The following is a 138,041-nucleotide window of genomic DNA, read 5'->3' as shown; positions in this document are numbered from 1 at the left end:
TGCGGACAATCTGCAGGATACACGACATGCCTTCTCCGGTGATAAATCGCAAGCAAAAAGAGAAAGCTGGAGGAGGAACCTGTGGATTAAAAGAGATTCAAGAGACATCAGCCAGTCACATCTGCGCGCATCTGATCCCAATCTTGATTGGATCAAACTGTTCGAAGTGTTTTTTGACCGGACACCATTGGAGATTTGAACACTGACTGAATACGTGACGATGTTAAAGAACTGTTGTTTCAAAAAAGATACTAGTGATTGACAAAGCGCAGAGACGCAGCCAGCAGCAGGGGCCTATTATGAAATAGGGCCGGGGAGTAGGGGAGAAGAGACTGCCAGGAGTCTTACCCCCAGCTCGGCCATTAGCTCACTCGAGTCCCTTCCTCTCCCCAGGCCTCGGTTTCCCCATCTAGGGAATGAAGCAGGTGGACCCAGTGTTTAACCTTGGCCTCCTTTTGCTTTGTCTTCACGTGGGCAGCCCTGGAGCCTTTACTCGGTGCCGTATCAACTCCACCCTGTGGCCACAGCAGCATAAAAGCAGCAGGAAGGCCGGAAGGCCAGAACCGCTGGCTCCTGCAGAACCTAGAAAAGGCCACCGCCCTGGGGCAACTCACTTGAAGGATCAAGCTGCAGGATCCCAGGCGGGCTGGTCCAGTCCCGAGGGAAAGGATGAACTTCACTTACTCACGAACCATGGGCACGAGTTATCTGCTCACTGGGATGCTTTGGCCTTGTTCTGATAACTGGGCGTTCTGGTGAGTTCTCTTGGCCTGCATCCTGATCTGGTCAAGCTGCTCAGGACTCCAGCTGAGGTGGGGTACCGCTGCCTCTAACACACTCCTATGGACACACATGAACAATGCCACCGCATTGCTACAGGTCACGTGCCCCTCGATTCCTCGTGCTGGCCTCTGTTAAAGGCCATACTTTCATCGCTATGAACGTATCAGTCTTAACACGGAACCTCACGCAGTGCAAATGCTTAGCAAATAAATAGGGAAGATTTTCCTTCCTGGACCATCAGAGATGCTTAAAATTCTCTGGAAGCATCAGGAACTTTATCTCCAGGAGGATAAGCTGAAATACTCATTGCCTGCTACCAACACCAACCAGTTTCACACATGAATTAAATAATACCCCAGCCCCAAAGAGAAAGAAAGACAATTCTGTTATAATGAGCAGTAAGAGCAGGCACCTGGGTGGCTCCGTTGGTTGAGCCTCCAACTTCGGCTCGGGTCACCATCTCGTGGTTCATAGGTTCAAGCCCCGCATCGAGCTCTGTGTTGACAGCTCAGAGCCTAGAGTCTGCTTCAGATTCTGTGCCTCCCTCTCTCTGCTCCTCCCCTACTCTCTCTCTCTCTCTCTCAAAAATAAATAAACATTAAATTTATTTGTTTAATGTTAATAAATCATGTTTGTTTATTTTTGAGAGAGAGAGAAAGAGAGAGAGCAGGGGAGGGGCAGAAAGACAGGGAGAGAGGGAGAATCCTAAGCAGGATCCGCGTCAGAGCCTGACACAGGACTCAGTCCTACAAACTGTGAGATCATGATGTGATCTGAAACCAAGAGTCAGATGCTTAAGTGAGTGAGCCACCCGGGTGCCCCTGACCATTTCTTTCTTTCTTTCTTTTTTTGAATGTATTTATTGTTTAATTTACATCCAAGTTAGTTAGCATGGTGCAACAATGATTTCAGGAGTAGATTCCTTAATGCCTTTTATCCATTTAGTCCATCCCCCCTCCCACAACCCCTCCTGTAACCCTCAGTTTGTTCTCCATAGTTATGAGTCTCTTCTGTTTTGTCTCCCTCCCTGTTTTTAGATTATTTTTGTTTCCCTTCCCTTATGTTCATCTGTTTTGTCTCTTGAAGTCCTCATATGAGTGAAGTCGTATGATTTTTGTCTTTCTTTGACTAATTTCACTTAGCATAATACCCTCCAGTTCCATCCACATAGTTGCAAATGGCAAGATTTCATTATTTTTGACTGACGAGCAATACTCCATTGTATACCCCGTCTTCGTTATCCATTCATCCATCGATGGACATTTGGTCTCTTTCCATACTTTGGCTATTGTTGATAGTGCTGCTGTAAAGATTGGGGTGCATGTGTCCCTGCGAAACAGCACACCTGTATCCCTTGGATAAATACCTAGTAGTTCAATGGCTGGGTCCTAGAGTAGTTCTATTTTTAATTTTTTGAGGAACCTCCATACTGTTTCCCAGAGTGGCTGCCCCAGCTTGCACTCCCACCAACAATGCGAAAGAGATCCTCTTTCTCCGCATCCTCGCCAACATCTATTGTTGCCTGAGTTGTAACATTAAAAAAAAAATTTTTTTTTAAACTGGTAAAAAATGAGCAGTAACAGCTACACCCGCCATGTTAGTATCAAACCCGGTTTCAAATCCTTGCTCTGCCTCCCACTAGCTCTGTGACTTCGGGCGAGTCACTTAACCTCTCTGCAGCTGATTTCACAAGAGTGCTGTGAAGGTGAAATTGTTCACTGCATACGGTGTTTGGCATCATGCCCCACACGCTGGGAAGGCTCAGCCTGTGTTAGCAACAGTTCTTACTGGGAATCCTCCGTGGTGGCCTCCCACGGGTGCTCCCCATCTCCTCCCCACCCCCAATTCCACCTTGTCTCCTTTCCCTCGCCCTTATAAAAAATCTTCTCGGCGCTTCATTCTTTAGCTTAGTTGGCTGATGGAATCTTGTCGTGTTTTATAGTTGGTGGAGTTTCAGGCAAGGCGGAGAGCCGATAGAGAGGCTACTCCAGGCCTAGGTCTTCCAGAGGCACCTTGAGAATCGCAACTTGCTGGGGCCATCTCCAACTACTCCGTATCAGCCCTGCAGATAACTCACGTGGAGCTATGGCTACCCGCCCGCCTCCCCAGGAGGGGAGCACGCTGGAGGGACTTCTTAATTGTGGGTGCCGGCGACTCACGCTTCCTGTATGTGGGCCGCTGCTTCCCCCTAGTGGCCACTGGATAGATTGCACAGCGAGTTGGCCTGAGGACAACGATGTGGGAGAAGTACCTCCCCCCCCCCCCCCCCCCCGCCTGCACCGGGGAGGGGGGCGGTTCTCAACCGTGACAGACCTGTAACTCCCTTCTCATAAAATGTATTGTGTGTAACTATAGTATACCTTATTCAGGTATTGGCCTACACTGAACGACATATTTCTAAAAATACGATTTGGTAATCTTTGACATACGTATATACCCATGAAACCGCCATCACAATCAAGATAGTTAATATCTCTTCGCTCCCCAAAGTTTTCTTGTGCCCTTCAGTAACCCCTCCCTCCGCCCCTTTCTGCTCCCCCATCCCCAAGCACCTACTGGTCTACTTCCTGTCATTATAGATTGGTTGACATGTTCTAGAGTTTCTTATAAATGGAACCGTGCAGTATCTGCTTTTCTTTCTCCTCCTCTTCCTCCTCGTCCTCCTCCTTCTCCTCCTTCTCTCCTCTCCCTCCCTCTCCTTCTCTTTCTTCTTCTTTTTTCGGTCTGACTTCTTTCCCTCAGCATAATCACTTTGAAATTTACCCATTGCATGGACCAGTAGTATATTCCTTTTTATTACTAGGTAGTATTTCCATTGTATGAATGTACTGCCATTTGTCTGTCCATTCAGAATATTGGTACTTTTAAAAATCAGTCTACTGCCCTAAATATAATAGGAACTGAAAGAAAGGAATAAAACAATAGGTAAATCCCATGTAAATGCTCAGACATGATCGCCCCGGAACATACAATGATGTAGTCAGATACTTCACCTATACATACAGTTACATGGACCCGCTTCTTTGCCGGAGGCTTTGGTTTGGCTCCAAAGGCCCGCGGTTGACCCCTCCACACAGGAGGGGACGATGCTGTGTGGCCTGACGCCTGGGGCCCGAGACTGAGCAGGAGAGATGGACACAGGCAGATGTCAGCTCCGTGGAAAGATTTCTCACAGGGCTGACCATCAGGGAGGCATGGCCAGTCTCATACGCTAAGGTCCCTATTTGATTTCTCAAAGGTGTGTTTGTATTTTACTTACCTTGCATTTCCCAGTGCAATACCGGGGCTTTCTGTTGGCACTTTTCTGAACCGAGACTTAAGACTTACTTCCTGCCCTCTGCTCTAAAGGCCAGTAGCTGGCATTGGCACATCTCTATCCTGCTGTGAGCCTGTTTCAGGACGGAATATACTTTTATGGAAGAAAGTGTTTAGTGGTGCTTTTGAGGCAACAAGACTTTAGAAACTTCTACTACAGAGGCGCCTGGGTGGCTCAGTCAATTAAGCATCCGGCTCACATCATGATCTCATGGTTTCGTGAGTTCAAGCCCCGAGTTGGGCTCTGTGCTGGCAGCATGGAGCCTGCTTGGGATTCTCTCTCTCTCTCTCTCTCTCTCTCTCTCTCTCTCCTCTGCTCACTCTGTCTCTCTCAAAATAAATAAACTTAAAAAAAAAGTTTAGAAGAAACTTCTAAAAATAAAGCCTTCAGTTATACTTACCTTCTTGGATAATCTATCCACCATGTTATTATTAAAGGAGTCTGTTGTTTGGTGGTAACCCTTGACTTCAGACTGGCTTGTTCTTGCAAGGAACCCATTCCAGAAACTGAAGAATTTCCTTTAACCAGCTCTAATGCTACAGAGAAGTATCAAAGTCCATAGCAAGTATGGTGGGACATGTAATATGCGAGGTCTCTAGTCTTTGTTTCTTTTCTTTTCTCCTTCTCCTTCTCCTTCTCCTTCTCCTTCTCCTTCTCCTTCTCCTTCTCCTTCTTCTTTTGAAAGAGAGAGACAGAGAGCGCGCATGTATGCACCCATGCATGTGAGTAGGGGAGGAGCAGAGAGAGAGAGGAGAGAGAATCTTAAGCAATCTCCATATCCAGCGTGGAGCCCAATGCGGGGCTCGATTTCGTGGTTCGTGAGATCATGACCTGAGCCGAAATCAAGGGTCGGACGCTTAACTGACTGAGCCACCCAGACCCCCTCTAGTCTTTGTTTCTTGATTCCATTTTTAATACGCCACCCACACGTTCCCCCCCACCCACACCCGAAGTCCCTTAAATATCTTAATGCTTCCATTCTTATTCTTTGCTTCTTGTTGTTTGCCTTGGAAATGTTTTCCTTCTATTTTTTTCTAACTTCTCATTGCATGATCAGTCCGTTTGTTTTGCTTTGTTTGAAGGAAAGCAGTTAAGACTACACATTTGCTTCTAAATACATTTTGATTAAGTTTCAGAAACTGCCTATGTTCCTTCATTCTCATCGTTTTAGAAACCTGTTATTCCAGATTTTAATTTGCCTTTGACCTAATAATTATGCTGGGGGGAAAAGTATGTGCGTGTTTCTTTGAAAGTCATAAGAAATTGGGTGGTTTCTTTTACACTGTAGCCTGAGTGTGGAGTCTATAGAATTCCTCCTTTGTGGAGAGTTTGACGTATTATTTGTAGCCTAGTTTAGAGTCAAATTGTGTAAATATTCGTGAAGTAGTTGAGAAGGTGTGTATTCTGTGGGATAAAGTACAAGCCCAATAATAAAGCCAAAAATTCAGACTTCTAAATATACGGTTTGAATATATTCCAAAGACAGTGGTGGAACATCTCTGGTGTCTCCGTCCCTGTTTAAGTCTAGAAGCTCTGTGGTCTGTACTCATTCTCTTTGGTCTCATTGTTTCCCACATGCCTTTCCGCTCTGCACTTGGAGAGCTTTTCAAGTGTGTGGCTCCAGCCTCGAGGAACTTTTCTGTGCTGTGGACTCTGCTCTTTGAGCCTTCAATGCAGATCTCATTCCCGGCACTGGGTTTGGGTTCCTTGCATTCTGCCTTTCGGCAAGCTGTATCCATCTTTCTCATATTTTATGGAGAACTCAAAGCAGACATTTCCTTAGGTAGAGCAATTTATTTCCAGAAGCATCCTCTTCCAGCATTGCCCTGAGAACTGGCAAGAGAAGTCCCCAAGTGGGCCCTGTGCTTCAGAGTTCCCCATAACGGGGGCGCCGGGGAGGCTCAGTTGGTGAAGCCTCCGACTTGGGCTCAGGTCGTGATCTCACGGGTCGTGGGTTCAAGCCCCGCCTCGGGCTCTGTGCTGACATTTCGGAGCCTGGAGCCTGCTTCGGATTCTGTGTCTCCCTCTCTCTCTCTGCCCCTCCCCCGCTCATGCTCTGTCTCTCTCTCAAAAATGAATAAACCTTAAAAAAAATTTAGAAAATAGAGTACCCCCCAACAAAATAATCAGATTTATTAAGGACCGCACAATGCCTCTGGCGCTCGGCACTCGCACAGCAGGACCTAACCCTAAACATCCGTGCTCTTCAACAATGTTCAGGCCCCAGGGAGATGCTTCACATCTGACCCTATATTGATGGGGAGAAAAATGCATCAGCTTCGAAAAGTTTAACGAAAGCTTGATGGGCCCCTGCTAGGTACTATCTCTCGGAGGGCAGAGAGATTTTCAGCAGAGAAGTACTTAGGTAAGAAAAAAGGGAAATTAACTTGCCAGATCTTTCCTCTCAGCTGGAATGCAACAGATTAAACACAATGAAAGGGCATTTTCTAGTCGTGCTGACTATAGTTTCTTGTTATCATCTTCTTATTCGTGGTTCTGGGGGTACTACACATGAATTAGGACGGCATTTGCATCCGTTGTAAATGGAAACTGAGGACATTTTTGTGACATTACATAAGCCATGTTACACATTATTCAAATTTGCATGTATATCTAGACTTTAGACATAACGATACTGATTCTTTACACAGGCAGCGAGATGGACACTGAATGCTAGAATTATGAATTTTAACATTTTTATTTAAAAACTCGGGGCACCTGGGTGGCTCAGTCGATTAAGCGTCCGACTTCAGCTCAGGTCATGATCTTGCAGTTTGTGGGTTCAGGCCCCACATCGGGCTCTGTGCTGACAGCTGAGAGCCTGGAGCCTGTTTCAGATTCTGTGTCTCTCTCTGTCTGGCCCTTCCCCTCTCAAGCTTTGTCTCTCTCACTCTCTCTCAAAAATAAATAAACATTAAAAAAATTAAAAAAATAAAAATAAAAATAAAAACTTACTTATTTGGGGGGGGTGCCTGACTGGCTCAATTGGTAAACATTAAACATTTGAAAAATAAACGTTTTTTAGTATATGCGCTGCCGAAGCGAGCACAATAAACGTTTTTTAAAAATTAGAAGAGAAAGAACATGTGACTCTTGATCGCAGGGTCACGAGTTCGAGCCCCATGTTGTGGTTAAATTTACTAAAAATAAATATATAAATAAATAAGTAATAAAAAGTTACTTATTTATAAACCAAATTTTAAATTAAATGTATAATTTAAATACAATTTAAGTTAAACTTTAAGTTATTTAATAAAATTTAATTAAGGTTTTAGAGAGTATAATGATATACAGTATTTGGACTTACGTATATTTGATATAAAAATTTGATATTCAGTAATTCTAATCTTTATTTTGCCTTCTGCATTATTAGATACTTTTCAATGTTTAAAAAAAAAACCCTAACTTTTTGGAAAAACACTGGAAAATTTTTTCATAAAAAATTGTCGCAAAAAAATTAATAAAAAATAAATATATTTACATTTTTGTTCTTTGAATATAATTGTTTTTAATCCTTAAGTAAATTTTAAAATCTTTTTTTTTAAAGAGGAAGTGTGTGAGTGGAGAGGGGCAGAGAGAGAGAGAGAGAGAGAGAGAGAGAGAGAATCTTAAGCAGCCTCCAGGCTCAGTGCTGAGCCCCAAGCAGGACTCCATCCCAGGACCCTGGGATCATGACCTGAGCCGAAATCAAGAATTGGGTGCTCAACCGACTGAACCACCCAGGCACCCCTAAGATCTTGATTATCATAACATAATTAGGGGCGCCTGGGTGGCTCAGTTGTTGAAACATCCGACTCTTGGTTTCCCCTCGTGTCATGACCTCACAGTTCTTGAGTTCAAGCCCCGCATCAGGCTCTGTGCTGACAGTGAAGAACCTGCTTGGGATTCTCTCTCTCTCCTTCTCTCTCTGACCCTCTCCCACTCACTCTCTCTGTCTCTGTCTCTCTCTCTCAAAATAAATAAATAAACTTAAAAAAAATAACATGATTAGCGATTTTGCTGAAAGGAAGAGAAGAAAAATTCCATGGGATCGTCATCATCATTTATGAATGAGGTATACGTTTCTTACTCATCCCAACATCGTCAGCCCAAGCTGCAATGTCCTCAGGAAGAAAAGTCTGGAGGCGGAAGGTACAGGGCAGCACTGCCCACTTAAAGGCTCTTCCTGCTACCTTCTTTCCGCCAGCCCCTACCATCCTGTTTCAGAGGGTAATGTAGCCACCGGTAATAAAACTTTCCTTTGCCTCCTTTCTGCTACAGCAGGTGGGGACTAATGACACTAGGATGTGTGAGCTTCACCGGGAGGTGACAGATTGTCAGGTCACCGCTTCACAGGTGGTTAACCCCACGCTCCCTACTAAGCAGGCCTCTCTTGGTTGCAGTTGACAGAAACTCACCTCGAACTTGTTGGCGCAGGAAGGGACATTTATTGAATTGCAGGATTGCAGTAAGGGCAAGACTGTGTTTGGGTCCCGGAAAGGGTAGACTCTAGGAATGGAATCCTGTCTGGACTCTGCTCCCTCTTCAAGGAAGCTTATGCTCTCAGATGGGCTGTGTCCACATGATTCCAAACTGTAGGCCTCTGGCCTCACTCCTGAAGGCTTCCCCTGTAAAGCTGAGCTGTTCCACTTAATTTCTATTCAAAAAATAGTGGTGGGGGCCATAGGCACACCCTGTCACCCGGAGCACAGTGTCCTGTGACTGGCACTCTCCACTACAACCCCATGGGGGAAGGAGTTCCCCCAAAGGTGGTACCACCCACCAAAGGGAAGGGAGGTGAGGAGGCAGAACAACCAGGACCCTCTGTGCTGCCCCACCCAGGGGCCTTCATGACAGCGATCACCAGTCAGTGCTTCGTACTTTCTGCGGGAAGCTTGCATGGGCCTCCGTTTGCATGGTTTGGACCCAAGTATGTCCAGAAGAATGATGACGTCACAGAACTGAGGTTCCAGAAGGCAGAGTGGCCCAGCGCTCCCACCTTCTTTAGAGCATGGGGAGCTGTGAACTAGGCGGGGCTAGAGTATAGTTCATGAGGAAGAGACTCTTCATTCTACTGATTCTTGAGGAAAGCCCTGGCTGTCTGGGACCTGGGGTCAGAGAGGGGTAGGGGAGAGGTAAGCTTCGGAAGGGGAGGTGAGAATGCATCTACCAGAGGCACCATATTCCCCATGGAGACCCCAAGGGGGGACTTCATGGGTAGAGAGAGAGCTCACCCGCTTCCCAAGGCTCAGTGACCCCTGGCAAGTCTCGGAAGGAACCTCCTGAGTCAGGGTGGAGCAGGGTTGCATGGGACACACTCATACTAAAAAATTATTTGTTGTTTGTCTGAAATTCTAATGTAGTTGGGCATCCTGTAAAATTTTCTTTACTAAATCTGGTAACACCAGGGGGAGGGAGAGAAGCAAAAGAATGTTCACAAGCTCAGGCTGGTACGGAGTGAGCTTAGAAGGCATCTGTGAGGAAACAAGGCCATTAGGGCAGCCATCTTGCCCAAGCAGAAGCTTCCTGACTCTGCAGCCTGTGGGTGGAGGAACCTAGGCCTTTGCTCTCGGGAACATACACCTGCTTTCAGGGGAAAGATACGAATGCACACACCCACCACACACACACACACACACACACACACACACACACACATGCACACAGTGACAGAAATAGCCCCATTCTGTGTTTTCATGGCATTGATAGTTTTTTTTTCCCAATGTTTATTTATTTTTGAGAGAGAGAGAGAGAGAGAGAGTGTGAGCGGCAGAGGGGGAGAGAGAGAGGGAGACACAGAACCCAAAGCAGGCTCCAGGCTCCAAGCTGTCAGCACAGAGCCCGATGCTGGGCCTGAACCCATGAACCACGAGATCATGACCTGAGCCGAAGTTGGATGCTTAACCGACTGAGCCAGCCCAGGTGCCCCATCCAGTTCTTCACCAAGCTTCCCACCACCTTAGATTTAATATCCATTGATGATTCTTGCCCAAACTAATCTATGATGGCTGCAGAGTGATGATTTTCCAACCTCATGACCACCTCCACGTTTATCACTCACCATCTTATTGTCAGGAAGAGCTCCAACCCCATCCCCGTTATGTATCTGTTTGTCTATTTATTACTATTAAGGACTCAGGGATTCCTATCTCTTTCACTAGATTATAATCTGTCACTATCATTATTTTTTTCAAAGACGCTCTAGGCCCAAGGTGGGGTGCTAACTCATGACCCTGAAACCAAGAGTGGCTCGCTCCACCAACTGAGCCGGCCAAGCTCCCCTGTCACTATCTTTATTTGTGTTGATGGCCAAACTGTCCCAGACTACCTTAGAAACCATTCTGTATTAATTCTGTAGCTATGATACCAAAAGCGTAAGCAACAAAAGAAAAGATAGAGAAAACAGTCTTCATCATCATTGAATTCTTTTGTTTCTAAGAATACCATCAAGAAAGTGAAAGGCAACCTACAGAATGCGAGAAAATATTTGTAAGCCATGTATCTGATAAAGAATTTTTTATTTTTTAAAATTTATTGTTTTTAATTTTATTTTTTATTTGTTAAGAGTTACATCCAAATTAGTTAGCATCTAGTGCAACAATGATTTCAGGAGTAGATTCCTTAGTGCCCCTTACCCATTTAGCCCATCCCCCCTCCCACACCTTCCAGTAACCCTCTGTTTGCTCTCTATATTTATGAGTCTCTTCTGTTTTGTCCCCCTCCCTGTTTTTATATTATTTTTGTTTCCCTTCCTTTATGTTCATCTGTTTTGTCTCTTAAAGTCCTCATATGAGTGAAGTCATATGATGTTTGTCTTTCTCTGACTAATTTCACTTAGCATAATACCCTCCAGTTCCATCCACATAGTTGCAAATGGCAAGATTTCATTCTTTTTGCTTGCCGAGTAATACTTCATTGTATATATATACCACACCTTCTTTATCCATTCATCCATCGATGGGCATTTGGGCTCTTTTCATACTTCAGCTATTGTTGATAGTGCTGCTATAAACATGGGGGTGCATGTGTGCCTTCAAAACAGCACACCTGTATCCCGTGGATAAATGCCTAGTAGTGCAATTGCTGGGTCGTAGGGTAGTTCTAGTTTTAGTTTTTTGAGGAACCTCCATCCTGTTTTCCAGAGTGGCTGCACCAGCTTGCATTCCCATCTGATAAAGAATTTTTACAACTCAATAAAGAAGGACAAATAACCCAACTAGAAAATGGGCAAAAGATCTGAATACTGAATTTCCCCAAAGATATGCAAATGGCCAAAGAGCACATGGAAAGATGCTCAGCATCATTAGCCACCAGGAAAATGCAGATCCAAACCATCATGTGTACGACTTGGCACCCATTAGGAGAGCTTTGATCAGAAAGACAGTTAATAACAAGTGTTAGCAGGGGAGGGGGGGCCCGGTGGGCTCCGTTGGTATACAGCATGGTGACTCTCAACATCAGGGTCATGGGCAGAACCTACTTTAAAAAAAAAAGAGTAAATTGAATTAAAAAAACAAACAAGCGTTGGGGCACCTGGGTGACTCAGTCAGTTGAGCCTCTTGATATCAGCTCAGGTCATGATCTCACAGTCTGTGGGCTCAAGCCCCGCATTGGGCTCTGCGTTGACAGTGAGGAGCCTGCTTGGGATTCTCCCTCTCTCCCTCTCTCTCTGCCCCTCCCTAGCTTTTGTGCTCTCTCTCTCTCTCTCTCTCTCTCTCTCTCTCTCTCTCTCTCAAAATAACTAAATAAACTTTATAATTTTTTTTTAAAAGTAACCAGTGTTGGTAAGGATGTGGAAAAGCCGATGGCAATGTAAAATGGTACAGCCACTTTGAAGTCAGGCAGTTGCTCCAAAGTTGAAACTTGAAGTTACTCTATGGCTCAGCAGTTCCATTCCTTGGCGTATATGCCCAAAGGAATGAAAACATTTGTCCACACGAACACTTGTGCGTGAATGTTCACAGCCCCGTCATTCATAATAGCCCCAAAGTAGCCCAAAAGTCTATAAAACGATCAATAGAGAGACAAAAGAAGGATTCATCACAAGGAATGAGATCCCAGTGGCTGCCACAACATGAATAAATCTTGAAAACATTGTTAAGCGAAAGAAGCCAGGCTCAAAGGCCACCTGTGGTGTGACTATTTGTGTGCAGTGTCCAGGTTAGGTAAATCTAGAGAAATGGAAAGTAGGCTTGAGGTGGGCAGGGGTTGGAGGAGGGGTGGGTTAGTGACAGCTAGTGGGTATGGGGTTTCCTGTTGGGCTGACGAAAATGTTTTAAAATTGACCGCGATCATAGTCGCACGGCTCTGCAAACACACTATTGAGCTGTACGCTTTAAATTAAGTGATTGTGCGGTATGTGAATTATGTACTGTGAATTTTATCTCAATAAAGCTGTTACCAAGAAAGTGTTCCAGATTTGGCCAGTGGGTGCCCCTCTGAGCTGGCTCTCATGTCCATTTGACGTGCCCCAATCCATATTTTGAGCACTTTCTTACTTTCTAGCACAAGATAATTCAGACTTATTTTATACCCTTTCCTAACTCCAGCCTAGGAATCAACCTTTGTCCCAGAAGTCTTGCTTCCTATTTGGGGGGGAATGCAAAACCAAGATTTAGGCATTTATCATTTCCTTTTATCATCATGACAACCCTAGTAAGTGGGTACTGGCATATCTTCATTTTACAAATGAGGCCCAGAGAGGTAAAGTATATTGCCCAAGGTCACACGGCAGCCCAACCTTTGAAAGCAGGCGACGTGAATCCAGAGTCCCCGCCCCTTGCACCTCCCCCTACACACACACACACACACACACACACACACACACACACACAGAGTGTGAAAGTGAAGTTTATTTCTTCAACAAGGTCACTTTTACTTGAGTGACACCAGTTTTTTTTTTTAAATTTTTTTTTAACGTTTATTTATTTTTGAGACAGAGAGAGACAGATCACGAATGGGGGAGGGTCAGAGAGAGAGGGAGACACAGAATCTGAAACAGGCTCCAGGCTCTGAGCAGTCAGCACAGAGCCCGACGCGGGGCTCGAACTCACATACCGAGAGATCGTGACCTGAGCCGAAGTCGGACGCTTAACGGACTGAGCCACCCAGGCGCCCCGAGTGACACCAGTTTTGAGTGGAAACAAAGGTGTAGAGCTTATAAGACAGCCTCTCAGGAATTGCACAAGGCAGGGTATACCCTTGGGAAAAGTCACATATCATGCGTCTGGGAGCGTGGGGTTGAGGGCAGATCAACACCCAGTGGCCTGGCCCTTCCTACGAGAGCACATGTTCAAATTCACACACGCAAGTACCAGTAAAGTCCAGTGCTCATCAATCTCCTTTGCCAGCCTCACTCCCCACCCCTGTACCCAAATGCTGCCCATAGCCAGGTGTCCTTTACAAGAGAATGGCTAAAAGAGGAGAAAACCTATAGATGAAAGGAGATCAGCCTCAGTTTTTCACTGTTGACACTGGGCAATGGCTACATGGAGATTCATGATCTTATTCTCTCTTATTTTGTAAGTGTTTGAAAGTTTCTGTAGTAAAAGAAAGTATAAAATGGTGAGAGGAAAGAGAAATAGCCAGGCGGGGAGCCGTGAGTGAGCCGGGACATTTGGCTGCTCTCTCCAGATTCCTCAGGTGCTCAGAGGAGACCAGCAGCACGTCTGGGAGATCCTCGGGACCACAGGCCCTCAGCTGCACCTTCTCCCCTCCGAAGACGATGAGGATGCTACTCATGTCCTTGGTCAGCTGCCTCGTTGCCATAAATGAGGCCAAGCTCATCAGTCGCTGTGACTTGGCCAGAGTGCTGCACAAGGAGGATCTGGATGGGTTTGAGGGCTACTCCCTGAGCGACTGTGAGTGCCGCTTTCTCACACTCCCGCCCCGCCATTCCTCTTCTGCTCCTGGTCACCTCCTGTGTGGCCATCTTTCCATCATTCATCTTTCGAAGCCAAGTTCAAAAAGCAGCCCTCCCCGAGAAGCCCCTCCCAACATTCTATATTCCTTCCACTGAATATTATTAACTGAGCACTTACTATGTACCGGGAACTATTTTAGGGGCTGGGGACAGAGACATCAACAAAGCCCCTTCCTTCACAGTGTTCGCATTCTAGGGGGAGAGGCGAGTCCCAAACAAACACACAAACATATGAAGCACTTCCCGGTGGTGATAAATGTTATGCAGCAGAATAAAGCCAGGGGAGTGAGAGGTAACCTTGTCCTTGAAGGGGAAGTCAAGGAATACCTCTCTGAGGAGGCGACATTGAGCAGCACTGAATGAGGCAAAGGACCGGGTCACCCAAATGTCTGGGGAAGAGCATTCCAGGCAGAGGGAGCAGGCAGTGCAAAGGCTTCGCCCTCCTCCATGGTGGGGCTAACTTCCTTTTGCCCAGATTTTGCACACACCTGTCTTGTGCCGTCCTTCTCGTTTTATCTTGTCTTGTGGTCCTTTAAGGGGTGCGTCTTCCTTCTTGCTGAAGGCACCAGCTGCCTTTGCCCCAGCTGAATGTCCCTCACTGGGCTTTGCACGGGTCATGGCACACAGTAGGCGAACATCAAGTGCAGGAGATGCGGATGGACAGCGGGATGATGAGCGGTTGTACTGAGGGGCAGGTGGATGGACCGAAGGGCGAGGAGAGAAGCTAATGGGTGTTTCCAGCCAGCTTGCCCCGTCTAGCCTCTTAGGCCTTGTTCCTTTCTTCTGCTTGCCCGTCTCCCTTTCTCCTCCGTGTCCTTTGTCCCTCAGTTCAGAGCCCTCTAAAAACCTTCTTCTCCCTGTTCTAAGGGCTGTGCCTGGCTTTTGTGGAGAGCAACTTCAACCTATCAAAGGTAAATGAAAATGCAGACGGCAGCTTCGACTATGGCATCTTCCAGATCAACAGCCACTATTGGTGCAATGATCACAAGAGTCACTCGGAAAACATTTGCCACGAGGACTGCAAAGGTCTGGCCGGGGTCTCAGGGTGGGAGAGGTGAGAGGATGAGTGGGGTCTACTCACAGGACTTCTCGTCCCACTCCAAGCCTGGGAATGCACCCAGGAATGCCTTTGCTGAGCAGAGGATTTCACTAGTGGCTACGACGCCCCTCCGGTTAGGAGATTCTCCGGGGTGCAGGCTCCAGAAAGGCTCTGCACACCCAGTAACAGAGGACAGCAGCGGCCAACATTTATCGAGAGTGTGTTGTATACTAAGCACTTCACATGCCAGCTTCTCATGCGGTGGAAACTATTACGATCCCCGCTTTACAGACGAGCAAACTGAGGCTCATAGAACCAGTGCTGAATGCCAGACTGGTGGCCCTGAAGGCTCAGCTCTAACCATCAAGTCCTGACTTTGGTCAATGGCCTGATTGATTCGAGGCCAAGGGCAAACTCCCCACCTCAGAGCCACTCGTGGAGGCTCCACAGGTCCATGACTTTGCCCCTTACTCCCTCTTTCGTACTCTGATCAACATCCCTGCACTCTTCACCTGAAGAGCCTCTCTCATTAGGCAAGGTTTACCTTGGCCTCTGTGCTGCCTGTTTTGACATTTCCTTTCCCTAGAAACCCTCAAACGTGGCGCGAACCAGCATGTACCCTAGCTAGGATGTGTGGTAGTAAACATACATTTACTCCTGCCCCTCCTGCCCCCACCCCTAGCCACCCTTGACCTCTAGCAGCCATTGTAGGGATATCTCAATGGGCCTCTGGGAGGGAGCCCTTGCCTAATCTGGAAGGACTCAGCCCCTGGGGGGCGGGGAGAGCCGGTGTCTGCCTCAGTCTCTGGGACTGTCCTCTGTGTTCTCACAGGTATTCTCTGTCTCCCCTTCAGAACTGCTGAGCCCCGATCTTCTCTCAACCATCAACTGTGTGAAAAAGATTGTGTCTGGAGCAGGGGGAATGAAGAACTGGTGAGGAGGTCACTGTGGGACTAAGTCAGCAGGCAGAGCCCCAAGAAGGATGTAGTGACAGGAGGGGACAGGAGGCAAGGACTCGACCCCTTCTAACCATCTAGAAAAATGTGGGAGAGCGGCGCGGCTTGGAACTGGGACTTACAAGACTTGGGATCTGGGTCTTTCTCTGATGTTGTATTAAAACTGTTTTGGACACAGTAGCAAAGGAACTTGAGTTAGCTGAGGGAGATGGCTTCGGAGGGGACAAGGTGTCTCACCGAGCTTACCCAAGGGGTCTCTTCTCTGGAAGAGAACGGAGGCGGAGCTGGGAACTGTCAGTGTGGCTTTCCTGACAAGTTTCTGCCTCCTCGTGCATTTCCTTCACTACTTTCTTTGTAGAGCAGTATATTCTGCTCCCCATTCCAGAGAACAGACTGTGGCTGCCCCCAAGTTAATGGGCTAATGTTCTGAGCAGTCACGGAGACTGGCTAGTCTCAGCCCCAGAGTCCAAGGGGCTGGGATAGAGAATCTGATTGGCTCAGCTTGGACCCATCATCCCCGAGCGGTTCAATGAGCTGTAGGTGTGGGACCAGTTAAGCAGCACCATCATGCTGGCCACGGGTGGGGGGTGGGGCTGGCCCTCTCCATAAGTCGCAGCAACATTTTCTATAAAAGGTGCGTAGCTCCTCAGCTGAGTAAATACCCCCAAAGCTGTCAGCTTCCCAGTGGTAGACAGTGCAATGGTTGCTTCACTTTTCTGAGCTTCAAATTGGAGATAGATAGATAGATACATAGATAGACAGACAGATAAGTTGCCTCTACAGGTGTCTGTGAGGATGGAGGGGGTTAAGTGCCTTGTCTACTCTAAGAACACCATGCGGAAGAGACGCTGACGGCTACTAGGGATGACCCTCTCTGGAGGGAGAGTCGATAGTTGCCCCTGAGATTGACGGATTGGTTATTTATTTATTTATGTATGTATTTATCTTTCTGTTTGTTTAGTGACTCTCAGCCTTGTAAAATGGTGCACTCCCCCTTCGGGGCCAGAGGAGGATTTGAAAACGTGGGAGCATACTGGACGGGGGGAGGAGCCAAACACCACAGATAAGAGAAAATTAAAGGAAGGCTCAGAGGGGCCACAGGGGGACAGACCAGAGAGCGAGCGGTGAAGGGGGTTCTGTGCATTGCCGTGCTGTGCCGTGTGTTCACTAAGTGCTGGGTCATGGATGTGGAGAAGGAGCTACTAAGTAGGAAGCAAGAACCCAGCCGCCTTCTCTCCACAGGGTGGTATGGAGGTTGCACTGTGCGGGCCGGCCACTCTCCTACTGGATGACGGGGTGTCACAAGGAATGAGACAGGCGTGGAGTCATTCCAGCGTTCCTCTTCTCGCCTGGGGATTCTTCATGTCTTCTTCCTCTTGCCTCCACTTCACGTTATTTGCTTTCCTTCCCATGTTCAAAAAGGACTGACCGGAGCCCCAGGAATAAATGGTTTTCTAGGGCTTTCTCCTTGCACCCATCCAGGCCCAGGCCCCTGGTTCCTGACTGTCATTCGCGAACCAAGAGAGGACCACAGTGAAGAAGTTGTTATATTTGGGGAATTATTAAAGCATTCCTTGTGCAAAGAATGTGTTGATTTATTCATTTTTCATTCCAGATATCTTCGAGTACCTAGTATGGCAGGAGGGTGGTGGGTACTAGAAGAAGGAAGGTAAATCATAACTATTGTTCTTTTTTTTTTTTTTTTAATTTTTTTTTTCAACGTTTTTTATTTATTTTTGGGACAGAGAGAGACAGAGCATGAACGGGGGAGGGGCAGAGAGAGAGGGAGACACAGAATCGGAAACAGGCTCCAGGCTCCGAGCCATCAGCCCAGAGCCCGACGCGGGGCTCGAACTCACAGACCGCAAGATCGTGACCTGGCTGAAGTCGGACGCTTAACCGACTGCGCCACCCAGGCGCCCCTAACTATTGTTCTTGAGGTGTTCACCATCTGCCTGGAGAAGCAGCGACATACACGAACACTGGCTACAGCGAATGAGTGGATACATACAACGAATACACGGTGCTGATGTGGAGTTGAACCTGCAAAATGACAACGCAAAGACAGAAAAGGGGCAGTTGGAGGAATGTTCCACCCATGGCTACAATCGGAACTGCCTGAATAAACTGTCCCACCTGGGCCACTGCTGTCCCTACTTCTGAGCCTTAACTGCTTCAGCTCTGAAGTGAGAGGTTTGACATTTGAGCGGTTCCCAGACTTTTGGATTTCACAGACCAGTAAAGCACGAAAAAAGTTAAGGCCATGTTAACACGTCCAACTTTTTATTTTAATGCCCAAGAAAGAGTATGAATCACAACAACTATCCTCTATCAGCATCTCCTCATAAAACAGTTTTTAGCATGAAAAATGAAGGTCAGGGTGCCCGGGTGGCTCAGTTGGTTGACCGTCGGTCTTCGGCTCAGGTCATGATCTTGCGGTTTGTGGGTGTGAGCGCCGGCGAGGGGCTCTGTGCCCACAGCTCAGAGCCTGGAGGCCGCTTCGGAGTCCGTGTCTCCCGCTCTCTCTCTGCCCCTCCCCCATTCGCACATGCATGCTCTCTCTCAAAAATAAATAATATTAAGATAATTTTTTAAATGAGGGTCAGATTTATAGGATAATGGAATAGATTTTGTTTTATGAAAATATTTTTTTTAACCCTGCTTATATTACCTTTTCTTGCTTTGGCAAGGACTGGTGAAACCTTCACCGCAGACCAGCAGCAGTCTGAAGGCCACTGCTTAGAAACCTCAGGAGACTTGTTTTGTAAGGCCCCTTCTGGCTCAGACATTCTAGGATTAAAATAAGGATCATTAGGACCTACTTTCCCTCTCAGTGTGTTAGTCCTCAAAATAGCTATTTGGATGCCGAGAGCGGCCCTTCTGCACAAGCACCATGAGCTCCAATACTGGTGCCCTACCTGGCCTCACTCTTTGATTTTTTCAAATTTATCTCTCCTTCTTACCCTGCTTGCCAAACTCCCACATCATCTCACCCCAACAAGCACACACGTACACCAATTCATCAAAATCACGTAGGGAAATCAGGGAATGCTTTTTAAGGATTTCATTAATGGCTTAAGGAGTTATAGTTTGATTTGTATATTTAACATTCATGAAAACATTCTTAAGCCAAAGGATTGCATCTTTAGTGGTCATTGCCCACACAACGTAGAGAAATCCAAATTTTTAAGTTCAGTAGGTAACTTACTAACTGCTAGTAGTCTAAATCTTCTCCCGGAGTGAAGAGGAAGAAGGCTGCCATAAAATTGTCCACACCCAGGGATCCTGTAAGCTCACACTTTAGACCCTACTGTAAAAATACACTTGACTAACGGTGCCTGGGTGGCTCAGTCGGTTAAGCGTCCGACTTCAGCCCAGGTCATGATCTCACGGTTTGTGAGTTTGAGCCCTGCTTGGGGCTCTGTGCTGACAGTCTGGAGCCTGCTTCGGATTCTGTGTGTGTGTGTGTGTGTGTGTGTGTGTGTGTGTGTGTGTGTGTCTGATTCCCCCCTGCTCGCACTCTGTCTCTCAAAAATAAATATTAAAAAAAAATTTTTTTTTCAACGTTTTTTAAATTTATTTTTGGGACAGAGAGAGACAGAGCATGAACGGGTGAGGGACAGAGAGAGAGGGAGACACAGAATTGGAAACAGGCTCCAGGCTCCAAGCCATCAGCCCAGAGCCTGACGCGGGGCTCGAACTCACGGACCGCGAGATCGTGACCTGGCTGAAGTCGGACGCTTAACCGACTGCGCCACCCAGGCGACCCCCCAAAAAATTTTTTTTATATACACTTGACTAGAAGCACTAAATTCTACGACATTGAGACAATGGAGCTGCGGGAGGGGAAGTAGAGGCAGAGACCCGCCCCAGAGCGGGAGGGGCGAAGGAGAGGTCCGGGGGACAGCCCCCGCCCCACCCCACGGCGAGCTGGCCCCGCCCCTCGCACGAGCCCCTTTTTAAAACGCGCGGGCACGCCTTGCGCAGGCGCGGTGCCACTCAAACGTTAGTCGCGCCTGCTCCTTGGTGGTAGGATGGCGGAATTGGTCTCTTTTAACGGTTCCCACGGAGAGTGACAAAACCTTGCTGGTGTGGGAGCTGAGTTCTGGACCCAGGGCCGAGGCCTTGCATGTGAGCCGGGCCAGGAGGGAGGGAGGGAGGGAGGGAGGGAGACACCCCCCCCTCCCCGTGACTGGGAGTCTGAGTCTGGCCTTGAGCACCTCTCGCGCCTTGTAGTCTCCGCCTAGAGGAATCTTAGTTCTAGAGGGGAGCTTTGCAGTCTCAGCCCCGACAGATTTTTGAGAGGTAACTCTCAACAGCCAGCACATGTTGCCTTCTAATGCTTCTCGAATCCTGGGATTTCAAAGGGAAATCTTTTCAACGAAACGAGAAGTGCTTTGGGCTGCGTGTGCAGGAGGGCTTAGGGACTAGAAGGCAGTTTTGTTTCCTGGGCGTGAGATTTCATGCACTTACTTGGCGTGGGACCACCCCACAGCATTCTCTGTTCGCAGTATTCTCCCAGTTTGGCCTTCTGTATTCGGTCTGAGTCTTCCCAAACGCTGCAGTGGCCCGTCCTGGTTTCTACGCCATCATCAAGTTTTACTCAGCAAGGGATGCTCACAGAGCCCAAAAGGCATGCGACCAGAAGCAGCTTTTTCAGAATTCTCCAGTGAAGGTGGGTCCAAGTAGGAAATTCCTAACACCACTGGGACGAAGTGTTGAATTCAGCAATAATAGACCAGGGTTGGTATACCACTGTGGTTTACAGAATGCTTTTAGATGCATTGCTACACTGATCCTCCGGTTTCCCTGGGTTTTTTTGGTTGTTTTGTTATGTTTGTTTTGTTTTCAGATGAAGAAACTCGAACTCAGGATAGTTAAGTGACTTACTTAAGGTTCATGACAGTAACTGGAAGGGAGAGGTCAAGCCCAAACTTACTGATGTTCAACCCTGTGTCATTTTTTGGTGCCCCTTAATTTAACAAAGCTTCACAAGAAGTCTTGTTTCTAGTTACTATTATGGGGATTAAAAAATTTTTTTAATAACGTTTTTATTCAGTTTTGAGAAACAGGGCATGAGCAGGGAAGGGGAAGAGAAAGAGGGAGACACAGAATCAGAAGCAGACTTCTAGGCTTTGAGCTGTCAGCTCAGAACCCGATGTGGGGCTCGAACTCATGAATCCTGAGATCATGACCTGAGCTGAAGTCGGACGCTTAACCGACTGAGCCACCCAGGCCCCCCTCTATTATCAGTTGTATTATAAAGGATGCTTCATCGTCATTATCGTCGTCATCACTCTCAAGCTGCCTGTCCAGCTTGAGACTCAAGACAGCTTGAGATTCAGCTTGAGACTATTCCCTTCAACTCCCGGGAAAATGGTTAAAACATTCTTTAATACACCACAGAAACTTTATTCCATACCAACATGCTGTCCATTTTGCTTTCCCAGAGCCCCAGAATTATATTTCATTATGTGCCTCAATTCAATCACCATTTCCTTATCAAGGGCCATGTCAATTCCTTTGAATAAGTTGAGTGAGGCTTAGATTGCCAAACCTTTCACTTTATAATTGTATGTTTTCATCAGCTTTGTCTAACTGGCTTCTTAGTCTAGCTACTTCCTACGGACTTGACTGCCTATTCTTACCCATATGCCCTTCCTTACTGATTTAATCTGGATCGAATCTAAGAATCCTTCTCAAATGTCTGAGTATACTGTCTCCACTTGTTGAACACTGTCTTCAATCCTGGCTCCACTCCCTATGATTGAAATGATCACCTGTCAGGCATTCCTGAGTTTGCAAGCTTCTAGCCTGTGAAGATGTCACCCAGCCACTCAGCTATTACAGATTATGAAATAATGACTTTGTATCAGTTGTGAATAATGAGGTGTTTTTCTCTCATTGGACATTAAGACCATTTCACAAATGGATTTTGAGATTTCACAGCATAAAGCCCAAAGTCAATATATAGCTGACAGGAGAGAGCATTCTATTAAATTTCTTTATTTATTTAACACAGAGCCTTGGGTTACCACCACCACCACCACCACCCCCCCCCCACCCCGCCGCCTACTGAAATTGTTGCCCAATTTACTTATGTGTTCCTTTATACTTTGGCAAGTACACATAGTTTCTGGTTGTTTTTTTTGTTTGTTTACCTTTTATAAATACATATTTAAAAAGAACATATTAAAAAAATTTTTTTAATGTTTATTTAAAAAAAAATTTTTTTAACGTTTCTTTATTTTTGAGACAGAGAGAGACAGAGCATGAACAGGGGAGGGGCAGAGAGAGAGGGAGACACAGAATCTGAAACAGGCTCCAGGCCCTGAGCTGTCAGCACAGAGCCCGACGCGGGGCTCGAACTCACAGGCCGTGAGATCATGATCTGAGCCGAAGTCGGACGCTTAACCGACCAAGCCACCCAGGCGCCCCTAATGTTTATTTTTGAGAGACAGAGTCAAAGCATGAGCGGGTGAGGGGCAGAGAGAGAGGGAGACACCTAATCGGAAGCAGACTCCAGGCTGTGAGTTGTCAGCACAGAGCCTGACACGGGGCTCGAACTCACAAACTGTGAGAATCATGACCTGAGCTGCAGTCGGATGCCCAACAGACTGAGCCACCCAGACGCCCCAAGAATAACATCTTACAGTAAAATCAAGGAAAGGCCTAAGGCGTCTGAGAGCTTTTTTTCAGTAGCATGAAGGAAAACGGTTGCCAGCAAGAACTGTGGCAAGGTTATCTAAGGTGACAACTGTCTCTACCACTCAGGGGCTCGAGGCCCTTCTGAAGCTTCCTGGTTGTCCAGAACAGCTCCACTCTGCCTCACCATTAGCCTGTGCTGTAGCACTCAACATTTAAAAGTTCGTCTTCATTTCTCCTTCCTAGCAGGCAGCTTCAGTTGGAGAAAGTAATTTCACTTTTTCATCTACTCATTCATTCACTTAATCCATAGACCTGTGCTTGATTGTAGGAATGAGAAAAGAATAAAATATGGTTCCTTCAAGCACTTAAGGAACTGATAAACTAGTGATAGAGGACGTTGCACAAACAAATCAATAAAGAGTTAATAATACTTTGACTTTATTTGAATTATTTGAATTTTTATGAATATACTAATATACTACACCCCACTTGAAATAGACATTTAAAAAAGAACTAGAGGATGTAAGAAATACACTGTAGCGTGTACGTTATTTAGAGAGTTAACACTGGAGGTATTTGCATTCTCAAAGAAGCTTATTAAGGCAAATGAACCTCTTATTGTTTTATTTGCTTATAAAATTTACAGAAGTATGTATATTCCTTCTTCTAACAGGGGTTAGTAACTTGCGGGGGGTGGGTGCTGCTGATTCAGGTCCTACTCAGGTCCATGTTATCTGCTCTTGAGGTCATATTCTCAAACAGGAGCTACGGGATGAGACAGCAAAAAGTTTACTTCCCTTGCTTACCCACAGCCCTATAATTTGCTTCCAGAGGGCTTCCTTAGTTGCTTTCATCATCACTTTCAATATCAGAGATCACGGAAAGCCGATTAATCAAGGGCCCTGGAAATGATGCATCAAAGTCTATAGCGTAAAAATAGTACATAGCGTTTATTTAGGGTTTATTAGGGGCTGATTTCTTAAAATGTTTCCAGTTTGAGCTTCACAACCTCTCTATGAAATAGGTATTGATAAATCTCAGGTGTATCCAAAGGAAGCCTCTGTGTCAGGTTATGATATTTTCAGGTCTATTTCTTATGTCTTTAGGTTCGTCTTGGCACCAAACATAAGGCGGTTCAACATCAGGCCCTTGCCCTAAACAGCTCCCAGTGCCAAGAACTGGCAAATTATTACTTTGGTTTCAATGGATGGTCAAAAAGGATCATCAAGGTAAACTTTATAGATTTTCCCTGACTAATTAGAATCATTTCAACACTGAAATTCTGGACTTCAGAGAGGAGAAAACTGGGTTGTGGGGAGATGTGAGAGGCCTCTAACTGGAAGTACCTGAGCCTGCCACCAAGAATTCATAATAATCTCAGTAACTTGGGCGGTGGTGTCCATAATCTTCTCCAGTATTTGTATGGTGTATAATAAAAACCAATTGTCTTCATCCATTTGTAAGTCTTACTTGATTTTGAAGCTATAGGATACCTCCATTGTGGGCTGGGATTGCTGGAGTTTAGTTGCATTTTTTTTTTTTTTTTTTTTTAGAGAGAGAGGCAGATTGCAAGCGGGGGAGGGGCAGAAAGAGAGGGAGAGACAGAATCGGAAGCAGGCTCCAAGCTCTGAGCTGTCAGCACAGAGCTCGACGCGGGTCCCGAACCCATGGACAGTGAGATCAGGACATGAGCCGAAGTCGGAAGTTTAACCAACTGAGCCACCCAGGCGCCGCTGGTTTTGTTTTTAATAACAAAACATCTTGAAGCTTACATTCAGATCCAAGGAAGGACCTTCCATTTAAAATCCTAACAGCTCGGGGCGCCTGGGTGGCTCAGTCAGTTGAGCGTCCGACTTCGGCTCAGGTCATGATCTCACGGTCTGTGAGTTTGAGCCCCGCGTGGGGCTCTGTGCTGGCAGCTCAGAGCCTGGAGCCTGTTTCGGATTCTGTGTCTCCCTCTCTCTCTGCCCCTCCCCTGCTCATGCGCTCTCTCTCTCTCTCTCTCTGTGTGTGTGTGTGTGTGTGTGTGTCAAAAATAAACATAAAAAAATAATAATAATAAAATCCTAACAGCTTCAGGATCTTTCTGACCTTGAAGAAAGGGCAAATGAAGATACTGTGCCACCACTTCAGAAGCAGAGCCTGAAATTCTTCTGTGCTTTAGAGGTGGTGTTGCCATCCTATGAGTGCCGGAGTCCCGGAGCTGGCATGGCCGAGGAGACTTTGGATGACCTGGAGGAAGGTCTGTTTACAGTGGAGGTGGGGGTGGGGGTGGAGGGGAGGCAGAATCCCTCTTTCTTTCTAAAAACTCATCTTTTCAGATACATCATCCAGCCCTCCCCTTTGCTAAGCTCCTAAAGCCCTAGGCAGAGTTTTTCTGGCCTACAGTACAGGCTTTTATCTCAGGCAATACCTGAAGGAACCTTTAACTTTAAAATTCTAAAGCTGACTTTCTGCCAAGAAGTTTAGGAGGAGGGAAGTAATGTTTTTCCCATTTTTGGTTAAGAATTCGCCTTGTGCTAAAATAGTCCTTCAAATACATATCTCTTGCAGCCTGCAGTTATCCCAGCAAAGTAATCATCTAAAGATTTAAACAAACTCTTGTGTAGATGTTGAGTCCTTTGCCTCCTATAAAAGGGCTGGAGTGTAAAGAGTCAAATACAGATGCCTAGAAAAGGTATTCCCATTGGTACTGTGTTTTTTCCCAGTGTCTACAGCACTTAGGCTTAGGGTTTTCAGGGAGGGGCAGGGCTGTTAGCAAGGCTAAGGGAGTAAGGCTCCCTTGGGTGATGCCCAGGAAGAGACCAGGCGGTCATGTGCACTACCACCGAACCCTTCTCCCCATGTGACTCCAGCCCTTGATGCACAGGAGAGTAGGGTCTGCAGTAGGGTCTGAAACTATAGTTTCAGCTTGTCCATTTGAAATCTACGAGCGATGTGAGATCTGTGCCACTTTCTTGGCTTGTGTCTCCCTTTTGGTACTTCCGAAACTTCTGGAGTAGATCAGGGCAGTAAAAATGTGCCCTGCCAGGATATACCTACAGCAGAGTCATTCAACCTTGTGTTGTGGCTGCCCTTACTTGCTCAGATAATGAACTACGAATCATGGATGTATTTTCACTTTTACACATATAACCCCCAAATCAGTTATCATTCAGATAGGCATGTTAAATCCATTTGTTTTGGTTGGATGCAGGGCCATTATCATTTCTTATGAAAAGGAGGACAACCCAGAAGCTTGCTATTCAGAAGGCTGTGTCAGATGCATTCCAGAAGCTGTTGATTGTGATTTTAGGTAAGACTTATTTGATTGTCCGTACAGTACATCAGTTTCAACGAGCAAATAAACTCATTTTGAAAAGTTAATTGGATGAAAACACTTCATATTCTTTTATTCACCAAATGCTTTCAAAGCGGTAGTGTCAAATTTGTTCTTTGTGGCATCTGTGAGAGAAATGACCACAAATATTTTTGTCCCCAGTATATAGATATACAGTGACTTACCTCTGTCCACACAGAAAGTGTTTGACCCAGTCTTCTTTCTTGATTGTTTGCTCATAACACAGAATACTATTGTGAGTATAAGCTTTGGGGGCACCTGTGTGGCTCAGTCAGTTAAGCGTCCAACTGTTGATTTCAGCTCAGGTCATGATCTCACGATGTGTGAGATTGAGCCCCATGTCGGGCTCTGTGCTGACAGCGTGGAGCTTGCTTGGGATTCTTTTCCTACCTCTCTCTCTGCCTCTCCCTGACTCTCACATGCCATGTGCTCTCTCTCTCTCAAAATAAATAATAAAAAAAATAAACTTTGAAGCTTTAGATGTCAGTGTTGAATCTTAGCTCTGTCTCCTAGATTTCTTATGCAATTTTAGGTTTTATAGTCAGATTTGAAGTATGTAATCAATCTCTCTAAGCTGCAATTTCTCTATCTGCCAAGTAAAGGTAATAATTCAACTCACCTCATGGGGGATGAATTGTAAGAGCAAATGAGATGATGGAAAAGTTTAAAACTATCCCTGAAACATGGTAAGCAGAGAAAATATGTTCACTTGTTATCATCGTTTTCCTGTTGGAGAATTTATAAGATTATGTTTTTGGAATCAATTCAGCTTCAGTTTTTGTTTTTGGCACTGACCTATTGGGTGAATATGATTGATTCTTTTTTTTCTTTTTTTAATATATGAAATTTATTGTCAAATTGGTTTCCATACAACACCCAGTGCTCATCCCAAAAGGTGCCCTCCTCAATACCCATCACCCACCCTCCCCTCCCTCCCACCCCCCATCAACCCTCAGTTTGTTCTCAGTTTTTAACAGTCTCTTATGCTTTGGCTCTCTCCCACTCTAACCTCTTTTTTTTTTTTTTCCTTCCCCTCCCCCATGGGTTTCTGTTAAGTTTCTCAGGATCCACATAAGAGTGAAACCATATGGTATCTGTCTTTCTCTGTATGGCTTATTTCACTTAGCATCACACTCTCCAGTTCCATCCACGTTGCTACAAAAGGCCATATTTCATTCTTTCTCATTGCCACGTAGTATTCCATTGTGTATATAAACCACAATTTCTTTATCCATTCATCAGTGGATGGACATTTAGGCTCTTTCCATAATTTGGCTATTGTTGAGAGTGCTGCTATAAACATTGGGGTACAAGTGCCCCTATGCATCAGTACTCCTGTATCCCTTGGATAAATTCCTAGCAGTGCTATTGCTGGGTCATAGGGTAGGTCTATTTTTAATTTTCTGAGGAACCTCCACACTGCTTTCCAGAGCGGCTGCACCAATTTGCATTCCCACCAACAGTGCAAGAGGGTTCCCGTTTCTCCACATCCTCGCCAGCATCTATAGTCTCCTGATTTGTTCATTTTGGCCACTCTGACTGGCGTGAGGTGGTATCTGAGTGTGGTTTTGATTTGTATTTCCCTGATGAGGAGCGACGTTGAACATCTTTTCATGTGCCTGTTGGCCATCCGGATGTCTTCTTTAGAGAAGTGTCTATTCATGTTTTCTGCCCATTTCTTCACTGGGTTATTTGTTTTTCGGGTGTGGAGTTTGGTGACCTCTTTATAGATTTTGGATACTAGCCCTTTGTCCGATATGTCATTTGCAAATATCTTTTCCCATTCCGTTGGTTGCCTTTTAGTTTTGTTGGTTGTTTCCTTTGCTGTGCAGAAGCTTTTTGTCTTCATAAGGTCCCAGTAGTTCACTTTTGCTTTTAATTCCCTTGCCTTTGGGGATGTGTCGAGTAAGAGATTGCTACGGCTGAGGTCAGAGAGGTCTTTTCCTGCTTTCTCCTCTAGGGTTTTGATGGTTTCCTGTCTCACATTCAGGTCCTTTATCCATTTTGAGTTTATTTTTGTGAATGGTGTGAGAAAGTGGTCTAGTTTCAACCTTCTGCATGTTGCTGTCCAGTTCTCCCAGCACCATTTGTTAAAGAGACTGTCTTTTTTCCATTGGATGTTCTTTCCTGCTTTGTCAAAGATGAGTTGGCCATACGTTTGTGGGTCTAGTTCTGGGGTTTCCATTCTATTCCATTGGTCTATGTGTCTGTTTTTGTGCCATGAATATGATTCTTATATTAGGGTCAGCTATATTTTTGTGAACCTTGAAAGTGGTCAGGCTATTGAATAGCATCGATTGTGTTCTCTTTTGAGTTCTACAATGGTGTGAATGTTACAGGCTGTGCTCCAAGGGAATTTTATAATTAGTAATGAGTCCCCAAACAATTGCCCCCCCACCCCGCCCTCGCCGCTTCACAGTCTTGCAGGCTTAGAGACTAAGAAATCCTAGCTAAGTTTCAGAGGCCTTATTTGCCCATAAGAGTTGACCCTGGATTGGTCTCAGGCTTCCAGCCTGGACAGCTCTTGCAGTGAAAGTTGACTTCCCTGGTCATCAGGTAGAATCTCCGTTAGCTGTCAATTCTGAGTAACAACCTTTAAGAACCAAACTAAACCTTTGGGTTGCTGACCTCTCCCTAACATGCTATGGTATCCCTTGTACACGATCAAAATGTTGTAGCTGTACTTTGCCTTAAGGGGAATTGTATTGTCTGTAAGGGACATGGGCCATTTCTGCCAATAAACTGTCCAAGCGCATTCTCTCCCTCCCCCTCCCCCTCCCCCTCCCTCCAAAGCATTGTTCATTGTATCTGGTGGGATTTTGTTTCCGGGAGTAGACACTTGCCTTGTTTCTAATATGAAGTATCAGCTATAGTCCATGGTCTCTATTCCAGAACTCACACTGACCTCTACCTAATGCCTTACTGTCTAGTCATCTGATTTTGAACATTGTTGTTTCCGTAGTTTTGAACTTCCTGTGTCATTATTCCTTAGTTCCTATTTCTTAAGATGATAGCGTTGTTGAACCACACAGTTGTTAACTTCATGTGTATTTTTTCACACATAGTTATGATTAACAACTGAAGTGTGAGATGAGAACACTTCTAGGAAAATGCTTTTATTTTCTGCTTTTATAAATAAAAAGAATGTCTAGTTATTGGGTGCTATCATTGTATACAGCCAGTTTTAGAACAAGGAAAATTCTGAATTGATCTTGTTAACTTTATTTATTTTTTAAATGTTTATTTTTGAGAGAGTAAGCAGGGGAGAGGCAGAGAGAGGGGGACAGAGGATCTGAAGTGGGCTCTAGTGCTTACAGCAGAGACCCCAGTATGGGGCTTGAACTCATGAACCATGAGATCACGACCTAAGCTGAAGTCAGACGCTTAACTGACTGAGCCATCCAGGCGCCCTCTTTTTTTTTTTTTTTTTTTTTTCCAATCCTTATTCACTTTATTTCAGAAAGTGGTAAAATAGCTGTGGAATACAGACCCTGTGAAGAGATCACAGATGCCAGTACTGAAGACGAGCTGCAGGATTTAATTCAAGTATGTGGAGATTAAAGTTCAAGGGTGACATAGCCACTGTAGCCATAATGTAAAGCAACCAGCAGAATTTGGAAGACTTTGGCATTAGCTCTATCATCCTTTGGGAAATGTGAAACTCAGAAACTGCTTTTGACTGCAGGGGATTTCTGGGGCTTTTCCTGAAGTCCTGACCCTTAGCTCTGACCCCTTAATTGAAATTTGGAGAGCAAATTTCATCAGAGCACTCCCACAGTTGTGGACATAGGAGAGGACACAAGCCTTTTAGAGCTCCCCTCAAACAGAATCTCAAGGATTTGGGAACAGAGTAACTATGGCCTTACATGTGATTATACTACAGCGTTTGAAACCATTATGCCATTCAAATAGGATGTATCACCCAGATGTCGGCATCTCATATATATCTTGCGTGAATATCTTGCTGAAGAACTTTTCTGTAAATCACTCACATGGATGTCCTGAATTAGGGATTAAGTTGCCAAAATAATTTCTAAAAGAAAATACTAACGTGCCACATACAGAATGTTAAAAAAAAAAAAAGGAGCAAAAATGTGTTTCATGTCATTGAGAGCTTAATTTGGGGCTAGATTTGTGAATTTTTTTTTTCAAAGTTTTTTTTTTTTTAATTTTTTATTTTTGGGACAGAGAGAGACAGAGCATGAACGGGGGAGGGCCAGAGAGAGAGGGAGACACAGAATCGGAAACAGCCTCCAGGCTCCGAGCCATCAGCCCAGAGCCCGACGCGGGCCTCGAACTCACAGACCGCGAGATCGTGACCTGGCTGCAGTCGGACGCTTAACCGACTGCGCCACCCAGGCGCCCTGAATTTTTTTTTTTTAGATTTTTTTTTAATGTTTATTTATTTTTGAGAGTGAGAAAGAGCGTGAGCTGGGGAGGGGCAGAGAGAGAGGGAGACGCAGAATCTGAAGCAGGCTCCAGGCTCGGAGCTGTCAGCACAGAGCCCGGCGCGGGGCTCGAACTCACAGACTGCGAGATCATGACCTGAGCCGAAATCAGGCACTCAGCCAGCTGAGCCACCCAGCCGCCCCTAGATTTCTGAATATTTAACTCACCCCACAGTTGCAAAGTTTGTTTTGAAGGGAAGAGAGTGGAGAAAGAGAAGATGGTTACTTTCTGAAAAAGCACTGGAAGATTTTTCGTGCAAAATAATAATGTTAATTGAATCTAAATCAAACCAGTCGAGGAAACTTCAGACGTTTCCAAGTTTAGGCTTTAAGCAGTCTCGCTTCCTGGGTTGCCTGGGTGGCTCCATAGGTTGAGCATCCGACTCTTGATTTTGGCTCAGGTCACGATCCCAGAGTTTGTGGGGTCAGCCCCACGTCGGGCTCTGTGCTGAGCGTGGAGCCTACTTGGGATTCTCTCTGTCTCTCCCTCTGTCCCTCTCCTCCGCTCACACTTTCTCTCTCTCAGGAAAAAAAGAATTAAAAAAAAAAGGTCTAGCTTCCTGAAAAAGGTGAAAAGATGAGAAAAAGATTCAGCATTGATGCTAAAGATTTCAGAAACCTGATTATAACAACAGATCCATTCCTGCATGAGGCCAGTCTTGGAATCAGTTCCATATAAACACTATTCCTGTGTGCTAGACATTGGGATTAAGATAAAAACCCCCTCTCTCTTGCATTTTACATGCTAGAGGTTGTGCCAGACCATAAGCAAGGACTAAAAATACATTAGAAAAGGGGCTGTGAAGGAAGTAAACTGAGTGCTAGTTACAGTATTTCAAGAAAATTGTTTAACACGCTGACTTTAACATCCTAAGTGCCTTCTCCATGTGGGCGCACAGAGTGGACCTCTGAAAAGTGGCCTTGTTACTTTTTCTAGATCAATGGCTATGTCCAGTCAAGATGAGATGGGGGAAGTTTTCCCACCCCGTGTAAATAAAGGGCTAGAATTGGTTTCCGGCCCTCTTTCCCAGAATGAATTGCTCAGCACTCCCCCAAACTCCTCCTACAGACATTTTGGGGCCATCTCAGATTCAGTGGTAGGCCCCCATCTAACAGAGTGGTGAATTAATAATCAGCCATGGGTATTGAGAATTTAGAGGAAATGGCAACATTTTAGAATATCTGACTGTGAAGTGTGTTCTCCTCCCCGTCGCCCTCACTGGTGCTTATTTTGCAGGTCAGCTACTTTTCTTGGAAGCAGTATGGCCAGGGGGAGGAAGAACGTCTCTCGGATTTAAGCTTTGAAGAGCAAGAGTTCAAATTGCTAGAGCTGGACTAGCATTTTTTAATTTCCCAGGATGCCAGGTCCTGTGGCTTCCTTGGAAGCTCTGCTCCACTCCCCCACCCTTCCACCCCTCAGAGCTGCGGGAGTCCGGGGCCACCCAGAAAATGAGTCCAAGTACTACCTTGCTGTGAGCAGCCCCGGGGTGGGGGGGGTGGGGGGGGAAGGGGGGAGTGCGGGGGGAGGGGGGAGTGGTGGCCTTTGCAGGGTGGAGGGAGGCCTGGGCCCCAAGTGATTCTGGGAAAAAGGCCCGCTCTGGTGGTGCGGAGCCCATCTCCAGGGAGCTAATAAAGGTGGCATAAATAAAGACGTTATAAATAAAGGGTGGGATGTAGGCGTGGGAGGGGCGCGCAGTTGCTAAAGGTGCGCGCGCGCATCACGAAGCTGCCATTATGGTTTGGCTCCCGCTCAGGGCCCAGCGCCAGTACCCTACTCGCCTGGGTCTCTGCGCCCCGGAGCCTCCGCGTGTCATGCCCCGGCTGTGCCTGTTGGCCCTATTGCTTCTCTTTATGTGGCAACCGTTGTGGCTGCTGGTCCAGGCAGCTCAGCCTCCGGAGTGGGCCCTGGACCCTGCCCAGCTGACCTCCGACCCCCTGGAGGCGGCTGAGCCCTGGTCTTCGCGCTCCTCTGATCCCCCGCCCGAATTGCCCCAGGCACTTACACCCCCAGCCGAGCGGGGGGGGGGGGGGGGGGGGGGGGCTTTAATTACCTGGGGTCCTCTGCTCCAGCCCAGATGCTGGCCCCGCCTAAGGAGTTGACCGAGACTTTGGTTCCATTCCTGGACACGGATTCGGTTGGAGAACTACCCCCAGGGCCAGGTGAGGATCTGAATGACCAGCTAACCCAGCATCAAAGGCTCCCAGAGGTGGTTCCAATGCCAGGTTGGGATCAGAATCAGACCATAGCTCCGCCTCCTCAACTCAAAAGTAAGACTAAAACTGTAGGTTTAGATCAGGCCGAAGATCACCAATCATTTGAAATGCTTGTTCCATCTCTGGATAGTCAGAGTTCAAAGCCAACAAAGTTGATTGTTTCACCCCTAAACCTGAAGGAAGATCTAGCTCAGCATCGAAGGCTTGCCAAAGTTGTTGGAACTCCAAACCAATTTGCAAATAAAGAGCACCTACAACAACAGCTGCAGGATGATTATTTAGATTCCAATATGGGTCTCCTATATCCTGAGGAGAACCTACCTATGGGTTTCCCAGGGGGACCAGATCAACTTCCAAACTTCTCTGAGGAGGCTGAAATTCCTCCACCCTTGCAGAAGACCCCAAATCATCTAGAGTCCCCTGAGGAAGCTGAATCTTTTTTGCCCCAAGGGGAGGCTCAGGCTCAGCATCCAGAGCCCCCTGAAGAGACAGAAACATCTCTACTTGAGCAGAAGGCTCCATCTCGGCGTCCAGAGTCCCTTAAGGATGGAAATTCAGCAAACCCACAAGAGGCCCCAGCTGAGCCTTCAAGTACCCCTGAAGAGGTCGAACCTTCTTCAGTCCAGCAGGAGGCCTCAGCTCACCCTACAGAGGCCCCCGAGGAAGTGGAACCTTCTCCGACCCCCCAGGAGGCCCCTGCTCAGCCTCCAGAGCCATCTAAGGACATCATATCTCAACTGTTAGCACATCATGAAGTAAATGTGCTATCTCCAAGTCAGAGTGAAGCTCAGAAGCCAAGCTTCCCCAATGTCACTGTTAAACCTCTGGATCTTACCATAACTCTAACTCAGCCTGCGGAGCACCCTGAGGAGGCTGGACCTACCCCAGTCCAGCAGGAGGCCCCCGCTCAGCCTGCAGAGCGCCTCGAGGAGGTTGAACCTACCCCAGTCCAGCAGGAGGCCCCAACTCTAGTTCCAGAGTTCCCTATCGAGTATTTAACTCAACTTGCAATAAGTGATGAGGTGACATCTCTACCTCTAGGTCACTATCCAGATTATTTAATGTTTCCCAGGGTTATAGGTAAGCCTTTAGATGTGGAATTTACCACAACTGCAGGGCCTGATAAAGGTGTTGAATCTTCTATAGCCCAGCAAGAGGCCCCACCTCAGCCTCTTGAACATACTGAGGAAGCAGAACTTTCTCTAACCCAGCAAGAGACCTCGGGTAAGCCTCCAGAGGAGGTTGAGCCTTCAAGTGAGCAGGAGACCCCAGGTCAGCCTTCCGAGCCTCCTGGGGTGGTTGATCCTTCTCTAAGGCAGCAGGAGACCCCAGCTCAGCCTTCAGTGCCTCCTGAGGAACGTAAGCCTTCTCTAAGCAAACAGGAACCCCCAGCTCAGCTTCCAGGCCCTTTTGGAGAAGCTGAACTTTCTCCAACCCAGGAGGAGGCCTCAGCTCAGCTTGCAGAGCTCCTTAATGAGGCAGAATCTTCAACCCAGCAGGAGACTCCAGCTCAGTCTCCAGGGGAGATAGAATCTTCTGCAACCCTGCAAGAGCAACCAGCTCAGCCTCCAGAGCTGCCTTCCAGGGAGGTGGAACCTTCTCCAACCCAGCAGGAGCACCCAGCTCAACCTCTATGGCATCATAAGATGACAGTTTCACCTCCAGGTCACTACCATGATCAACATTTAAACCTGCCCAATGTCAGTTTGAAACCTCCAGATGTGCAGCTTACCATGACTGCAGAACCCACTACAGAGGTGGGACCTTCTCCAGTTCAGCATGAGACTATAGCTCAGCCCTCAGTGCCTCTTAATGTGGAACCTTTTGAAACCCAGCATGAAGCCCCAACTCTGCCTCCACAGTCCCCTGAGGTTGAATCTTTGCCAGTTCAACAGGAGACTCCAACGCAATCTCCAGAATCTACCACACAGGAGAAACTTCCAACACAGCAGGAGACCCCAGTTCAGTATCCAGAATATCCTGGAGAAGTTGAACCTTCTACAACCCAGCAGGAGGCCCTAGCTCAGCAATCACAGGCCCCTGAGGAGGGTGAATCACCCTCAACCCAGGAGAAGGCCCCGACTCAGCTTCCAGAGGCCCAGGAAGAGGGTGAACCTTCCCCTCTCCAGGAGGAGGGCCAGGGTCAGCACCCACAGGCCTCCAAGGGGAGTGAACCACCTACAACCCAAGAGGAGTCCCCAGCTCAGCATCCACAGACCCCTGAGGAGGTTGAACCTTCTTCAACCCAGCAGGAGGCTCCAGCTCAGTATCCTCAGGCATCAGAGGAGGGTGAGCCTTTTCCAACCCAACCAGAGACCCCAACTCAGTATCCAGAGCCCCTTGAGGGGACTGAACCTTCTCCAGCCCAGTCAGAGGCCACAACTCAGCATCCAAATCCCCTTGGGGAAGTTAAACCTGCAACCTATCAGGAGGCCCCAAGTCAGCATCCACAGACCTCTGAGGAAATTAACCCTTCTGCCACTCAACAGGAAGCCACAGCTCAACATCCAGAGCCTTCTGGTGAGGTTGAACCTTCTCCAACCCAACAGGAGGCCCCAGCTCACTCTCCAGAGCATCAGGTGGTAACAGTTTTTCCTCAAGGTCAGAATCAAGCTCAGCTCCTGCTGTTGCCTAATGTCACTGTTAAACCTGTGGATTCCTCAGTTACCATGACCTCAGAATCCACTAATGAGGTTGAAGCTTCTCCACTCCGAGAAGAGGCCTCAGCTCAGTCTGGAGTGTCCCCTGAGCAGTTGGAACCTTCTCCAATCCAACAGGATTGGGTGAACCTTCTCCACATCAGCATCCAGCTGCCCCTGAAAATGTTGAGCCTTCTCCAATCCAGCAGGGAGTCTCCACTATGCCTGAAGATCTTCCTGAGGAAATTGGACTTTCTCCAACCCAGCAGGAGGTCCCACATCAGTATCCAGCGCCCCCTGAAAATGTTGAATCTTCTCCAGTCCAGCATGAAGTCTCAACTCCACCCGAAGATTTTCCTGAGGAAACTGAACTTTCTCCAAGCCAGCAGGAGAGCTCAGCTCTGCCTCAAGTGCCTGTTGCAAGTATAGAACCTTCTCCAGTCCAGCAAGAGGTCCCAGCTCAGCAACCAAAGCCCAATGAGGGGATCGAGTCTTTTCCAGTTCAGTATGAGCATCCAGCTCAGCCTCCAGGGTCCTCTACAGATGTTGTAGCTCAGTCTCCAGTACAGCATGAGGTGACATTCTCACCTCCAGGTCCAGGTGAATATCAGCATCCAGTGTTGCCTAATATCACAGGTAAACCTGTGGATCTGAGGATTTTCATAAGTCCCCAGGCAACTTAACGAGGTTAAACCTCTTCCAGTGCAGCAGGATGTCCCTGCTCAATCTCCTATTCCCCCTGAGAAAGTTGAATTTTCTCCAGCTCAGTCCAAGCAACTTTCCCAGTCTCCAGAGTCCCCTGAAGATGAGTCTTCTCCAGGCCAACAAGAGGTCCTAGCTCAGACTCCAGACCCCCCTAAGGCTGTGGAACCTGCTTCAGGCCAACAGGAGGCCCCAGCTCAGTCTGTAGTCCCCCAGCTGGCCCCAGCTCAGCCTTCAGAGCCTCCTGAGAAGGTAGAACCATCTCCAGTTCAGCAGGAAGTCCCAGCTCAGCCTTCAGAGCCCCCTAATGAGGCAGAATCTTCTCCAACCCCGCAGGAGGCCCTGGTTCAGTCTCCTGTCCCCCAGCAGGCCCCAGCTGTATCTCCTGAGCCCCCTAAGGAGGTAGAACCTTCTCCCACACTGCAGGAGGCCCCAGCTCAGCCTTCAGAGCCCCCTAATGAGGCAGAGTCTCCAACCCAGCAGGTGGCCCCAGCTCAGTTTCCAGTCCTCCAGGAGTCCCCAGCTATATCCCCTGAGCCCCCTAAGGAGGTGGAACCTTCTCCCACACCTCAGGAGGCCCCAGCTCAGCCTTCAGAGCCCGGTAATGAGGCAGAATCTTTTCCAACTCGGCAGGAAGCCCCAGTTGTATCCCCTGAGCCCCCTAAGGAGGTAGAACCTTCCACACAGCAGGAGGCCCCACTTCAGCCTTCAGAGGCCCCTGAGAAGGTAGAACCATCTCCAATTCTGCAGCAGTCTCCAACTCAACCTCCGGAGGCCTCTAAGGAGGCAGAAACTCCTCCAGCCCAGCAGGAGGCCCCAGTTCAGCCTCCAGAGCCACCTGAGGAGGTTGTAGCACAACCTCCAGTCCATAAAGAGGTGACAGTTCCACCTCTAGGACAAGAGCAAGCTCAGCATCCAAACTTGCCCAGTGTTACTGTTCAGCCTGCTGACCTGGAGCTTACTGTAACTCCAGAACCTACTGTGGAGGCTGAGCATTCTACAATCATGCAGCAGACTATAGCTCCTGCAGAGGACACTGAGGTGACACCTCCACATCCAGAGCAGATCCAGGCTCAGCATCCAAATTTGACTGAAGTCAGAGTTCAGCCTTTAGACCTTGAACTGACCATAACTCCAGAACCCACTACCGAGGTTGAAACTTCAACCACGCAAGAGATCCCAGGTCACCCTTCAGAGCCACCTAAGGAGGTTGTAGTTCAGCCTCCACTGTTTCAGGAGGTGACAGTTCCAACTCCAGGTCTGGATCAAGCTCGTCATCCATTGTCACCTAATGTAACAGTTCAGCCTTTGGACCTAGAGCTCACCATAACTCCAGAACCCACTATGGAGGTTAAAGCTTCTACAGCCCTGAAGAAAACTACAGCTCCTCCAAAGGACCTTGAGGTAACATTTGCACATCTAGAGCAGGTTCAGGTTCAGCATTCAACCTTGAATAAGGCCAAAACTCAACATTTGGACCTGGGGCTTACTATAACTCCAGAATTCAATAAGGAGATTGAACTTCCTCTACCTATGCAGGAGACTCCAATTCAGCCTCCAAAGCCACCTGAGGAGGTTATCGGAGCTCAACCTCCAGTATATCAGGAGCAGACTGTTCTGACACCAGGTCAGAATCAAGCTCAGCGTTCATCACTCCCCAATATAACAGTTCGACCTTTGGACCTGGAGCTTACCATAACTCCAGAGCCCACTGTGGAGGTTAAAACTTCTACAGTCCTGAAGAAAACTACAGCTCCTCCGAAGGACCTTGAGGTGACATTTCCACATTCAGAGCACATTCAGCATCCAACCTTAACTAAAGTCACAGTTAAACCTTTGGACCCAGGGCTTACCATAACTCCAGAATCCACTACAGAGACTGAACCTTCTCTAACCATGCAAGAGACCCCAGCCCAGCCTCCAGAGCCACCTAAGGAGGTTGTTCAGTATCCATCCCAACAGGAAGTGACAGTTCCTACTCCAAGTAAGGATCAAGGTCAGCAACCAACATTGCCCAGTGTCACAGCTCATCATGTGGACTTGGGGCTTACCATAACTCCAGAACCTACTACAGAGGCTGAACATTCTACACCCATGAAGGAGACTACAGCTCCTCCTCCAAAGGACCTTGAGGTGACACTTGCACATCCAGAGCAGGTTCAGAGTCAGCATCCAAACCTGACTGAAGTCACAGTTCCACCTATGGACCTGGAACTTACTGTAACTGCAGGATCCAGTGTGGAGACTGAACCTTCTCCAACCATGCGAGACACCCCAACTCAGCCTCCAGAGCCACCTAAGGAGGTTGTAGTTCAGTATCCATTCCAGCAGGAAGTGACAGTTCCAACTCCAAGTAAGGATCAAGGTCAGCATCCAGCATCACCCATCATCTCATTTCGTCATGTGGGGCTTACTATAACTCCAGAACCTATTACAGAGGCTGAACATTCGACAACCCTGAAGAAGACTACAACTCCTCCCCCAAAGGACCTTGAGGTGACACTTGCACATCCAAAACAGGTTCAGAGGCAACATCGAAACCTGACTGAAGTCACGGTTCCACCTATGGACCTAGAAATTCCTGTAAGTCAGCAACCAGAGTCATTTGAGACAGGTTTTCCTCCAACAACTCAACATCCTGTGGTGCATTTTGTAAACTATACCTCAGAAAAGGCATACACAACTTTAACTTGGCAACCAGAACAGAATGCCACCACAAACCTCAAAATATGTGAGCTCTGTACCTGCAAAGGTGAGACACTGTCGTGTGTTGGTCTCAGCATACAGCAGAGGCTCCGCAGAGTGCCCGTGCTGGAGCCCGACACCTACAACGGCACCTTCACCATCTTGTAAGAATCGCCTTTACTTGTTTGTTCTCTGCCTCCTGCTTGACATGGCAGTCTCTTCCTCAATGTCGTCCTGGGCCTTCCTCATCTCCCCAACCACGTTGACTGACTTTCTGTTTTTACCTTTTCTTTGTCAACTATCCCTTATCTTCATTTTCCTTTTTACTACTGTTCGCCCTTCTCCAATCTTTTACTTGTAATTGTCCTTATTCTTTTTCCTTATCCAATTTTTAGCCCCATTATTTCATCCCTTAACCTCTACTCTCCCATTTTTGCTCCATCCTCTATAATAGGGTACAACAGAGTAGTGAAGAGTAGAGATTCTGGAACTAGATTGCCCGCGTTTGGGCCGAGGTCTGTCATCTATTAGCTTTGTGACTCAGTTTCCTTTTCTGTGAAATGGAAAGTATGATAGTTACCATCTCATGGGATTATTGTGAGACCTAGATGAGGTAATACATATGAAGCACTTGGATCAGTGCCTGGCAAAATATGAGTGTTAGCTGTTATTATTTTGATTCCCCAGACCTCATCTTTGACGCCCGGCCTTCCACATACAGTACTCAGTTTGGGCCCAACCCAAGAGTAAGTACTATGGGCGCCACACTAGGATGAAATCGTCTTCAGAACATGAAATGACAGGTGGGAAGAAAGGAAATGGTCATAAAAAGGGAGGTGGCATGTAATTAAGTACTAAAAGAGGTACCATGGGTGTTGGAATTCAGCAGACTCTGTAATCAGCGGAGTATGGAGGTCAGGGAGAGCTGCATGGATAAGCTAACACTTTAGCTGAGACCCAAAGAGTGGCTCTGATGTGTTAAATAGAGAAAAAATGGGTATAAGTCTAGGCAAAGGCACGGCTGCAGGAATGATCAGGAATTAAGAATTAGGTTAAGCAGTTAAAGATCCAATTACGAGAAACCTTGACTATCAGCTAGAGAGGTTTGAACGTTAGATTCTGAGTTATAGAGAGCCATTGAAAGTTTTCAAGCATGAGATACAGACCGTTGAAACAGGATTATTTTCAGTTCCCCATATAGGCCGATCTGGAGAGGAGAGCTTGATCCAGCGAGACCAGATAGAATGTTCTAACAAAACCTGGGAATAAAGTAACAAGGGGCCGAATCAGAGTGGCTGAAAAGAGTAGAAAGAAAAGCCTTGAGAGCACTGCAAAGGAGGAAGTGACAAGATAGACTAACTGATGACAGTCGCGGGTGGGGTGTGCACGGGAAAGAGAAAACTCAGATATTACTCTGAAACTTCTGTCCCAGATAAGGAGAATGATGGAAGTTGAGGCATCTTTTACCAGGGAACATAGAGCAACCGGAAGGCTTCAGGTTGACTGGAAATGTCCACCAGGCACATGGGCAGATGGGTATCTGTTTTGAATTTATTCCTGACTCCCCTGAAAAAAATGTGTATATAAACTGACCAGGTAAGCTGTTGCTGAGGGAAGAGGACAAAACTAAATGTAAAGATTCAAAGTCATACGCAGAGTTAGCGGTTGAAACTGAACCTCAGGCATTTAATAGCTTCTTTTGAACATGTGTAATTCATGGATACATGAATTGGCATGGATACTTTTTTTGTTTTTAATGTCACAGGTATAGAGGATAAAACGTGAAAATCCCACCCCACCCTCCCTACCACTCATAAGATAACTCCTGTCACCTTTCTGGTGTGTGTCCTTCCTTCCCATCTCTTTCCTTTGCATTTTTTCCTAATTTCCTAATGAGGGGATACTTTTTAATTCCTTGCCCAGTGATTTGTTGCTTTTCCCTATGCAATATGTCTAAGAAATCTTTCCATGTTAGTTATTCTAATTTCTAACTTCCCTTATCCTTCTAACACCTAGAGAGGTGTCAGTAGAGGGCTTCTTTACATTTGTTTGCTGATAATGGTAAATTTTTTACCATTTTTTTCTTTGAATTATTATTTTCTCCTTGATTTGTGGAAGGAACCATTTTAGACACATAAGTGATTTGGGGAAAAAAAAATACTTATCTCCAGAGTAATTAACAGGCGTTATCTACCCAAGGAATGGAACAAATAGGAAGTTCAGGTTCTAAGGAGCTGCCTTGTTTGTGCCAGTGGCCCCACGCTATCTCTTTATTAATTGCACCACCTGGGATGCTGATAGCCGTGGAAATTAGAAAGTTGGCATTTACTGCATTGGAATATTCCCCACAAGGTTGCCAGTGATTCTTTTATTTATTCTGTTCATTCCTTTCCTACCTATTCAAGGATCTGAACTGTGTTTCTTCACAGAAATTTCCAAGGAAACTCTATTTCTCACATTGATAAAAATGTATGGAAGGGATACCGTTGGGCTGAGAAACTGTGAGTATATTCTCTCCAAATACGAATACAAAAAAAAAAAAAAAAAAAAACCTAACTGCATTCTAAGGTCCTTCTTGGTCCAGAACTTTGAGGTCAGTAGCTCTGCGGAAAGGTGTTTCCCCTTCCATATCCCAACTCGACCTCCACCGATTGCAATTCTGTGTTAATTTTTCTTTTTTAACGTTTATTTATTTTTGAAACAGAGAGAGACAGAGCATGAACGGGGGAGGGTCAGAGAGAGGGAGACACAGAATCTGAAACAGGCTCCAGGCTCTGAGCTGTCAGCACAGAGCCCGACGCGGGGCTCAAACTCACGGACCGCGAGATCATGACCTGAGCTGAAGTCGGCCGCTTAACCGACTGAGCCACCCAGGCGCCCCATCTGTGTTTATTTTAAAAATTAAGTTTGGCAGGTTCCCTTTAAAATTAGAATCAATTTCAACTTATTTTCCATTATACAAGGAATACATGATTCTAGTCTCAATATATAAAAATGAAATAACAGGGGGGCCTGGGGGGCTTATTCGGTTAAGTGTCCAACTTCGGCTCAGGTCATAATCTCAACGGTTCGTGGGTTCAAGCCCCACGTTGGGCTCTGTGTTGACAGCTCAGAGCCTGGAGCCTGCTTCGGATTCTGTCTCCCTCTCTCTCTGCCCCTCTCCTGCTCATTCATTCCCTCTCTCTCTCTGTCTCAAAAATAAATAAACACTAAAAAAATTTTTTTTGATGAAATAACAGATATAGTGAACACCTGCCTTATGTTCTAATCCCCCCACTGCTGGGATAGCCACTACTCTGGATTTAGTATATATCCTTCCAGACCTTTTTCCATGCATTTGCCTACATACATATTTACAGCAAAATGGGTTTGTTGTGTGATTTTCTTATCTTTTTTTTACATAAATTGTAACATCCTACAACTCGATTCTTTTGCTTCGTGGTATGTCTTAGACTTTTTTTCTTCCAGTACATAGAGGGTTACCCCATCCATGCAAGCTGCTGCATAATGTTCCATAGTATGAGTGTATTACGATTTAATAATTCCCCTCTTGATGGATGTTTAGGCTGTGTCCAGTTTCCTTATTACATGCATTGCTGCATGGACCACCTCATACATGCATCTTTGTGTACGTGGGTGGGTATTTCTGTAGAATAGATCCCTGGAAATGGAATTGTTGGGATGAAGACGATGTCGATATATACAATTTTAATTGCCCTCAAAAAAGTTGTGCCAATTTACACACCAATCTGTACACCATGACAGCATTCATTTCCTCCTACCCTCCCACTCTTGGATATTCTCCATTTCTTGGCTGATCTGGTGGGTGAATAAAATGGGTCCCTTCTGAATTTGAATTTTTCTGATTACTTATACATTTAAATATCTCTGTATATTTCCTGGGCATTTGTGTTTCTTGTCTGAATTTTCTGTCCTTTGCCAATTTTTTTGTTATCTTTTTTTTAAATTGATTTGTAGAAAAAGTCAGTGTAGACACAAGTAATTTTGGAAACAATATTATACTCAAAGTAATTGACTGGCATTTTTCATGACAGATTGAGTGTCATATCATTAGTTCAACTTGGGTAGATAAGTCATAAATGACTTCTGAATTAATAATAAAAGATATAACAGTCATAGTAATCTAAATGTAGGGATTATGATCCCCCTAAAGTAGATTCCCCCCTGCCCCTTAGTCTGATAACCTTACTGGTAAGGGACAAATGGTAGAACAAGGTAGTTGTTTTCTTATGAATTTTATGAATTTCTTAAATACTATCTATAGTTTATATTTTCTCATGATAGTATCTAAACTTGGAGATCTTATTTCCCAAACTTGTAAGAAAAATGAAAGTAATTTGGCACAAGAAACAAGAGAGAGTGGAGAGAGTGGGTAGGCTGAGGGACAGGGGTAGGAGAAAAACTTTGAATTGTGTATTATATACCTTTGGAATTCTGAGCCATGCAAATATATATTACCTATTAAAAAAATAAACTGAAATTAAAAAAATATTTTTTTGAAAAGCGTGTATTTGGTAGTTTATATACTAGAACACGAATCTGGTAAGATTTGATGATTCTTAAAACATTTTTAAATGTTTATTTATTTTTGAGAGAGAGAGAGAGAGAGAGAGAGAGAGAGAGCGAGCAGGGAAGGGGCAGAGAGAGAGGGAGACACAGAGTCCAAAGCAGGCTCTAGGCTCCGAGCTGTCAGCACAGAGCCTGATGTGGGGCTCGACCCCACAAACTGTGAAATGATGACTTGAGCTGAAGTCAGACACTTAACCAACTGAGCCACCCAGGTGCCCCAAGATTTGATGATTTCTAATTCAGCTTGAGGGTTATGCCTTGTAAGACAGAAGTTTTAACTATGGGTCAATAGTTCCCTGGGGCAGCATTTTTAACCTTTTTTTCTATATATCAAATTTAAAAAAAAATTTTTTTAACATTTATTTATTGCTGAGAGACAGAGCATGAACAGGGGAGGGGCAGAAAGAGAGGGAGACACAGAATTGGAAGCAGGCTCCAGGCTCTGATCTGTCAGCAGAGAGCCCAATGTGGGGCTCGAACCCACGAACCGTGAGATCATGACCTGAGCTGAAGTTGGACACTTAACAGACTGAGCCACCCAGGCACCCTTCTATATATCTATTGATGATCTGCAGAAGTTTATGTTCTTGGGATAATGTTTTCAAATGTATAATAAGTTAAAATATATAGGAAAAGGAAATTATGTGGAAATAGAGTTTTCAAAAACTTTTTAAAAAGATTAGTGATATAGCAATAAATCTGCTTCTGTTAGAATATTAAATAACAAAATATAATGGTACGCCTACTAACTATTATAACTTCAAGGTACTGATGAGAATAAATGATATTTTGAGATATCCACGCCAAATATGTGATATGAAAATATCTGATTTCTGCTGGGGACCAAATTAACTACACTAATCTGTGGTTTGTTGCCTGCATTCCTAATGGAAGGAAATGCTAATTCTAGTTAGAGGTTTGTGAAAATAGAGATGTGATTCTATTTTCCATCCAAGTTTGGCACCCACAAATTCAGTCCATTCTATTCACGGACCTGAGCCCTAAAGGGATGGTCTGCAAATTGAAATCGCATGCACACCTTTGCACGTATTCAAGAAAGTGCAGTTTTCTAGGGAAAGGGTCCATTCAATAGCTTTTATGAAATTCTCAAAAGGTTCTTGTCTCAAAAGATTGAGTCACAAATTGGGGTGGAGGTGGAGAAAGACATTTGTTTTCCTGTGAAGTTGTACTTATTCTCATAAATGATGATAAATGAATGATTTGTTTTAATTAAAAGTAGTATATTTGCAAATTGATACCTGTCACTTTCTGAATTCATTCAACAAATATTTATGGAGCATCTCCTATGTCCCAGGAACTGTTTTACATGCCAGGGATATAAGCTCAAGAACAAAACTGACCAAATATCCCACTTGTCAAGAGGTTTACAAATATATAATATAAAAACAAATATGTAAGTAGAATAAATACATAGAATTTCAAGTATTGGTAAGAAATCAGTGGCCAGATCTCTCAAGTTTTCTAATTTATTCAACGACCATTTCTGCTGCTCATAGACTGAGTTTTTTACTAATGATAATACTTTTCATTCATATCATCGTGAGTTGGTTCTTTTTATTAGATGTACTGTTTACCTCTGTCTGAGGATATATTAATGATGCTATTCTAAATTTTTTATACTGTTTATTTTTGAGAGAGAGACAGAGAGAGTGAGAGACAGAGTGCAAGTTGGGGAGGGGCAGAGAGAGAGGGAGACACAGAATCTGAAGCAGGCTCCAGGCTCTGAGCTTCAGCACAGAGCCCAGTGCAGGGCTTGAACCCATGGACTGCAACCTGAGCCGAAGTCGGATGCTTAACCGACTGAGCCACGCAGGTGCCCCATTAATGTTGGTATTCTCAAATCCTTTTGTGTTTTCTCTGTTAACTGTGTCATCGACTATAAGCTGTTATATTTGTTTTTTATTTTCTGTCCTGAATAGAATTGGCTTTCTCACTCCATTTGGTCATTCCTGAGTGCAATTTATCTTTGTAGTTGAGATTTGACTTGCTTCTGTTTTCTGGTCCTAAGGAAGAGGTGAAATGAACCACGGGGCTTGTTATTGGTGACAGGTCCCCCTGAGAGTTAAAGAAGAGGTGGGAGGTGACTTCTAATGGCTAGTCAGAGTGTATACCCTTCCTCCAGGGTTCTGGGACCCTGCCCCCTTCTCACACCAATGGCTCCTGCCTGGAAGAAAACACCCTTTGCTGCCAGATCCAAGGAGGAAGGATGCGGGGTTGATGTGGTGTCCTTGGTCCTACTGCAGTATCCCAGCTAATCACCCTGTAGGTGGCTCCAAGGCATTTCTGGTGGGGAGTGTTTGTAGAGCTCATTTATTCCCTTGGCTTTGAGCTAAGGTTGTGGATTTTCTAATTGTATCTTTTCTAATCATTCTTAGGGACTTTGGTGGAGTTTGGAGTTTGGTAGAGACTTGGCCTGTTTCAATCTGCCAGCTTGAAATAGCACAACCTCTTAGGAAGACAATTTTCTACCCCTGTTAAATCCTGGAGAAACTTAGGCAAATGTGTACTAGGATATAAACAGAAAAATGTTCAAAGCAGCACTGTTTATAATAACTAAAAATTAGAAAAATCTAGTATCCACCAACAGTAGAATGAACAAATAGTGTTACACGGGTATTTACTCTATACTTATTAAACTAAGCATTTATGTTCTGTGCATTTTATGCACATTTTTAGTTCTCACAGATATTTTTTAGTTGGGGAAAAAATTAGATGGCATTACTTGTAGCACTGATATGGTTATAAATAGGGCTTCCACAATAAAATTTGGGAAAAGAGAGGAGGAAGTGGCAGTTCTGTCCATGTTTTTGCCACTCAGGGCTGGGTTCTAACAGAGATTTTGTGATCCAGAGAGTAGGCATTAAATGTACATTTTGGTGTGAAGAGTAGATAGGTGTGTGTGTGTGTGTGTGTGTGTGTGTGTGAGAGAGAGAGAGAGAGAGAGAGAGAGAGAGACAAAGGAGTATGTGAGAAGAAAAGATTTGAATCAAACAGCAGAGATCACCATCCCTACATTAAATAAGAATTAGTATATTTGGTGGCACCATTACCCAGGTTTATCTCACATCTAGGGGTCCTGTGTAGCCAATAGTTGTAGTTATTTTGCATTTTGACCGAGAAATGACCTTTTCATTTTGCAGAATTCTCCGTGACAATTATCTGACCGAATTACGTAAAGACACATTTGAAGGCCTGCTATCCCTCCAGTATTTGTAAGTTAATCAGTTCATCATTTATTATGAGTTTTTAGTTATATTATTTATTAAAATATACAGGGTTCAAATTAGATAATTGCAACAATTTCTTCTAACAGTAGAATTCTATAATTCTCCTTAGTGGAATTCTATAATTCTCTCTATTAAATTCTATAACTCTGTAAGTCTGTGGGGACCCAGCCCATCTCTAGCATTAAATACCTCCTATGCACTTTCAACTTTTTAATTTTATAGACAAGATGTAGGAAAAAGCCCTTCAGTTGTGGAGGAAAAGGGGTAATGAAGTCTGAGCAATGATGGACAGCCATATGAACCTTGTTATGTAAGTGTTCATATACCATCTGCTTTTATTTATATTTATTATTTATGGCCCATGGATCAAATCCTGTGTATGGTCTGTCTTGATACAACCTATGAGTTCAGAATGATTTTCGTGTGCTTAAAGGGCTGTAAAAGAGAAAAGAAGAGAAAGAAACAGAGAATATGTGACAGAGACCGTATATGGCCTGCAAAGCCTAAAATATTTACTGTCTGGCCTTTACAGAAAAGGTTTGAAAAAGTTGGCTTAGTAAAATGAGAGGAATTGAAGTTAACCTCAAATTGTCACCTACAAGACAAGAAAATATAGAACACTTACATTAATTTGAATGCCATTAACCCAGAATTTTTAAATAATTTAATCTAAATTAAATATTTAAATATTAAATATTTAACTAAGCAGGTGAATTATGTAAGCAGTATTACCAAGTACATATTAAATTATCAAGAGAACAGATTAAGGATTTCAGTGTGGGAAATTGTATTAGTTTATTTTTTTATTATTATTTTTTATGTAATTTATTGTTAAGTTAGCTAACATACAATGTGCTCTTGGCTTCAGGAGTAGATTCCTGTGATCCGTGTGGAACTTCTTATGCCACCATAAAAATAGATGTTTAAAATGATGGTTAAGGGGTTGGGGCTCCCGGGTGGCTCAGTTGGTTGGGCGTCCGACTTTGGCTCAGGTCGTGATCTCACAGTTTGTGGGTTCGAGCCCCGTGTCGGGCTCTGTGCTGACAGCTCAGAGCCTGGAGCCTGTTTCAGATTCTGTCTCCATCTCTCTCTGCCCCTCCCCCATTCATGCTCTGTCTCTGTCTCTCTCAAAAACAAATAAACATTAAAAAAATGATGGCTAAGGGGCACGTGGCTGTCTCAGTCATTAGAGTCTGCAACTCTTGATCTCGAGGTTGTAGGTTAGAGCCCCACGTTAGGTATAGAGATTACTTAAAAAAAATGAAATCTTTAAAAATATAATGATGGTTAAGTGGTATAGTTAGAAATGTTTACACTAAACAAACATCAGAAATGCCTCTAACTTCGCTAATTACAGAACAAACATCTCTCCAGCCTCATTGTCAAGGAAGAAATGTTTGCATATATCTCTGTACATTAGACATGCAGAGATACTAATGTTCTTTGCTATGGAGGTTCAGTGTTTATTCTTTGTCCATGCCATCCAAAGCTGTGTATTTCATTAATCCTTTTTTTAAAAATTTTTAAATGTTTATTTATTTTTGAGAGAGAGAGAGACAGAGTATGAGCAGGGTAGGCACAGAGAGAGAGGGAGACACAGAATCCAAAGCGGGCTTCAGTCTCTGAGCTGTAGGCCCAGAGCCCGATGCGGGGCTCGAATTCATGAGCAGTGAGATCATGACCTGAACCGAACGAAGTCAGATGCTCAATCGACTAAGCCATCCAGGCGTCCCTCATTAATCCTTATTAATGATGTGCTTTAGAAAATAGATTCTTCTTGCAAATGTGGAAGGCTTAAGGGTAGTGAGTAAAAAGAATCTCATATGACACTAAAAATAGTCCTTCAAATTATCAAACCTTCCAAGTCTTAGGGGACAACCACTTTGTATTGCTCTTCTTGGCTACCTCTGCCATCTGGGCTCCAAACGTTACAAACACAGTTTGGAGAAAAACAAAAGAGACAAACTGTGCAATGGGTTGGGCCTTTCATTATTTCTACTCTGAGGTACTTTGTAAGCCAATTATTTCATGTCAGGTGAAGTGTTCTCATTCATTCATTCAAAAAAAAATGTGAATCAAAACCTGAAACAGAAAGTGACAGGCCCTATGCCCAGTACCGTAGGCACGCAGATGGTTAAGGCAGGCTTGCCACCCTTGTAGGAACTCATGATTTCACAGGGAAAATAAACAGAAGCTTAAACCATAACGTATAAGCACTAAATGGATGATGAAGCACTGACAAGGTGCAGAAGAGGGAGCCACAAAGTCGTAAAACCACATATCTTTTCAGTCATTTTGCTCCTTCTACTCACTACCCAGCTGTTGATTTATTTTATAAATATTTGAGTTTGTTCTTTGTCCATGCATCAGTTTTAAACACAGTAGACAACGCAGATGAGCAAGACTAGTCCATACTTTCATGGAGTTTATGCCCAGAGGAAATGGAATGCCAGAATAACTATATTAAGAAGGAATTGGGGCACCTGCCTGGCTGAGTCAGTAGAGCACGTGACTCTTGATCTCAGGGTCGTGAGTTCAAGCCCCAGGTTGGGCGTGGAGTCTACTTTAAAAAATTAAAAGAAGGAGAAGAAGGAGGAGGAGGAGAGGGGGAGGGGAAGAAATGGATTTGGGCAATGAGAAGTACAAGTTGTTTTTGGAACAGAGAAGAGGGGGGAAGACTTCAGGTTGGATCAGGGAAGTTACTAGAGAAATGCTGTTTGAACAGAACCTTGAATGGCTATGACGTATCATCAGATAGACATCTTGGGAAGAATATGCTTGCAAAATAGAGTGAGTGAAAGGCAAAATGCAGGAGAAATTTCTTTGGTATCTGTAGAGTAGGAAACTAGAGCCGGATTTAGGATTTTGAAGGCCTTGGATAATATGCCAGGCTACCGTGTTATCACAGCAGTGCTCTAGGACAAACTTTAGACTGCACCAGGGTCACTTGGAGGCCTTGTCAGAACACAGGTTCCACCTCCACAGTTCCTGATTCACTCAGTCCAGAGTAGAGCTGAGAATTTGCATCTTGAGGAAGTTCCCAAGTGCCTCTGATATTTGAGAGCCACTCCTGGAGAATTAATCTGGTGACTGTGTGCAGTATAGATTAGGATGGGAGAGACCAGAGATGAAAATGCCAGTCAGAAGATGGTGGTCCCCATGTAGGTGGAAAGTGAGGGACTTGGCTGAAATCAACGGAAATAAGAGGGTCAACCATAATCCAGAATGGGTGTTTCCAAATAAAAGTCCAGTACCATGTTGTTTTTTTGTTGGCCCCACTTGCAGCTGAAGCAATTGATAAATTCATAGACCGTTTAGGCAACGTACAACCAAAAATAAATTTCTATGAATATGATAATATAATTCTGAGTTCGTTCAAAGTCAGGTATTGATTAGAGGAGTCACTTCTTTTCAAGTTAAACGAAAAGGTATCTATTGACTTGGTGTCAAGAAATAGAACTAAACCAGGAAGGTGTGCTAATGGGAGAATATCCCTTTTAATATTAGCAATTATATGTGGAGATCACCACTTTGAGCTCACAATTTAGAAATTGATGAGGCCACAAAAAGTCATTTAATCAATTCTTCTGCTCTCAGGAAAGATTACTTCCAAGATCTATCAAGATCTATAGTTGTATATTTTATGTATGAAGATCACAAAGGTGTGTGCTCGCTTCGGCAGCACATATACTAAAATTGGAATGAAGATCACAAAGGTGAGACTCTTAAGAAAGGGGAGGACAGGGTTAGGGGCTCTGGAAGGTTCAAATAACAATTCCTAATACTCAGAGTTTAGCCAAAAGCTACTTATTCAATACTACCATCCTACTAATTAGATATCTTATAGCTAATTGAGGCAATATTTTCCTTTTCCTTTTCCTAGAGATTTATCCTGCAATAAAATACAATCTATTGAAAGACGTACATTTGAATCACTACCTTTTTTGAAGTTTGTGTAAGTTACAAATATAATTTCATTATATTTGGAATTTGTATTAAACTTAATTGTAAACCTCTTTGTTATTGAGTTTGAATGAATGAAACTTTATTAGTCGAAAGCTACTAAAATTATGTAGCAAATCTTTTTTGTCTGTGGCAAAGTGTGGTGTGAGAGTTATTATAGAGATCAGAGTGAATCGTTCTAGAGCAGCAGTTCTCTGCCAGGGTGATTTTGCATCCAGGTGACACTTGGTAGTGTCTAGAGACATTTTTGATTGTCAGACTGTAGATGTGCTCCTGGCATCTAGTGGGTGGAGGCCAGGGCTGCTGTCACACCCTACAGTTCACAGGGCAGCACCCCCCCCCCATAACAAAGATTATCCAACCATAAATCTCAACAGTGCTAAAGTTGTGAAACGTTTTTCTAGAGAAATAAACTTACTTCTCTAGAAAAAAATACTTACTTAACACAAGTATTTATTGAGCATTTACTGATTTGTATCTAATGCACCACATGTATAAACATGAAAGTATAAATCTTTCATGCAAATATTTTTTTAAAAAGGCAAGTATCTTTCATAGTGAGATTTCTTTAGTGTATGGAGAGAGTATTTTGGTTATGTTTCATTATCGAGAAATTAGAATCACTGCCAAAGGATAAATATTCTAAAAGAATATCTTTTTTTTCTCTTCGTTTGTGTCTTGTTTTTGTGTGTGTGTGTGTGTCTGTGTAGAAATCTTGGTTGCAATTTACTCACCGAACTGAGCTTTGGAACATTTCAGGCCTGGCATGGAATGCCGTTTTTACACAAGCTGTAAGTGAAATAGAAAATGAATACATGTAAAAAAAAAAAAAAACTACATATAAAAATATCATACAGTGATTGGTTAGGTGTGTGTTAATAAACCCAGTATGAATTCTGGAAAGTAGGTCTTAAAATCCATTTTTTTTTCAAATGAGGAAACTAAGGTACAAAGAGGCCAAGAGACTTGTCTTAACTCCTAAATGGCACTCTCTGCCCTCCCTCGTACCCAGCTTTGTGTGGGCGATGAAAGCCCCAAGCAAGTAACACCCAAGTCAGTATTATCATGGGAATTCGTGACAGTGATGCTTCCCCAAGGTGTGCATGGTCCTTGAAATCCACTTTTGAATTTAACTTTGATTCCTGCTCATGTGCAAGTTTCCTATGCAAAAGAGAACTTCAAAGAACTAAGTTTAGCACAGAGTTCTCCAGGCAGCAAAAGGTGTGGGTGCTTCTTCAGCCATCAGGAAAGCAGAAAGAACTCCTGAATGCCTGCCACAGGGCACTGCTCTCCATGTGTTTTCTTTCCTGACCACTCTTCAGTTAAGAAGTGTGTTATTCCCTTTCAGCCGGAAAATTCTGTGATTTCTCTGTAAAAAAGCAAATCATACTGGACATGTTCAGTGGCCTGAGGGGGATTTTTAGACTCAAGGTTGAAGACCCTCCTCTAAAGCAGACGCTGGAAAAGACTGTCTTACTGTCTTGTGGTTCAGAAATCTGATTTCACAACTTATCTTCCGTTAGATGAAAGTGTTTACGGTGTGTCCGGAGCTGGAGTAAGTTCCTGCGGGTGCCCAAGAGCAGGGGCCTCCTCTCTCCTCTCATTAATTTGCTGATGCCTAACCTGGGGAAAGAATACTGAGGGTCAGTTTTTTGTTTTGCCAGCATGCCAGAGAACGGGCTCATTGAGTTTCTCCACCAAGAGGTTTTAGTGGTGTCAATATAATGTCTTAAAACTCACCACCTCTACTAAGCATCTTATAACACCAAGAGCCTCTTCGAAGAATCTGAATTTCATAGTTATGTAGGCAATACAGGACGAAATAGGGTGGAATCCGTTGATAACAATGAATGAATTCATTGAAAAACACTCAGTGCCACGCGCACTCTATGTCGACAATGTACTAAGTCCTGGGGGTACACAGAATACACAGGGACTGTCCCCAAGAATCTTTCATACTGGAAGGAGAAAAAGATGGCCGTTGATGGGAAAACGTATGTGAGCCATGCTGGCATCAGTGCAGCAGGGTAACGAGCTAGGGGGTGACAAAGTAGGGGATGGTTGTGGAATAGAAAAGATTTGTCGTGGACAAGGCAACAACTTGCTTGTGTTGAGTTTCCACGTTCATCTTGATGAAGTTTTGGGGAGATGGTGGGGAGTCGGGAGCCGACGCTCAAGAAAGAATTCTTGAACGTGTCTTTGGTGCAAAAAGGTGATTTTATTAAAGCACAGGGAGAGGACCGTGGGCAGAAAGAACTGCGCTGGGGTTGTGAAGAGTGACAGGTTATATGCTATGGAATTGGGAGGTAAAGTCAAAAGGGAAGTCTCCAGAGGGACTGTGATATGTGAAAGAGGACTCCTAAGATACCAGAGGCCTTGCTGTTGTCAAGCTAAGGTTGTTTTCCCCTCTAGCAAAGCATTAAGACAGTAGGGAGTTCCTGGAGAAATATTTTATTTGCCTGTATCTGTCAAGTATCTGTCAATAGGCTGCAGGTTATAAGGAAATTTAATTTTACCTGAGATTTCCTTCTTGCCTTTGTTCCCCATATCACTATGGAGGGGTGATGTTGGGGCTCCAGGAAGCTGATTCTGTAAGTTTCTGGAGATTAGGCTATTGATAAGATTGCCTTTTTCTTGTAATTTACTAAGATATTTGTAAACTGATGGAAACTCCTATCTTGCCCGACTGAGATCTCTATCAGTTAACCATTTGTTTTCTTTCCTTTCCTTTGCCCTCGAGCAGCCAGAATCACACATATCCCACCTGGGGCGGGGGCATGTGCTAACTTGTATTTTGCCCTCAACTTGCCTCATGCTCCCTCATCAATCTTACATGACAGAAAAAGGTAATTAAAGAACCAGAGCTAGCTGGTATTGAGAATAAATTAATACTCACGTCATGTGTGTTATGCCCAGAATTCGTGATCCCCAAATACCGCCAGGGAGCCGAGTCCGATGTAAAAGCAAAAGAGCCTTTATTCGAGCTTAGCTCGAGCTCAATCCCCTACCTGCACTGATGCAGCGGTGAGATACCGGGGAGAGAGAGCCAGTTTCAAAAGGACCAAGGTTCTATGGGGGCCTAGGGGCAGTTGGTGAGGTAATGGCTGTGGCCTCAGCCGATTGGCTGGGGAAGGGTCCTGGGGGAAGGGTCCGAGTTCTGTTAGCAGGTGGGGGGGGGGGTTACTCAAGGGGAGGAGGTGTGGTCAAGGTGAAGGACACAGAACAAGATGGAGTCAGCCGGCGTAGGCCCGCCCTTTCAATGTGGTTTGAATAGAGCTGTACTACTAAAACGAATTCACAGTTAACTTCCAAAAAATTATCACAGTACAGTAAGTGTGTATTGGAGGTTGGGCTCCTTGTTTGGGGCCAAACTTTTCTTTTCTTTTTTATTTTTAACGTTTCTTTATTTATTCTGAGAGAAAGAGAGCATGCGCAAGGGAGATGCCATCCCGTGAATTCAGTCACGTTGTTACCTACGTGACTTATTACTGGGGTGTTTATAAGTTGAAACACTATTTTCTCCAGCATTAAATAAGTTTGTAAACCTTTTGGGCCCCAGCTGAGGTGGATTTATCTTGAACTGACTGAAGCTTAAACTTCAGGTCTTCTCACTTACGTAGGCCCCTTCCGAAGTCTCGGGAGGGACCCTCGCAGTTCCTGTACGCATAATTTTGCATGTTTTGATGAGGCAGGATTTCCCAAAGTAGATGAGGTTCAGACCCTACAAGGCCTCGATTCACCCCTGGGTTTCAGGTAATTCTATCTCAGTAAGTTTTTTGAATGAAGCCTCTTAAGTTATTGATAAACACTGAGTGAACACGTTAGCGGTGTGGTAAAGTCTATTTTGAATCTGAAACCCACCTCAAAGCCATGCCAAGAGTTTATTAATAAGGTACCACTTTTTGAATGGTAGTAATAATCCTATTTCTTTCAGATGAAATCAGGAATGAAATATATTATGGAAAACCAACAGTGGTTGATAATCCTAAATGTTAAGGATACTTTTTTTTTTTTCCTGACTTTAAAGTGCTTCTCCTTCATTCACCTACACAGGTCCAGACCGATGGCTTATTTTAAAAAATTCACTTCATTGCTTCTAACAGTACGAGCTCCATGAGTTTAGGAGCTGAAGGGCTCTACGATGTAGAAAGGCTGTACCTTATCGGGATAGAGCACACTCACATGCTGGCTCGTCTGTGGCGCATCAGTGTTGTGCCAAGAACATAAGCTCTAAGGGAGAATGAGGAAAATCTAAGCCTTACCCCTTTTGAATTATTGTTGAGAATCTCGTTGCGGTAGGTGTGGCCACCCTCTGAAGGCAGAGTCGAGCCGCAGTCACAGAGACGCCCTAACGCTCCCCCAGTCAACCGCCATCTGCTTCCTTTTAGACGGCTGCGTGCCCACACAAGCTTACACACTTCAGGATATTGTCGTCGCTTTTCGGTGTGTCCCGGAAATCCTGGCGGCTTCTTCTCAGAGTCAGAAAGGCATCAACGTTAAGGATGAAGATGGCACCTCAGGGCTGTCCTTTTGGGGTGATTTAGGGTAACTTTTATTAGTTCCCGTGTGTGGTAGTTCAGAAGCTTTGCGATAGTCATACCCCACTGTTACTTGTCTTCTCCCAGCTGCATCGGATTCTTCCCACGTGTATGCCAAGGCATCTTCTTTCTCTGGGAAGCTGGTAGTTGCTGGTAGTTGCTCCTCCGCCCCATATCATTTCTTTAATACCTACCTCTGCTAGGTATTTACTGCGCCCCGGCACTACGCTAAGACCTTTCGCTTGTGCTGCAAGTAAGACGGTGCGTCTTAAACTCTTAGAACAGAGCCTGGCACGTGGGAAATGCTCCGGACGTGGCCCCTCACACGGCACTTCATTTTCGGTTTTCCAGCAACTCTTGTGATACAGGGAGTGTCATCCTCATTTCGGGGATGAGGAAGTTGAAACTCAGAGACATCGGCTGACTTGCCTAGCTTCACACTGTCAGTAAGTGACAGCACCACTTAAGAAGCTTCGCGAGTAATACAATTCCGCATTCCCCGGCACTAGGTAGGACCTGAATGACAACCGGCCTTTTGGGCGTCGTCCCTTGGAGTCAGCTTCTCACTGGAATAGGACCTTTCGAGCAGGGAGCTCCTTTTCCCTATGCTTCGGGAGCTCCTGGCCATGCCACCCATGGGCATCCCCAGGCTTCCTGCTCACCGCCTGGTGCAAACATCACATCGTCACTGCTAGGCACCCACTCTGTGCCCAGCCTTATGCTAGGTGCTTTGCACATGCTCTTTCCTTTAATCCTCAAGTTGCCTTATGAGGTAAATGCTGCTAAAAAGACTCGGAGACGTTCGTTACTTAAGTCCCTTCACCAGGAAGCGACAGCCAGAATTCAGACCTAGGTCTGCCTGATTCCGGGGCCCTTGCTTCTTGGGCTGTTCCTCACTGCCAGAAACTCCTCTTCAAGGCTGTTCTCAGAACTTGCATTAAAACAGGGGCTCACCATTTCAGATTCTTTAGGCTTCGCCCCTCCCCCCGCCCAACCCCTGAGAAAGGATCTACGTGATGCCGTTAGATGTCTTGTATTGAGGAGCTTCGCATGGGGAGTCATGTTCTCATGGCTCATGGACCTATGTAGATGAATAAAGGAAAGGGGTTATTCTATCCCCAAGTACTTCAAACATGCTGGAATAGGGTCTAGATCACTCTACTTATTTCTTCAACTGCTTTCCTCCAAGGAGCCAGTTTTCCCTCCATGCCTTGGGATTCCAGCATAGAGAGTTTGGAGTTTGTCCTATTTGAAATGTATTTTCACTGCCTGCTTTGGACGTTTTTTCAGCCAAAGCTGTTAGGATTTCAGTACATTCAGGACAGTGGTGACAAGCTTCAGTCCTCAAGTCTTCTCTGTCTCCTCAGTGAGTAGAAAGGAAACGTAGCCCATCTGTCTGGACCTCTGTAGAAGAATTTGGAGAAAAAAGAAATAACACGTAAGAAATGTTCCCTTATTTTGTGAGCTACCTTTAGTCTGTCCCGTTGCTCTGCAACAGAAAGCTTTTGCAAAAATACTTGAGTTTTCCTCTTCAAATAAGATAGAGTTTTTTAAAAAACAAAAAGATATCTAGAACAGTATTTCTTCAACTTTGATTATGAGACAGTCTTTGAGGATAACTGTTGTTATGTTTTACTCCCATAAAGATAAGCCCACGAATATCCAAAAGCCAATAGACTGAGTCAGCACACGTTTTATCTGTAAAATGAGGGAATTGAACGGAAATGGAGATGATCTCTAGCGCAGCGTCCACCGTTCGTGTTCGTTCGTATCGCAGTCTGTGGAAAAACAATTGCTGTCGGTCCAGCAGATGTAACCTGTCGGGTCAGTTCTCATTCTCCCCTTGGCTCAGGCACAATAGCTCCATGAAGAGAAGGCGGCACTAAAGACAGGAGGAAATAGGATAATTTGGAGTGGCCTGTATTTTGTTTTCACTACACATAAACACAGGGCATTCATCTCAGCAGGAGGGCTGCCTGGGTAAGAGGAAGCACCGAGCCGATGGGTATAAGGCCATGGGTGAGCTACCAGGAAAGAGGGGGGGGGGGGACAGTGGGGGTAGAGCACTGAGATAGTTGGGGGGAAGGATAACAAACTACTAAACTGTTTTGGCTGCATAATTCTTCATAGTCTTTCTTAATAGGGAGCGGGGGGTGGGGGGTGGGGGGGGCGGGGGGGGAGGAAGCAGTGGGCAGGGGAAGACACACACGTGGAAGAGGTTACTTGCACAGAGCCCACCAGTAAGCTTGTAGGTATTAATGCCATTTTTATTTTTTCAAAGCCAAAGGACATTCAGAGCCTCAAGGTTGAGGAACTGTGTTTAACCAGACATGTGACACTCACGTTCTTTCTCTTCATAACATTGTCTGACTGGATATTAACTAGTGTTACGCAAACCCGACATGTTAATGGGCCCGAAAAAACGTAGAAGAATGGGCTGGAATAGGAAGAATAGGGGAGTTTCCAAGGCAAGAACAAAAATGCATGGCTCCCAGCCGCACCGCTAACTCCCTCTGACCTCCGTTGTGGAAGAGTTTGAATCTTCGCTCCCCTTTTCTCCACCTACTAACATGTTTGATCTTCTGGCAACTGGTTCTCTATTTATCACAACATGGTTCTTTTTTTTTTTTTTTCAAATTAAGATATAGTCCGCCTAATAGAATATGCAACATTATAAAGTATATAGTCCAATGGTATACTTTGATAGACAATAATCACTGCTAATTCCAGAACATTGTCATCGCCCCCCTCGAAAGAAATACCATACCCATCAGCCTTTACTCCCCATTCTCCCTTCCTCCCAGGCCCCTGGCAACAACTAATTTACCTTCTGCCCCTATGGATTTGCCTATTCTGGACATTTCATAGAAATGTGTGTCTAGTTTCTTTCACATAGCTTGTTGGCTTCAAGATTTATCCGGTTGTAGCATGTTTCAGTACTTCATTCTTTTTTTTAATGTTGATTTCTTTTTGAAAGAGAGTGCACACACTAGCGGGGAAGGGGCGGAGAGAGAGAGGGGGACAGAGGATCCAAAACCACAGAGCCCGATGTAGAGCTCGAACTCATGAACTGTGAGATGACGACCTGAGCCAAAGTCAGATGCTTAACCGACTGAGCCACCCAGGTGCTCCAATCACATTTTGTTCATCCATTCGTGAGTTATTGGACATTTGGATTATTTTGACTTTTTGGCTATTATGAATAATGCTGCTGTGAGTATTCATGTACAAGTTTTTGTGTGGTCATATGTTTTTAATTCTCTTGGGTACATACCTAAGAGTGGAATTGCTGGGTCATGTAGTAACTCTATATTTAACCCTTTTGAGGAACTGCCACACTGTTTTCCACAGCGACTACACCATTTTACATTCCCACCAATGTATGAAGATTCTGGTTTCCCCAAATCTTGCTACCACTTATCATTGTCTCTCTGTTCGATCATAGCCATCTTAGTGAGTGTAGAGTAGTATCTCATTGTAGCTTTGATTTATATTTCCCTAATGACCTAAGACATTGAGCATCTTTTCATGTGCTTATTGGCCATTCATGTATTTTCTTTGGCGAAATGTCTCTTCAAATCCTTTACCCATTTAAACATTTGATTATTTGCCTTTTTACTGAGTTTTAAGAGTTCCTTATATATTCTGGATATTCTGGATACTAGACTTGTATCAGACATATGATAGTTGTGGGTTGTTTTTTTATTTTTAAATAAAGTCCAGTTTATCTATTTTTCCTTTGGTTTGTTGTGCTTTTTGTGTCATGTCTAAGAAACTGTTGCCTAAATCCAAGGTCATAAAGATTTCTCTCCTGAGAGTTTTATAGCTTGAGCTCTTCCATTTAGGTCTTTGACTCATTTTGAGTTAATATTTATATATGGTGTGAAGTGTAGGAATCCAACTACATTATTTTGTATGGGGATATACGGTTGTCCCAGCATCATTTGAAAAGACTGGTCTTCCCACATTGAATGGTGTTGGCAGCCTTGTTGAAAATCAGTGAGCCATAAATGTGAGGATTTATTCCTGGACTGTCAGTTCTGTTCCATCAACTTACATGTCTGTTCTTACGCCAGTACCACACCGTGATTACTGTAGTTTTGAAGTAGGTTTTGAAACCAGGGCGTGTGAGTCTTCCCATTTTGTTGTTCTTTGTCAAAATCGTTTTGGAGCACCTGGGTAGCTCAGTTGGTTAAGTGGCCGGCTCTTGATTTCAGCTCAGGTCAGGACCTCATCGTTTGTGAGATGGAACCCCGTGTTGCAATCTGCACTGACAGCATGGAGCCTGCTTGGGATGCTCCCTCTCCTTCTCCCTCTGCCCCTCCCCTGCTCACACTTTTCCCCAGTCACACTCGCTCATGTTTGCTCTTCTGCACGGGTGTGTATGCTCGCTGTCTCTCAAAATGAATAGATAAACTTTTTTTTTTTTTAAAGATCATTTTGGCTATTCTCGGTCCCTTGAATTCACATACAGATTTTAGAATTAGCTTGCCAGTTTTTGGAAAGAAGTCGGTTGGGGTTTTGATAGGGATTATACTGAAACCACAGTTCAATTTGGGGTATAGTGCCATTTTAACAATATTTTCTTCTGATCCGTGAACATGGCATATCTTTACATTTATTTCAATCTTCTTTAATTTCTTTCAACAACGTTTTGTGGTTTTTAGTGTGATTCTTGCACTTCTTTGGTTAAATGTTTTCCTAAGTATTTTGTTCTTTTGAGTACTGTTATACATGGAATTGTTTTCCTAATTTCATTTTTGGAATAGTCATTGCTGATGTATAGAAATAAAGCTAATTTTTACATATTGATCTTGTGTCCTGTAACCTTGCTGAACTCATTTATTAGTGCTAAGGTTTTTTTTCTACATTCCCAGGAATATGTCTTGTGGTCTCCTAGTTACCCAGGAAGATGTTGGAGCATTTCAAAGTCCCTATGGACATCTCATTTCTCAGCTTTTTCCTTTTAGGCTTTTTGTTTAGGCTATTTTTTGTCTTGTTTTCAATTGCCTCACATAGCTGCCAGATTAAAACATTTATCTATAATTGTTTTCAAAAAATGCCCCTTGGGAAGAGGCTATTTTAGCACTGTGCAGTTCTCAGTGAGGTCAAGGGCAAGGCTTTCAAGTGAAGTTTTTTAGGGACCCCACTAGACAGGTAGAACAATGACAGTTTGTTCCTTGGGAATGAGGCTTTAAGGAACTTCAGCTCCATTTTGTTCCCCTGGGATGTGGGCAATTTTTAAGGCTACCATCAGGATGGAGAGCAGAGGTTGAGGACAAGTTAAAACCACAGAGCTCACTGTTCTTATAGAAATTAGTAATTTTTTCTTTAATAAATGCTCTCGGGTTGCTGCAAGCCCATTGGTTAAAATTTCCAAAGTTCTGAGAAAGTTGATTTTGACCATTTTTGCTAGTTTTTGTTGTTGTTGTTGTTGCTTTTACGGAAGGATGAATTTTCAGACGTCCTTCCTTTCTCATTTTCACTGATTCACCTGTAACAGGGCTTTAAAATCTCTAAAGTCTCAGGGCACCTGGGTGGCTCAGTTAACTGCCTGACTCTTGATTTCGGCTCAGGTCATGATCTTGCGGTCATGGGATCAAGCCCCATGTCAGGCTGTGTGCACTGGGCATGGAGCCTGCTTGGGATTCTCTCTCTCTCTCTCTCTCTCTCTCTTCCTCTGCCTCTCCTTCACTCATACTCTTGTACTCTCTCTCTCTCTCTCAAAAAATCGAATAAAAAAATAAAAAATGAAATCTCTAAAGTCTCAATGATCACAGGCTAATTAAATACTTAATCATGGGAGATGATTAGAGGAAAGGAATAAAAATAGAAAATGTAATTCTTAGAGAAGCTCTCCCAGATGGAGAGATGAAGTTCAGCAAAGTGTTTCTATATTTAATGCTCTCAAAGTTAAGTTTAAGGTAACGGCTATTTTAAACCCCCTTTTTTTTCATACAAGTTAAATACAGGCTTTGGAGTCAGAACTGAGTTCAGATTCCAGCTCTGCTTCTTGACTGGCTTGACAAACTGGGACAAATTATACAACCTCTCTGTACTTCAGTTTCCTCACTTGTAAAATGGGGTAACGATGTATCTATCACATAAGGTTACTGTGAGGTTTAAATGTGAAATGCTGATCACAGATGCCCTATAGCTCAATAGTATTGGTTGTGATGATTATCCTTATAATTTTGCAAAAGTACAGTGATGATTCTTGAGCAGAGTCAACCTAAAGGCAGATTTTCTTTTCTTTCTTCCTGTTTCCTTCACTTTATTTTTGCTGTAAAGAACTGAGAAGAAAATCTACTCAGCATTTTGGAATAAAAACTTGTGTCAAGCAGTGACAAAATGTTATTTATTCAACAAGCCTTCACTAAGTACCTAGTAAATAACAAGCACTCTGTCAGGCACAGGGACAAAAATGACAATAGAGTATGGTCCCTGCCCTCAAGGAGCTGGCAGTCCAGGAGATGGATAAGGAAACGGGATCATATGCCACCTAACAAAGGCTGTCATAGGAGAATACACATGGTGGGGGTATAGCTTTCACCATTTCCTCTTAGATTAATCCCTTTGTCTTTGGCCCCCAAACTGAGGAATTGGTCCTATTTTTGTCTTTAACCGGGTGTTTTAAACTGTGGAATTTTTTACATTTCTAGAGATAAAGGAAAAGCACCTAGAATTATAGAGGACACTAGAAACAGTCTTTCCTACAGAGCCTGACTATCCTACCAGCATAGTCACTTCTAGGATTTTCAGCCCAAAAAGTTCTTTGGCATATCTTTGCTTTGCTGTCCACGTAAAAAAAAAAAAAATTTTTTTTCCTCTTTCTGTTCTCCACTTTATCGTCCAGAGAGCTGGGTAGTTCCCAAAGGAAGAGTGCTTTACAGAATCTAAGGGTGACTTATAGGCAAAGGCAGAAAATGATTAGTTTTCACCTTCCAGTTCCATACCCCCAAAATGAACATAAACTTTCATGGTAGTCATTACTGGAAATGCAGATAATTTTAATTCCATTGCATTTTTCAGAATTATCAGTCGTAACCCTCTGTCAACTGTTGAAGATTCCTATCTTTTTAAGTTGCCAGCATTAAAATATTTGTAAGTATTGCAACAATCTCATGGCTCGTGAGATGATTTCTGATCTTTTTTGTTGTCATCAAAAGATTCAGTATTTGCGTTTTGGTTAAAAAGTCGTAATTTAAATTTTAACTGGGTTATTGAAATAAGCATTATTAGCAAAGAAAAAATGTATATGGGCAAGATAGCCTGCAGAGGAAGGAGTAGTATTGAAGAACACATAACAGACATGGGACTTGTAGATGTAGGTAGAAATACCATTTATCTCAAAGTGGAAAGTGGAGTAAAGTGTATATTAAAAGAAAAAAAGACTAATCAAGAGAGGTGGATGCAATTGAGAATGAAAATGAGGATAAGAGTAAAAAGGATTGTACTGTTGAGCACCAAGGTGATTAATTTGATGATGCACATAAAATGTCTTCATTGGGAGCTTTCTGAAATTATTGTCCATAGCAAGAAAACTCTTGAGCTGACTTGACAAAGAAGCCAGAATTGAAGTAATCACATGTTGTTAAGTATCTTTTTAGGTACAGAATTTTTATCCTTGGGTTCAAATCACGCATGTTTGGGCTTTCTCCTTCAGAGACATGGGATCAACACAGGTGTCACTTACAACAGTTGAGAGCATCCTCATGATGACCCTTGAATTGGAAACACTGTAAGTTGATTTTTCTTATGTGTATTTTCACTTAGTTGTTTATTTAGATTTGTTTTATTGTTTTCTTAAGTCAGATTTATTGAGGTATAAAATTTACTCTTTTTAAGCATACAGTTTGATGAGTTTTGACAAACGTGTAGTTATGTAACCACCACCACATTTGAGACGTAGAACATTTCTGTCACCCCAAAAGGCCCCTATGTGCCTTTGCAGCCAATCCCCTTTTCTCACCACCAGCCCTGGCAACCACCAACATAATTTTTGTCCCTATAGTTTTGCCTTTTCCACAGTGTCTTATAAATGAAATCATACAAGGGGCACCTGGGTGGCTCAGGCAGTTAAGCGTCCGACTTCAGCTCAGGTCATGATCTGGCGGTCTGTGAGTTCAAGCCCTGCATCGGACTCTGTCCTGACAGCTCAGAGCCTGGAGCCTGCTTCGGATTCTGTGTCTCCCTGTCTCTCTACCCCTTCCCCATTTGCACTCCATCTCTCTCTCTCTCTCAAAAATAAATGAACATTAAAAAAAATAATAAATGAAATCATACAGTATGCAGTCTTCTGTGATTGGTTCCTTTCAGCATAATCCTTTTGAGATTCATCCATGTTTTTTTTTTTAACTTTCTTAACGTTTATTTATTTTTGAGAAACAGAGAGCTAAGCAGGAGAGGGGCAGAGAGAGAGAGAGAGAGAGAGAGAGAGAGAGAGACAGAACCCGAAGCAGGCTCCAGGCTCTGTCAGCGCAGAGCCCAATACAGGGCATGAACCTGCGGAACATGAGATCATGGCCTGAGCCAAAGTCGGTCACTTATCTGACTGAGCCACCCAGGCACCCCAGAGACTCATCCATGTTTTTGCACATGTCAGTAGTTCATTTCCTTTTTATTGCCGAGTAGTATTGCAGTTGTGAGGATATACCAGTTTGTTTATGCATTCATCAGTTAATGGGCATTTGAGTTGTTTCTAGCTTTTTGGCCTTTATGAATAAAGTTGCTTAAAACACTTACATGCAGGTCTTCGTATGAGCATATGTTTTCATTGGGGGAGGGGGGCAGGTGGTAAAATACCTAATGGCAGGATTGCTACATCATATGCTAAGTGTATATTTAACTTTTTAAGAAACTGCTTACCTGTTTTCTAAAGTGGATGTACCATTTTGCATTCCAGCCAGCAGTATATGAGATCTTCTATCTATCCTTTCTTCTAAGGTCTTTATCTATTTTTCGTAAGGTGAATGTTGGCCTTAAGATTGAGTTGGGAAGTATTCCCCTCTCTTCAATTCTCTAGTACAGTTTGTGCAGAATTGGCATTATTTTTTCCTTAAATGTTTGCTAGAATTCACCAGTGAAGCCATGTGGGCTTGAAGCTTTCTTTGTGAGAAAGTGTTAAACTACAGATTTTATTTTTGTAATAGTGCTACTTAAATTACATACTTTATTTTTTTGAGTAGTTCATGTCTTTCAGGGAATCTATTTCATCTTGAAGTTATTGACATAAAGTATTTTATAACATTCCCTTATTATCCTTTTAGTATCTGTAGAATTGTAGTGATGTCATTCCTCTCATTTTTGATATTGATAATTTGTGTCTTCTCTTGTCTTTTCTTGATAAATCTGGCCAGAAGTTTATCAGTTTTACTTATCTTCTCTAAAAAGTGCCTTTTCATTACACTGACTTCTCTATTTTTGTTTTCCTTTTTAAAAATTTCTGCTTTGATCTTTATCATTCCACTTTCTCTCCTTACTCAGTGATGAATTTCCTTTTCTTTTTCTAGTTTCTTAAAAGTGGACCCTGGGGAAGATGAATACTATATGAGCAACATCCCACATGTTGACATGTTGTGTTTTCAGTTTCAGTTGGTACAAAATAGTTTCTAATATCCATTTTGACTTATTTGACCAATAGGGTTACTTAGGAGTGTGTTGGTTAGTTTCTAAATATTTGGAGATTTTACAGATCTGTTAATTTGTTATTTAATTCCATTGTGGTCACAGAACAATATGCTGGATGACTGAAATCCTTTTAAATTTATTGAGGCTTGTTTTATAGCCAATGAATTCTGGTAATAGATGAGAATATGGTCTATTTTGATAAATATTATGTGTCCACTTGAAAAAAAATATGTAGTCTGCTGATTTGGTGTGGAGTATTCTATAAATGTCAACTAGGCCAAGTAGGTTGGTAGTATTTTTCAAGTCTGATGTATCATTACTCATTTTCTATATATTTTTTCTGTCAATTATTGAGAGAGGGATATTGAAATCTCCAACTATAATTGTGTACTTATGTGTCTCTCTTTCCTATTCTCCTTAATATATTTGGAAGTTCTGTTATCAGATACATAAATTTTTAAGTTATGTCTTTTCTAATAGTTGACATTTCTATCACAATGGAATAACCTCATTTATCCCTGGTAATATCTTTGCTTTGAAATTGACTTTGTCCTATAGTAAATATAGCCACTCAAGGTTTCGTTTGATTAGTGTTAGCAAGGCATAATTTCTTCCATATTTTTAACCTACTTATATCTTTGTATTGAAGATGAATCTTATAGACAGCATATAGTTGGCTTTTGCTTTTTTATCCAGTATGACAACTCTATCTTTTAATTAGGTGATTATACCATTTATATTTAATGTAATTATTTACATGATTACATTTAAAGCTACTGTCTACTCTTTTCTATGTATCCCATCTGTTCTTTGTTTCTTTTCTTTTTCTTTTTCTTCCTGCTCTTGGGTTGATTTAGTACGTTTTATTATTTTTTGGTGGGGGGATAAATAGTTACAACTCAGGTTTTGTTATTTTAGTAGCTGTTTAATGGTTTGTAGTGTTCATGTTTAACTTATCACAGTCTATCTTCAAATGATATTATATGATTTCATGAATAGTATAAGAACCTTACAATAAATAGTGTACTTCGATGGTTCCCCTCCTGACCTTTGTGCTATTGTTTTCATACATTTTACTTTTAGCACACCATATTATTTTTTTTTTTGTTTGTTTAAATAGTCAATTATCTTTTTTTATTTTTGTATTTTTGAGAGAGACAGAGTGCAAGTGGGGGAGGGGCAGAGAGAGAGGGAGACACAGAATCTGAAGCAGGCTCCAGGCTCTGAGCTGTAGACACAGACAGAGCCTGATGTGGGGCCTGAAATCACAGACTATGAGATCATGACCTGAGCTGAAGTCAGATGCTTAACTGACTGAGCCACCTGGGTGCCCCTCAATCATCTCTTTTATTGAAGTATATATAGATCATGTAATATGAAATTAGTTTCAGGTGTACAACACAGTGAACTTTTATATACATTATGAAATGCTCACAACACAGTGATCAATTATATACATTATGAAATGCTCACCACAATAAGTATATTACAGTATTATTGACTATATTCCCTATGCTGTACTTTTCATCTGGTGACTTATTTATTTTATAACTGCAAGTTTGTACCTCTTAACCCTTTTCACTCATTTTGTCCATATCCCCAGTTTGTTCTCCATATTTACAAGTGTTTTCTCTTTTTTGTTGTTGTTTATTCATTCATTTGGTTTTTTGTTTATTTTTTGTTTATTTTTTACCTTGTTTTATTTTTTATTTTTTAAAATTTACATCCAAATTAGTTAGCATATAGTGCAACAATGATTTCAGGAGTAGATTCCTTAGTGCCCCTTACCCATTTAGCCCATCCCCCCTCCCACAACCCCTCCAGTAACCCTCTGTTTGTTTTCCATATTTATGAGTCTCTTCTGTTTTGTCCCCCTCCCTGTTCTTATATTATTTTTGTTTCCCTTCCCTATGTTCATCTGTTTTGTCTCTTAAAGTCCTCATATGAGTGAAGTGATACGATTTTTGTCTTTCACTGACTAATTTCACTTAGCGTAATACCCTCCAGTTCCATCCATGTAGTTGCAAACGGCAAGATTTCATTCTTTTTGATTGCCAAGTAATACTCCATTGTATATATATACCACATCTTTCATCCATTCATCCATCAATGGACATTTGGGCTCTTTCCATACTTTGGCTATTGTTGATAGTGCTGCTATAAACATTGGGTGCACATGCCCCTTCAAATCAGCATTTTTGTATCCTTTGGTTAAATGCCTAGTAGTACAATTGCTGGGTTGTAGGGTAGTTCTATTTTTAACTTTTTAAAAACCTCCATACTGTTTTCCAGAGTGGCTACAGCAGTTTGCATTCCCACCAGCAGTGCAGAAGGGTTCCCCTTTCTCCACATCTGTTGTTTCCTGAGTTATTAATTTTAGCCATTCTGACACATGTGAGGTCGTATCTCATTGTGATTTTGATTTGTATTTCCTTGATGATGAGTGATATTGAGCATCTTTTCATGTGTCTGTTAGCCTTCTGGATGTCTTCTTTGAAAAACTGTCTATTCATGTCTTCTGCCCTTTTCTTAACTGGATTATGTATTTGATTTTTTTGGGTGTTGAGTCCTCTATATATTTTGGATACTAGCCCTTTATCAGATTATGTCATTTGCAAATATGTTCTCCCATTTCATCAGTTGCCTTTTAATTTTGTTGATTGTTTCCTTTGCTGTACAGCTTTTTATCTTTTTTTAATGGATGTTTGTTTTTGAGAGAGAGAGCACAAGAGTGGGGTAGGGGCAGAGAGTGAGGGAGACAGAGGATCTGAGCAGGCTCCGCACTGTCAACAGAGAGTCGATGCGGAGCTCGAACTCACAAACCGTGGGATGATGACCTGAGCTGAAGTCAGAAGCTTAACCGACTGAGACACCCAGGTGCCCCAGAAGGTTTTTATCTTGATGAGGTCCCAATAATTCATTTTTAAAAATGTTTGTTTGTTTGTGTGTTTGTTTATGTTTATTTTTGAGAGAGAGAGAGACAGAGTGCAAGCAGGGGAGGGGCAGAGAGAGAGAGGGAGACACAGCATCTGAAACAGGCTCCAGGCTCCAAGCTCTCAGCACAGAGCCTGACACGGGGCTCAGACTCACGAACTGTAAGATCATGATCTGAGCCAAGTCAGATACTTAACCAACTGAGCCACCCAGGTGCCCCTATTAATTAATTAATTAAGAACATGGACACACACATACATGTATGCATGGGGGGGGGAGCAGAGAGAGAGGGAGAGAGAGAATCTCAAGTGGAGAGAGAATCCTGATGCAGAGTTCAATCCACGACCCTGAGATCACGACCTGAGCCAACACCAAGAGTCAGGCATTCAACCCGCTAAGCCACCCAGGCACTCCTCAGTAGTTCATTTGTACTTTTGTTTCCCTTGCCTCTGGAGACATGTCTAGTAAGAAGTTGCTTTAGCTGAGATCAAAGAGGTTTCTGCCTGTGTTCTCCTCTAGGATTTTGATGGTTTCCTGTCTCACATTTAGGTCTTTCATCCATTTTGAATTTATTTTTGTGTATGGTGTAAAAAAGTGGTTTAGTTTCATTCTTCTGCATGTTACGGTCCAGTTTTCCCAACACCATTTATTGCAAAGACTATCTTTTTTCCATTGGATATTCTGCTTTATCGAAGATTAGTTGACCGTGTATTTGTGGCTCCATTTCTCGGTTCTCTATTCTATTCTATTGATCTATGTGTCTGTTTTTGTGCAGTACCACACTGTCTTGATGATTCCAGCTTTGTAATACAGTTTGAAGTCCAGAATCATGATGCCTCCAGCTTTGTTTGTTTGTTTTTTCCCAACATTATAATTCGGGGTCTTTTCTTGTTCCATACAACTTTTAGAATTGTTTGTTCTCGCTCTGTGAAAAATACTGGTGTTTGATAGGGATTGAATTGAATGTGTAGCTTGCTTTGAGTAGTATAGACATTTTAACAATATTTGTTCTTCCAATCCTTGAGCATGGGATGTTTTTCCATTTCTTTCTGTCTTCTTCAATTTATTTTCATAAGCGTTCTATTGTTTTCAGCATACAGATCTTTTACCTCTTTGATTAGGTTTATTCCTAGGTATCTTACGGTTTTTGGTGTATTTTTTTTTAATTTTAGAGACAGAGTGTACAAGTTGGGGAGAGGGGCAGAGGAGAGAGAGAGAGAGAGAGAGAGAGAGAGAGAGAGAGAGAGAGAGAATCTTAAGAGAATCTTAATCTAATCCATGCTGAGCGTGGAGCCTGACACAGGGCTCGATCTCACGACCCTGAGATCCTGAGCCGAAATCAAGAGTAGGATGCTTCATTGACTTAGCCCATCCAGGCACCCCTTGTTTGTTTGTTTGTTTGTTTTTTTCTGAGATTCTACATATAAGTGAAATCATATAGTGAAATGATATACATACATATAGTGAAGTGAAATCATAACCTATATAGTTACCAGTTCTAATGTTCTTCATTCCTTTGTGTGGATCCACATTTCCGTCTGCTATCCTTTTCCTTCTGCTTAAAAATACTTTCTTTAGGGGCACCTGGGTGGCTCAGTCAGTTAAGCATCCAACTCTTGATTTTGGCTCAGGTCATAATCTCACAGTTTGTGAGCTCAATTCCCGCATTGGGCTTTGCCTGGGATTCTCTGTCTCCTCAGTGCTCTTTCCCCCTTGCACACGCATACTGCACGTGCCCTCTCTCTCTGTCTCTCAAATAAACATTTAAAAAAATACTTCCTTTGGCATTCCTACAGTGTAACCCTGCTAATGATGAATTCTTCCAGCTCTTGTATGTCTCAGATAGTCTTTATCTTGCTTTTATTTTTGAAAGCTTTGGGTATAGAATTCTAGCTTGATAGCTATTTGGTCCCCCTCTCCTTTTCACTGCCTGAAAGATGTTGCCCCACCGAGTTCTGGCTTACATTATTGCCAACAAGAAATATGTTGTCATTGTTATATCTTCGTTGCTCTGTGTGTCATGTGTGGTTTTGTTCCTTTGGCTGCTTTTAAGATTTGCTCTTTATCACTGGCTTTGACCAGTTTGATTATCATGTGCCGTGGTGTAGTTTTATCCGTGTTGAATGGATTAAACTAAACATGTAGTTTAATCCATGTTGTGCTCAGAGTTCATTGACCTTCCTGGATTTGTGAGTTTATAGGGTTTACTTATTTGGAAATGTGGGGGCTATTAGTTTTTCAAATTTTTTTTATATCTCCTCTCCTTCGTGGACTCTAAGTATACATATATTAGGCCACTTGAAGTTGTTGCACAATTCATTGAGTTAAGTAGAGGCATGGGGTTTTTTCCATATATGAAATACTGTTATAATAACTTTTTTAAATGTCCTTGTCTGCTAATTGTAGCATTTGTGTAGATTATGGATTAGTTTTTGATTGATTGCTTTTTTAAAAAAAAAATTTAACATTTATTTATTTTTAAGACACAGAGAGTGATCAGGGAAGGGGTAGAGAGAGAGGAAGATAAATCTGAAGCAGGTTCCAGGCTCCGAGCTCTCAGCACAGAGCCTGATGTGGGGCTCAAACCCATGAACCATGAGATTATGACCTGAGCCAAAGTTGATTGCTTTTTATCCTCAGTATGGGCCATATTTCAGATTTATTCAAACTCTTAGAAGTCTACCCTCTTTCTGTGTGCTCTCAACCCAAAGTGAGACTTTTGGCTTGGAAGGAGTTACCTGTGTATTAAACTACTGATCAGTGTCACCCAGTTCTAATCTCTATCTCATTCTAAGGGTACCATACCCCATGTCATCCTTACCTTTCTGTTGGGCACCTCTGTCCTTCTATCTGTGTATTTATAATATTCAAGAGCAGCAGTTGGCCAACTGGTCCCTACCCAACCATCCAGGCCATGTGCCTCAAGAATTCCTTTTTGCACAGCCCTGTGATGACTTTGGCCCGCCTCTTCTACCTACTCAAGTAACTCCTTTACCACTAATTTAATTGTCTGTGTTTCCATTTGTAGGATTTTACCTAGCCGTATGGCCTGCTGTCTCTGCCAATTTAAAAATACTGTTGAGGGGCGCCTGGGTGGCGCAGTCGGTTAAGCGTCCGACTTCAGCCAGGTCACGATCTCGCGGTCCGTGAGTTCGAGCCCCGCGTCAGGCTCTGGGCTGATGGCTCGGAGCCTGGAGCCTGTTTCCGATTCTGTGTCTCCCTCTCTCTCTGCCCCTCCCCCGTTCATGCTCTGTCTCTCTCTGTCCCAAAAATAAATTAAAAAAAAAAAAAAAATACTGTTGAGGTTGTCTGTAAGACAGTCAAGCTACATTGTGACAGTGCATGTCTGACAAATGGCACACGTTGTGGTAAGTCCTAATTGCCTGATGATAAATTTGTAAATTTTTATTTTATTTGTGGTTTAACTTTTATTTTTAATCAACAATGATAATTTTGTTTAATGTTTATTCATTTTTGAGAGAGAGAGCATTCACGTGTGTGAGCTGGGAGGGGGCAGAGAGTGAGTGAGGGGGACAGAGAATCCGAAGCAGGCTCTACACTGACAGCAGCAAGCCCCATGCGGGGCTGAACTGTGATATCATGACCTGAGCCAAAGTCGGATGCTTAACTGAATGGGCCACCCAGGCACCCTAACAATGGTAAATTTTTAAACTAATGATGTCATTGCCTTATTTTTACACATTCAGAGTTCAGATCCCTGAATTTCTAAGAACTATTCCTTTGTTAAAAGTCAGATTCTCAGTTACATTATTAAGTCAACTACCCCAAAATGAAAACCTGTTCACATAGTGCATCACAGTTTATAAGCTGATTTTACGTGCGTTAGGTCTCAGGTGCCCTTTGTCTTATAGGACAGGTGGAGATACCTTTTTGTTTATTTTGTTGTTTTTATAAGTGTGTAAGAGTACAAGTGATGCTGATTTCTGAAAAAGTTTTATTTGGAGCCTCTGTGTTTCTGTTCCCTAACCAGAAGCTGCTACCCAACCGTTCTAACGGGTGAGAGGGCTCTTCTATTCTTGGGCTGTCCAACTCTTGTTCTGAATCTTAAGCTTTTCTATCCAAAACACAGGTGCTTTTAGGTATTTTTCTGTTCTTAGGTTTTATTGGCACTAACTTGGTGACTTCCAAAATGTGCTTTTGCACCTGGATAGCTTGAATATGGGTCCCTGTCAATGGTCTAGGGCACAGCATAAATTACACTTTGCTACTTCTATAAGTAGTGTTGCTTATTTTCCAAAACAATGTTTTACCAATTATCTTACTCCCTTCTCCCTTAGAGGTGGGCAGAATAGGCATTTTTTTTTTTTTATCTCCTTTGACAGGCGAGGAAAAATGAGATCAGAGGTGCCTTAGCCTAGCACTCGAGTCTCCTCTCCCGTTTTGGGCGCTCCGCCAGCCCGCTGCTCCTCCTCTCTCGTGACCTTTATAACCTCCTCCTCCGACTCTCACCAGCACCACTAAAAATACTTTTAATTCTTCTGGAAAAACCCAGCTGCACAGTGCTGTTCAGTGTACACAAGCTGTACGCTTGACCTTCATGTAGTTGGAAGCTCTGGATGGTTCTCTCAGTAAAGCTAGCAATCTGGAAATGAAAGGAAATGAAGGCAAAGTAGGCATTTGACCAAAGTTTCTTTATCCCTTCTGCATTTTAAAACCTCAAGTATCATTCCGTTGATTTTTTTGAACGCCCCACAGTGGCATCTCTCTCATACCTGGAAAATCTCTTAACCTATACCCCAGATCTCTGCCCAAATTTAAGCAAAGAACCAGGGTGGACTTAGCGGGTCTTGTTTTTAGTTTTTTCTGTCTAGAGCTTATGTTACGGGAGGTGCGATATATGGGAGCAGGGACCAAGCGAAGGAATTGGTGGGTGGGCGGAGAGGGCGTCCACCAGATGAGGACCTGCTGGTGACGGGTGTTGTCCCGTGCATATGTGATGGTAGCAAGAACTCAAGCCCACTGAAGACGTAGAAGGAGGAAGACTCGCGCTCCCTCTGCCCCCGAAGCAGGACAGGGTGGGGTATGTGAATGCCAGGGGTCGCACTAGAGCTGCACACAGTTTAGCCGAGTATCTTCCGGCCTTGGCTTTTCTTGAGGCCTGGGCAATCGGCCCTTAGGGACCAATGGAATAACTCTAAATATAGTTATTCACACTGTGGAATGTTCTGAGGAAATAGCTACTTTTTCAAAACACATCTTTTTGTCCTTTTGTTGTTGCCAATCGTAGGTCCAAGTTTGAGTTCGTCTCCTCTCTAAATGGCGCTCAAGTATTTGCTGATTCTTAATATGCTTGACTGGGACGTATGACTGCATTGACAAAGAGCTGTGCTGTCAGTCTTTCATTATCAAAACTCATCTCTTCTTCTTCTTCGACAGAGCAGGAAGTATACCTAAGGAATGCAGAAGGATCATTCATGAAGGTATTGACAGCTCGAAAGAAGAGCGCCAGCACGGAGCTGACTATTGAGCCAGAGAAGGCATCCTCAGACATAGATCGTGTCAGTTTGTCAGCCTTTATGAATGAGCAGCTAGACTTCAATGACGAAAGTGATGTCATTAGTGCACTGAATTACATATTGCCTTATTTCTCGGAGGGCAATCTAGAAGACGTAGAATCGACGCTGTTACCGTTGATTAAACTTCTGTTTTCAAATGTGCAAGAGGGAGACAAGCCCGTGGGTCACTCGATGAACGACACAGGGGACCCTTCTCTTAAACCTGGATCCAACAATTCAACTTACAAGAATAAACTGAGAAAACTCTACTTTCTGGAAAATTTGTTAGATGCAGAAATTCAGGAAAAAATTGATGACGTGAAAAAGAAAGAAAAAATGGCCATGCTTATACATTCCAGCCTTTTAGGTCCCAAGTTTAAACGTCAAATCTTTCCAAAGAAATTGGAAACTGCCCAACCGCAGGAGAAGAGCCTAGACGAGGTTGAGAGTGTGGGGAAAAAGTCCCTGAGAGTGAACAAGGTCATCAAGGGCCCAAAGGGCATACGGAAAAGGCACTTAAAAGAACTGAGACATCAGAACATCCAGAGTAAACAGAACGCCCAGCCATCTGTGGAGAACATGGCCAAGGAAAGAAGGCTCAGGACACCATCCCCAGGAGAGCTTCCCGTGGCGCACAGGCCCAGCAAATCAGTGGGAAGCTCCTTCAATCCAGAGCCTTCGTTCATGGATGAGCACAAGGCAGCGGTCTCTTCTCTCATGAAGCAATACTCTTTGGACAGGCCTTCTGCCACCCCCGCTCCCAAGGAAAGAAGGCTCAGGACACCATCCCCAGGGGAGCTTCCCGTGGCGCACAGGCCCAGCAAATCAGTGGGAAGCTCCTTCAATCCAGAGCCTTCGTTCATGGATGAGCACAAGGCAGCGGTCTCTTCTCTCCTGAAGCAATACTCTTTGGGCAGGCCTTCTGCCCCCCCCGCTCCAAAATCCCCACCTGACGTGAAAAAAGAATCAAAAGACTTAACGTACACCATTTTTGTTCTAGAAGATGCAAATGCTAGAGTTAGAAATATGAAGGCTTTCGGACCAGCCTCACACCCCAGAAAGACACACCGCTTTCATAAAAGTCGCTCCCGTGTGGTCCACAGAACACCCAAGGCCAAACCGAATCGAAAGTCCAGAAAGGAAAGTTCACTCAGTAATAGACAGCTGCTTGCAAAGAGGCCTCCATCCTCTGCAGTCAGGAGCCTCATAAATTCCCCTTCACGAGAGGATTTTTCATCTCCGGGAGAACTGAGTCCTCAGAAAAATCCTTTTCCAGAATTATTTGCTCCTTCAGGAACTTACAGAGAAAACGCTACTGTAGAGAACACTACTGCCCAAAATGTTTCTGAAGAAAATATTTCTACAGGAAACACTACTGTGCCAGAACAAACCCTCCCTGAATTCACAGACCGTAAGAATCTTTCCACTGCTAATTCTACTGTTACTGCAGACAACTCTATGCCGACCGTTAAACAAACCAATGATACACAACGGGAATACCACAATGCGGGCACTGGCTTGCCCCCAAAAGCCACAGGCTTCACTGTGTCAAAGCTCTCGTCCTCAGGTGATCTGTTTGAAATTCAGTTAAACCAGCAGCTACAGTCCCTCATCCCCAGCAATGACGTGAGAAGGCTCATTTCTCATGTTATCCGGACTTTGAAAATGGACTGCTCTGAGACCCAGGTGCAGCTGGCCTGTGCCAAGCTTGTCTCCAGAACAGGCCTCCTGATGAAGCTTCTCAGCGAGCAGCAAGAAGTAAAGGTGTCCAAGGCAGAGTGGGATACGGACCAATGGAAAAATGAGAATTATATCAATGAGAGCACAGAAGTCCAGAGTGAACAGAGAGGGCAGGAGTCAAGGGAGGTGAGGATAAATCCCAAAATGTGGGGTCTTGACATTTAGGTGGTTTAGGACATGGACCCAAGCACAAGGACCAGGGGCTCCTAGTCCGGGTCTTGTCTTGGCCACATAATTTTGGCTAAGGCAGCGATCTGCCACTTTGCTCATTTAGGAAACAGTGCCGCTGTTCCCAGAGTAGACAAAAAGAGGACCTAACATACAAGATACATCAAGTCTTGAAGAAAATGCTAATGATTAAGATTACATATCACATTAGATTTGGTATATTCCTTAAGAACCTATAAGCGATTCATCGGAAAGAATGGGGTTTTAGAGTCGTTAAAGAATAGTTAACTTTCATCCTATCTCTGTTTTCTAAAAAAATTGTTCTTTCCCTTTTTTTAGCTCACAAAAGAAGTTCCAGGCTATGGCTATAACAACAAACTCATCTTGGCAATATCTGTGACTGTAGTAGTGATGGTTTTGATCATGGTTTTCTGTCTCATTGAGGTAAGGACAACAATTAATTCAGATTCCCAGACTATATTCCTTCTTTATAATAGATTCAGAACCCACAAACTGAAAATCAAAGCCACTTTCCCACCTATCACGACTTGATATCCCTCTTCAGTCTGGAGGACTGAGATATGCTTTGTCCTTTTATTGCAAAGTATATTCCAGGGATTTTAAAAGGAACCCCACTGCCGGGAGACATCTGTGGATTGTAACCAAGATAACAAGCCATTAGCTTGTTCTGAGACATTAGGTCTAAGAAGGCCACAGTTGACATGATAGTAAAATTTCTTCAACTCAAAAAAATTATGTCGATTCGATGCACTCACCAGTCATCCTCCTACTACCACTGATTTCTTTCCTCGTTGGCTAAAATGATGAGAGAGAAATAGTCTTCACCTTCATGGAGCTATCAGTCATCTTGGAAGAAAGGGCATGGCTTAGAGATAAAAGTGTCATCTTGTTGATTAATTAGATGTACCTACAGCTCTCTCCTCCACTACGCAAGGCATTGTGTAAACAGGTTCAGTTAAAACCCGGCAGCTAAAATCCTGCATCAGGCTACTCAAAGCGTGTCATAATTACAGTTGCCTATTCCTGGAGCTTGCCTGTTTACCTTTTATTCAATTATGTATGAATTGAATATATATTCAATATATTTATTCAAATATACATATGCTTATTATATATCTATATATCTATGTCTATGTCTATATCTATATCTATATCTATATCTATATATTGCCATCTGTCATGGCAACCCTCCATTTCAGCCAAAGCAGCCCCTCACCATCCCCTAGTCAGACCATGCCCATTCCTACTTTTGTTGGTGACTTTGCCCACTTGAAATTCCTTTATTTCACTCTGCTGGTGGAAGTCCCGTGAGCCTTCAAAAGCCAACTCGAGTTCATCTTTCTTCACAAAGCCTTCCCCGAATACTGTAATACTCCTGGACCTAGTCCTTCTGTGAGATTGTCACCATTTCTTAGGGTCTGCAGTGACGCATTCCCCTCCCCTGATCACAAAAATATGCTAAACAGTTTGTTAAAAGGCAGCTCCTCAAGAGAGAAATATCAAGGTCATGGATCAGAGCAGAGATATGTAAGGCTTCCTGGTCTATCAGACTTGAGTAAAACCTGACTGGATGTATTAACTGCTAAGGAGAAACATGTCTGTCTTCTGGAGGGTTGGTCAGTAGTAAAAGCATAGAAATGGTGAGGAAGAGACCAACATGGGCAGTGCCCACCTAGCCTTGCCTAAGAGTAGAGATGGCACCTCAGGCAGCAGATGAGAGTCAGGCCCACCAGCCGGGCTGTGCCCGCGGAGCAGATGGATGGATCTAGCTACCTCCGTCCTTTCCATGAAACACTGGATTCAGCTAATTACTTTTCTTCCACTTCTCTTCTCACCAAATAGCCTTCTGGTTATACTTCAGTGTGCCACAGAGGCCTGTCTCCACAGGAGGTAATGCCCAATCATGTGGACACAGATGCCCTATCTGTGGAATGGATGTTTTCCTTATTGTCAAGTCATGACCTGACATTCTGATTTTGATCAGTCCTGTGACATTGGTAAGGTGATATTGCCTCCATGCAGAAAGAAGTGCGTTCTCTCTTGATGAGATCAGAGTCTGATTTCTCAGCCTAAGAGCCTAGGAACTAGCGTGGGGTCAACTTACCATGACCTCTGGGAAGAGAAATCATTGGCCATTGTCCAGTCAGTACTCTGCATCTTGAGGTGGCCTGCAGCCTTTTGCTTTTGGGAAGTTCTATAAACTCCTATTGCTGTTTTAAATTCCTATGTGGTTTAACCTTGTGTTTATATTTTTTTATGTGGTTTCATTATTTCCTCTCCCTACTTAGATGATACACTTTTTGAGGTCAGAGACCATGCAGTTTTTTTCCTGTAGTGGACAATAATGATGTTCAAAGGAAGAGATGAGGCATTGTGTCAATTTCACAATGAGGAATAATGCAACCTAATATTTATGTGAAGTAGCCTACAGAGTCCAGCAATAGACAGATCCGTGGATGACTAGGACTTTTGAAATGTTACCTTTTAGAGGCGCCTGGGTGGCTCAGTTGGTTAAGCGTCCTACTTTGGCTCAGGTCATAATTTCATGGTTCAGGAGTTCGAGCCCTGTGTTGGGCTCTGTGCTGACAGCTCAGAACCTGGAGCCTGCTCTGGATTCTGTGTGTGTGTGTGTGTGTGTGTGTGTGTGTCTCTCTCTTTGCCCCTCTCTCACTCTTTCTCTCTCTCTCTGTCGCTCTCAAAAATAAATAAACATTGAAATGTTACCTTTTAGTATTCAAATCAGTGGAAGAAAATAAATAAATGGTAATAGAACAACTGCTTAATTATTTGGGAGGAAAATAACAACAGATCCCTATTTCTCACCTTAAAAAAACATATTTCAGTACATGTAAAAAAAGAGAAACAAGAACCCCTCAAAGTACTAGAAGAAAATAGAATCAATACTTTTATAATCTTGTGGTGAGAAAAAGCTTTGTGACCTGATACCACATGCAGAAACATTTGATAGATTTGATCGTCTTGTCTGATTTCTGCTTGGAATAAACCAGACATCTGATTTAATCCCCACAGTCCTGTGAGGATGATATCACCATCCTTCTTTCCTACATAGAAGGGGATCAGCTTAAGGCCCCTGTGGCAAAACCCAAAGCAGAACCCAGCTGTGCCTGCAGTCAGCCTGTGCTCCTATCCCACTGTTCCGTCTCCTTCACGATAAAAACACTGACAAATATTTGAAACATTGAAATTCAGTGAAAGCCCTTGAAAGGATTAATATATTTCATATGAAGAGAGTTTTATAAATCAACAGGAAGAGGACAAACAATCCAGGGGATCAAGGGGGCAAGGACTACGATGAACAGGAGGTGTGGACAGTCCGTCACCATATCTGCCTCATGGCTTATGGGACATGGGTCTTGTTAACAAGGCCTTTTCGCCTCATGGTATAAAAATAGTCTCTGATATTTTCTTCTGTGCTCTTATAATATTTGTTGTGATTTATTTATTTTTAATCCGTATGGAATCTGTCTGGTGTTTTGGTACGGTCAAGGTAGGGGATCTAACTTTTTTCCCTTGCATAAAGATCCAGTTACTTTAAAATCTTTTATTGAATGGTTCATTCTTTCTTCATGGGTCTAAAATACTATTTTTATCTGGACTCTATTCTATCAACCTGGTTTTCTTTTCCTGTATCAGTATCACGCTACATACTTAACTGCAGTTGCTCTGTAAGAACGTATTTTAATGTCTGCTCTGTGATCTTCTTTTTCATCCATTTTGTAGCTATGCTTGCACATTTTCTCTACCAAATGTCAGCTGGCCAGTTTTTGTTTAAAAAACTGTCTTGGGATTTGAATGGGACTGCCTCGAATTTGTAGGTTAATTTGAAGGGAACTGACATCTTTACACTATTCTAGGAAAATAGTGTCTCACATCACGTATTCGTTTCTTCTTAATGTCCTTCAGAAGAGCTTTAGTGTTTTCATCGCATAGGTCTTACCCACTCTTTGCTAAGTTTATTCCTAGGTACTTTATGGCTTTTTATTGATAATTGTAAATGGGATAATTCTTCCGTTTTTTGATTAATTATTTATGGAACATAGGAAAGTCATTGAGGTTTACATGTTGATCTCTTGATTTTATATATATCTAGCCATCTTGCTGAATTCTCATATTTCTTCCAATAAAATTTTAATTGATTCTCTTGGGCCTTTTAGTTTGTCTGTAATTTCGTATGCAAATACGTCTTAGTTCTTCCTTTCCACGACTCCATTTTTTTTTTCCCCAGTGCATCAGTTAGGACCTCCTCAACACCAATGAATAGCAGCAGTGATAACAGACATCCTACTCTTGTCCTTGACTTTAAAACAGTGCTGCTGTTTAGGTTTCTGGTAGACACTTTTCTTTTCCTCCTCCCAAGAATTTTTATTAGGAATTATCTGTTGAATGTTATCTGAGGCAGTCAGTAAAATGTATTACCAGCTGCACACGAGTTAGGTGTTATTGAAGAGTCAAAGGACTATTAAACAAATTCCTGTCCTAGGAAAAGTTATCTCACTGGGTAGATAAGACCTAAAATGCAAAGGAATGAATAAAGATTTGGAGGGAATGGTTATTGTGATGGGTAACTGTGATCATGCTTTCTTCCAAAACAGATTTATTCTCATAGAACAGCAGCCAAGGAAGGTAAAGAAGGAGGCTCAAGGTAAATATTAGTCTGGCAATCGTTAAAGTAGAATTTTAGAACTAGATTTTCAAACTCATCTATTTCAGTCCCCTTGTTTTACAGCCAGGAAATCACCAAAGGCAGAAAGAATACATATTTGGCCTAATGCTTTGCCTGGATCCAGCAAAGTTAGCTGCCCAGCCAAACCCGAGTTAGAATGGGACTGGCACAGAGCACCTGCTCACTAGACCTTGAAAGAAAGATCGTGGGGGGACGGGGGTGGAAATGTTCAGACCCGTTCCCGCTGGCGGTGGGCATCAGGCCTGGCCACAGACCTTCTCAGAGGCTCTGGAGAAGGGATAGGGAGGGCCAAAAGTCGTGGGGTGAAGGGGCTAGTCTTCAAGCATGATGGAAGGCAGAATACATGAGTCCCTCCCGTAAAGTGGGGGGAAAACTTCCTTCTTCCTCCTTCTGGTTTTCGAGGCCCCGCTCTCCATTCCCTTTATCCAGACCCAATAGAATTTGAACTGGGAGAGACCTTAGATAATCATTTATCTCTTCCTTTTATAATAATGAGATGGAGAAGGAGAAAAGGAAGATGTCTTGCCGGACGGTTGTATCACTAGTACCACTAGAACCAGAAAGAAGATGGTTCCTTTCCAGTTGGGCACGTCTCTGACTACACTGTTCTTGGGCTGTGAACTGCATTTCATGTCACAACTCAGTGCACACATACCGTATAGACATAAGTACCTTCTAAAACAAACTTACCATACACTCTGGTTCTTTCTGTTCTGTTTTTTTTAAGTTTATTATTTATTTGGGGGGGAGGGTGGAGCAGAGAGAGAGAGAGAGAGAGAGAGAGAATCCCAAGCAGGTTCTACACTATCAGCACAGAGCCAGACACAGGGCTCAATGTCACAATCTGTGAGATCATCACTTGAGGCAAAATCAAGACTTGGGCTGCTCACCTGACTGAGCCACCCAGGTACCCCCTTTTCCGTTTGTATTCAAAAAGAGTATTTTGTGTTTTAGCGCTAGCCGTGTGTTTTCAGGTGATTTCACGACTCACTCACTCATCTGCCTGCAGTGTGAAAGTCAGTGAGCTAGATAACTGCTGGTTGGACTCAGGCATTCACTCGGTGCGATTCATCTTGTAAGGTAAAGCAGCTAGGAAAATAGAAACACCTCCCCACCCGCCAGCAAATGATGCCTGTGAGGCTAAGCCTGGCGGGGACTGATGTAAAATGCTTCTGGAGAGAGTTAGGTGCTTCTGCCGTGTGGTCACCCAGTTTGTTGACTGCACAAGGGCACTTGGCCAAGGGCCAGAAGGTGAGCAGGGTGAAAATCCTGCCTATACTTCATGTCAAGTTACATACAAAGGTCTCCCAGGGACACTGTGGGGCCATTATGGACAGACACAGGAAAATTCTGAAAGCCCAGCATGTATGGAATTATTTCTGAGATCCCAGGTCTGTGTTGATTTTGCTTGCTAATAAGACTGGAGAAATACATTGTGAGAGGCACGGAAAATGGTACGAATCACTAATTGTCTGTGTGTGTGTTTCCTTCAAGGGGCTTCTTTGGATCTCTGCTGCGTAAGAGATGCTCAGAGGAAAGTGACAATCAGGTAAATCTGAGGAGGATGAAGTACCGTGGCTGGAGAAGGCAGGGGAAACAGACCTAACGTTGTCCTTTCTGTTTTCTAGGAGGGCTTTTTCTGGAGAAGGCGGCCACTTTGGCTTAGGGACATGTACAGACCTCTCAATGCCACACGCAAGAAAAACATGGCACAGAAGCTACACGACAAGGATTCTTCTGATGAAGATGAGATTTTCAACATGGAACTAGGGTACGTGATTGGGGAAGATTTTCTCTAAAATGAGGAAATTATGAAGAGTTGAATTGTTCCTTTCGAGAGTCAAAGCCTTGGCATTCTTCTCCTTTTCCCAGGGAGGCTGGCAAAGCCACAGCAGAGAAGACTCGGACCACAGATTCCACTACTGAAGAGCTGGGTGACGAGAGTGAGACAGCATGTGAGATTGTCACAGAGTGAACGCCGTCCTGCCTCAGGCCACCTACAAAGTTTACTTTCCGATACTGGCTTCTCAGCATTGCGTATAAAATACTTGTTTTTCTCATATTAAAATGTATAAATCCATAACCAATTCTAGCCACGTGGTAAGGAATTAAAACGTAAACAGTTAAATATTTATCTACAGACAACAGGGGCCACAGGCGAGAGAAGCAGGACTGAAGCCAGAGTCCCTCGTGGTAGCCAGTATTTCCACAAGACACAGTATGGGCAAAGTAGGGTGAATGGGGCGTCTTTCCGTCATTTCCCTGATACGGTCAGTCTCTGGAAACTGGAAAACGTATCTTCAAGGGGCTTAGACTATTAAGTTAATTAACAGCTTATTCTGGTGCTCTCTCCCCTGGCTCACCAAATACCAGTTATTCACAACGCGCTTGACCCCCTGCCCATAGAGGATCATCTCTCTCTGGCCCTTCTGTAAGGTCTTTGGGGTTGCCAGACTATTTGGATCGCTGAGCCGACCTCCACTGTAGGGCTGAGGCCTGTCTTTATTCCAAGAGCTCAAACTCAGACACAAAATGTGTAGTTGGAAGTAGGGTGTTCCTCAACCTTACAAGCTAGTAGATAATTCCCATTGGGCTTCTTTGTTTGTTTTCTTTAAAAAAAAAAAAGTCCCCACCCTCAGAGAGCTAGCAGGGAGATGCTGGAGGGTTAAAGAATGTGTGAGAGCAGTAATTACCCAGGACTGCCCTGCTCAGGCCTTTATTTCAGAAAACTTATTGGTGGGGGCACTTACTGTTCACCTGTACCCCACTAGCCTCTGCTGACCCCACCGAGGGTCGGATGCGTGCGGCTGGGCTCTCTCCAGTTCAGCCCAGCACCACACCTACCACTGCTTTCCTACCCAGCTCAGATCAGGGCTGCACGATTCCAAGAGATAATGCAGCACAACGTGCAGAAGACGCAAACATCCCTCCACTTCTGCAGAGGAGGGCGTTAACCAGTCACATTTAGGATGTTGGGAGGAGTCGGGGTGCCTGGGTGGCTCAGTCCACTGAGCATCCGACTTTGGCTCAGGTCATGACCTCATGGTGTGGGAGTTGGAGCCCTGCATTGGGCTCTCTGCTGTCAGCACAGAGCCCACTTCAGATCCTCTGTCTCCCTTTCTCTCTGTCCCTCCCCCCAGCTCACACACTGTCTCTCAAAAATAGATAAACATTAAAAATAATGAAGTCATCTATACTTTCTGAGTACATGAATGACAGATTTTAGAAAAAGGACGTCAGAGTCAAAATACAGTAGTGAATAAAAGACATCCTGAATTAACAAGGTGTGATAATCTCTTTTCTTAATGTCTGTTTATTTTGAAAGAGAGCAAGGGGGGAGGGGCAGAGAGAGAGGGAGAGAAAGAGTCCCAAGCGGGCTCCGTGCTCCGTGTGGAACCGGATGCGAGGGACTCGATCTTACGACCGTGAGATCACAGCCGGATGCTTAACCGACTGAGCCGCCCAGGCGCCCCCGACAGTCTCTTTAAATGCCCCCAAATAAATGCTGGTGGCTTAGCGATAGGTGATGGAATATGGCAGCAACCGCTGGCCACCAACAGAGTCCCCCGAGGGGACAGTAGGACTGGGGCACGGCCCAGCAGGTTTGGCAGGGTTGGTAGGAACGGTTCCGAGCGGGGTGATTGGCCCATCAGTGCCTCTTCGGCTTTATTAGTTTGCTGCTGCTGGGCAAGGACACCTGTTCTCCTGGTGCCTGCTCCCGTTCCCCCAGCGTTTTAGTGAGAACGGCCACCAAGTGTCTGTCTCTGTGTGGTGACTTCAGTGAGCCAACAAATAAGTGTGTTGAAAGCACAAGACTAGAGAGTAACAGTAATCGGAAGCGGCAGCAGCACCTACTTTACTACTTGCTTACTTGGTGTCAAGGCCTGGGTTGGGCGTTTTGCAGTCTTAATTTAGCCCAACAGTCCGTGAAAACATACTTTATCATCCCCATCTGGCAGATAAGGGGACAGGGCTTAAAGGATGTAGGTACCCTGTTCAGGTGCCCAAGGCCGCAAGTCCAAAACTGCCAGGTAGGGGTTTAATCCAGGCCTGTTAACTCCAAAGCCTGCTGACGGTTATACTGCCCTGCTGCAGGGTGCAGGGCTACAGAGACGTCTAAGCCATGGTCACCATCAAAGAATCAATAATTACAACGATGAGGATGGTGGCCGCTCCTGTTTGGTGAGCACCTGCTTTGAGCCAGGCGCAGTACTAGGCCCTTTAGTCACTCTTAGGTCACAAGGGCAGAAACTCCTCATACCAGCTCAAACTCCTTCATGAGCTGGGTGGAGCGGGGGCCGGTGGTGACTTTTTGAAGAAGAGAGGTGGACACAGAGACAGAGCTGACGAGAAACCAGGAAGACCCATCTGGGCATAGTTGGGCTTCCCGAAGTGTGGGCCGGGATTCCAGGCAACTCCATTCTCCTATTTTGGAATATTTCCATTAGCTCAAATGTGGTTCATAAAGTGAAGCTTAGAAAATGTTTCTATAACACGACCTCAAATTTGCACAGTACGTATCAGTCTCAACTGCTACCTTGCCGTATTTCTTTTAATTTTTTTAATGTTTATTTTTGAGAGAGAGGGAGAGAGAGAGACAGAGCGTGCGGGCAGAGAGAGAGGGAGACACAGAATCTGAAGCAGGCTCCAGGCTCTGAGCTGTCAGCACAGAGCCCAATGCGGGGCCCGGAGCCATGAATGGTGAGACCATGACCTGAGCCAAAGTCAGACGCTCAACCAACTGAGCCACCCAGGCGCCCCATTCCTCAAAGGTTTTGAGGCAAAATTTCGGGAATAGCTTGGGCACTTCTGCCCCTGGGTCTTTTGTGAGATTCTCAAGATACCACAGGGCTGCAGTCATCTGAAGGCTCGACTGAGTCGGAAGGGTCCACTTCCAAGGTGGTTCACTCACTTAACATGGCTGTCAAGGGGGTTGGAGGGAGGCCTCAGATCCCTGCTATATGAGCCTGCCCACATGCTGTTTGAGTGTCCTCACAGCATGATGGCTGGGTACCTCCAGAGTGAGTGATCTGAGACAGAAATGACAGAAGGTATCCTTCCTATGACCTCACCTCAGACGGCACAGAGCAGCATTTAGCAGTGACTTAGTCACTAAATCCAGTTCACATTCAAGGGGTGGGAATTTAGACCCCACCTTTTAAAGAGAGAAGAGTCGGGGTGCCTGGGTGGCTCAGTCGGTTAAGCGTCTGGCTTCAACTCAGGTCACGATCTCGCGGTCCATGAGTTCAAGCCCTGCATCGGGCTCTGGGCTGATGGCTCAGAGCCTGGAGCCTGCTTCAGATTCTGTGTTTCCCTCTCTCTCTGCCCCTCCCCCGTTCATGCTCTGTCTCTGGCTCAAAAATAAATAAACGTTAAAAAAAAATAAAAATAAAGAGAGAAGAGTCAAAGAATTTGTGAACATATTTTATTCTATTTTTTTATTTTTTTCCAGCACTCATTCAGTAGATCTTTATTTTTTTTCAATATATGAAATTTATTGTCAAATTGGTTTCCATACAACACCCAGTGCTTATCCCAAAAGGTGCCCTCCTCAATACCCATCCCCCACCCTCCCCTCCCTCCCACCCCCCATCAACCCTCAGTTTTGTGAACATATTTTAAAACTACCATAGCCAGGAAAACAAACCATTCTAGATATTTCAAACACACACACACACACACACACACACACACACACACACAAAGGTCATACAAGCAATTGGTGCTCACCACTGGTGGGGCTCGCGGTGGTGAAGGTCAGGGCCAGGGGGGAATCGCACCACTAGCTCTCAGGTTACTTTACCACAGTTGCTTTCCATAGATTCAAAGTTGCTGCTGCCACTCGGTCAGGAAACTTCGGGAAGCCACTGCCGGGGTCACTACAGCCCCATGGCCCCAAGCCTGACTGGTGGGGAGTATGGACTCCAACATTCAGCCTGCATGTCTGCTGCTACAGAGGAGAAAAGCATGGCTTCCACCTCCTTCCACCTCCGCCTTCCAAATTTCACACAGGTACGCTTTATCGGCAGAATTCTGCTGTCGAGGGAATCTGTGAACGATGGTTCGTGGGTTTCCAGGACCTGCAAAGAAGGGGCTAGAAATGGGTGTCAAGAGCCAACCAACATTATCCAGCAAACCCCTCCTGATGGGTGGGTGTTCAAAGGCTTTGTAAAAGGGGGGTGGTGTCCACGTGGAGTAACCTGGTGGTTGTGTTTCTAAGTCAGAAACCCTGAAAGGTGTCATTCTAGCTGGGCAGCAGGTGAGGCGCTGGATGCTGACGACATACACTCATCCCCAGAGGTGACTGGAGAAGCGCCTGGAGTTGATTCTTAGTTTCATCTCCGGAACGTTCTCACTGGAATGAAAGCTGGATGGACTATTGGCAATGCAGTATCTGAGAAAACATAGCCCCCATTCAAAAGGGCTGCCAGAGAAAAGATCTCCACAGGGAAACACGATTTCTCAAAATACAGCCTTTGGACCTCTATACGCAAACATCCCTGGGATGCTTACTTAAAAAGCTGATCCTGAAAATAATTTAATTTCAAAGGCTGTTGGGGCACCTGGGTGGTTCAGTCAGTTGAGCGACCGACTTCGGCTCAGGTCATGATCTCACGGTTCTTGGGTTTGAGCCCCACGTCGGGCTCTGTGCTGACAGCGCGGAGCCTGGAGCCCGCTTTGGAGTCTGTGTCTAACTCGCTCTCTGCCCCTCCCCCACCCCCCTGCTTGCACCCTGCCTCTCTCTCAAAAATAAATATTAAAAAAAAAAAAAATTAAAAGGCTGATCCTGCACACCTCCCCTGATGAAAATAAACAAAAGCAGACACTACTTAAAGTAATCCAGACAGATTTCAGTCAGTAACATAGTATTGCAGTGCCGTAGGGGAAAGGGTTCATCGTGAGCAGGCACCCGACTGGGATTATTACAGAGGTGATGGGGTATTTCACAGGGAGAATGAGGGACTAGGGAAGGGAATGAGTGGGGGGCTCTATAATCAGAAGTGAAAGATGACAAAAAGCAGGAAGGGACGCTGGCCCATATGAGACCCATCTGGCTTTGCTGACACTTCTCAAAGTTAAGCTCCTGCCCTCTCACAGAAGCTGGGAGACAGGGGCCCGATCTTCAGGCGTTGGCTGGACTCAGCAGCCAATCCTTTAGACAGCCGGGAGTTTTGCAGGCAGGCACTTTAAGGGAGGCTAGGGTCCTACTAGGGATGCGGCCACGAGCTGCCAGCAACCACGTCCGTGTTTGTTCAAGTCTTCACAGGCCAAGCAAGGTTGAATCAAGAAGAGGGCTCGGAGGAGCCTGGCGAGCATTTGGAGAAAGAATCTGTCACCCTCCGAACCCACATGCCCACCCCTCCTGAGCCCATCCCCCAAACAGAGGGACCACTTTGACAGGCCTTTTTATGCTCACCAAACTACTGAAGTAGGACAAGGCGGACGGGGAGGTGGGGGAAGCAGAGGTTCTCCGGCTTCTTCAGGGCTGGAGGTCGGCAGGGATTTGGGGGTGGGAGACGAAGGGCAGAGCAGATTGAGGAGGACCAGGAGGCTCAACTGGATTCTTAACCTGGGAGTCCCGACTGGTCATGCTGGCCGGCTCCTGCCCCCACGGAGGTCAGGGCCTCTCAGTCCTGAGGACCACCAGGCACGACCAGCTCTGGCTCCTGTGGTCCTGGTGGGGGTATGTTGTTGAGACCTGGGGGATGGCGTGGAGCACCAGCTGGGGGGCGGGAGCACACTCATTCAAGAAGAAGAAAAGTCCCGAGGCCCAGAGCAGAGGCAGGAATGGTGCTTAGGCTGCGTGTGTTTCCAGGGCAGGGCAGCGGCAGAGAGCGGCCTGGCGCCACACTGTGGAGGAAATGAAGATTTCAACAGTACAAAGGCCTCGTCTGGATGAGGGCTACACCCCAGGGTGGTAGAGCAGGAAAACAGAAGGAGCCTGGCTCCCTGACATAAGAGCCACCGAACCAGCCCCAGATCCAGTACTTAACCGGATTATCATAGGAGAGATCAAGAAGCTGCTTCTTAAAAAAATTTGTTTTCAATGTTTACTTATTTTTGAGAGACAGAGACAGAGCATGAGCAGGGGAGGGGCAGAGAGAGAGGGAGACACAGAATGTGAAGCAGGCTCCAGGCTCTGAGGCGTCCGCACACATCCCGACATGGGGCTCGAACCCATGAACGGCAAGATCGTGACCTGAGCCAAAGTCAGACACCTGACCGACTGAGCCACCCGGGTGCCCCCAAGAAGCTGTTTTTTTTAATTTAACCCACTGTTGGGGCACCTGGATGGCTCAGTCGGTTAGGTGTCCGACTTCAGCTCAGGTCAGGATCTCACCGTTCGTGGGTTCAAGCCCCACATCGGGCTCTGTGATATTTTGAGATATCCACGCCAAATATTTGATATGAAAATATCTGATTTCTGCTGGGGACCAAATTAACTACACTAATCTGTGGTTTGTTGCCTGCATTCATAATGGAAGGAAATGCTAATTCTAGTTAGAGGTTTGTGAAAATAGAGATGTGATTCTATTTTCCATCCAAGTTTGGCACCCACAAATTCAGTCCATTCTATTCACGGACCTGAGCCCTAAAGGGATGGTCTGCAAATTGAAATCGCATGCACACCTTTGCACGTATTCAAGAAAGTGCAGTTTTCTAGGGAAAGGGTCCATTCAATAGCTTTTATGAAATTCTCAAAAGGTTCTTGTCTCAAAAGATTGAGTCACAAATTGGGGTGGAGGTGGAGAAAGACATTTGTTTTCCTGTGAAGTTGTACTTATTCTCATAAATGATGATAAATGAATGATTTGTTTTAATTAAAAGTAGTATATTTGCAAATTGATACCTGTCACTTTCTGAATTCATTCAACAAATATTTATGGAGCATCTCCTATGTCCCAGGAACTGTTTTACATGCCAGGGATATAAGCTCAAGAACAAAACTGACCAAATATCCCACTTGTCAAGGGGTTTACAAATATATAATATAAAAACAAATATGTAAGTAGAATAAATACATAGAATTTCAAGTATTGGTAAGAAATCAGTGGCCAGATCTCTCAAGTTTTCTAATTTATTCAACGACCATTTCTGCTGCTCATAGACTGAGTTTTTTACTAATGATAATACTTTTCATTCATATCATCGTGAGTTGGTTCTTTTTATTAGATGTACTGTTTACCTCTGTCTGAGGATATATTAATGATGCTATTCTAAATTTTTTATACTGTTTATTTTTGAGAGAGAGAGAGAGAGAGAGAGAGAGAGTGAGAGACAGAGTGCAAGTTGGGGAGGGGCAGAGAGAGAGGGAGACACAGAATCTGAAGCAGGCTCCAGGCTCTGAGCTTCAGCACAGAGCCCAGTGCAGGGCTTGAACCCATGGACTGCAACCTGAGCCGAAGTCGGATGCTTAACCGACTGAGCCACGCAGGTGCCCCATTAATGTTGGTATTCTCAAATCCTTTTGTGTTTTCTCTGTTAACTGTGTCATCGACTATAAGCTGTTATATTTGTTTTTTATTTTCTGTCCTGAATAGAATTGGCTTTCTCACTCCATTTGGTCATTCCTGAGTGCAATTTATCTTTGTAGTTGAGATTTGACTTGCTTCTGTTTCTGGTCCTAAGGAAGAGGTGAAATGAACCACGGGGCTTGTTATTGGTGACAGGTCCCCCTGAGAGTTAAAGAAGAGGTGGGAGGTGACTTCTAATGGCTAGTCAGAGTGTATACCCTTCCTCCAGGGTTCTGGGACCCTGCCCCCTTCTCACACCAATGGCTCCTGCCTGGAAGAAAACACCCTTTGCTGCCAGATCCAAGGAGGAAGGATGCGGGGTTGATGTGGTGTCCTTGGTCCTACTGCAGTATCCCAGCTAATCACCCTGTAGGTGGCTCCAAGGCATTTCTGGTGGGGAGTGTTTGTAGAGCTCATTTATTCCCTTGGCTTTGAGCTAAGGTTGTGGATTTTCTAATTGTATCTTTTCTAATCATTCTTAGGGACTTTGGTGGAGTTTGGAGTTTGGTAGAGACTTGGCCTGTTTCAATCTGCCAGCTTGAAATAGCACAACCTCTTAGGAAGACAATTTTCTACCCCTGTTAAATCCTGGAGAAACTTAGGCAAATGTGTACTAGGATATAAACAGAAAAATGTTCAAAGCAGCACTGTTTATAATAACTAAAAATTAGAAAAATCTAGTATCCACCAACAGTAGAATGAACAAATAGTGTTACACGGGTATTTACTCTATACTTATTAAACTGAGCATTTATGTTCTGTGCATTTTATGCACATTTTTAGTTCTCACAGACATTTTTTAGTTGGGGAAAAAAATTAGATGGCTTTACTTGTAGCACTGATATGGTTATAAATAGGGCTTCCACAATAAAATTTGGGAAAAGAGAGGAGGAAGTGGCAGTTCTGTCCATGTTTTTGCCACTCAGGGCTGGGTTCTAACAGAGATTTTGTGATCCAGAGAGTAGGCATTAAATGTACATTTTGGTGTGAAGAGTAGATAGGGGTGTGTGTGTGTGTGTGTGTGTGTGTGAGAGAGAGAGAGAGAGAGAGAGACGAAGGAGTATGTGAGAAGAAAAGATTTGAATCAAACAGCAGACCACCATCCCTACATTAAATAAGAATTAGTGTATTTGGTGGCACCATCACCCAGGTTTCTCTCACATCTAGCGGTCCTGTGTAGCAAATAGTTGTAGTTATTTTGCATTTTGACCGAGAAATGACCTTTTCATTGTGCAGAATTCTCCGTGACAATTATCTGACCGAATTACATAAAGACACATTTGAAGGCCTGCTATCCCTCCAGTATTTGTAAGTTAATCAGTTCATCATTTATTATGAGTTTTTAGTTATATTATTTATTAAAATATACAGGGTTCAAATTAGATAATTGCAACAATTTCTTCTAACAGTAGAATTCTATAATTCTCTATAGTGGAATTCTATAATTCTCTCTATTACATTCTATAACTCTGTGAGTCTGTGGGGACCCAGCCCACCTCTAGCATTAAATACCTCCTATGCATTTTCAGCTTTTTAATTTTATAGACAAGATGTAGGAAAAAGCCCTTCAGTTGTAGAGGAAAAGGGGTAATGAAGTCTGAGCCATTATGGACACCCATATGAACCTTGTTATGTAAGTGTTCATATACCATCTGCTTTTATTTATATTTATTATTTATGGCCCATGGATCAAATCCTGTGTATGGTCTGTCTTGATCCAACCTATGAGTTCAGAATGATTTTCGTGTGCTTAAAGGGCTGTAAAAGAGAAAAGAAGAGAAAGAAACAGAGAATATGTGACAGAGACCGTATATGGCCTGCAAAGCCTAAAATATTTACTGTCTGGCCTTTACAGAAAAGGTTTGAAAAAGTTGGCTTAGTAAAATGAGAGGAATTGAAGTTAACCTCAAATTGTCACCTACAAGACAAGAAAATATAGAACACTTACATTAATTTGAATGCCATTAACCCAGAATTTTTAAATAATTTAATCTAAATTAAATATTTAAATATTAAATATTTAACTAAGCAGGTGAATTATGTAAGCAGTATTACCAAGTACATATTAAATTATCAAGAGAACAGATTAAGGATTTCAGTGTGGGAAATTGTATTAGTTTATTTTTTTATTATTATTTTTTATGTAATTTATTGTTAAGTTAGCTAACATACAATGTGCTCTTGGCTTCAGGAGTAGATTCCTGTGATCCGTGTGGAACTTCTTATGCCACCATAAAAATAGATGTTTAAAATGATGGTTAAGGGGTTGGGGCTCCTGGGTGGCTCAGTTGTTTGGGCGTCCGACTTTGGCTCAGGTCGTGATCTCACAGTTTGTGGGTTCGAGCCCCGTGTCGGGCTCTGTGCTGACAGCTCAGAGCCTGGAGCCTGTTTCAGATTCTGTCTCCCTCTCTCTCTGCCCCTCCCCCACTCATGCTCTGTCTCTGTCTCTCTCAAAAACAAATAAACATTAAAACAATGATGGCTAAGGGGCACGTGGCTGTCTCAGTCATTAGAGTCTGCAACTCTTGATCTCGAGGTTGTAGGTTAGAGCCCCACGTTAGGTATAGAGATTACTTAAAAAAATGAAATCTTTAAAAATATAATGATGGTTAAGTGGTATAGTTAGAAATGTTTACACTAAACAAACATCAGAAATGCCTCTAACTTCGCTAATTACAGAACAAAGATCTCTCCAGCCTCATTGTCAAGGAAGAAATGTTTGCATATATCTCTGTAGATTAGACATGCAGAGATACTAATGTTCTTTGCTATGGAGGTTCAGTGTTTATTCTTTGTCCATGCCATCCAAAGCTGTGTATTTCATTAATCCTTTTTTAAAAATTTTTTTAATGTTTCTTTATTTTTGAGAGAGAGAGAGACAGAGTATGAGCAGGGTAGGCACAGATTTCATGCGATTCAATGCAGACCATCCCTTTAGGGCTCAGGTCCGTGAATAGAATGGACTGAATTTGTGGGTGACAAACTTGGCTGGAAACTTGGATGGAAAATAGAATCACATCTCTATTTTCACAAACCTCTAACTAGAATTAGCATTTCCTTCCATTATGAATGCAGGCAACAAACCACAGATTAGTGTAGTTAATTTGGTCCCCAGCAGAAATCAGATATTTTCATATCACATATTTGGCGTGGATATCTCAAAATATCATTTATTCTCATCAGTACCTTGAAGTTATAATAGTTAGTAGGCGTACCATTATATTTTGTTATTTAATATTCTAACAGAAGCAGATTTATTGCTATATCACTAATCCTTTTAAAAAATTTTTGAAAACTCTATTTCCACATAATTTCCTTTTCCTATATATTTTAACTTATTATACATTTGAAAACATTATCCCAAGAACATAAACTTCTGCAGATCATCAATAGATATATAGAACGGTGCCTGGGTGGCTCAGTCTGTTAAGTGTCCAACTTCAGCTCAGGTCATGATCTCACGGTTCGTGGGTTCGAGCCCCACATTGGGCTCTCTGCTGACAGATCAGAGCCTGGAGCCTGCTTCCAATTCTGTGTCTCCCTCTCTTTCTGTCCCTCCCGTGTTCATGCTCTGTCTCTCAGCAATAAATAAATGTTAAAAAAATATTTTAAAAAAATTTGATATAGAGAAAAAAAGGTTAAAAATCCTGCCCCAGGGGACTATTGACCCATAGTTAAAAACCTCTGTCTTACAAGGCATAACCCTCAAGCTGAATTAGAAATCATCAAATCTTCGGGCACCTGGGTGACTCAGTTGGTTAAGTGTCTGACTTCGGCTCAAGTCATCATTTCACAGTTTGTGGGGTCGATCCCCACATCAGGCTCTGTGCTGACAGCTCGGAGCCTAGAGCCTGCTTTGCACTCTGTGTCTCCCTCTCTCTCTGCCCCTTCCCTGCTCTCTCTCTCTCTCTCTCTCTCTCAAAAATAAACATTTAAAAATTTTTTAAGAATCATCAAATCTTACCAGATTCGTGTTCTAGTATATAAACTACCAAATACACGCTTTTCAAAAAAATATTTTTTTAATTTCAGTTTATTTTTTTAATAGGTAATATATATTTGCATGGCTCAGAATTCCAAAGGTATATAATACACAATTCAAAGTTTTTCTCCTACCCCTGTCCCTCAGCCTACCCACTCTCTCCACTCTCTCTTGTTTCTTGTGTCAAATTACTTTCATTTTTCTTACAAGTTTGGGAAATAAGATCTCCAAGTTTAGATACTATCATGAGAAAATATAAACTATAGATAGTATTTAAGAAATTCATAAAATTCATAAGAAAACAACTACCTTGTTCTACCATTTGTCCCTTACCAGTAAGGTTATCAGACTAAGGGGCAGGGGGGAATCTACTTTAGGGGGATCATAATCCCTACATTTAGATTACTATGACTGTTATATCTTTTATTATTAATTCAGAAGTCATTTATGACTTATCTACCCAAGTTGAACTAATGATATGACACTCAATCTGTCATGAAAAATGCCAGTCAATTACTTTGAGTATAATATTGTTTCCAAAATTACTTGTGTCTACACTGACTTTTTCTACAAATCAATTTAAAAAAAAGATAACAAAAAAATTGGCAAAGGACAGAAAATTCAGACAAGAAACACAAATGCCCAGGAAAGATACAGAGATATTTAAATGTATAAGTAATCAGAAAAATTCAAATTCAGAAGGGACCCATTTTATTCACCCACCAGATCAGCCAAGAAATGGAGAATATCCAAGAGTGGGAGGGTAGGAGGAAATGAATGCTGTCATGGTGTACAGATTGGTGTGTAAATTGGCACAACTTTTTTGAGGGCAATTAAAATTGTATATATCGACATCGTCTTCATCCCAACAATTCCATTTCCAGGGATCTATTCTACAGAAATACCCACCCACGTACACAAAGATGCATGTATGAGGTGGTCCATGCAGCAATGCATGTAATAAGGAAACTGGACACAGCCTAAACATCCATCAAGAGGGGAATTATTAAATCGTAATACACTCATACTATGGAACATTATGCAGCAGCTTGCATGGATGGGGTAACCCTCTATGTACTGGAAGAAAAAAAGTCTAAGACATACCACGAAGCAAAAGAATCGAGTTGTAGGATGTTACAATTTATGTAAAAAAAAGATAAGAAAATCACACAACAAACCCATTTTGCTGTAAATATGTATGTAGGCAAATGCATGGAAAAAGGTCTGGAAGGATATATACTAAATCCAGAGTAGTGGCTATCCCAGCAGTGGGGGGATTAGAACATAAGGCAGGTGTTCACTATATCTGTTATTTCATCAAAAAAAATTTTTTTAGTGTTTATTTATTTTTGAGACAGAGAGAGAGAGGGAATGAATGAGCAGGAGAGGGGCAGAGAGAGAGGGAGACAGAATCCGAAGCAGGCTCCAGGCTCTGAGCTGTCAACACAGAGCCCAACGTGGGGCTTGAACCCACGAACCGTTGAGATTATGACCTGAGCCGAAGTTGGACACTTAACCGAATAAGCCCCCCAGGCCCCCCTGTTATTTCATTTTTATATATTGAGACTAGAATCATGTATTCCTTGTATAATGGAAAATAAGTTGAAATTGTTTCTAATTTTAAAGGGAACCTGCCAAACTTAATTTTTAAAATAAACACAGATGGGGCGCCTGGGTGGCTCAGTCGGTTAAGGGGCCGACTTCAGCTCAGGTCATGATCTCGCGGTCCGTGAGTTTGAGCCCCGCGTCGGGCTCTGTGCTGACAGCTCAGAGCCTGGAGCCTGTTTCAGATTCTGTGTCTCCCTCTCTCTGACCCTCCCCCGTTCATGCTCTGTCTCTCTCTGTTTCAAAAATAAATAAACGTTAAAAAAGAAAAATTAACACAGAATTGCAATCGGTGGAGGTCGAGTTGGGATATGGAAGGGGAAACACCTTTCCGCAGAGCTACTGACCTCAAAGTTCTGGACCAAGAAGGACCTCAGAATGCAGTTAGGTTTTTTTTTTTTTTTTTTGTATTCGTATTTGGAGAGAATATACTCACAGTTTCTCAGCCCAACGGTATCCCTTCCATACATTTTTATCAATGTGAGAAATAGAGTTTCCTTGGAAATCTCTGTGAAGAAACACAGTTCAGATCCTTGAATAGGTAGGAAAGGAATGAACAGAATAAATAAAAGAATCACTGGCAACCTTGTGGGGAATATTCCAATGCAGTAAATGCCAACTTTCTAATTTCCACGGCTATCAGCATCCCAAGTGGTGCAATTAATAAAGAGATAGCGTGGGGCCAGTGGCACAAACAAGGCAGCTCCTTAGAACCTGAACTTCCTATTTGTTCCATTCCTTGGGTAGATAACGCCTGTTAATTACTCTGGAGATAAGTACTTTTTTTCCCCAAATCACTTATGTGTCTAAAATGGTTCCTTCCACAAATCAAGGAGAAAATAATAATTCAAAGAAAAAAATGGTAAAAAATTTACCATTATCAGCAAACAAATGTAAAGAAGCCCTCTACTGACACCTCTCTAGGTGTTAGAAGGATAAGGGAAGTTAGAAATTAGAATAACTAACATGGAAAGATTTCTTAGACATATTGCATAGGGAAAAGCAACAAATCACTGGGCAAGGAATTAAAAAGTATCCCCTCATTAGGAAATTAGGAAAAAATGCAAAGGAAAGAGATGGGAAGGAAGGACACACACCAGAAAGGTGACAGGAGTTATCTTATGAGTGGTAGGGAGGGTGGGGTGGGATTTTCACGTTTTATCCTCTATACCTGTGACATTAAAAACAAAAAAAGTATCCATGCCAATTCATGTATCCATGAATTACACATGTTCAAAAGAAGCTATTAAATGCCTGAGGTTCAGTTTCAACCGCTAACTCTGCGTATGACTTTGAATCTTTACATTTAGTTTTGTCCTCTTCCCTCAGCAACAGCTTACCTGGTCAGTTTATATACACATTTTTTTCAGGGGAGTCAGGAATAAATTCAAAACAGATACCCATCTGCCCATGTGCCTGGTGGACATTTCCAGTCAACCTGAAGCCTTCCGGTTGCTCTATGTTCCCTGGTAAAAGATGCCTCAACTTCCATCATTCTCCTTATCTGGGACAGAAGTTTCAGAGTAATATCTGAGTTTTCTCTTTCCCGTGCACACCCCACCCGTGACTGTCATCAGTTAGTCTATCTTGTCACTTCCTCCTTTGCAGTGCTCTCAAGGCTTTTCTTTCTACTCTTTTCAGCCACTCTGATTCGGCCCCTTGTTACTTTATTCCCAGGTTTTGTTAGAACATTCTATCTGGTCTCGCTGGATCAAGCTCTCCTCTCCAGATCGGCCTATATGGGGAACTGAAAATAATCCTGTTTCAACGGTCTGTATCTCATGCTTGAAAACTTTCAATGGCTCTCTATAACTCAGAATCTAACGTTCAAACCTCTCTAGCTGATAGTCAAGGTTTCTCGTAATTGGATCTTTAACTGCTTAACCTAATTCCTGATCATTCCTGCAGCCGTGCCTTTGCCTAGACTTATACCCATTTTTTCTCTATTTAACACATCAGAGCCACTCTTTGGGTCTCAGCTAAAGTGTTAGCTTATCCATGCAGCTCTCCCTGACCTCCATACTCCGCTGATTACAGAGTCTGCTGAATTCCAACACCCATGGTACCTCTTTTAGTACTTAATTACATGCCACCTCCCTTTTTATGACCATTTCCTTTCTTCCCACCTGTCATTTCATGTTCTGAAGACGATTTCATCCTAGTGTGGCGCCCATAGTACTTACTCTTGGGTTGGGCCCAAACTGAGTACTGTATGTGGAAGGCCGGGCGTCAAAGATGAGGTCTGGGGAATCAAAATAATAACAGCTAACACTCATATTTTGCCAGGCACTGATCCAAGTGCTTCATATGTATTACCTCATCTAGGTCTCACAATAATCCCATGAGATGGTAACTATCATACTTTCCATTTCACAGAAAAGGAAACTGAGTCACAAAGCTAATAGATGACAGACCTCGGCCCAAACGCGGGCAATCTAGTTCCAGAATCTCTACTCTTCACTACTCTGTTGTATCCTATTATAGAGGATGGAGCAAAAATGGGAGAGTAGAGGTTAAGGGATGAAATAATGGGGCTAAAAATTGGATAAGGAAAAAGAATAAGGACAATTACAAGTAAAAGATTGGAGAAGGGCGAACAGTAGTAAAAAGGAAAATGAAGATAAGGGATAGTTGACAAAGAAAAGGTAAAAACAGAAAGTCAGTCAACGTGGTTGGGGAGATGAGGAAGGCCCAGGACGACATTGAGGAAGAGACTGCCATGTCAAGCAGGAGGCAGAGAACAAACAAGTAAAGGCGATTCTTACAAGATGGTGAAGGTGCCGTTGTAGGTGTCGGGCTCCAGCACGGGCACTCTGCGGAGCCTCTGCTGTACGCTGAGACCAACACACGACAGTGTCTCACCTTTGCAGGTACAGAGCTCACATATTTTGAGGTTTGTGGTGGCATTCTGTTCTGGTTGCCAAGTTAAAGTTGTGTATGCCTTTTCTGAGGTATAGTTTACAAAATGCACCACAGGATGTTGAGTTGTTGGAGGAAAACCTGTCTCAAATGACTCTGGTTGCTGACTTACAGGAATTTCTAGGTCCATAGGTGGAACCGTGACTTCAGTCAGGTTTCGATGTTGCCTCTGAACCTGTTTTGGATGTGCAAGTGTCACCTCAAGGTCCTTTGGGGGAGGAGTTGTAGTCTTCTTCAGGGTTGTCGAATGTTCAGCCTCTGTAATAGGTTCTGGAGTTATAGTAAGCCCCACATGACGAAATGAGATGATGGGTGATGCTGGATGCTGACCTTGATCCTTACTTGGAGTTGGAACTGTCACTTCCTGCTGGAATGGATACTGAACTACAACCTCCTTAGGTGGCTCTGGAGGCTGAGTTGGGGTGTCTCGCATGGTTGGAGAAGGTTCAGTCTCCACACTGGATCCTGCAGTTACAGTAAGTTCCAGGTCCATAGGTGGAACTGTGACTTCAGTCAGGTTTGGATGCTGACTCTGAACCTGCTCTGGATGTGCAAGTGTCACCTCAAGGTCCTTTGGAGGAGGAGCTGTAGTCTCCTTCATGGGTGTAGAATGTTCAGCCTCTGTAGTAGGTTCTGGAGTTATGGTAAGCCCCAAGTCCACATGATGAGCTGTGACACTGGGCAATGTTGGTTGCTGACCTTGATCCTTACTTGGAGTAGGAACTGTCACTTCCTGTTGGGATGGATACTGAACAACCTCCTTAGGTGGCTCTGGAGGCTGGGCTGGGGTCTCTTGCATGGTTAGAGAAGGTTCAGTCTCTGTAGTGGATTCTGGAGTTATGGTAAGCCCTGGGTCCAAAGGTTTAACTGTGACTTTAGTTAAGGTTGGATGCTGAATGTGCTCTGAATGTGGAAATGTCACCTCAAGGTCCTTCGGAGGAGCTGTAGTTTTCTTCAGGACTGTAGAAGTTTTAACCTCCACAGTGGGCTCTGGAGTTATGGTAAGCTCCAGGTCCAAAGGTCGAACTGTTATATTGGGGAGTGATGAACGCTGAGCTTGATTCTGACCTGGTGTCAGAACAGTCTGCTCCTGATATACTGGAGGTTGAGCTCCGATAACCTCCTCAGGTGGCTTTGGAGGCTGAATTGGAGTCTCCTGCATAGGTAGAGGAAGTTCAATCTCCTTATTGAATTCTGGAGTTATAGTAAGCCCCAGGTCCAAATGTTGAGTTTTGGCCTTATTCAAGGTTGAATGCTGAACCTGAACCTGCTCTAGATGTGCAAATGTTACCTCAAGGTCCTTTGGAGGAGCTGTAGTTTTCTTCAGGGCTGTAGAAGCTTTAACCTCCATAGTGGGTTCTGGAGTTATGGTGAGCTCTAGGTCCAAAGGCTGAACTGTTACATTAGGTGACAATGGATGACGAGCTTGATCCAGACCTGGAGTTGGAACTGTCACCTCCTGAAACAGTGGAGGCTGAACTACAACCTCCTTAGGTGGCTCTGAAGGGTGACCTGGGATCTCTTGCGTGGTTGAAGTTTCAACCTCGGTAGTGGGTTCTGGAGTTATGGTCAGTTCAAGGTCTAAAGGCTGAACTCTGACTTCAGTCAAATTTGGATGCTGAGCCTGGATCTGCTCTGGATGTGGAGGTGTCACCTCAGTGTCCTCTGGAGGAGCTATAGTCTGCTGCATGATTGTAGAATGCTCAGCCTCCACAGTAGGTTCTGGAGTTACAGTAAGCTCCAGGTCAGCAGGCTGAACAGTAACACTGGGCAAGTTTGGATGCTGAGCTTGCTCTTGTCCTAGAGGTGGAACTGTCACCTCTTTATGGACTGGAGGTTGTGCTACAACCTCCTCAGGTGGCTCTGGAGGCTGAACTGGGGCCTCCTGCTGGGCTGGAGGAGTTTCTGCCTCCTTAGAGGCCTCCGGAGGTTGAGTTGGAGACTGCTGCAGAATTGGAGATGGTTCTACCTTCTCAGGGGCCTCTGAAGGCTGAAGTGGGGCCTCCTGCTGTGTGGAAGGTTCTACCTCCTTAGGGGGCTCAGGGGATACAACTGGGGCTTCCTGCCGAGTTGGAAAAGATTCTGCCTCATTACCGGGCTCTGAAGGCTGAGCTGGGGCCTCCTGAGGTGTGGGAGAAGGTTCCACCTCCTTAGGGGGCTCAGGGGATATAGCTGGGGACTCCTGGAGGACTGGAAACTGAGCTGGGGCCACCTGCTGGGTTGGAGACTCTGCCTCATTAGGGGGCTCTGAAGGCTGAGCTGGGGCCTCCTGCAGTGTGGGAGAAGGTTCTACCTCCTTAGGGGGCTCAGGAGATACAGCTGGGGCCTGCTGGGGGACAGGAGACTGAACCAGGGCCTCCTGCGGGGTTGGAGAAGATTCTGCCTCATTAGGGGGCTCTGAAGGCTGAGCTGGGACTTCCTGCTGAACTGGAGATGGTTCTACCTTCTCAGGAGGCTCTGAAGGCTGAGCTGGGGCCAGCTGGGGGACTACAGACTGAGCTGGGGCCTCCTGTTGGCCTGAAGCAGGTTCCACAGCCTTAGGGGGGTCTGGAGTCTGAGCTAGGACCTCTTGTTGGCCTGGAGAAGACTCATCTTCAGGGGACTCTGGAGACTGGGAAAGTTGCTTGGACTGAGCTGGAGAAAATTCAACTTTCTCAGGGGGAATAGGAGATTGAGCAGGGACATCCTGCTGCACTGGAAGAGGTTTAACCTCGTTAAGTTGCCTGGGGACTTATGAAAATCCTCAGATCCACAGGTTTACCTGTGATATTAGGCAACACTGGATGCTGATATTCACCTGGACCTGGAGGTGAGAATGTCACCTCATGCTGTACTGGAGACTGAGCTACAACATCTGTAGAGGACCCTGGAGGCTGAGCTGGATGCTCATACTGAACTGGAAAAGACTCGATCCCCTCATTGGGCTTTGGTTGCTGAGCTGGGACCTCTTGCTGGACTGGAGAAGGTTCTATACTTGCAACAGGCACTTGAGGCAGAGCTGAGCTCTCCTGCTGGCTTGGAGAAAGTTCAGTTTCCTCAGGAAAATCTTCGGGTGGAGTTGAGACTTCATGCTGGACTGGAGAAGATTCAACATTTTCAGGGGGCGCTGGATACTGATGTGGGACCTCCTGCTGGGTTGGAGAAAGTCCAATTTCCTCAGGAAGATCTTCAGGCATAGTGGAGACTCCCTGCTGGATTGGAGAAGGCTCAACATTTTCAGGGGCAGCTGGATGCTGATGTGGAGAAGGTTCACCCAATCCTGTTGGATTGGAGAAGGTTCCAACTGCTCAGGGGACACTCCAGACTGAGCTGAGGCCTCTTCTCGGAGTGGAGAAGCTTCAACCTCATTAGTGGATTCTGAGGTCATGGTAACTGAGGAATCCACAGGTTTAACAGTGACATTAGGCAACAGCAGGAGCTGAGCTTGATTCTGACCTTGAGGAAAAACTGTTACCACCTGATGCTCTGGAGAGTGAGCTGGGGCCTCCTGTTGGGTTGGAGAAGGTTCAACCTCACCAGAAGGCTCTGGATGTTGAGCTGTGGCTTCCTGTTGAGTGGCAGAAGGGTTAATTTCCTCAGAGGTCTGTGGATGCTGACTTGGGGCCTCCTGATAGGTTGCAGGTTTAACTTCCCCAAGGGGATTTGGATGCTGAGTTGTGGCCTCTGACTGGGCTGGAGAAGGTTCAGTCCCCTCAAGGGGCTCTGGATACTGAGTTGGGGTCTCTGGTTGGGTTGGAAAAGGCTCACCCTCCTCTGATGCCTGAGGATACTGAGCTGGAGCCTCCTGCTGGGTTGAAGAAGGTTCAACCTCCTCAGGGGTCTGTGGATGCTGAGCTGGGGACTCCTCTTGGGTTGTAGGTGGTTCACTCCCCTTGGAGGCCTGTGGGTGCTGACCCTGGCCCTCCTCCTGGAGAGGGGAAGGTTCACCCTCTTCCTGGGCCTCTGGAAGCTGAGTCGGGGCCTTCTCCTGGGTTGAGGGTGATTCACCCTCCTCAGGGGCCTGTGATTGCTGAGCTAGGGCCTCCTGCTGGGTTGTAGAAGGTTCAACTTCTCCAGGATATTCTGGATACTGAACTGGGGTCTCCTGCTGTGTTGGAAGTTTCTCCTGTGTGGTAGATTCTGGAGATTGCGTTGGAGTCTCCTGTTGAACTGGCAAAGATTCAACCTCAGGGGACTGTGGAGGCAGAGTTGGGGCTTCATGCTGGGTTTCAAAAGGTTCCACATTAAGAGGCACTGAGGGCTGAGCTATAGTCTCATGCTGAACTGGAGAAGGTCCCACCTCTGTAGTGGGTTCTGCAGTCATGGTAAGCTGCACATCTGGAGGTTTCAAACTGACATTGGGCAGGTTTAAATGTTGATCATGGTAGTGACCTGGAGGTGAAACTGTCATCTTATGATGCCATAGAGGTTGAGCTGGGTGCTCCTGCTGGGTTGGAGAAGGTTCCACCTCCCTGGAAGGCAGCTCTGGAGGCTGAGCTGGTTGCTCTTGCAGGGTTGCAGAAGATTCTATCTCCCCTGGAGACTGAGCTGGAGTCTCCTGCTGGGTTGAAGATTCTGCCTCATTAAGGAGCTCTGCAAGCTGAGCTGAGGCCTCCTCCTGGGTTGGAGAAAGTTCAGCTTCTCCAAAAGGGCCTGGAAGCTGAGCTGGGGGTTCCTGTTTGCTTAGAGAAGGCTTACGTTCCTCAGGAGGCACTGAAGGCTGAGCTGGGGTCTCCTGCTGCCTTAGAGAAGGATCAACCACCCCAGGAGGCTCGGAAGGCTGACCTGGGGTCTCCTGCTCACTTGAAGGCTCAACCTCCTCTGGAGGCTTACCCGAGGTCTCTTGCTGGGTTAGAGAAAGTTCTGCTTCCTCAGTATGTTCAAGAGGCTGAGGTGGGGCCTCTTGCTGGGCTATAGAAGATTCAACACCTTTATCAGGCCCTGCAGTTGTGGTAAATTCCACATCTAAAGGCTTACCTATAACCCTGGGAAACATTAAATAATCTGGATAGTGACCTAGAGGTAGAGATGTCACCTCATCACTTATTGCAAGTTGAGTTAAATACTCGATAGGGAACTCTGGAACTAGAGTTGGGGCCTCCTGCTGGACTGGGGTAGGTTCAACCTCCTCGAGGCGCTCTGCAGGCTGAGCGGGGGCCTCCTGCTGGACTGGGGTAGGTCCAGCCTCCTCAGGGTGCTCCGCAGGCTGAGTTAGAGTTATGGTAAGATCCAGAGGTTTAACAGTGACATTGGGGAAGCTTGGCTTCTGAGCTTCACTCTGACTTGGAGATAGCACATTTACTTCATGATGTGCTAACAGTTGAGATATGATGTCCTTAGATGGCTCTGGAGGCTGAGCAGGGGCCTCCTGGGGGGTCGGAGAAGGTTCCACTTCCTCGGGGGCCTCTGTAGGGTGAGCTGAGGCCTCCTGCTGGACTGAAGAAGGTTCGACCTCTTCAGGGGTACTTGAAGGCTCAGCTGGGGCCTCTTGTGGGTTTGCTGAATTTCCATCCTTAAGGGACTCTGGACGCCGAGATGGAGCCTTCTGCTCAAGTAGAGATGTTTCTGTCTCTTCAGGGGGCTCTGGATGCTGAGCCTGAGCCTCCCCTTGGGGCAAAAAAGATTCAGCTTCCTCAGGGGACTCTAGATGATTTGGGGTCTTCTGCAAGGGTGGAGGAATTTCAGCCTCCTCAGAGAAGTTTGGAAGTTGATCTGGTCCCCCTGGGAAACCCATAGGTAGGTTCTCCTCAGGATATAGGAGACCCATATTGGAATCTAAATAATCATCCTGCAGCTGTTGTTGTAGGTGCTCTTTATTTGCAAATTGGTTTGGAGTTCCAACAACTTTGGCAAGCCTTCGATGCTGAGCTAGATCTTCCTTCAGGTTTAGGGGTGAAACAATCAACTTTGTTGGCTTTGAACTCTGACTATCCAGAGATGGAACAAGCATTTCAAATGATTGGTGATCTTCGGCCTGATCTAAACCTACAGTTTTAGTCTTACTTTTGAGTTGAGGAGGCGGAGCTATGGTCTGATTCTGATCCCAACCTGGCATTGGAACCACCTCTGGGAGCCTTTGATGCTGGGTTAGCTGGTCATTCAGATCCTCACCTGGCCCTGGGGGTAGTTCTCCAACCGAATCCGTGTCCAGGAATGGAACCAAAGTCTCGGTCAACTCCTTAGGCGGGGCCAGCATCTGGGCTGGAGCAGAGGACCCCAGGTAATTAAAGCCCCCCCCCCCCCCCCCCCCGCTCGGCTGGGGGTGTAAGTGCCTGGGGCAATTCGGGCGGGGGATCAGAGGAGCGCGAAGACCAGGGCTCAGCCGCCTCCAGGGGGTCGGAGGTCAGCTGGGCAGGGTCCAGGGCCCACTCCGGAGGCTGAGCTGCCTGGACCAGCAGCCACAACGGTTGCCACATAAAGAGAAGCAATAGGGCCAACAGGCACAGCCGGGGCATGACACGCGGAGGCTCCGGGGCGCAGAGACCCAGGCGAGTAGGGTACTGGCGCTGGGCCCTGAGCGGGAGCCAAACCATAATGGCAGCTTCGTGATGCGCGCGCGCACCTTTAGCAACTGCGCGCCCCTCCCACGCCTACATCCCACCCTTTATTTATAACGTCTTTATTTATGCCACCTTTATTAGCTCCCTGGAGATGGGCTCCGCACCACCAGAGCGGGCCTTTTTCCCAGAATCACTTGGGGCCCAGGCCTCCCTCCACCCTGCAAAGGCCACCACTCCCCCCTCCCCCCGCACTCCCCCCTTCCCCCCCCACCCCCCCCCACCCCGGGGCTGCTCACAGCAAGGTAGTACTTGGACTCATTTTCTGGGTGGCCCCGGACTCCCGCAGCTCTGAGGGGTGGAAGGGTGGGGGAGTGGAGCAGAGCTTCCAAGGAAGCCACAGGACCTGGCATCCTGGGAAATTAAAAAATGCTAGTCCAGCTCTAGCAATTTGAACTCTTGCTCTTCAAAGCTTAAATCCGAGAGACGTTCTTCCTCCCCCTGGCCATACTGCTTCCAAGAAAAGTAGCTGACTTGCAAAATAAGCACCAGTGAGGGCGACGGGGAGAACACACTTCACAGTCAGATATTCTAAAATGTTGCCATTTCCTCTAAATTCTCAATACCCATGGCTGATTATTAATTCACCACTCTGTTAGATGGGGGCCTACTACTGAATCTGAGATGGCCCCAAAATGTCTGTAGGAGGAGTTTGGGGGAGTGCTGAGCAATTCATTCTGGGAAAGAGGGCCGGAAACCAATTCTAGCCCTTTATTTACACGGGGTGGGAAAACTTCCCCCATCTCATCTTGACTGGACATAGCCATTGATCTAGAAAAAGTAACAAGGCCACTTTTCAGAGGTCCACTCTGTGCGCCCACATGGAGAAGGCACTTAGGATGTTAAAGTCAGCGTGTTAAACAATTTTCTTGAAATACTGTAACTAGCACTCAGTTTACTTCCTTCACAGCCCCTTTTCTAATGTATTTTTAGTCCTTGCTTATGGTCTGGCACAACCTCTAGCATGTAAAATGCAAGAGAGAGGGGGTTTTTATCTTAATCCCAATGTCTAGCACACAGGAATAGTGTTTATATGGAACTGATTCCAAGACTGGCCTCATGCAGGAATGGATCTGTTGTTATAATCAGGTTTCTGAAATCTTTAGCATCAATGCTGAATCTTTTTCTCATCTTTTCACCTTTTTCAGGAAGCTAGACCTTTTTTTTTTAATTCTTTTTTTCCTGAGAGAGAGAAAGTGTGAGCGGAGGAGAGGGACAGAGGGAGAGACAGAGAGAATCCCAAGTAGGCTCCACGCTCAGCACAGAGCCCGACGTGGGGCTGACCCCACAAACTCTGGGATCGTGACCTGAGCCAAAATCAAGAGTCGGATGCTCAACCTATGGAGCCACCCAGGCAACCCAGGAAGCGAGACTGCTTAAAGCCTAAACTTGGAAACGTCTGAAGTTTCCTCGACTGGTTTGATTTAGATTCAATTAACATTATTATTTTGCACGAAAAATCTTCCAGTGCTTTTTCAGAAAGTAACCATCTTCTCTTTCTCCACTCTCTTCCCTTCAAAACAAACTTTGCAACTGTGGGGTGAGTTAAATATTCAGAAATCTAGGGGCGGCTGGGTGGCTCAGCTGGCTGAGTGCCTGATTTCGGCTCAGGTCATGATCTCGCAGTCTGTGAGTTCGAGCCCCGCGCCGGGCTCTGTGCTGACAGCTCCGAGCCTGGAGCCTGCTTCAGATTCTGCGTCTCCCTCTCTCTCTGCCCCTCCCCAGCTCACGCTCTTTCTCACTCTCAAAAATAAATAAACATTAAAAAAAAATCTAAAAAAAAAAAATTCAGGGCGCCTGGGTGGCGCAGTCGGTTAAGCGTCCGACTGCAGCCAGGTCACGATCTCGCGGTCTGTGAGTTCGAGGCCCGCGTCGGGCTCTGGGCTGATGGCTCGGAGCCTGGAGGCTGTTTCCGATTCTGTGTCTCCCTCTCTCTCTGGCCCTCCCCCGTTCATGCTCTGTCTCTCTCTGTCCCAAAAATAAAAAATTAAAAAAAAAAAAACTTTGAAAAAAAAAATTCACAAATCTAGCCCCAAATTAAGCTCTCAATGACATGAAACACATTTTTGCTCCTTTTTTTTTTTTTAACATTCTGTATGTGGCACGTTAGTATTTTCTTTTAGAAATTATTTTGGCAACTTAATCCCTAATTCAGGACATCCATGTGAGTGATTTACAGAAAAGTTCTTCAGCAAGATATTCACGCAAGATATATATGAGATGCCGACATCTGGGTGATACATCCTATTTGAATGGCATAATGGTTTCAAACGCTGTAGTATAATCACATGTAAGGCCATAGTTACTCTGTTCCCAAATCCTTGAGATTCTGTTTGAGGGGAGCTCTAAAAGGCTTGTGTCCTCTCCTATGTCCACAACTGTGGGAGTGCTCTGATGAAATTTGCTCTCCAAATTTCAATTAAGGGGTCAGAGCTAAGGGTCAGGACTTCAGGAAAAGCCCCAGAAATCCCCTGCAGTCAAAAGCAGTTTCTGAGTTTCACATTTCCCAAAGGATGATAGAGCTAATGCCAAAGTCTTCCAAATTCTGCTGGTTGCTTTACATTATGGCTACAGTGGCTATGTCACCCTTGAACTTTAATCTCCACATACTTGAATTAAATCCTGCAGCTCGTCTTCAGTACTGGCATCTGTGATCTCTTCACAGGGTCTGTATTCCACAGCTATTTTACCACTTTCTGAAATAAAGTGAATAAGGATTGGAAAAAAAAAAAAAAAAAAAAAAAGAGGGCGCCTGGATGGCTCAGTCAGTTAAGCGTCTGACTTCAGCTTAGGTCGTGATCTCATGGTTCATGAGTTCAATCCCCATACTGGGGTCTCTGCTGTAAGCACTAGAGCCCACTTCAGATCCTCTGTCCCCCTCTCTCTGCCTCTCCCCTGCTTACTCTCTCAAAAATAAACATTTAAAAAATAAATAAAGTTAACAAGATCAATTCAGAATTTTCCTTGTTCTAAAACTGGCTGTATACAATGATAGCACCCAATAACTAGACATTCTTTTTATTTATAAAAGCAGAAAATAAAAGCATTTTCCTAGAAGTGTTCTCATCTCACACTTCAGTTGTTAATCATAACTATGTGTGAAAAAATACACATGAAGTTAACAACTGTGTGGTTCAACAACGCTATCATCTTAAGAAATAGGAACTAAGGAATAATGACACAGGAAGTTCAAAACTACGGAAACAACAATGTTCAAAATCAGATGACTAGACAGTAAGGCATTAGGTAGAGGTCAGTGTGAGTTCTGGAATAGAGACCATGGACTATAGCTGATACTTCATATTAGAAACAAGGCAAGTGTCTACTCCCGGAAACAAAATCCCACCAGATACAATGAACAATGCTTTGGAGGGAGGGGGAGGGGGAGGGGGAGGGAGAGAATGCGCTTGGACAGTTTATTGGCAGAAATGGCCCATGTCCCTTACAGACAATACAATTCCCCTTAAGGCAAAGTACAGCTACAACATTTTGATCGTGTACAAGGGATACCATAGCATGTTAGGGAGAGGTCAGCAACCCAAAGGTTTAGTTTGGTTCTTAAAGGTTGTTACTCAGAATTGACAGCTAACGGAGATTCTACCTGATGACCAGGGAAGTCAACTTTCACTGCAAGAGCTGTCCAGGCTGGAAGCCTGAGACCAATCCAGGGTCAACTCTTATGGGCAAATAAGGCCTCTGAAACTTAGCTAGGATTTCTTAGTCTCTAAGCCTGCAAGACTGTGAAGCGGCGAGGGCGGGGTGGGGGGGCAATTGTTTGGGGACTCATTACTAATTATAAAATTCCCTTGGAGCACAGCCTGTAACATTCACACCATTGTAGAACTCAAAAGAGAACACAATCGATGCTATTCAATAGCCTGACCACTTTCAAGGTTCACAAAAATATAGCTGACCCTAATATAAGAATCATATTCATGGCACAAAAACAGACACATAGACCAATGGAATAGAATGGAAACCCCAGAACTAGACCCACAAACGTATGGCCAACTCATCTTTGACAAAGCAGGAAAGAACATCCAATGGAAAAAAGACAGTCTCTTTAACAAATGGTGCTGGGAGAACTGGACAGCAACATGCAGAAGGTTGAAACTAGACCACTTTCTCACACCATTCACAAAAATAAACTCAAAATGGATAAAGGACCTGAATGTGAGACAGGAAACCATCAAAACCCTAGAGGAGAAAGCAGGAAAAGACCTCTCTGACCTCAGCCGTAGCAATCTCTTACTCGACACATCCCCAAAGGCAAGGGAATTAAAAGCAAAAGTGAACTACTGGGACCTTATGAAGACAAAAAGCTTCTGCACAGCAAAGGAAACAACCAACAAAACTAAAAGGCAACCAACGGAATGGGAAAAGATATTTGCAAATGACATATCGGACAAAGGGCTAGTATCCAAAATCTATAAAGAGGTCACCAAACTCCACACCCGAAAAACAAATAACCCAGTGAAGAAATGGGCAGAAAACATGAATAGACACTTCTCTAAAGAAGACATCCGGATGGCCAACAGGCACATGAAAAGATGTTCAACGTCGCTCCTTATCAAGGAAATACAAATCAAAACCACACTCGGATATCACCTCACGCCAGTCAGAGTGGCCAAAATGAACAAATCAGGAGACTATAGATGCTGGCGAGGATGTGGAGAAACGGGAACCCTCTTGCACTGTTGGTGGGAATGCAAATTGGTGCAGCCGCTCTGGAAAGCAGTGTGGAGGTTCCTCAGAAAATTAAAAATAGACCTACCCTATGACCCAGCACTAGCACTGCTAGGAATTTATCCAAGGGATACAGGAGTACTGATGCATAGGGGCACTTGTACCCCAATGTTTATAGCAGCACTCTCAACAATAGCCAAATTATGGAAAGAGCCTAAATGTCCATCAACTGATGAATGGATAAAGAAATTGTGGTTTATATACACAATGGAATACTACGTGGCAATGAGAAAGAATGAAATATGGCCTTTTGTAGCAACGTGGATGGAACTGGAGAGTGTGATGCTAAGTGAAATAAGCCATACAGAGAAAGACAGATACCATATGGTTTCACTCTTATGTGGATCCTGAGAAACTTAACAGAAACCCATGGGGGAGGGGAAGGAAAAAAAAAAAAAAGAGGTTAGAGTGGGAGAGAGCCAAAGCATAAGAGACTGTTAAAAACTGAGAACAAACTGAGGGTTGATGGGGGGTGGGAGGGAGGGGAGGGTGGGTGATGGGTATTGAGGAGGGCACCTTTTGGGATGAGCACTGGGTGTTGTATGGAAACCAATTTGACAATAAATTTCATATATTAAAAAAAGAAAAAAAAAGAATCAATCATATTCACCCAATAGGTCAGTGCCAAAAACAAAAACTGAAGCTGAATTGATTCCAAAAACATAATCTTATAAATTCTCCAACAGGAAAACGATGATAACAAGTGAACATATTTTCTCTGCTTACCATGTTTCAGGGATAGTTTTAAACTTTTCCATCATCTCATTTGCTCTTACAATTCATCCCCCATGAGGTGAGTTGAATTATTACCTTTACTTGGCAGATAGAGAAATTGCAGCTTAGAGAGATTGATTACATACTTCAAATCTGACTATAAAACCTAAAATTGCATAAGAAATCTAGGAGACAGAGCTAAGATTCAACACTGACATCTAAAGCTTCAAAGTTTATTTTTTTTATTATTTATTTTGAGAGAGAGAGAGCACATGGCATGTGAGAGTCAGGGAGAGGCAGAGAGAGAGGTAGGAAAAGAATCCCAAGCAAGCTCCACGCTGTCAGCACAGAGCCCGACATGGGGCTCAATCTCACACATCGTGAGATCATGACCTGAGCTGAAATCAACAGTTGGACGCTTAACTGACTGAGCCACACAGGTGCCCCCAAAGCTTATACTCACAATAGTATTCTGTGTTATGAGCAAACAATCAAGAAAGAAGACTGGGTCAAACACTTTCTGTGTGGACAGAGGTAAGTCACTGTATATCTATATACTGGGGACAAAAATATTTGTGGTCATTTCTCTCACAGATGCCACAAAGAACAAATTTGACACTACCGCTTTGAAAGCATTTGGTGAATAAAAGAATATGAAGTGTTTTCATCCAATTAACTTTTCAAAATGAGTTTATTTGCTCGTTGAAACTGATGTACTGTACGGACAATCAAATAAGTCTTACCTAAAATCACAATCAACAGCTTCTGGAATGCATCTGACACAGCCTTCTGAATAGCAAGCTTCTGGGTTGTCCTCCTTTTCATAAGAAATGATAATGGCCCTGCATCCAACCAAAACAAATGGATTTAACATGCCTATCTGAATGATAACTGATTTGGGGGTTATATGTGTAAAAGTGAAAATACATCCATGATTCGTAGTTCATTATCTGAGCAAGTAAGGGCAGCCACAACACAAGGTTGAATGACTCTGCTGTAGGTATATCCTGGCAGGGCACATTTTTACTGCCCTGATCTACTCCAGAAGTTTCGGAAGTACCAAAAGGGAGACACAAGCCAAGAAAGTGGCACAGATCTCACATCGCTCGTAGATTTCAAATGGACAAGCTGAAACTATAGTTTCAGACCCTACTGCAGACCCTACTCTCCTGTGCATCAAGGGCTGGAGTCACATGGGGAGAAGGGTTCGGTGGTAGTGCACATGACCGCCTGGTCTCTTCCTGGGCATCACCCAAGGGAGCCTTACTCCCTTAGCCTTGCTAACAGCCCTGCCCCTCCCTGAAAACCCTAAGCCTAAGTGCTGTAGACACTGGGAAAAAACACAGTACCAATGGGAATACCTTTTCTAGGCATCTGTATTTGACTCTTTACACTCCAGCCCTTTTATAGGAGGCAAAGGACTCAACATCTACACAAGAGTTTGTTTAAATCTTTAGATGATTACTTTGCTGGGATAACTGCAGGCTGCAAGAGATATGTATTTGAAGGACTATTTTAGCACAAGGCGAATTCTTAACCAAAAATGGGAAAAACATTACTTCCCTCCTCCTAAACTTCTTGGCAGAAAGTCAGCTTTAGAATTTTAAAGTTAAAGGTTCCTTCAGGTATTGCCTGAGATAAAAGCCTGTACTGTAGGCCAGAAAAACTCTGCCTAGGGCTTTAGGAGCTTAGCAAAGGGGAGGGCTGGATGATGTATCTGAAAAGATGAGTTTTTAGAAAGAAAGAGGGATTCTGCCTCCCCTCCACCCCCACCTCCACTGTAAACAGACCTTCCTCCAGGTCATCCAAAGTCTCCTCGGCCATGCCAGCTCCGGGACTCCGGCACTCATAGGATGGCAACACCACCTCTAAAGCACAGAATTTCAGGCTCTGCTTCTGAAGTGGTGGCACAGTATCTTCATTTGCCCTTTCTTCAAGGTCAGAAAGATCCTGAAGCTGTTAGGATTTTATTATTATTTTTTTTTTATGTTTATTTTTGACACACACACACACACACACACACAGAGAGAGAGAGAGAGAGAGAGAGAGAGCGCATGAGCAGGGGAGGGGCAGAGAGAGAGGGAGACACAGAATCCGAAACAGGCTCCAGGCTCTGAGCTGCCAGCACAGAGCCCCACGCGGGGCTCAAACTCACAGACCGTGAGATCATGACCTGAGCCGAAGTCGGACGCTCAACTGACTGAGCCACCCAGGCGCCCCGAGCTGTTAGGATTTTAAATGGAAGGTCCTTCCTTGGATCTGAATGTAAGCTTCAAGATGTTTTGTTATTAAAAACAAAACCAGCGGCGCCTGGGTGGCTCAGTTGGTTAAACTTCCGACTTCGGCTCATGTCCTGATCTCACTGTCCATGGGTTCGGGACCCGCGTCGAGCTCTGTGCTGACAGCTCAGAGCTTGGAGCCTGCTTCCGATTCTGTCTCTCCCTCTCTTTCTGCCCCTCCCCCGCTTGCAATCTGCCTCTCTCTCTAAAAAAAAAAAAAAAAAAAAATGCAACTAAACTCCAGCAATCCCAGCCCACAATGGAGGTATCCTATAGCTTCAAAATCAAGTAAGACTTACAAATGGATGAAGACAATTGGTTTTTATTATACACCATACAAATACTGGAGAAGATTATGGACACCACCGCCCAAGTTACTGAGATTATTATGAATTCTTGGTGGCAGGCTCAGGTACTTCCAGTTAGAGGCCTCTCACATCTCCCCACAACCCAGTTTTCTCCTCTCTGAAGTCCAGAATTTCAGTGTTGAAATGATTCTAATTAGTCAGGGAAAATCTATAAAGTTTACCTTGATGATCCTTTTTGACCATCCATTGAAACCAAAGTAATAATTTGCCAGTTCTTGGCACTGGGAGCTGTTTAGGGCAAGGGCCTGATGTTGAACCGCCTTATGTTTGGTGCCAAGACGAACCTAAAGACATAAGAAATAGACCTGAAAATATCATAACCTGACACAGAGGCTTCCTTTGGATACACCTGAGATTTATCAATACCTATTTCATAGAGAGGTTGTGAAGCTCAAACTGGAAACATTTTAAGAAATCAGCCCCTAATAAACCCTAAATAAACGCTATGTACTATTTTTACGCTATAGACTTTGATGCATCATTTCCAGGGCCCTTGATTAATCGGCTTTCCGTGATCTCTGATATTGAAAGTGATGATGAAAGCAACTAAGGAAGCCCTCTGGAAGCAAATTATAGGGCTGTGGGTAAGCAAGGGAAGTAAACTTTTTGCTGTCTCATCCCGTAGCTCCTGTTTGAGAATATGACCTCAAGAGCAGATAACATGGACCTGAGTAGGACCTGAATCAGCAGCACCCACCCCCCGCAAGTTACTAACCCCTGTTAGAAGAAGGAATATACATACTTCTGTAAATTTTATAAGCAAATAAAACAATAAGAGGTTCATTTGCCTTAATAAGCTTCTTTGAGAATGCAAATACCTCCAGTGTTAACTCTCTAAATAACGTACACGCTACAGTGTATTTCTTACATCCTCTAGTTCTTTTTTAAATGTCTATTTCAAGTGGGGTGTAGTATATTAGTATATTCATAAAAATTCAAATAATTCAAATAAAGTCAAAGTATTATTAACTCTTTATTGATTTGTTTGTGCAACGTCCTCTATCACTAGTTTATCAGTTCCTTAAGTGCTTGAAGGAACCATATTTTATTCTTTTCTCATTCCTACAATCAAGCACAGGTCTATGGATTAAGTGAATGAATGAGTAGATGAAAAAGTGAAATTACTTTCTCCAACTGAAGCTGCCTGCTAGGAAGGAGAAATGAAGACGAACTTTTAAATGTTGAGTGCTACAGCACAGGCTAATGGTGAGGCAGAGTGGAGCTGTTCTGGACAACCAGGAAGCTTCAGAAGGGCCTCGAGCCCCTGAGTGGTAGAGACAGTTGTCACCTTAGATAACCTTGCCACAGTTCTTGCTGGCAACCGTTTTCCTTCATGCTACTGAAAAAAAGCTCTCAGACGCCTTAGGCCTTTCCTTGATTTTACTGTAAGATGTTATTCTTGGGGCGTCTGGGTGGCTCAGTCTGTTGGGCATCCGACTGCAGCTCAGGTCATGATTCTCACAGTTTGTGAGTTCGAGCCCCGTGTCAGGCTCTGTGCTGACAACTCACAGCCTGGAGTCTGCTTCCGATTAGGTGTCTCCCTCTCTCTCTGCCCCTCACCCGCTCATGCTTTGACTCTGTCTCTCAAAAATAAACATTAGGGGCGCCTGGGTGGCTTGGTCGGTTAAGCGTCCGACTTCGGCTCAGATCATGATCTCACGGCCTGTGAGTTCGAGCCCCGCGTCGGGCTCTGTGCTGACAGCTCAGGGCCTGGAGCCTGTTTCAGATTCTGTGTCTCCCTCTCTCTCTGCCCCTCCCCTGTTCATGCTCTGTCTCTCTCTGTCTCAAAAATAAATAAACGTTAAAAAAAAATTTTTTTTAAATAAACATTAAAAAAATTTTTTTAATATGTTCTTTTTAAATATGTATTTATAAAAGGTAAACAAACAAACAAAAACAACCAGAAACTATGTGTACTTGCCAAAGTATAAAGGAACACATAAGTAAATTGGGCAACAATTTCAGTAGGCGGCGGGGTGGGTGGGGTGGGTGGTGGTGGTGGTGGTGGTAACCCAAGGCTCTGTGTTAAATAAATAAAGAAATTTAATAGAATGCTCTCTCCTGTCAGCTATATATTGACTTTGGGCTTTATGCTGTGAAATCTCAAAATCCATTTGTGAAATGGTCTTAATGTCCAATGAGAGAAAAACACCTCATTACTCACAACTGATACAAAGTCATTATTTCATAATCTGTAATAGCTGAGTGGCTGGGTGACATCTTCACAGGCTAGAAGCTTGCAAACTCAGGAATGCCTGACAGGTGATCATTTCAATCATAGGGAGTGGAGCCAGGATTGAAGACAGTGTTGAACAAGTGGAGACAGTATACTCAGACATTTGAGAAGGATTCTTAGATTCGATCCAGATTAAATCAGTAAGGAAGGGCATATGGGTAAGAATAGGCAGTCAAGTCCGTAGGAAGTAGCTAGACTAAGAAGCCAGTTAGACAAAGCTGATGAAAACATACAATTATAAAGTGAAAGGTTTGGCAATCTAAGCCTCACTCAACTTATTCAAAGGAATTGACATGGCCCTTGATAAGGAAATGGTGATTGAATTGAGGCACATAATGAGGCACATTTCACCTGTGCCTCTCTCTGGCATGAAAGCCTCCTACGTAATCAAACCTAACGTTTTGCTGTTGCCAAACTGAACTGTTGGACCATCAATTCGAGTTTTCATTTTTTTTAATGTTTATTTATTTTTGAGAGAGAGACAGAAAGAGAGAGTGCACGCAGGGAGGGGCAGAGAGAGAGGAGACACAGAATCCGAAGCAGGCGCCAGGCTCTGAGCCATCAGCACAGAGCCCGACGCGGGGCTCAAACCCAAGAACCGTGAGATCATGACCTGAGCCGAAGTCGGAGGCTTAACCGACTGAGCCACCCAGGCGCCCCCATCAACTCTTGAGTTTTAGCACTAGCATTTGTTAGCTGTTAGTCCATCCATTTTGTTGTCGGTCAGCGGAGGACTATCCTGTTAACTAGGAAGTAGTAGCGGATGTCAAAGTTTAGGAGAAAAATTGTGATGGAAAAAAAGAAAAACAGAAAAAAACTCATCGGTGAAATTTCCTTCTTTTTGCAAATTAGGAAAAATGATTGCAACATTTGATTTTAGGGGCTGAATCCCTTGGATCAAAGAATAGTTTGAGCCTCAGGCCTCAGTACCAAGGACAGTAAGAGCCTGAGGGGCAACCTAAGATCTTGCACAGAACAGTCCCTTCCAGCACGTTCTAAATAGCCCTTCCTGCTCTTTCTTGTGGACACAAATCTGGGAAATCTTGCTAAAATGCAGGTTCTGGTTCAGTGGCTCTGATGTAGAACCTGAGATGCTATTTAAGAAGCTCCCAGGTGGTGCTGTGCTGAAGTTTTTATAAACATCTGATATTGGGGGCCTTAAAGTTGAGGCAGGGAGTATGGAATAAAGAAACCGCAGGGGAAAGTAGTGGTCAGATGGAATTCTATCCTGGCAATGGAAGCCACTGTGAAATTTTCCGATTTGGGCTCTACACGGATCCCGTCAGACAACTCTATGGGAGGTGGGTTTAGTGAGACTGCTCTAGAAAAGAGAGAAGGATGTCATCTAGAGTAACAGTAGTTGGAATGGAGAAAAACGAGACGGATGGAATAGTGAGGAGGTAAAACCATCCAAATAGAATTCCCAAGCTCAGCAACACGGGTACATAAGGCAAATGGAGGGAGTTTGGTCTTTTTTTCCCTAATCCAGTCAGACCCATTTCTCCTCTGAACAATCCTGTTACGGATTCGTCAGCAATCTGCACAAGCAAGAGGCCAGGCTAGAAGTCCATTGTTGCCCTTGCTTTGGGATTCTTCCTGCTCTCTCTCAGGTGACTTTACAGACCAAGTGGCCATCACGCCTCCAGTGCTGGGAGAACGCGTCAGCCTGAGCCCTGGCTGACACCAACCCGTCACACCGGTGCCACGCAGCTCTGTGATGAATGCAGCTTGGAAAATGGAAGGAGGCCAGAGTCTTCTCAAAGGCCAGAAAACGAAACACAGGGAAGCCATACGTGTTGGGGAAAGGACATTTTGAGAGTCCACAAAGACCCAACATTGCTGTTACAGAATTCCTGCAAGGGGCACCTGGGTGGCTGATTTCGGCTTGGGTCGTGATCCTAGCGTCGTGGGATCGAGTCCCGAGTTGGGCTCTGCACTGTGTGTGGAGCCTGTTTGGAATCCTCTCCTTCTCCCTCTTCCTCTCTCACACAAAAAAATATAAATAAACAAAAGAAAAAAAAAAAAAAAAGAATTTCTGCCAGAGATGCAGGTCTGAATCTAATCATGAGAACACAGTTAGGAAAACCCAAGAAATGAGGAACATTCACAAAACACGGCCTGTGTTTCTTTTCAACTGTCAGTGTCACCAAAGACAGAGAAGGCTGAGGAAAGACCTCCAGACCACAGGAAATAGCAACTAAACGCAGCGTGTGTGCCTGTGTTGAGACACGAACCTGAAGGTTTTTATTTTTCTTCACTATAAAAGTCATCGTTGGGACAACTGGCGAAATGTAAATATGAGTCTTCATCAGATAATAGCATTGCATCACTGTTACATTTCCAGAATTTAATCATCGCACTATGGTTACGTAAGGGAAAGTCCTTGTCCTCCCCCCACCATGTTTATTTACTTATTTTTGAGAGAGAAAGAGAAAGCGTACGCGAGAGGGGCAGAGAGAGACAGAGGGAGAGAGAGAATCCCAAGGAGGCTCAGCTGCACTGTCAGCGCAGGGCTCAAATTCATGAACTCTGAGATCACGACCTGAGTTGGATGCCTAACTGCTTGAGCCACCCAGGCACCCGGCTGTCCTTTTTTTGTTCATCGATTTTATGTCTAAGTAATCTCTACACCCAGCATGGGGCTCAAACTCACAACCCTGAGATCAAGAGTCGCATGCTCCACCCAGGTACCCCAGGGAAAGTCCTCATTGCTAAGACCGCATTGTATTTTAAGGGTGAGGGGTCATGATGTCCCCAACTTACTCTCAAAAGGATTCTGGAAAAAAAAAAAGTGAAGTGTTAATATTTATACATAGAGAGAGACTAAGCAGACGTGGAAAAATGTTAACAACGGGTGAATCTAGAATCACTCGCAACTGCTCTGCAGGTTTGAAAGTTTTTTAACTAAAAAAGAAGAAGGTTTAAGAGAAGGTCGCAAGAAATTGTTTGCTGGTTTGGAGAAAGCGGCTAAGATGCCAGAGGCAACTTCTGAACTGGGGAACTGGGCACCTCTTCGATTCTCGAGAGTTACTGGCGACAGAGGATGTCCCGCCCATCGGGGCTGCTCAGAGATCGGGGGTGCCCTGAGACTGGGGGTGGGCAGCCCTAACGTCTCTTGGAAAACGCTGCCTAGGCACGGTTTCATCTTCAAGTTCCTGGGGCTGACTACCTCCCCCGAAATCTCAGAAGGCTGCGCCCTAAAGGATCCAGCTTGTTAGAAAAGCGCCGCCTTGCAACAGGTCTTACTGGGCCCCGTATCGACGTGCCATCATCCCAGGTGACGGGTGCCCCAGGCTCCCCACCGCCTTCCTCGGAGCTCCACAGGGTGAGAAGGCGGCCGCCTGAATTTTTGCTCAAATGGTGTTTTCTCCAACTCCAAGTGGAAAAATGGGCCTTGCTGATCATTCTTTTCCCTTTGCACCTGGGCCAACGAAGGACGCAGAGAGCGGCTGGCCGGAAGGGCTACCTCGAAGGCCATTTTTACTTTGCAGACAGACGGTGGTTTGTTTCTCTGCTTATCTGGACGTCGGAGGAGAACAATCTGAAAGAGGGCTGCTAAGCAAGAATTCTTTCGCACCGTTCCTTCATTTTTTTTTTCTCTCTCTCTGCCTTATTATTATTTTTTAATGAAAAGGAAAAAAACCTCTCCTGGCCCAGAGCCTAAAATCTCTTACTTGTGATGTTAATCTCTCCTCCCTGGCTCTGAGCCATTGCTGTTGGCTCTGTGCCTGTTTAATATTGTGGTTGCTGATAGCAGGTTCTTAGTGTTTCCATTATGAAGCTCAGCTTTGGAAGTGTTTTCTGAGATGGACGTACAGTCTTCCAGGCAAAGAGCCCTTACTCCATGCCTGGTCATCCACATGTGGCCCAGGGGTCCCCAGCCTGCATTTATAGACTACTTGGCCTGGAAGGGTGCTTCTGTAGGGCTCTTCGGAAAAGCTCATTCTCTGTGAGATGCTTCATTCCCTAAACATCTCTTGGAATGTATTTGAATTTGGGATTTGGGTTAAGAAGGGTCACGTGTATGGGGCGCCTGGGTGGCTCATTTGGTTACGCGTCCGACTTTGGCTCAGGTCATGATCTCACGGCTCGTGGGTTCGAGCCCCGCGTCTGTGCTGACGGCTCGGAGCCTGGAGCCTGCTTTGGATTCTGTGTCTCCCTCTCTCTCTCCCTGCCCCTCTGCTGCCTGCTTGCACTCTGTCTCTCAAAAATAAATAAATACTAAAAAAAAAATTTTTTTAGAAGGGTCACTTGTCTTAACGTTTTTTCTTTTTTTTTTAAGAGAAATGCCACATTAGGTATTTTAAAAAGAGTGTTTTCCCTTAAGGCTTGATAAAGAAAATATTTTTGTCCCTTTACTCTCCTGTCTCATTTTCCTCAACCCCATTTTTCATGACTTATGTAAGACTTGTTTACATACTGAAGACTTTTTCAACCGAACTAGTGAATAATTCTTTCATTTATCACCCATGGCCCACTGTTGTGTTCATTCAGACAGCCGGTGTAGGGCAGAAATCTTCCCCATCTCTGACGCTTCCCACTGAGGGGCACTCTGGCCACACGATCCGTTTCTTGGCAGCTGAGGTGGAATGTGGAAAGATCAAAGGACATAGAATGAAAACACTGGGGACCTCAGTTCTGTCAGTTATTAATCATGTGGTCTTGGGCAATTCATTTAAATATCTTTCAACAGGAGCGCCCTCATGTACAAACTGAGCAATAACAGTATCTACCTTAAGATATTGTGAATGAGGGGCGCCTGGGTGGCTCAGTTGGTTAAGCAGCCAACTTCGTTCGGCTCAGGTCGTGATCTCACAGCTTTTGAGCTCGAGCCCCGCGTCGGGCTCTGTGCGGACAGCTCGAAGCCTGGAGCCTGCTTCGGATTCTGTGTCTCCTTCTCTCTCTCTGCCCCTCCCCAACGTGTGCTCTGTCTCTCTCTGTCTCTCAAAAAAGAAATAAGTGTCAAAAAAATTTTTTTAATAGATTTTTTAAAGATTTAGAAAAAGATATTGTGAATATTAACTGAGATAACATGTAACACAAGGCTCTCCTAACTTTAAGTGCTGGGATATTACACTTTGGTGGTCACTTAACGGGAGCTCCATGAGTGCCTATTGAGTTCACCCAACTTTTTATAACTGCAGGAGGTGTTTTTTGGTCTGGCACTGATGGAGTTTTCCCACACGGTTTCAAGAGCTGTCTTCCTGCCCATTACATATTATTGTATTGCCCATTATGACTCCCAGGCACAGCCCAGAACGAATACAAGGACTTACTGGACTGCCTTTACTTACCACTCCCATCATTTAGGTGATCTCTGCACCCATCGTGGGGCTCGAACTCACGACCCCGGGATCAAGAGCCCCGCGCTCTACTGACTGAACCAGGCAGGCGCCCCATCCACACAGCACACACGGCATTTGGAAGGGTGACAGCAACACGTGAGCCATTAACGTAATTTCTCCCAACTGAAATCTTCATTAAGAAAAGGTCAGGGTGAATATGCAAAACAGGGGCAAGTCACGATAAAGCCAGTGAGGACTCTCCTGCATCAGGAGCGAGGTCATCCCTAGGCCGGGTGGCAGCTGCCAGTTGCGGGCAGCATGTGTTCAAAGTCTTGCACAGACTATGGAAAATCCATAAACAGTTCAGGACAAAGACTTTTGCAGAACTGTTGTCCTCCCCACATGGTGAGGTGTGCTGAGTAGTTGTGGCTGTGGATATTTTGAGATGTCCTCTGGCACTCGATGTCAGCCGAGGAAGGCGCACGGGGACTAAAAGGTAGGAAAAAGAAATTGTTCGGACGTCGGGCTCTAGGAATAGAGTTGTCGTTTCAACTTTGCTCCTGTCAAGGAGCCCTCAGGTTTATCATTAGCCCCGTTTTATTTTTAACTCGTTTCCTTTGCCTTTGGGTCTCTGGGGCCGGTCTCTCTCTCTCCCCTATCATGGTGTTTCCACCCAGGTCCTTCTTTTCTCAGAATCTGATCATTTTCATCTCCTTGGCACGTGTCACCGGCTTACCATCCTTCTAACTCCCGGCATCTGATTTGAGCTGGACGCAAGATGACCCAGCTGTCCTTCCATCCACACTTAACTCTGTATAAAAACTGAAGACATGTTTGGAAAGCCATTTTCCTGACTATTCCGGTTGATAAGCATGCTTTATAAGGCACTAAACCTCTGAGAAAATTCCTCCCAATAAAGACTTTTTGAAAAGACAAGATCATAAAGGATATCATGACAACTACAATCCCTTTCAGGAGTATTTGCTGCCCTATAAAACTTGGAGGAAAAAAACGTTTTTTTTCCGACATTGCTTCTGTAACGTGGGAGGGACTATTTCCCTTGCCTCTCTATGAAAATTTAAACCCTCAGCCGGGCTTGAAAAACTCAGGTAGCAGATTCCATATACGGTCTTATAATTCAATTTTTAGAGCCAAATATAGCATATTAGTTATACGAGACTTTGTGCTCCAAGGCCAGACTGACCTAGAATCAAGTCCCAGGGCTGACGCTTGCTAGCTCTCATCATGTGCAGACCACTTGCTCTCATTAAGACTCAGTTCTCAGCTGTAGAATGGGGATAATAATAGTTGTGAGCTTTGAGTAAGAGCATGGCTATAGATAGGCTAGCAGGATGCTGGGCTCATGCTCAGTAACTATTCCTGCCAATACCCACATGACTATCATCACTATTACTCCCCCACTCTTGAAGACGGTGCTTCCTAGCTGGGGCCAGCTGGTACCCTCTACCCTTCTGCCTCCCTTTGGCTGACAAGAGGGGCCCAGGAGAGTCGGCTTGCTCCTCCTGTACTTTGCAAAAGGGCCATTAGGTGGGGCCCTGCCTTCATCGCCCACGTCAGCAAGCAGTGCAGATTCTGGACTTTGGAACCTGGGTAAAAGGTGTGAGAGAAATGTCGAATTCTGCGATGGCTGCTCAGATTGAGCAAATGAACCCGCGGCTCTGGTGAAGCGGGGGCTTAGGGTCTGCAATGCAGCAAACACCGCAGCCCCCGCGGCTTGGCGCCGGGCGGGATAAGCCGGGTGGCCGGCGTGGAGGAGAGGAGGTGGACTCCCTTAGGACCAAGAGCTCAGTGTTGAAGAGACGGCATGTTCGGAATCATTCATCAAGCCGTGCCCAGAAAATGATTATGAAGACTCCTGGGGAGTGAATTCCTAGAGGCCACTGGTCACTCGGAGAACGTGCTGCTAGGCTCGTGCCTTCTAGTTGCGACGTCTCACTGCCAACGCGTGTTACTTACAGACCACTGATCTGGAAAACCTTGGCCCCTCCATTCACTGAACAAGGTCCAAGAAGCCACACTCAAGGTTCTGTTTTACCCCGACTCATGCCCATAACCTGTGATTTCAGAGTCCACGTGGACGACCCCTCCAAGGGCAGAGCCTAGTGCATTTTCTGCTCCTCCTCTAACGACCTTCACGTCATTCTACTTCTTACCCGCTTCCTCCCAAGCCCCAGCCTGGTCTTGGATCTCCTGGAAGTGATTCCACGTCCGAAATCTGGAAACTCTAGTTGCCTTTTCTCCAGCCTCAACCTCACTCCCAGGCACTTTCACCTTGACCTTGCTGGGCCCTCCACTCCCCGAGAGCTTCCACTGGTCTCAAGGCTCATTTCGACTTTCACTTACTCACTCGGTTTTCCCATAGCCTGCCGAGCCCACCCTGAAAGCAAATCCCGAATCAGTCCAACCATCTCCTCTGCTCCCACATGTCGGCTGCAAAGCACAACTGGGAAAGTGACACAATTCCTTAGGCTGGTGGCACCAACTCTTTCAAAAATCCCCAAACCACCAGACTGCCAAACCTTTCAGGACATCCTCTTAACTCCTCTGGAGTCGGCTCCCTCCTCTATTTCCCGCACAGGTTATCTTGAACTTTCATCGGCCTCCTTAAGTCCTTTTTTTCCTAAGTCCTTCCTTTTCGGTGGATGACACTTCTTCTCACATTCCTGGAAAGGAGAGGTCATCAGGCATGGCCACCTCTTTCCCTTCCCTGGAGACATATCCCCGCCCTCTGGCCTCTCCTCGTCTCTTGGAGGTTTTCAGGAAGACCATCCCCTCTAACTTCTGGGAGCAGGTTCTTTCTCCTGCTTCCAAACTCTCACCCACCTGCTGGTTCTTTCCTCTCTATATTTCACGGGCAAGAGTTCATTTATATTTTACCAGCTGATGGGCCCACATTTGTTTCTTGTACCCCATGCCTTTCCCTGGGTTCACTTCTCAAATATATCTTCAATAACTTCATTCATCTATTGTTGCTAAATCAGAGAAGTCCAGTCAGGGTTATTGCTGTCCCTTCGTGTGTGATCTTTCTTCTGAAGCAGCTTCTAATGACTTTTTAAAAATCTCTGATATCCTGCAGTTTCATTACAATGTGAGTAGATACGGACTTATTCTTGCCTATCTCCGCAGTCTCCAGAGAGGTAGTTGAGGGCAATCAGATTGCTTGGGGTTAAATCCTACCACCTAGCTGTGACACTATCACCTATCCATGGCAAAATCCTGAATTATCCCAGACCCCTGAGCTGGTCTTCCTGTCCCATTCCCAAATTTAATCTGGCACCCATGTCTCTTTCTCGTCCTAATTTACCCTCTCCCTCTTTCTGCTGTCACTGCTTTCTTTAAGCTTTGGGCGGTGTTCCTTCTCATCTGATCTACTGCAAACCTCCTGTTTTCTCAACTAGCCTCTGCCTGCATTACAATCCTGCCTTTCTTTCCAGTCCCACCCTCCCTCCTGTGTTCTCTATAGCATCTTCCACTTGGTGCTGCAATGAATTAATGCACTGTTGAGGTCATCTTCTCCTTTCAGTGCAAAATAAAGGACTCCCCAGGTTCTCACTGGGAAGTGGAGACATGGGGATCAAGGAAGATAACTGGTATTTACTAAGCATCTATTAACTGTAGGAATTGTGATAGGTGGTTTTATCAATTGTTTGGTGCAGAATATTCATTATCATTTAAAAAACTGATCCAACGGCCGGGGGGGGGGGGGGGGGGGGGGGAGGCGGCGCCTGAGTGGCTCAGTCGGTTGGGTGACCGATTTCGGCTCAGGTCATGATCTCACAGACTGCAAGTTCCAGCCCCGTGTCAGGCTCTGTGCTGACAGCTCAGAGCCTGGAACCTGCTTCTGATTCTGTGTCTCCCCCTCTCTCTCTGCCCACCCCCCTTCTTGTGCTCTGTTTGTCTCTCTCTCTCTCTCAAAAATAAACATTTAAGAAATTAAAAAAAAAAAAAAAACAACCAAAACTGATCCAACTGGGTAAGGAAAATCCAGGGGGAAGAATGTTCAAAACATAAGAATTTACTCCATCTCCAGGGAATAAGAAACACCCAAGGGAACAGTCTTTAAACCAGAAGGCTTAACGTTCTTGTCAGTTTGGAATAATAATGGTCAGGGACAACACAAGTCAATTCAGGTCTGTGGACAACAGCTCTGCCTCCTCCACCTTTTAAGGCAGGTGCTGACTGCCCTTGAGACAAAGTAGGACCCTTCGGCCACCTAACCCCAACTCTGCAGCAGGAAAAACCCGTTCAAGTCCCCGAAGGTTTTGCCCAACAGAACCACTTCTTGACTTTGCCCAGTGTAACTAACTAAACACCTGTTATCTGAGGAGGGCACTGGCTTGGTACGAGATAAAACCCACAGACTTTAAAAAGCCCTTTACATTGGACCTTCCTGTTTGCACAAGTACTTCATGATAATTCTAACCCATTGTAACATTCTGTTCCTCAACACCCCACGGTGCAAACTTACAAAGTGGGCACCAGAAGACACAATCTTCCAGGCAGCTAGAGAACAAACCTGGCAAAAAACCACAACTTCCAAAAATCTGTACCCAGTCACTAATTAATTTTCTTATCCTTAACTGTATGAGAGAATATTCTTCTCTAATAGTACGATTGCTCAAATAATAAGAGCAAATCCCAGAAACAGGAAGCAACATGCAGTTACATGAACACTTAACCCAAACAGAGTATTAAGCCACTCCTGGGTATCACAAGACAACTTTTTTTTTTTTTTTAACCAAAATTGTTTTCTATCTCAGTTACGAAAACCTTCAACAAAGGCATATCATGGGTGCAACTGGTGTATCTGGCTTAACATCATCTATTTCAAGCGACCCAGATGGTTCTAAGCAGATTTAGCTGGGTGTTGAAAACAAGGCTTCATATATAAATCAAAATTAAGTTACTAGAAAAATCAATCTTGCCAGGGTCCTGCATTCCTGAGGACCTTCCTTAGTATGTTTCATGTTTCATTTCGATGTTTCACTGTAGTTTTCACATGCCAACCAAGGTGAAGTTGAGTTCATAACAAACTCAAACTCGTGACAGATTTCTGATTTCCTCTGAACCTAGGTGTGAGGGACAATAAAACATTTCAGCACTGAATGGTCAGTTATTTGGTTTCACCCCCTGAGTATCTACTCCATGATGGCATTTCGTTCATGCTTTTCAATATCTACTTATTACCAATCTAATGGGAATAGCTAAAGGAAATTAAAATGATTCCTCATAATGGTCTACATATTCCGAAGGTATTTACGACAGTCTCTTTGAAGACCTGGGAACGAGATGGGAGATCTTCAGACGCAGCTTCATGAAGTTTCTATTTAACAAATTTATGTGCCAAAATGGCTGTAAAGTCTGATGGGCTAGAAACAGTCCTTCAGTGGGTATTAGTGTGGAAATATGATGTAAATATGAGTCAGAAAGACTCATATTTAAGATTAGTCAGAAAGAATCGCCATTAGTCTCAGAAGATCAGGTGTCGAATTTGGTGCGCAATGGCTGACATGTGCTTGCTTAAAATACATAGTCTGTGGGGGCGCCTGGGGGGCTCAGTCAGTTGGGCATCCGACTTGGTTTTGGTTCAGGTCACGATCTCATGGTTTGTGGGTTCGAGCCCCCATCGGGCTTGGCACTGACAGTGCGGAACCTGCTTGGGATTCTTCCCCCCCCCCCACCTCTGCCCCTCCCTGGCTAACACGTGTGCTTTCTCTCTCTGTCTCAAAATAAGTAAGTGACCTTAAAAAACAACAAAAAAAAAACCCAACCAAACAAGAAAAACCCCCCAAAAAACCCACACAGTCCGTGCACAAGTAAGGGAGCACATGAAAACAACGCTTTCAGTGCGTCAAAGGGAAAGAAATGCTTTTAAATCATGTCTGCTGGAAATCATTACGGAAACTTCTTTTCCATAAGGTCAGCCCCTATCATCCCGTTGCCCCATTTTTTTTTTTTTTTAAAGACTCAAATACTAGCAGCGACTTTGTCCTTGCGGGTATTTATCGGCGCGATGATATCCATGGATTTTAGAGAGAAATCCATTTGACAAAAATGATGGCTCTGAACCCGTGAGTGGAGACGATCCACCTGTTCCTTTTCCAGAGCTCTATCAAGTCATTCTCTTTACTAGGAAGGCAGTCAGTGCCCTGGAAAAAGTTAACACGCCACCTGCCAGTCCTGAACAGCTTACTAATCAATGACTTCTCTTCCGCAGAATCCGGTACAATGTACGCACTTTACCTGCAAACACCATTCAGGGATTACATTCACTGTTCAGACATCTGGACGTCCTGTCCAGGAGGAGGAGGTCTCATGCTGAATTCATTGAATCTAAGACATTACCAGTTATAACACCAAAAAAGAAAAAAAAAAAAAGAAAAATGGTGCCAGTTATAACTGCAGAAATGCCATCAACCCCAACATGCGTTTCATTTTTAGGGTTGCTGACATGTAAAAATCAGTGGCCACCTTACACTTGACGAGATAGAGAAATGCCAGTTACAGCTGACACGTCGAGATCCTACTATGTGTAACCAGCACTATTCTGAAAGCTCTTCACGTTTAGTGCATTCAATCTTCACAAGTACCGATGAGCAGGAACTGTTATTAAACCTATTTGTGGGAGCACTAAGAGGTGAAGTAACATGCCTTCGCCAGCTAAGCCAACTGGTCTTAACCCAACTGGTGTGATTCCAGCGCGTGCAGCCTGAATCTCTCCACCATTCTGCAGCTCTCCTGTTGGTTACTATTTTGGAGCGACAGGACAGGTGTCTGTCACATCTTGGAGCCAAGATGTGCCAATCAAGATCCTCTACAGGTGAATGAGAGCCAAGGGAGGACTGGCTCCGAAACCAGAATTCCCAAATTCCTGTAAAGAAGCTACTGGACAGAGGGTCCCAGGCTCCAGCCTGTGTTCAATCCCTCCTCGACCTTGGCAAAGTGAACACAAAGGTCCCAGGGATGTGTGACTTCTCAGCTTATGTCTGGGGATGCCCCATTCTGGAAGGTGGAAAATGAGAAGAGACTACAGACATTGAAAATGCGAGAACTCAGCACTTTTGCGCTGAAGAACTCCACCAACTTCTCTGCTGGCCGATCTCTGAGAGTCTAACTCTCAAGTGGTTTTCATGAAGCGTAACTGAAGTTAAAGAGGATAAAGAATCACTGTTTATGGAGTATTTGACATGCATCTTCTCACCAAATCCTCCCAATGACTCCCTGAAGTGGGAAGGTTCAGGACAATGAAGCCCCATTATCACGGAGTGCCTGAGCCCCGCTTTGGACTCTGTTCGGTCCAAGGCTGGCGAGTTCTCTGAATCCAGTACATCATCCTTCTAAATGGGCCTGGTCAGCTGCTAGCTTTGGGCAGACTCCTAAAGTGTCCTCATCCAAAATGCTCCGAGACCCAAAGGTTGTTGGCCACCATCTGTTGCAAGCAATCCATTCACTGAGGTACCAACAATTGGACTCAATAAACATAAACACAAAGCTCTAGGTAAATAAACAGGAAAGTTGTGCTTTATTTTTAAGTGAAGTGCACTGTTTTCCCACAGTAATTAGGTTTTGTATGTAGGGGGAAGAAAAGCCAAGCATTTGGGAAAACAACTGCAAATCAACGGGAACTGAGAAAGGATCTCAGAAAACAGGAGAGGTCTGAGTCTCATGGAACCGACGAGTTGGAAGAGTATTTTTTCTTCAAAACTCAAGATACAAACCTCCAGAAGAATACCAAGGATCCCATGACAAACAGCTACTACCCACCACTCAAAACGAACACGTGTTGTAACCATTTTGTCACATTTGATTCTGAATCTGCCCCTCCTTTTCCTTTCTTTTCAAAGAAATGTTCATGTTTAAAGTTGAAATCTCTTCCCCTTCTACCTCAGGCTGCCAGTTATTGTAAACTTGTGGTGAACCTGATAAATTTTATATTTCATTTGGTATGTAAATGTATCCATAAACAGACTATGCTTAAGTGATTTTAATGGCTATCCATACTTAGGTTTGTAAACTTCTTTGGGAGATTGGTTTTTCATATGGAGTGAGGTAGGGATCTAATTTTATTTTTCCATATGAATAGTCAATTGACTCAACTTCATTTTCTGAGAAAATGACCCAATTAATCTCCCTAATAATTTGAGTTGCTTTATCTACTATGTATCAAACTTCCCTCATCACCTTAGATCTACTTCTGTCTTTGTGCCAATACCATGCTCTTTTAATATGGTTTTGTTATCTGGTGGGATAAATCTCTTCTTGTTCTTTGTTCAAAATTTGTTCTGGTTATTTTTAGACTTTTATTCCTCATTTCAATTTTACAATCGATTTATGACAATCCTGTTGGGATTTTGAATGGCATTACAATTAATTTGGAAGTTAATTTAGAAAATGACTTACTTCTTTATTGTCTTTAGTTTGCCATCCAGGAACATGGAGCATTTATCATTTATTCACGTCTTTGTTATGTCCTTTTTTGTCTATGAAAGTTAGATTGCTCCCAGGTACTTTAAAGATGTGTTGATATTACTCATGCTATCTGACCTTATTCAGCTTTAAATGAGTTTATGAGTGATTAAATGAGCAATTACTATTTAGCATGACAAGCTATAGGGAAGGAGGCACAAATAGGGTAGTATACAAACATCTAGAGAGGCACATAGCCTGGGCTCTGACCCTTAGCAGAAGGGTATACTTAGAAGGCTAGTCTAAATCATCTTATCTGCCCTTTCAAAATTTCAGGACACATCCCATAGAGTGAAATTTCTCACAGTGAACCTAGGGTTTCTGCAGTTCAAAAAAATCTCCAATTCATAAATATCTTTTGAATGAATAGAATCAATGTTGATGCTAGTAACAATAGTTCTGATTAGGCTCATATTTCCCCCTATTTCATTAATGAAATCAGGATATCATTGGAAAGAAAGAGGACTGAAAACTTATTTTGTGGTACAAAAAAAAGAAAAACAGGGGGGCGGGGGAGAGGGGAAAATGGGTGACGGGCATTGAGGAGGGCATTTGTTGGGATGCGCACTGGGTGTTGTATATAAATGATGAATTATGGGAATCTACCCCTAAAACCAAGAGCACACTGTATACACTGTATGTTAGCCAACTTGACAATTATATATATATATATATATATATATATATATATATATATATATATATAAACAAACTACGGTGATGAGTCAAAGCATAGAAATAAAATCACATGGTATATGATTGATAAAACCCATACCACCTGGGTAAAAAAAAAAAAAAAGAAAGAAAAACTAAAGACTCATTGTGCAACCTTGAGTAAGTTTTTTGACATCTCATTGCAACATGTGAACAGTTCCTCAATTTTTAAAAGGCTTTTTTTAAAGAAAATAAAACCTATATAAATAAAATTTTATTTCTGGCTGTACCATGTGACAGTAAGATACATTGCATGACACTTCATTCCTGAATATGCCGGCATGTATCTCCCAAGAACAAAGAACAAGACATTTCACATATCCACAAAGCAAAGACCACAGGCAAGAAATTTAAGACTGCCTCAATACTATACCATACTATTTACCTAATATATGGTCCATATTCAAATTTCCCCAAATGTCCCAAGAATATTTTTCCTTGCCCTCTGTGCTGGCCCACCCCCTGTTAATTCAGAATCCAATCAAAGATTGGGCCTTAAATTTAGTAGCTGGATTACTTTAGTCATTAATTGAGGGCAGTTCCCCAAGTTAACGACATGTTCTTTTAAAAAGTTTTGGCTAGTCGTTTTGTAGAATGTCTTTCAATTTGGATTTGTCTGATTGTTTCCTCCTGATTGATCCAGGTTAAGCATTTCTGGCAAGAATCCACAGGTGATGTCGTGTTCTCAGTGTGTCACAATGAGAGGCACATTATGTCAGTGCGTCCTATCACTGGTGATGTAAAATTTGCTTACTTGACGGTATCCAATATATTTATCTACTGTTTATAATTAATACAGAATCTTATAATGCTTTGAGACAGTGTGAATTCCTGTTCCCCAATACTGTTTCCTTCAGTGGTTTTAGCATCCACTGATGACTCTTGCTTGAGCCAATTATTACTGTAATAGCTTAAAACGGTCACCTAGACCTTGTAGTTGGTGTTGCTTTTCTAGCCCTGATTTCTGGTTTCCCAACCATGATTCAGCCTTGTCCCTTCGATTACGCTGCTTTTGACCAGTCTGGTTAACGGTCTTCCTAACCCTTAGAACTAACCACCAGGCCCTTCTGCATTTACCACAGCGTCCGTGAACCAAGCCTCGACAGAAAGCAAATATTGTTCTAAGCTATGTCGACTACTACTAATGATCATGAGCAGTATGTTCTAGCTCTGAATGCAGAGGTAACATGCATTCTGAGTACAACTTTGAGAATCAGAAAGCTAGTTGGATAGATGCTACTTTTGTTCACGTGTCTTTTACATCCAGCTCTCAGATCACAAATTATACCACAAACAGCAAAGGTATCATCTTAAGGAATCAAACCTGATCTGTTTTCCACTGTCCTCAAAATGATACTGTTAGACATGGAGTGAGCAAGGACAGTGACTTTCCACGTCATGGACCACACTGGATAATAATCCTTTGAAACCGCAAATGGGGGTATTTTGTGCAAACTTCTTTTTAGCATGTACTGTTATATTAGAGAAAATTACAGATTTCGTAGGTGGCTGGTTATAATAAGGTTAAAAAGAGAACCATAAAAGTTGAAGACATCAGAGATCACATCTAAAAATAAAGCAAATGCTTTTTACTTTCTATAAGACTCAATGAGAAGTCATTTAAGGAAAAGAAGATCAGCTTCAGAGACCTGTAAATATGGATTCTATAGTTCTCACTGGCCCCCTGCTTTGTAAATTGATTTTAGTAAATTTTGAAATCTGCAAACAAATTATTTTACTGTACATCCATCCAGGTCATCCTCTTTATGTTAAAAATATGAAAGTAATGGGGCACCTGGGTGGCTCAGTTGGTTAAGCATCCATTTCAAGTCATGATCTCACGGTTTGTGAGTTCGAGCCCCACATCGGGCTCTGCACTGGCAGCATGGAGCATGCTTGGGATTCTCTCTCACTCCCTCTCAAAATAAATAAAATAAACTTAAAAAAATACAAAAGTAATACTAATAATGAAACAAACTTCATAATGACTACTGCAATAATAAATGTTCAAGGGGCGCCTGGGTAGCTCAGTCAGTTAAGTGTCTGATTCTTGATTTTGGCTCAGGTCATGACCTCCCTCTTGGTTTGTGAGTTCAAGCCCCCCCCCCCCCCACCACCGTTGGGCTCCATGTTGACAGTGCAGAGCCTGCTTGGGATTCTTTCCCTCTCCCTCTCTCTCTGCCCCTCCTCTGCTTGTTCTCTCTCTCTCTCAAAATAAACAAATAAACTTCAAAAAAAGAATCCTCGATAAACAGAGTTATCCTTATGATAAAATTCCCTCTTTGTCAGTTGGTAACTACCAGTGGAAGCTATTTGTGGTCAAGAGGAGAACTTTTCTGGCCAACTCTCCACAGCCATGCAAGATAAGCAGTCAAAGCATTGAAATGTTTACTCAGTTCTCCAAAGAAGGCACCCACCCAGGAGAAGAAACTAGATTTCTCAGTTAACTAAATGAGATAATCTAATTCCCTAAAACCAAGCACAATTTAGTGATTGAAAATGAGTCTTTTTTTTTTTTTAAGAGTTTATTTTTAAGTAATCTGGGCACCCGATGTGGGGATCGAACTCACAACTCTGAAATCAAGAGTCGCATGATCCATCAACTGAGCCAGCAAGCTGTCTCGAAAATGAGTCTTTTTTTTTTCTTTTAAGTTTATTTATTTATTTTGAGAAACAGAGAGAGAGAAAAGGAGAGGGACAGAGAGGGGGGAGAGAGAGAGAGAGAGAGAGAGAGAGAGAGAGAGAGAGAGAGAGAGAGAGAATATCCCAAGCAGGCTCCATACTGTAAACACGGAACCCAATGTGGGGCTTGAGCTCACGAACCGTGAGATCGTGACCTGAGCCGAAATCAGGAGTGGGACGCTTCACCGACCGAGCCACCCATGCACCCCCCAAAAATGAGTCTTAACCAAGAAGAGATAATAATAATCAGAAGCTGGACTTGAAAGCCAAGGTCCTTCTCAGGACCGGGGTGTTCTCCATCCCGGAGCACTGGAACTTTCATTTTGCTGTCACTTCTCTCCCTAGATAACTTTACTTATTTCTGTCTCTGGGTCATGACCTACACACCTCTCCGAACTCCAGATTCCTATATCCAACTCCTTACCTGCTGGTTCCAGTTGTAAGTCTCAATGGCACCTCAAACTGACTGTACCTCGGGTGAAACCCCTGCACTGTTCCCCCCGATGGCAATCAGGGTCAGGAGACAAAGCTGGATATCCTGAGGTCATACTTACGCCCCCCTCCTTTAATGCATCAAGTGCAAAAGCAAGTTGGTCTGTTTCCAAAATATATCTATCCTTCCTCTCTTTATCCATTGTCACATCTCCAGCCCAAGCCACCATTATCTTTGGTCTGGATTATTACCACCGCTTGCCAACTGTCCTCCCTCCTGCCCCCACTCTTGTTCTCCCTACCACAGTCTCCACAGAACAGCCAGAGCAAACATTTAACAACATAAATGACGTACAGCAACGTGGTCTCCTAAAGTGGATTCTGGAACCGAAAAAGGACATTAGTGGGAAAACTGGTGAAATCTGAATAAAGCCCACGGTTATGAGAAATGTAGCGGGTTTACGTAAGATGTTAACATTAGGGGAAGCTGGGTAAAGGGTATATGCAAACTCTGTCCTATCTTTGCAACTTTACTGTAAATTTAAGATTATTCCAAACCAAAAAAGTTTATTTTATAAGCCCATAAATATCGTGTCTTGCCTTTGTTTAAAATACTTGCATAGCTTCCCACTGTGCTAAAATCCAAACTCTTTGCCATGGGCTCACAGGTCTTACGTCATCTAGCTTCCAATACTTTTTTTTTTGTCGTTAGGTTTATTTATGTAAGTAATCCTAATGTAGGGCTTGAACTCATGACCCCGAGATCAAATGTCACATGCTCTTCTGATGAGCCAGCCAGGTGCTCCTCGATACTTAAAAAAAATTTGGGGGGGGGGGGGCGGCGCCTGGGTGGCTCAGTCAGTTAAGCATCTGACTTCGGCTCAGGTCATGATCTCATGGTTCATGAGTTTGAGCCCTGCATCGGACTCCTCGCTGCCAGTGTGGAGCCTGCTTGGGATTCTTTCTGCCCCTCCCCTACTCACACTTTCTCAAAAATAAATAAAAACTTAAGAGAATAAAAAACAATTTACAAATTTCATTTCTGAACAGCTACTGCTCTGGCCACTGGTTTTCTGACAGTTCCTAGAACATATCAGGCTGTGTCAGGGGCTGTGTTAGTCCCTGTGGTAGTTTACGAGGGCTGCCTTAACAAAATATCACAGATGAGTGGCTTAAACAATGCAATCCGAAGCTACAAGTCCACAGTCAAGGTGTTGGCAGGTTTAATTTCCTCTGAGACCTCTCCCCTCAGCCTACAGGTCGCCATATTTTTGCTGTGTCTTTATATGGTCTTTCCTCTGGACTGACACACCCCTAGTTTTGTGTGTCCCAGTTTCCTCTTCTGTAAGGACAACGGTCAGGTTGGATAAGGGCCCACCCTAATGGCCTCGTTTAACTTCATCAACCTCTTCAAAGCCTTATCGCCAAACACAGTCACGTTCTGAGGTACTTCAACATAGGGGTACTGGGAGGACACAATTCCGCCTACAACAGTCTCCTTTCCTGGACAACCCTTCAGACGGTTGGCTCCTTCCGTGCTCACGTGTCACCTGGACCCGTCACCTCTTCCGAGAGGCTTTTCCTGACCACCTGGCTTCGAGCCGAGCACCTCCCTCCACCTCTCCACCGTATTTATTGCTTTCTTTGCATTTACTACAGCTGGAATTCTTTGTTTACCTGCTTGTTCATCTGTTTTGCCCTACTCCAGGAAAGGTGGAGGCCTCGTCTGTCTTACTGCTGTCTCCTCACTGCTGGTTATAATGCCCGGCACATTAGTATCAACGCTTGTTCACTAAGAAATAGCTTATTGACAATTCGGACAAAAGCAGGGTCTTGCTAGGAAATCATTAACGGAGTTAACGCCCAGGCATGACCGTAACAGAAAAAAACCTAATATTTTCACAGCACTTTACAGTTTATGAAGTGTTTCCAGGTAAATGAACCTGTATGAATCCTCGTGATGCAAGCATTATTTACTCTCCTTTCTCGATAAAGAAACCAACACTCCATTGCTTAAGGTCACGAGGCTGGGACTTCAATACTGATCTTTTTGTTTCACAAGGAATGACTTTGTGTTCTCTGATTATAACACAGCTGAACCAGAAACTAAACAGATTCACATACCACTTTTAGGCAACCTCCGAGGAGAGCTCTGTGAAGGACATAGACGCATTCTTCCAGGAACTAAGCTGGACATTCTTTCCACCTGATCAGAGGAGTCCTGTTGCTGAGGAATAATGGCTAAACAAGAATAAATACGGTGCCCTAAGGCCCTTTTACTGTGTGTGTGGGTGGTGCCGGTGGTTACATAAACACGCTTTTTGTAAACTGTTCTGTTTCCTGCGGTGTGAAGAAGCGAAGAAATTGGGAGAACCTGATTTCCTAAGCGTTCACAGTTGGTTTTAAATAGCGCTTAATATTTCCTTTAAAATCTATACTTCTCAGCTTGGACACACCTTAGATTCACCTGGGGGAGCTTTACAAATCCCAATGCCCAGACCCCTTTCCAGACAAATGAAATCAGACTCGTGGAGGGATGGGACAGTGGCATCAGTGAGTGCTAAAGCTTCCCCAAGTGACTTTTTTTTTTTTTTTTTTTTTTTTTTTTTTTTTTTTTAATTTTTATTTTTGGGACAGAGCATGAACGGGGGAGGGGCAGAGAGAGAGGGAGACACAGAATCGGAAGCAGGCTCCAGGCTCCAAGCCATCAGCCCAGAGCCTGATGCGGGGCTCGAACTCACGGACCGCGAGATCGTGACCTGGCTGAAGTCGGACGCTTAACCGACTGCGCCACCCAGGCGCCCCCCCCAAGTGACTTTAATGCGTGGCCACCACGGACGACCATTGGTCTAGACTTCAAATGGGGTGGGGGGAGGGGTTGCATATCTTACCCCAAGAGAACATACCAGGTTTAATTGGAGGATGGATAGATTCTCTAAAACTGCAGACACTCCTGATGGGAGACTTTGGCATTCCTAGAGGGCTCATGTTCTATGCTTCATGTGTCTTACCTGCCTTAACCCAGTCTGCACCCAGGACCAATAAAATCAGAAACCCAGAGGGATGGAACTCAGCCATGAGCTGTTGTTCAAACTTCTCAGGTGACTCCAGTGTGCAGCTAAGGTTGAGAGCCACTGCTTTAAATGGTGCTGACTTTGTCTGGAAGAGGAAGTAAAGGCACGGCGGCTGGCTCCCCATTAACCCCACTGAGCCACAGTCGCCCGGCGGCAGCTACACAGGGACTCTCCCAGACCTAGATTTATGGCCTCGGACAAACAACAGATCCCTACCCTGGCGTGGTGCTGGCCTCCCCAGCACTAATTAAAACCTAAACAAGTCTCATCATTACGCGCATAAAATAAATGGGCCTCAATTTAAGACAACTTTCCCACTGTGCCCCGGTGAATGTAATCACAATTTACGGGGTTTTCACAATCATCAATATACGCGTTTTATTTTAACAAGCAGGAGAAGATATTTATAGCTAGTCATGCCACTACTTTTTTTTTACTAGATAGCGGGACACGTAAAAAAAATTACTTGCACGGTAATTGATAATGGGATGGCAACATGTACTCTATTCAATCACTCATCAATATGATTATCACTGGCGTCTTTCAATTTAATTATTGCTTCTTATCGTCTGTCATCAATTTCATTAAGTTTTTGGCAGGTAGGGGAGGAAACAGGGTACAGATAGCAATATGAAGGATGGAACGATAAGACTATACGCTCAGAAGATGCAAAGAAATACACTGAGTTTATTAAATAATTTGGCAAAGCAGTGAGACCAGAGAAATAGCCCACGACTCCGCTATTTTCTCTAGCAACTAGCTATGCCTCCCACCAACAACTCCGTACGGCTCCCCGGACAGAAAAAGGACATGTCAGCGCACACCATCTGCCGAAGGCTCTAGCTTTGAACCCCTGGACAAAGCTATCCTTTAACAGTTTAAGTATTATTACATAAATATGTATTTGTCACGTCCTGATTTTGAAGCATGAACAAGTTTTCATTTTGAATGAAAACCAATGAAGTCTTCCTTTGCCGCCCCCCTGGGACCAACCTTGAAGCAGCTGGCGACCAACAGCTGCTGTTGAATATGGAAATCGGAGGAAGGCGAACGGGCAAAGAAGTCTAATCAGGCCAGGGTCGGCCTGTCTGGTCTAAAGCAAGACCTGGGGATCTATGGAGTGGAGCCAGGCAGAGGCTGGGGTGGCGGCTTAGACAAGTTGGGCGCCATGACAGAGAGAGGAAGCCCAGGACCCCACGGGCAGTCAGCAGGCTGGGGAGGAGGCGGCAATCCAGGGGACAACAGCTGGCATTTCTCCTGGAGGCAGCAAACTGTGTTGACAAGGACTGCATGCAAGTGCCCGGGGGCTTAGCGCTTCCCTTGTGGACCGGCCCAGGTCTCCGAGGACAAGGACAGATGATGCTGATGCCAATCCCGGGTCCTGACTTTAGGGTGGCTAACCTGGGATTTCAAAGTCCTACCAGAGGAGTGAAAAGAACTCAGCACCTACCACAAAGGGATACGAGATAATAAAATGACAACCGTGCACATTTTTCTTGACTGTTTGAATTCAGCAGAGAATAAACCAGAAGATCACGCTGGTCCTATCAACCCATGGGGATCACGGTGAGCCTGCGCATGAGGACAGAGCCATAGAGGAAAAGAGAAGGCAGGAGAATTTGTTTGTAAAGACTGAAAGATATTTGAAAACATTTCTCCCCCACCCGATTTTCAGATTGTGCCGCTTAACGCAGTGCAGGCACGTCTGCTCTGTATCACCCGTTTCCTGATGGTCCTCAGCCACGTGGAAACATCAAAAAGGTCGAGCCCATTTCAAGTACACTTAAGTGTGGAATACAGTGCAGCCATTAAAAATGATACAGGGAAGGGGCGCCTGGGTGGCTCAGTCAGTTCAGCGTCTGACCTCGGCCCAGGTCATGATCTCATGGTTCACGGGTTCGAGCCCCGCATCGGGCTCTGACAGGTCAGAGCCTGGAGGCTGCTTCGGATTCCGTGTCTTCCTCTCTCTCTGCCCCTACCCCGCTCATACTCGCTTGCTCTCTCTCTCTCTCTCTCAAAAATAAGTAAACATTAAAAAAAAATTTTTAAAAATCATATAGGGAAGGATACATCACGACATGTTAAAAACAGTCTACTGAGTGATTCAATATTGGGGGGAATTGGTCAAAAATACATTTATTCATGGTCTGCAACATGAACATGAAGTGCTATCAGCAGTAATCTCTAAATTACAGAAAAGTTACTGGCTTTTCTTTTCCTTTTTTGGGGGGTACCCTTTGGCATTTTCCAGGTTTTAATAACCATGTATTAATTTTCCAATCAGAAAAGTCATTATTGGGGCGCCTGAGTGGCTCAGTCGGTTAAGCATCCGACTTCGGCTCAGGTCATGATCCTGCGGTTTGTGAGCTCGAGCCCCGCGTCGGGCTCTGTGCTGACAGCTCAGAGTCTGGAGCCTACTTTGGATTCTGTGTCTCCCTCTCTCTCTGCCCTTCCCCTCCTCACTCTCTGTCTCTCTGTCTCTCTCTCTCAAAAATAAATAAACATTTGGGGCGCCTGGGTGGCTCAGTCGGTTAAACTTCCGACTTCGGCTCAGGTCACGATCTCGCGGTCCGTGAGTTCGAGCCCCGCGTCGGGCTCTGTGCTGATGGCTTCATGCTCTCTCTCTGTCTCAAAAATAAATAAAATGTTGGGGCGCCTGGGTGGCGCAGTCGGTTAAGCGTCCGACTTCAGCCAGGTCACGATCTCGCGGTCCGTGAGTTCGAGCCCCGCGTCAGGCTCTGGG

The 138,041-nt window shown here is 44.3% G+C and overlaps 6 protein-coding genes, 5 long non-coding RNA genes and 1 pseudogene across 14 annotated transcripts; 7 read left to right on the top strand and 5 right to left on the bottom strand.

The window, feature by feature from the left end:
- Positions 1 to 9: 9 nt before the first annotated feature.
- On the top strand, positions 10 to 17,581 carry LOC131497782 (lysozyme-like protein 6). 4 transcript variants are annotated; one of them, XM_058704357.1, is made up of 4 exons: positions 13,200 to 13,938; positions 14,868 to 15,026; positions 15,894 to 15,972; positions 17,238 to 17,581. In XM_058704357.1, the coding sequence occupies exons 1-4, from the start codon at positions 13,803 to 13,805 to the stop codon at positions 17,305 to 17,307; spliced, it is 444 nt and encodes a 147-aa protein (XP_058560340.1). In that variant the 5' UTR covers positions 13,200 to 13,802; the 3' UTR covers positions 17,308 to 17,581. The 4 variants fall into 4 exon arrangements, 1 of the variants encoding a protein (XP_058560340.1); XR_009255137.1 differs by lacking the exon at positions 17,238 to 17,581 and adding an exon at positions 10 to 755 and having other exon boundaries at positions 13,712 to 15,026; positions 15,894 to 17,225; XR_009255138.1 differs by having other exon boundaries at positions 13,188 to 15,026; positions 15,894 to 16,932; positions 17,250 to 17,581.
- Positions 17,582 to 20,029: 2,448 nt separating this feature from the next.
- On the top strand, positions 20,030 to 31,796 carry LOC131497779 (RAD52 motif-containing protein 1-like). Its single transcript, XM_058704350.1, is given in 8 exon segments — positions 20,030 to 20,050; positions 20,052 to 20,126; positions 20,491 to 20,670; positions 23,750 to 23,872; positions 24,717 to 24,885; positions 25,840 to 25,938; positions 29,444 to 29,529; positions 31,669 to 31,796. Coding segments are annotated over 8 exon segments (855 nt in total). The 3' UTR covers positions 31,771 to 31,796.
- Positions 31,797 to 32,471: 675 nt separating this feature from the next.
- LOC131497776 (leucine-rich repeat-containing protein 37A3-like) lies at positions 32,472 to 37,034 on the top strand. The gene is made up of 2 exons (XM_058704348.1): positions 32,472 to 35,405; positions 35,537 to 37,034. The coding sequence occupies exons 1-2, from the start codon at positions 32,507 to 32,509 to the stop codon at positions 35,965 to 35,967; spliced, it is 3,330 nt and encodes a 1,109-aa protein (XP_058560331.1). The 5' UTR covers positions 32,472 to 32,506; the 3' UTR covers positions 35,968 to 37,034.
- A 296-nt stretch (positions 37,035 to 37,330) lies between these two features.
- Positions 37,331 to 70,657, top strand: LOC131496944 (leucine-rich repeat-containing protein 37A3-like; the record flags this gene model as incomplete). Its single annotated transcript, XM_058702821.1, has 7 exons — positions 37,331 to 38,835; positions 41,101 to 41,172; positions 46,423 to 46,494; positions 51,183 to 51,263; positions 62,043 to 62,114; positions 62,677 to 62,751; positions 70,603 to 70,657. Coding segments are annotated over exons 1-7 (1,932 nt in total), but the record flags the coding sequence as incomplete, so codon positions are not given.
- Positions 53,649 to 56,650, top strand: LOC131497790 (uncharacterized). Its single transcript, XR_009255157.1, has 3 exons — positions 53,649 to 53,801; positions 54,407 to 54,463; positions 56,301 to 56,650. It is a non-coding gene; the product is annotated as an uncharacterized LOC131497790 (long non-coding RNA).
- Positions 70,658 to 70,866: 209 nt separating the features above from the next.
- On the top strand, positions 70,867 to 83,025 carry LOC131496943 (leucine-rich repeat-containing protein 37A2-like; the record flags this gene model as incomplete). The annotated part of the gene is made up of 7 exons (XM_058702820.1): positions 70,867 to 70,942; positions 72,972 to 74,956; positions 75,338 to 75,442; positions 79,633 to 79,682; positions 81,219 to 81,273; positions 81,353 to 81,495; positions 81,597 to 83,025. Coding segments are annotated over 7 exons (2,517 nt in total), but the record flags the coding sequence as incomplete, so codon positions are not given.
- Positions 71,513 to 72,869, bottom strand: LOC131497794 (uncharacterized). The gene is made up of 2 exons (XR_009255161.1): positions 72,498 to 72,869; positions 71,513 to 72,177 (listed from the first exon to the last, which is right to left on the bottom strand). It is a non-coding gene; the product is annotated as an uncharacterized LOC131497794 (long non-coding RNA).
- A 2,386-nt stretch (positions 83,026 to 85,411) lies between the features above and the next one.
- LOC131497788 (uncharacterized) lies at positions 85,412 to 87,973 on the bottom strand. The gene is made up of 3 exons (XR_009255155.1): positions 87,142 to 87,973; positions 86,835 to 87,030; positions 85,412 to 86,118 (listed from the first exon to the last, which is right to left on the bottom strand). It is a non-coding gene; the product is annotated as an uncharacterized LOC131497788 (long non-coding RNA).
- Positions 87,974 to 95,964: 7,991 nt separating this feature from the next.
- On the top strand, positions 95,965 to 96,666 carry LOC131497793 (uncharacterized). The gene is made up of 2 exons (XR_009255160.1): positions 95,965 to 96,295; positions 96,504 to 96,666. It is a non-coding gene; the product is annotated as an uncharacterized LOC131497793 (long non-coding RNA).
- A 921-nt stretch (positions 96,667 to 97,587) lies between these two features.
- Positions 97,588 to 100,456, bottom strand: LOC131497778 (leucine-rich repeat-containing protein 37A3-like). Its single transcript, XM_058704349.1, has 2 exons — positions 99,400 to 100,456; positions 97,588 to 98,667 (listed from the first exon to the last, which is right to left on the bottom strand). The coding sequence occupies exons 1-2, from the start codon at positions 99,433 to 99,435 to the stop codon at positions 97,588 to 97,590; spliced, it is 1,116 nt and encodes a 371-aa protein (XP_058560332.1). The 5' UTR covers positions 99,436 to 100,456.
- LOC131497775 (leucine-rich repeat-containing protein 37A-like) lies at positions 100,456 to 104,466 on the bottom strand (annotated as a pseudogene).
- A 465-nt stretch (positions 104,467 to 104,931) lies between these two features.
- On the bottom strand, positions 104,932 to 114,364 carry LOC131497784 (uncharacterized). The gene is made up of 5 exons (XR_009255147.1): positions 112,550 to 114,364; positions 111,532 to 111,609; positions 110,485 to 110,583; positions 106,285 to 106,977; positions 104,932 to 106,054 (listed from the first exon to the last, which is right to left on the bottom strand). It is a non-coding gene; the product is annotated as an uncharacterized LOC131497784 (long non-coding RNA).
- Between the last annotated feature and the right edge of the window lie 23,677 nt (positions 114,365 to 138,041).

This window comes from Neofelis nebulosa, chromosome 16 (genome assembly GCF_028018385.1).
Source record: "Neofelis nebulosa isolate mNeoNeb1 chromosome 16, mNeoNeb1.pri, whole genome shotgun sequence".
Taxonomy (NCBI): Eukaryota; Metazoa; Chordata; class Mammalia; order Carnivora; family Felidae; genus Neofelis; species Neofelis nebulosa.
Note: the sequence above shows the minus strand (reverse complement) of the source record. Positions and strands in the feature narration are given on the sequence as shown.

Coding starts and splice junctions, on each gene's coding strand:
- LOC131497782 (XM_058704357.1), top strand. CDS start 13,803: ATGAGGATGCTACTCATGTCCTTGGTCAGCTGCCTCGTTGCCATAAAT. Junction 13,939..14,867: donor GGGCTACTCCCTGAGCGACT/GTGAGTGCCGCT, acceptor CCCTGTTCTAAG/GGCTGTGCCTGGCTTTTGTG. Junction 15,973..17,237: donor GCAGGGGGAATGAAGAACTG/GTGAGGAGGTCA, acceptor TTCTCTCCACAG/GGTGGTATGGAGGTTGCACT.
- LOC131497776 (XM_058704348.1), top strand. CDS start 32,507: ATGCTGGCCCCGCCTAAGGAGTTGACCGAGACTTTGGTTCCATTCCTG. Junction 35,406..35,536: donor GTCCCCTGAGCAGTTGGAAC/CTTCTCCAATCC, acceptor AGGAAATTGGAC/TTTCTCCAACCCAGCAGGAG.
- LOC131497778 (XM_058704349.1), bottom strand. CDS start 99,435: ATGCAGCAGACTATAGCTCCTCCAGAGGACACTGAG. Junction 98,668..99,399: donor CTCCTCCAGAGGACACTGAG/GTGACACCTCCA, acceptor AAGGACCTTGAG/GTGACATTTCCACATTCAGA.